Source organism: Chiloscyllium punctatum, chromosome 12 (assembly GCF_047496795.1).
Source record: "Chiloscyllium punctatum isolate Juve2018m chromosome 12, sChiPun1.3, whole genome shotgun sequence".
In the NCBI taxonomy this organism is placed as follows: Eukaryota; Metazoa; Chordata; class Chondrichthyes; order Orectolobiformes; family Hemiscylliidae; genus Chiloscyllium; species Chiloscyllium punctatum.
The window spans coordinates 447682-569577 of NC_092750.1; the positions used below are offsets into that span (position 1 = coordinate 447682).

At 45.9% G+C, this 121896-nt stretch overlaps 1 protein-coding gene across 2 annotated transcripts; it reads left to right on the forward strand.

Moving 5' to 3' along the window:
• The first annotated feature begins 23604 nt into the window (after positions 1 to 23604).
• Positions 23605 to 120642, forward strand: LOC140483534 (protein kinase C delta type-like). 2 transcript variants are annotated; one of them, XM_072581704.1, is made up of 18 exons: positions 23605 to 23755; positions 62524 to 62657; positions 74217 to 74416; positions 79231 to 79291; positions 91030 to 91189; positions 91661 to 91692; positions 91788 to 91873; positions 92206 to 92335; positions 95703 to 95803; positions 97755 to 97866; positions 100878 to 101023; positions 101950 to 102123; positions 103035 to 103126; positions 104722 to 104784; positions 113316 to 113454; positions 113748 to 113936; positions 115467 to 115595; positions 120102 to 120642. In XM_072581704.1, the coding sequence occupies exons 2-18, from the start codon at positions 62543 to 62545 to the stop codon at positions 120255 to 120257; spliced, it is 2085 nt and encodes a 694-aa protein (XP_072437805.1). In that variant the 5' UTR covers positions 23605 to 23755; positions 62524 to 62542; the 3' UTR covers positions 120258 to 120642. The 2 variants fall into 2 exon arrangements, with proteins under 2 accessions (XP_072437805.1, XP_072437806.1); XM_072581705.1 differs by lacking the exon at positions 23605 to 23755 and adding an exon at positions 42643 to 42660.
• The last annotated feature ends 1254 nt before the right edge of the window (positions 120643 to 121896 follow it).

Sequence of the window (121896 nt, forward strand, 5' to 3'; positions counted from 1 at the left end):
AGGTGACTGCACCTTTCCTATTTCTGACTTCAGCCCATACTACCTCCAGAGGCAGATCCCCCTCAAACTTCCTTTCTGCAGCCATTATACCGTTTCTAATTAGCAATGCCACCCCCCCTCCTTTTTTACCACCCTCCCTAATCTTACTGAAACATCTGTAACCAGGACCCTCCAACAGCCATTCCTGTCCCTCATCTATCCACATTTCCGTGATGGCCACAACATCGTAGTCCCAGGTACCGATCCACGCCTTAAGTTCACCCACCTTATTTCCGATACTCCTTGCGTTGAAGTATACGCACTTGAGCCCATCTCTGTGTCCGCAAGTAGTCCCTGTCAGTGCTACCTTCTCCACAGCCTCCCTACAGTCTTTGGCATCCTGACACACAGCTAGCTTACTTGCTGGACTACAAGTCCGGATCCCATCCCCCTGCCAAATTAGTTTAAACCCCCCCGAAGAGTGCTAGCAAACCTACCCCCCAGGATATTGGTGCCCTTCTTGTTCAGGTGCAACCCGTGCTACTTTTGTATTCACTCACAGGATGGGGGCAGTCCAGCAATTATTGTCCATCCTTGTTGCCCTTGAGAAGGTGGTGGTGAACTGTAGCAGTCCACCTGCTGTAGGTAAACCCATGATGCCCATAGGGAGGGAATTCCAGGACTTTGACTCCGTGACAGTGAAGGAAGGACAATATACTTCCAAGTTGGGATGGCGAGTGCCTTGGAGGGGAACTTTCAGGTGGTGGTGTTTCCATGTATCTGCTGCCCTTGTCCTTCTAGATGGAAGTGGTTGTGGGTTTGCAAGGTACTGTCTAAAGATCCCTGGTGAATTTCTGCAGTGCGTCTTGTCGATAGCACACACTGCTATACCGAGCATCGGTGATGGAGGAAGTGTGTGTTTGTGGATTTGATGCCAATCCAGTGTGCTGCTTTGTTCCACATGGTGTAAAGCTTCTTCAGTGTTGTTAGAGCTGCACCCATTCCGATAAATGGACAGGAATCCATCACACTCCTGAGTCCTGCTTTGTAGATGATGGAAAGGCTTTGAGGAATCAGGAGGTAAGTTATTCATAGAGTCATAAGAGATGTACAGCATGGAAATGGACCCTTCAGTCCAACTCGTCCAACTAGATATCCTAAATTAATCTAGTCCCATTTGCCAGATTTGGCCCATATCCCTGTAAACCATTCCTAACCATATACCCATCCAGATGCCTTTCTCTGGCAGCTCGTTCCATACACGCACCACCCTCTACGTGATAAAGTTGATCCTTAAGTCCCGTTTATATCTTTCCCCTCTCATCTTAAACCTATGCCCTCTAGTTTTGGACTCCACTACACTAGGGAAGATACCTTGTCTATTCAATCTGTCTGTGCATCCCTCATGATTTTAAAAGCCTCTATAATGTTACTCCTCAGCCTCCAACGTTCCCAGGAAAATTGCCCCAGCTTATTCAGCCTCTCCCTATAGCTCAAACATCCTTGTAAATCTGTTATGAACCTTGTCAAGTTTCACAGCATCTTTCCAAAGCAGGTAGGCCAGAATTGAATGCAGTACTCCAAAAGTGGCCTACTCAATGCACTGACCAATAAAGGCAAGCGTACCAAATGCAAACTTCCCTAACCTGTCTATCTGCAACTCCACTTTCAAGGAATTATGAACCTGTGTCCCAAGGTCGCTTTGTTTGGCAACACTCCCTATTACCTTATTATTAAATGTACATGTCCTGCCTAATTTTCCTACCTAGATACTTGCTGCAGTCTGATCTGCTTTTGTAGCCACTGTGTTTATGTGGCGAGTCCACTTCAGTTTATGGTCAATGGTTGTTTCTGGAGGGAGTGTCAGTCAAGCCAGCTGCTTTGTCCTGGATGAGGTCCTGCTTCTTTGAACATACACTACTTTAGTATCTGAGGAGATGTGAATGGTGCTGACCATTGTGCAATCATCAGTGAACATCCACACATCTGACCATATGATGAAAGAAAGGTCATTGCTGAAGATGAACATAGAACATTAAACTGCAGAACAGGCCCTTCGACCCTCATGTTGCACCGACCTGTAAAACCAATCAGAAGCCCATCTAATCTACACTATTCCATTCTCGTTTATATGCCTATCCAATGATCACTTGAATGCCTTTGAAGTTGGCGAGTCTACTACTGTTGCAGGCAGTACATTCCACACCCCTTCTCCTCTCTGAGTAGTAGGTGCGTGGAACCTCGGTTAGTCCTAGGACACTACCCTGAAGAACTCCAACAGAAATGTTCTGAAGCTGAGACACCTGACATCTAATAGCCACAACCAACTTCCTATGTGCTAGTTATGATTCCAAACAATGAAGAGTTTTCTCCTGATATCCATTGATTCCATTTTGTTAGGGGTCCTTGAAGCCATACTCGATCAAATGCTACATTGATGTCAAGGGCTGTGACTCTCAACTCACCTCTGGAATTCAGCTCTTTTGTCCATGTTTGAACTAAGACTGTGATGAAGTCAGGAGCTGAATGGGCCTGGCAAAGCCCAAACTGGGCACCACTGAGCAGGTTATTGCTGAGTGGGTGCTGCTTGACCTTCCATTACTTTACTTATGATCAAGAGTAGACTGATAGGGAAGTATTTGGGTGAGTTGGATTTGACCTGCTGTTCATGTACAGGACATACCTGGGCAATTTTCCACATTATTAAGTTGACGCCAATATTGGAACTGTACTGGATGAGCTTGGCTAGGGGTGAGGCAAGTTCTGGAGCAGAAGTCTTCATGCCATATATCATCAGGGACCATAGACATTGCAGTATCCAGTGTCTCCAACCATTTCTTGATATCACATAGAATGAATTAAATTGACTGAAATTTGGAATATGTAACGCTAGGGACCACTGGAGGAGACCGAATTGGATTATCCACTTGGCACTTCTGGCTGAAGTTTGATGGTAACAAATGCAGAAATCCTTCAACAATCCTTGGTTTTAAAAAAGTTCTTTTCCCACTTCAGTCTACAATTAAAAAAACTGAAAAATAACAAGACATGATCATTACAATGTGATGTTCAATCTTTGTTGATTTTCAGAAGCAGCACTCTGAAGCAAAACTCTGTTTTGTCACATGGTAGGTCTAAATTCTGAGACATCAACAAAGAGGAACTTCCTCACCTAGGGATTTCTAACAGAGGACTCCTCAGAATAGCACACCCTGAGTAGCTCAACACATGGACTAAGCAACTCCAGCTGGTATCAGGCACTCACAGCCACACATCTGGGAATTAATACAGCAAACTTTAGATCTGAAAGTAAAAAGGGAGCTATTGTGATTGTGACAAGTGGAATCAGCTTATAATCAATGCCTAAAACCCCACCAATCACACCATTGATTCACTTACTAAAATAGCCAATAAAAACATAAAATGCAGGAGAAACTCAGCTGTATGTCATACTAGAGTTGAAACATTAATTCTGTTTCTCTCTCCATAATGCTGCAAACTGGCTGAGTTTCTCCCATATTCCCTAAGCAGATTCAGACTTCCAGCATCTGGAGGACCTTGCTTTCATTACACCAAAGCGGCCTCTTGTGTATGACAATCCAGACCTAAAGGCTCCTTTAATGAAATTCAAAATAACCCATTTATTATAAATAAAACTAACTCTTAAAACAAGTGGTAAGCTCTGGTCAATAATTAGATTCTGATCCAATTTAACTAACTTGCTAGAGATTTTTGAAGAGGTACTAGAAAGGAGCAATGAGTAACACTGGTGATGTGGATTTAATAGAACATAGAACATAGAACAATACAGCACAGAACAGGCCCTTCAGCCCACGATGTTGTGCCGAACTTCTATCCTAGATTAAGCACCCATCCATGTACCTATCCAAATGCCGCTTAAAGGTCGCCAATGAATCTGACTCTACCACTCCCACGGGCAGCGCATTCCATGCCCCCACCACTCTCTGGGTAAAGAACCCACCCCTGACATCTCCCCTATACCTTCCACCCTTCACCTTAAATTTATGTCCCCTTGTAACACTCTGTTGTACCCGGGGAAAAAGTTTCTGACTGTCTACTCTATCTATTCCTCTGATCATCTTATAAACCTCTATCAAGTCACCCCTCATCCTTCGCCGTTCCAACGAGAAAAGGCCGAGAACTCTCAACCTATCCTCGTACGACCTACTCTCCATTCCAGGCAACATCCTGGTAAATCTTCTTTGCACCCTCTCCAAAGCTTCCACATTTTTCCTAAAGTGAGGCGACCAGAACTGCACACAGTACTCCAAGTGTGGCCTAACCAAAGTCCTGTACAGCTGCAACATCACTTCACGACTCTTGAATTCAATCCCTCTGCTAATGAACGATAACAATCCATAGGCCTTCTTACAAACTCTATCCACCTGAGTGGCAACTTTCAAAGATCTATGAACATAGACCCCAAGATCCCTCTGTTCCTCCACCTGACCAAGAACCCTACCATTAACCCTGTATTCCGCATTCTTATTTGTTCTTCCAAAATGGACAACCTCACACTTGGCAGGGTTGAACTCCATCTGCCACTCCTCAGCCCAGCTCTGCATCATATCTAAGTCCCTCTGCAGCCAACAACAGCCCTCCTCACTGTCCACAACTCCACCTATCTTTGTATCATCTGCAAATTTACTGACCCACCCTTCGACTCCCTCATCTAAGTCATTAATAAAAATTACAAACAGCAGAGGACCCAGAACTGATCCCTGCGGAACTCCACTTGTAACTGGGCTCCAGGCTGAATATTTACCATCTACCACCACTCTCTGACTTCGACCGGTTAGCCAGTTTTCTATCCAATTGGCCAAATTTCCCTCTATCCCATGCCTCCTGACTTTCCGCATAAGCCTACAATGGGGAACCTTATCAAATGCCTTACTAAAATCCATGTACACTACATCCACTGCTCTACCCTCATCCACATGCTTGGTCACCTCCTCGAAGAATTCAATAAGACTTGTAAAGCAAGACCTACCCTTCACAAATCCGTGCTGGCTGTCCCTAATCAAGCAGTGTCTTTCCAGATACTCGTAAATCCTATCCCTCAGTACCCTTTCCATTACTTTGCCTACCACAGAAGTAAGACTAACTGGCCTGTAATTCCCGGGGTTATCCCTATTCCCTTTTTTGAACAGGGGCACAATATTCGCTACTCTCCAGTCCCCTGGTACCACCCCAGTTGCCAGTGAAGACGAGAAGATCATTGCCAACGGTACTGCAATTTCCTCTCTTGCTTCCCACATAATCCTAGGATATATCCCGTCAGGCCCGGGGGACTTGTCTATCCTCAAGTTGTTCAAAATGTCCAACACATCTTCCTTCCTAACAGGTATCTCTTCTAGCTTATCAGTCCGTTTCATACTCTCCTCTTCAACAATACGGACCCTCTCGTTCGTAAATACTGAAGAGAAGTACTTGTTCAAGACCTCTCCTATCTCTTCCGACTCAATACACAGTCTCCCACCACTGTCCTTGATCGGACCTACCCTCGTTCTCGTCATTCTCAGGTTTCTCACATACGCATAGAATGCCTTGGGGTTATCCTTGATCCTATCCGCCAGGGATTTTTCATGCCCTCTCTTAGCTCTCCTAATCCCTTTCTTCAGGTCCCGTCTGGCTATCCTGTATCCCTCCACTGCTCTGTCTGAACCTTGTTTCCTCAACCTTATGTAAGCCTCCTTCTTCCTCTTTACTAGACATTCAACCTCCCTCGTCAACCAAGGCTCCCTCACACGACCATTTCTTTCCTGCCTGATCGGTACATACATATCAAGGACACGTCGTATCTGCTCCTTGAAAAAGTTCCACATTTCCACCACATCCTTCCCTGACAGCCTATGCTCCCAACGTATGCTCCTCAAATCCTGTCTTACAGCATCGTAATTTCCCTTCCCCCAATTGTAAAAACTTCCTTGTTGTGCGCACCTATCTCTCTCCATAACCAAGGTGAAAGTCACAGAATTGTGGTCACCATCACCAAAATGTTCACCCACTAACAAGCCCACCACTTGTCCCGGTTCATTACCGAGTACCAAATCCAATATGGCCTCCCCTCTGGTTGGACAATCTACATACTGCGTTAGAAAAGCTTCCTGGACACACTGCACAAACACCGCCCCATCCAATCTACTTGATCTAAAGAGCTTCCAATCAATATTTGGGAAGTTGAAGTCGCCCATGACTACGACCCTGTGGCTTCTGCACCTTTCCAAAATCTGTTTCCCAATCTGTTTCTCCACATCTCTGCTGCTATTGGGGGGCCTATAATAAACACCCAACAAGGTGACTGCACCTTTCCTATTTCTGACTTCAGCCCATACTACCTCCAGAGGCAGATCCCCCTCAAACTTCCTTTCTGCAGCCGTTATACCATTTCTAATTAGCAATGCCACCCCCCCCCCTCCTTTTTTACCACCCTCCCTAATCTTACTGAAACATCTGTAACCAGGAACCTCCAACAGCCATTCCTGTCCCTCATCTATCCATGTTTCCGTGATGGCCACAACATCGTAGTCCCAGGTACCGATCCACGCCTTAAGTTCACCCACCTTATTTCTGATACTCCTTGCATTGAAGTATACGCACTTGAGCCCATCTCTGTGTCCGCAAGTAGTCCCTGTCAGTGCTACCTTCTCCACAGCCTCCCTACAGTCTTGGACATCCTGACACACAGCTAGCTTACTTGCTGGACTACAAGTCCGGATCCCATCCCCCTGCCAAATTAGTTTAAACCCCCCCGAAGAGTGCTAGCAAACCTACCCCCCAGGATATTGGTGCCCTTCTGGTTCAGGTGCAACCCGTCCTGTTTATACAGGTCCCACCTTCCCCAGAATGCAGTCCAATTGTCCAAATATCTGAAGCCATCCCTCCTACACCATCCTTGCAGCCACGTGTTCAACTGCACTCTCTCCCAATTCTTTGCCTCTCTGTCACGTGGCACCGGCAACAACCCAGAGATGACGACTCTGTCTGTCCTAGCTTTTAGCTTCCAGCCTAACTCCTTGAGCTCTTGAATGACCTCCCCACCCCTCTTCCTACCTATGTCGTTGGTGCCAATGTGTACCACGACTTCTGGCTGCACACCCTCCCCCTTAAGGATTCTGAAGACACGGTCCGAGACGTCTCGGACTCTAGCACCCGGGAGGCAACAAACCATCTGAGAGTCTCGCCCATGTCCACAGAACCGCCTGTCCGTCCCTCTAACTAGAGAGTCCCCAATAACTAGCGCTCTCCTCTTCTCCCCCTTTCCCTTCTGAATCTCAGAGCCACAGACCCCTTCACTGCAGCTTACACCTGCAAGGCTGTCCCCCCCAACAGTTTCCAAAGCTGCATACTTATTTTTTAGGGGAACGACCACAGGGGAACCCTGCACTGCCTGCTTCTTCCCCAGGCTTTTGATACAGTGCCACACAACTGTCTTGTGAGGCAAGTTGAAGGTCATGGTATAAAAGGGACAACAGCAGCACCCATACAAAATTGACTGTTTGATAGAAAGCTGAGAGTAATGATCAATAATATTTTTCAGGTTAGAGAAAGGTTTGAAGTGAAGTTCCCCAGTGATCAGTTTTAGAGCCTTTGCTTTTCCTGAAAATGATCTGGATCTTGGTGAGCAGGGGACAATTTCAAAGTTTTCAGCTAACACTAGACTTGGAAAAGTTGTAAACTGGAGATCTCTGATATGACTATCCTCAGCCTCCTCCATTTTTTGAATCAGACCACAAATTGGAGGAACAATACATCGTTTTCTGTCTGGGCAGCCTAAGCCCCGAGAACCCAACATTGAGTTCTCCAATTTCAAAGAACCTCCCTTCCCATTCCCTAGCTCCCTCTCCAGCCCCTCCTCCTCCCTTCCATTCCACTTACTGACCTTTTCTTCCAGACACCAACTGGATTTATTCCTCCCATCGACCAAGTAATCTGTACCCCTCTACCTGTGTTCACCTATCACTACATCCCACTCCACCCCCTCCCCACCCAAAATCTTCCCCATCCCCTCCTTTATCTGTAGCTCCCCTCACCCCCATCCCCAGTTCTGAAGAAGGGTTACACCTGAAACATTGACTTCTCCACCTCCTGATGCTGCCTGGCTTACTGTGTTCTTCTAGCCTCCTGCCTGTCTACTTTGAAAGGATAGTGGAAGCAGATTCCATCTTAACTTTCAAAAGAGGAATTGGAGAAACCTTGAAGAGGAGAATTTTGCTGATCTCTGGTTTAAGAGCTGGAGAGTGAAACTGATTGGCTCAGTTTTTCAGGCAGCCTCCTCTGTATTAGCTGATTCGATTATAGAGAAAGAGTAAAAGGATGATTGAGAAAGAGAAATTTAAAAATAAAAAATAGAACAGAAAAATCCTTAATGCAATAACCACAAGCCTGCTGACTAAGCTCTGTGGTAATATACTTCCTCCAGTAAGACTCTAATGTAGAAGCAGAACAGAGAGCCTTGCATATTTGATTAAAGATATATGATGGAACTAATGGAGGCTCGGGTCCATCTCAGGCCTGCATTGAGTCTGCTGATCAGAGCCGAGGATTTGCAAACAGTCTCAGGTCCCTGAGAATGAAAGATCAAGGGAAATCAACTGGAAACTGCTCCTAGTCTTCTTCTAATTGGAAAGATTATAAGGAGTAGGCTGTGAAGCCATCCCCACCCAATGATAGACAGGTGAAAATATCACAGGGTTACTTCGATGGCACAGAGAGAGGGAATACAGACTGAGCAGTCCATGTTTATGTATTTTGCTTCTAAATCTATCACTGTAATCCTGTATTCCTTTCTCCTTCATTGTCTAGTTTCCCCTTAAATACACTGGCACTCATTCCTCACCCACTCTTTGTGTGACAGTGTTCCACGTTCTCACTACTCTCTGGCTAAGGATAATTCTCCCTAATAGATTTCTTGATGATTGTCTTATACTGATGGCCTCTTGCTCTGCATTGCAGTGGCTCTGGAATCACATGTAGGCCAGAACGGATAAGGATGGCATCTCTCATTAGTGAACCAGATTGGTTTTTAACAATTGACAGTGGGGGTTACATGGTCATTAATGGACTTTTAACTCCAATTTTGCCATGGTGGGATGTGAACCTGGGTCCACAGTGAAACAGCTCCACAGAGGTTGGTATCCCATCATGAAGTCACCCTTTATTTACACGTGTATAGTACTTGACGCTGATTCAGCTCCCTCAAAGCCAGCTCTCAGAGTGAACAGAATCTCTGACACTCCTCTTTCTATCTGTAAGCCAGAGCTCTCTAATTGAGCCAGATTAACAGTCACAATCAGGGAACTCATATTCTATGAAGTCCACCTGGCTGACCTTGTTACAATCACTACATTCCTCCCCCTCTAAGTTTGGGGACGTAGGCCTGTTCCTTTTCTTGTAGCCTCCCCTGGGGTGTTTTTGCACCAGGTCCGGTTACTCCAACTTAGCCTCACATATGGGCAGCATGTACCTGACTGTAGATCAGCTTCTCATGACTGGAGCATCTCAGAAGAATTACATCTTCTTCTTCAGGTGGTAAAGGTGTCAAGGCTGTGACATCCGTTGTGTCCATCTTGAACTCCGAGGTTGCTTCAAAGCTCGATGGAGGGAGGGAACCCATGGGTTCTGATAGCCTCCATAGACTCCTAAACTATTTTGGCTGTTCTGAGGGGCCGGGTATGTTGCAAGCTTGCAGCTTTCATGTGGTCTACAAGTTTTTACAGAACTGCCTCACCAATCTGAACTTTGTACGTCATGGGACCTGACCTCGCTTCGACCATGCCTCTTATCCATGCAGGGCCATTTCTGTTGTTTCGGAACCAAACTTCATCACCCAAAACTGTCTCTCTTGCTTAAAGGAGTCTTGTGTCCAACATTGGCATTCCTGATGCCTTTTCACCCTTCCCTTCAGGTCCAGGAAGATCAGACTTAAGCTGAGTTGACATTGAGTCTCCTTCTCCCCATTAGCAACTCTGCTGGAGCTATCCCTGTGGTTGCATGAGGAGTGGTCCTATAATCAAAAAGGAATCAGGACAGTTTGGTATTGAGTGAAACTGTCGGCTGTTTCTTTAAGCCTGTCTTCAAAGTTTGGACTGTTCTTTCCACCAGACCATTGGACGATAGATGCTGTGGAGCTGTCCTCATATGCCAAATGCCATTTGGCTTTAGGAAACACTCAAATTTCCTGCTGGTAAGTGATGGCTCATTGTCTGTTACCAACACTTGTGGGAGCCTGAGTATTGGAAAAGATGTTTGCAGTTTATCTATCGTCAGCCCCATGTTTGATGAATGAACTCTATGCACATCTGGCCATTTTGAGTGGTTGTCCATAATGACATACAAGAAAGGACTAGCATAGTTGACATGTAACCAAGTCCAGGATTTGCCTGGTTGTTCCCTTGAATGTGTGGTTCTGCTGGTAGTAACGTTTATCCTTTTTGGCACTCAGGCACTGTTCGCCCCTCGCGCCTCCCCTCCCCCCAACATGGCTATGTCTGCATCCAATTCTGGCCACCAGACATAACTTCTCATCATCATCTTCATTGTGGAAACTCCTGGACAACTCTGGTGAAGTTTAGCCAGTATCTGGTAGTGACCTTTACTTGGAACAATCATGCTTGCTCTCCATAATAATATACTGTTCTCTCCTGTGATCTAGTCTTGCTGGGTACAGAAAGGTTTCAATTCAGATTGTAATGGCCCTTTTGTTTCCCTCATCACCACCAGCTATTTTAGTTTTGCCAGGACTGGATCTTTTTGCACCCACAGCCTGACAGCATCAGTAATGACTGGAAGGGTGTTGAGAAAGTTTGAAACCAAAATGGCCTCTTTGAGTGGCAGCACCACCATTGGTGTATCTGCCAGTGGGAGGTGGCTCAAACCATCTGTATTTGCTTGGCCTCCAGATGGTGTTCCAACTTGTAATTGAACGCACTTAGAATGAGAGCCCACCATTGAATTTGATCTGAAGCTATGGGTGGTACGGCCTTGTCCTCTTGAGCAACACAAGCAGGTGTTTGTGATCTGTTAATATTACAAATTTATGTCCATAAAGGTTTTAGTAGAAACGTCTCACACCAAAGATGACTGCCAAACCTTATTTGTCTATCTGGGTACATTTGTGCTCTGCATTAGCCAAAGTCCAGGAAGCATACATTATTGGACGTTCCTCTCCATTGGGTCATCCGTGAACCTGATAGTGTAAGGGAAGACATTGTATGTGAAAACCAGATTCGCTTGAGATCATAGTGTACCAACACCTTAGACGACGATAGCTGCTTCTTCACTTCCCTAAAAGTTACGTCTTGGCTATGAGATCATTTCTAAGGCTTTCCTTCTTCATAGCAGGTGCTAGAACGGAGTCCAGATTATCTATGAACTTTCTGTAATAATTCATCAATCCAAGGAAAGACCTAAGCTCTGGTGTAGACATTGAAGCTGGGCACCTTTGATCGCCCTCACTTTATCTTCCAACAGGTGTAACCTTGTCGACTCTGTAGCTCAAATCGGAACCTAGTGTGCTTGGAACATACATTTTTCCCATCTAAGGCATATGTCCATCTTGGAGACATATCTAATGACTATGTCCAAGTTCCCTAAGTATTCCTTATTTGTCTTCCCTGTTATTTGCACATCCTCCAGATAAATAGCGACCTGTGGTGAATCGTGTAAAATGTTCTGCATTGTCCATTGTAAAATGGCACAGGCTGATGATACCCCAAAAGGCAGTCTTGTATATTGTTACAAATCCTTGTGGGTATTAATTGTAATAGACTTCTGAGAATCCTCATCTAACTGCAGTTATAAGTTTGCATGGCTTATGTCCAGCTTCATGAAGGACAGTCCTCTGACAACTTTGTGTATAACTCCTCTAGGTGGGAGATTGGGTATTTATCCAGCTGTGAGAAGCAGTTTACCATTTTTTAAAAATTTGCACAAGAGTGAACCGACCTGTCAGGTTTTACAATTGGTACGACCGATGCTGCCCATTCCACAAACTGCACTGGTTTCCTTCGCTTTCCAATCTTCTGATTTCTGCCTCTACTGTTGCCCCTAAGGCAAATTGCACTGGGTGGGCCTTGCAGAATCCTGGTCAACATGTAAGGTGCTTCTTGGTCAACATGTAAGGTGGCCTTGACTGTTCTGATAGTCCCTAGACCTTCCTGAAAAATGACCGGAGAGTTAATTAGGTCTTCACTCAGGCATCCATTTTCTAATCAAAAACAATTGAGCCAATCAGGTTGAATCTTTCTCAACCAATTTTGCCCCATCAAGCTTGGGCCTGATCCATTTACTACAATCAGTGATAACTGAACCACCAGTTTCCCATATGAAACCAGACTAAGTTGTGACCTTAATCTGTATAGGTTCCCCAGTATAGGTTCTCAGTCTAGCCAAGGTCTTACCCAAATTTAAGGTTTGGAGTCCAAGACAAATTTTGTTAAAGGCTAGTTCTGCTATCACTAATACAGTTGCACCAGTATTAACCTCCGTCAAGTAATGAAGGAGCAGTGCTCTGAAAGCTTGTTATTTCAAATAAACCTATATCATGTGACTTCTGTCTTCAACCTCCATTAGAACAGGGTGACTATTTAACCAGACATTTGATTGAAACAGAAAGAACTGCAAGTGTTGTAAATCAGAAACAAGTATACAAATTGGTGGAATAGCCCAGTATCTTGGGCAGCATCTGTGGAGAGAAATCAGAGATAATGTTTTGGGTTCAGTAACCCTTCCTGGACAGCCACAATGCTGATAGAGAGGGAGTTCCAGGATTTTAACTCAGTGATAGTGGAGGAACGGCGATACCTTTCCAAGTAAGAATGGTGAGTTGCTTGGAGGGGGACTTGCAGGGTGTGGTATTCCCATTTATCTACTGCCCTTGTCCTTCTCGACCAAAGTGGTCATGGGTTTGGAAGGAGCTATCTGTTGAATTTCTGCAGTACATCTTATAGATAGTACACAGTGTTGCACTGTGCATTGATGACGGAGGAAGTGAATGTGGTGCCATTCAAATGACTGCTTCGACCTGGATGGCATCAAGCTTCTTAAAGGTATTGGAGCTGCAATCATCCAGGCAAAGTAGGGGGGGGGAGGCGATTCCATCACACTCCAGAGTTCTGCCTGCCAGATTGTGGACAGGCTTTGAGAAGTCAAGAGATGAGTTACTTGGTGCAGGATTCTGACCCTCTGACCTCCTCTTTATATCTACAGTACTTATAAAACCATAAGACATAGGAGCAGAAATTAGGCCATTCAGCCCTTCGAGTCTGCTCTGCCATTCAATCATGGCTGATAATTTTCTCAACCCCATTCTCCTGTAACCGTTGATCTCCTTGATACTCAAGAACCTATCTATCTCAATCTTAAATATACTCAATGACCTGGCCTCCACAACCTTCTGTGGACCAGTGCAATTCAGTTTCAGCTAAATGTTGACACTCAGAATGTTCAAATTGGGGGATTCAGTGATGATAATGCCATTGAATGTCAAGGGGTGAGAGTTAGATTCTCTCTTGTTGGAGATAGTCATTGTCTGACACTTGGTCAAAGAGTGTGGTGCTGGAAAAGCACAGGTAGTCAGGCAGCATCCAAGGAGCATGAAAGTAGATGTTTCAAGCATCTCCTTCCTCGGCACCTGCCTATGGAACCAACTGATCCCGCATGGACTCTGGACTACATTCAGACCATCACGAATTGGACCTGACAACCTTATGCTTGAAACGTTGACTCTCCTGCTCCTCAAATGCTGCCTGACTGGCTGTGCTTTCCCATGACCACACTTTTTAACTCTGATCTCCAGCATCAGCAGTGCTCACTTTTTCCTCATTGTCTGACACTTGTGTGGCAGAAATTTTACTTGCCACTTTTCAGCTCAATTCTGTATATTGTCCAGACTTTGCTGCATTTCAATATGGACTGTGTCAGTACCTGAAGAATTGTGAATGCCACTGGGATTTACATATTTAGCTGGTGTTGTGGGTTTATCCCACAAATGCTTTTCAAGAGCACTTGTCCAGTATTAGTGCATATTTGGGACAGTTGACATGGTGCCGAGGTGTGACTGGGGTATTTATCCAAAGCTGGCCATTTATCTGGGGTACTTACCCTGTGCCAGGTGTATATGAGGTGCATACATGGCCCAGTGTGTATTTGAGGCATTCACCCAGTGACAGGGTGTATTGCAGAGTGAAGGCGAATTGGGAGTATTTACCCTGGGTGGGGATAGATAGAGTCATAGGGATGTACAGCACAGAAACAGACCCCTCGGTACAACTCATCCATGCTGACCAGATATTCTATATTAATCTTGTCACATTTGTCAGCATTTAACCCATATCCCTCTAAACCCCTCCTATTCATATACCCATCCAGATACCTTTTAAATGCTGTAATTTGTACCAACGTCCACCACTTCCTCTGGCAGCTCATTCCATACACACACCACCTTATGTGTGAAAAGGTTGCCCCTTAGGTCCCTTATAAATCTTTCCTCTCTCACCTTAAACCTATGCCCCCTAGTTTTGGACTCCCCTACCTTGGGGAAAATACCTTGCCTATTTACCCTATGCATGCCCCTCGTGATTTTATAAACCTCTATATGGTCATCCCTCAGCCTCCGACGCTCCAGGAAAAATATTCCCAACTTATTCAGCCTCTCCCTATAACTCAAACCCTCTAACTTGCCAACATCCTTATAATCTTTTCTGACCCCTTTCAACTTGCATATGGGGCATTTACCTGAGTTGAGGGATGTATTTGGGGCCGTTATCTGGGATGATTTGAGTTATTTACATGACGATATATTTGGGATATTCACCTGATATGGGGGTATATAGGATATTGACCCATGATTGGGTATATTTTGGGGTCAAAGCCATCATAGACACATACAACTATAGATTGCTTTCTCATTAAAGAGAGAGATGACTGGTGATGGTTTAAGCTGAGGATTACCACGCCTCAGGCAAGGGGAGAGGTTGAGAAGGAGAGGTCTTCACATCACCTCAGCTGGTGCAGAACTTGGACACACGTTGTTCACAACATTACATCATAAACCAGCCATCTGTCCAACTATTTATCCAGGGCTAGTTCCTTTTTCTAGTTAATATGAAGAGTTCAGAAGCTATTGTTTTCAGTCCTACAGCAAATCCATTTCCTAATCATCAGCCCTATCCTTCTCCTTAGCAACTGCCTGAGGCTAAACCTTGCACAATCCTGGTGTAAGTTTTGATCCTGAGAAAACATTCCAAACCATGATGGGGGAATTTACTCAGGTGTGGGGTATTTACTGGGTGTGGGGTATTTACCTGGATGGGTGTGTTTATCTGGATGGGGGAATTTACTCAGGTGTGGGGTATTTATCGGAGTGTGGGGTATTTACCTGGATGGAGGTATTTATCCTGGTAGGGGGTATTTATCAGGGTGAGAGGTACTTACTCAGGGTGAGATCAATTAGGAGAAAAGTGAGGACTGCAGATGCTGGAGACCAGAGTTGAAAAATGTATTGCTGGAAAAACACAGCAGGTCAGGCAGCATCCGAGGAGCAGGAGAATCGACGTTTTGGGCATAAGCCCTTCTTCAGGAATGAGGCTGGTGTGCCAAGCGGGCTGAGATAAAGGGTAGAGGGAAGGGAATTTGGGGGAGGGGCACTGGGAATGCGATAGGTGGAAGGAGGTGAAGGTGATAGGCTGGAGAGGGGGAGGGGGCAGAGAGGTCGGGAAGAAGGTTGCAGGTCAAGAGGGCGGTGCTGAATCCGGGGGTTGGGACTGAGATAAGGTGGGGGGAGGGGAAATGAGGAAGCTGGAGAAATCTACATTCATCCCGTGTGGTTGGAGGGTTCCTAGGCGGACCCCGACCTCAAATTTACCTGGACCATCTCAGACTCCTCCCTCCCCTTCCTAGACCTCTCCATTTCTATCTCGGGTATAGTTAGTAGTTTTGCAGATGACGCCAAAATTGGAGGTGTAGTCGACAGCGAAGAAGGTTACTGCAGAGTACAACCAGATCATGATCAGAAGGGCCAATGTGTCAAGCACTTCTCCACTTCTTGATGCTGCCTGACTTGCTGAGTTCCTCTCCCTGCTGATGCTGCCTGACTTTGCTGTGTTCTTCCAGCCTCCTGCTTGTCCACCTTGAATTCCAACACAGCAGGTTTTTTTTGTCTCTAATAGGAGTGCCAGCTGGAGTTTAATTTAGATAAATGAGATGTGCAGCATTTGGAAAGGCAAATTAGGGCAGGACTTAGACACTTAATGGTAAGGTCTGGGGAGTATTGCTGAACAAAGAGACCTTGGAGTGCAGGTTCATAGCTCCTTGAAAGTGGAGTTGCAGGTAGGTAGGATAGTGAAGAAGGCGTTTGGTATGCTTTCTTTTATTGATCAGAGCACTGAGTATAAGAGTTGGGAGCTGATGTTGTAGCTGCACAGGACATTGGAGTCTGAAGGGTGACCTTGTAAAGGTTTATAAAATCAGTATGGGATATTTATCTAGATGTGGGTATTTAGCCGGGAGTGGTATATTTACCTGGGTATGGGGCATTTACGTGGGTGAGGCTATTTACACAGGTATAGGGCATTTACCTGGATATGGGATACTTACCACAGGTGCCTTAGAAAGGCACATCATCCATGTGCCTTTCTAAGGATTATTTAAATCACCCTAATGTGGCTGAGTTAACTACATTGGCAGGCAGGGCATTCCACACGCTTACCACTCTCTGAGTGAAGAACCTGCCTCTGACATCTGTCTTAAATCTATCACCCCTCAATTTGTACTTATGCCCTCGAGTACAAGCTGACATCATCATCCTAGGAAAAAGACTTTCACTGTCTACCCTATCCTCTGATCATCTTGTATGTCTCTATCAAATCCCTTCTTAGCTTCTTCTCTCCAATGAGAACAGACCCAAGTCCCTCAGCCTTTCCTCATAAGACCTTCCCTACATACCAGGCAACATCCTGGTAAATCTCCTCTGCACCTTTTCCAATGCTTCCACATCCTTCCTGTAATGGGGCGACCAGAACTGTACACAATATTCCAAGTGTGGCTGCATGACTGCTTAACAGCACTATCAAGCTGGGCTGAAAATGTGTTGCTGGAAAAGCGCAGCCCTTCTTTGGGCTCATGCCTGAAACGTCGATTCTCCTGTTCCTTGGATGCTGCCTGACCTGTTGCGCTTTTCCAGCAACACATTTTCAGCTCTGATTTCCAGCATCTGCAGTCCTCACTTTCTCGTATCAACCTGGGTGGCAACTTTCAGGATCTTTGGACATGGACTCCAAAATCCCTCTGCACATCCACACTACCAAGAATCTTTTCATTGACCCAGTACTCTGCCTTCCTGTTATTCTTCCAAAGTGCATCACCTCACATTTAGCTGCATTGAACTCCATTTGCCACCTCTCAGCCCAATTCTGCAGTTTATCCAAGTTCCCCTGCAACCTGCAACAGTCTTTCACACTGTCCACTTCTCCACCGGCTTTAGTGTCATTTGCAAGCTTACTAACCCATCCACCTATGCCTGCGTCTAAGTCATTTATAAAAATGACAAACATAAGTGGTCCCAAAATAGATCCTTGTGGCACACCACTAGTAAGCGGACTCCAGGCTGAATATTTTCCATCAACCACCACTTGCTGCCTTCTTTCAGAAAGCCAGTTTCTAATCCAAACTGCTAAATCACCCTCAATCCCATGCCTCTGCATTTTCTCCAACAGCCTACCATGTGGAACCTTATTAAAGACTTTACTGAAGTCCATGTACACCACACCAACTGCCCTACCCTCATCTGCACGCTTGGTCACCTTCTCAAAAAACTCAATGGCGTTTGTGAGACACGACCTGCCCTGACGAAACCATGTTAACTATCTGAAATCAAATTATTGCTTACTAGATGATTATAAATCCTACCTCTTATAATCCTTTCCAAAACCTTTCCTACAACAGAAGTAAGGCTCACTGGTCTATAATTATCTGGGTCATCTCTACTGCCCTTCTTGAATAAGGGCACATGACGACTCAAATATTTAGCCAAAGACTCTGCTATCTCTTCCGTAGCTTCTCAGAGAATCCTCGGATAAATTCAAGAGGGTTGGAATGTAAAAGCTGTGAGGTGCTACTAAGACTTTATAAAGCTCTAATTAGGCCCCATTTGGAATACGGTGTCCAGTTTTGGGCCCCACACCTCAGGAAGGGCATACTGGCACTGGAGCGTGTCCAGCGGAGATTCACACGGATGATCCCTAGAATGGTAGGCCGAACATACGATGAACGGCTGAGGATCCTGGGATTGTATTCATTAGAGTTCAGAAGGTTGAAGAGTGATCTAATAGAAACTTACAAGATAATGCATGGCTTAGAAAGGGCAGATGCTGGGAATTTATTTTCGTCAGGCGGGGATACTAGAATTTGTGAGCACTGCCTTAGAATTAGAGGGGGTCAATTTAGGATGGAAATGAGGAAACATTTCTTCAGCCAAAGACTAGTGTGCCTGTGGAATTCACTGCCCTGGAGCGCAGTGGAGGCCGGGACGTTAAATCTCTTCAAGGCAGAGATTGATAAATTCTTAATCTCACAAGGAATTAAGGGATACGGGGAGAGTGCGGTAAGACTAGATTAGATTACTTACAATGTGGAAACAGGCCCTTCGGCTCAACAAGCCCACACCGACCCGCCGAAGCGCAACCCACCCAGACCCATTTCCCTACATTTACCCCTTCACCTAACACTATGGCAACTTAGCACGGCCAATTCACCTAATCTGCACATTTTTGGACTGTGGGAGGAAACCCATGCAGATACCGGGAGAATGTACAAACTCCACACAGTCAATCACCTGAGGTGGGAATTGAACCCAGGTCTCTGGCACTGCGAGGCAGCAGTGCTAACCACTGTGTCACTGTGCCACCCATCAGCCCACATTGAATGGCGGAGTGGACTCAATGGGTCGAATGGCCTTACTTCCACTCCTATTTCTTATGGTCTTAAATCCCATTCGGCCAAGGCACTTCTCTACTTGTCTATCGCTGTGCAGTATTTACCCGGGTGTGGGGTATTTACCCAGGTGTGGTGTACTTACCCTGGTGTGGGGATTTACCCCACTGTCGGGTATTTACCCAGATGTGGGGTATTTACCTGGGGTGTGATACTTACCCAATTGTGGGGTATTTACCTGGGTGTGAGGTATTTACCCCACTGTGCAGTATTTACCCAGGGTGTGGTATTCACACTGATGTGGGCTATTTGCCCAGATGTGGAGTATTTACCCAGATGTGGGGGATTTACATGAGTGTGGGGTATTTACCTGGGAGTGGGGTATTTATCCAGGTTGGGGTATTTTCCTTGATGTGGGGTACTTATCCAGATGTGGGGTATTTACCCAACTGTAGGGTATTTACACAGGTGTACGGTATTTACACAGATGTGCAGTATTTCCCCCCGTGGGGTATTTACCCGGGTGTTGGTATTTACCCAGGTGTGGGTATTTACCCCAGGTGTGGGGTATTTACCCGGGTGTGAGATATTACTCCAGGCATGGGTATTTAACCCGGGTGTGGGGTATTAACCCCGAGTGTGGGGTATTTACACCGGGTGTGGGGTATTTACCCGGATGTGGGGTATTAACCCCGGTTGTGGGGTATTAACCCCAGTTGTGGGGCATTTACCTGGGTGTGGGGTATTTACCTGGGTGTGGGGTATTTACCTGGGTGTGGGGTATTTACCCGGGTGCGGGATATTAACCCCGGGTGTGGGGTATTAACCCCAGGTGTGGGGTATTTACCTGGGTGCGGGGTATATACCTGGTGTGGGGTATTAACCCTGGGTGTGGGGTATTTAGCAGGGTGTGGGGTATTTAACTGGGTGTTGGATATTAACCCCGGATGTGGGGTATTACCCGGATGTGGGGTATTTACATAGGTATGGTGTATTTACCTGGGTGTGGGGTATTTATCCCGGGTGTGGGGTATTAACACTGGGTGTGGGGTATTTACCCAGATGTGGGTTATTTACATAGGTGTGGTGTATATACCCGGTTGTGGGGTATTAACCCCGGGTGTGGGGTATTTACCCGGCTGCAGGGTATTAACCCCAGGTGCGGGGTATTAGCCCCAGGTGCGGGGTGTTTACCCGGGTGTGGGGTATTAACCCCGGGTGCGGAGTAATTACCCAGATGCGGGATATTAACCCCGGGTGTGGGGAATTTGCCCGGGGCTGTTAACCCCAGGTGCAGGGTATTTACCCGGGTGCTGGGGTATTAACCAGGGTGAAGGATATTTACCCAGGTGAGGGGTGTTAACTCGGGGTGCGGGGTATTAACCCCGGGTGCCGGGTATTAACCCGGCTGCAGGGTATTAACCCCAGGTGGGGGGTATTAGCCCCGGGTGCGGGGTGTTTACCCGGGTGCGGTGTATTAAACCCGGGAGCAGGGTATTTACCCGGGTGCTGGGTATTTACCCGGTGAGGGGTATTTACCCAGGTGCGGGATATTAACCCCGGGTGTGGGGAATTTGCCCGGGGCTGTTAACCCCAGGTGCAGGGTATTTACCCGGGTGCGGGGTATTTATCCAGGGACGGGGTATTTACCTGGGTGAGAAGTGTTAACCCCGGGTGCGGGGCGTTTACCTGGGTGCGTGGTATTTACCTGGATATGGGGTAGTTATCTGGGTGCGGGGTATTTACCCGGGTGTGGGGAATTTACACGGTTGAGGGGTGTTAACCCCAGGTGTGGGGTATTTACCTGGGGGTGGGGTATTTACCGGGTGAGGGGTATTTATCCGGGGGCGGTGTATTTACCTGGATGAGGGGTGTTAATCCCGGGTGCGGGGTATTTACCTGGGGGCGGGGTATTTACCCGGGTGTGGGGTATTTATCCGTGTGCGGGGATTTACCCAAGTGAGGTGCATTTACCCAGATGTGGGGTATTTACCTGGGGGTGGGGTATTTACCCAGGTGCGGGGTATTTACCCGGGTGAGGGGTATTTATCCGGGTGCGGGTATTTACCCAAGTGAGGGGCATTTACCCAGGTGCGGGGTATTTACCGGGGGTGGTGTATTTACTCGGGTGAGGGGTATTTACCCAGGTGAGGGGTATTTATCGGCTGGGTGAGGGGTATTTACCCAGGTGTGGGGTGTTTACCCGGGTGTGGGGTATTTACCCGGGTGCGGTGTATTTACCCGGGTGCGGTGTATTTACCCGGGTGAGGGGTATTTACCCGGGTGTGGGGTATTTACCCGGGTGTGGGGTATTTACCCGGGTGCGAGGTATTTACCCGGGTGCGTGGTATATACCCGGGTGAGGGGTATTTACCCAGGTGCGGGGTATTTACCAGGATGAGGGGTTTCAACCCCGGGTGCGGGATATTTACCTGGGGGCGGTTATTTACTCAGGTGAGGGCTTTTTATCTGGGTGTGTGGTATTTACCCGGGTAAGGGGTATTTACCCCGGGTGCAGGGTATTTACCTGGGGGTGGGATATTTATCCGGGTGAGGGGTATTTACCCAGGTGCTGGGTATTTACCTGGATGTGGGGTATATACCCAGGAGCGGGGTATTTACCCAGGTGAGGGGTAGTTAACCGGGTGCGGGTTATTTACCCGGGTGAGAGGTATTTATAAAGCTCTGGTTAGGCCCCATTTGGAGTACTGTGTCCAGTTTTGGTCCCCACACCTCAGGAAGGACATACTGGCACTGGAACGTGTCCAGTGGAGATTCACACGGATGATCCCTGGAATGGTAGGTCTAACATATGAGGAACGGCTGAGGATCCTGGGATTGTATTCATTGGAGTTTAGAAGATTAAGGGGAGACTTAATAGAGACGTACAAGATAATACATGGCTTGGAAAGGGTGGATGCTAGGAAATTGTTTCTGTTAGGTGGGGAGACTAGGACCTGTGGAGACAACCTTAGAATTAGAGGGGGTATATTCAGAACAGAAATGCAGAGACATTTCTTCAGCCAGAGAGTGGTGGGCCTGTGGAATTCATTGCCGCAGAGTGCAGTGGAGGCCGGGACGCTAAATGTCTTCAAGGCAGAGATTGATAGATTCTTGTTGTCTCGAGGAATTAAGGGCTATGGGGAGAATGCGGGTAAGTGGAGTTGAAATGCCCATCAGCCATGATTGAATGGCAGAGTGGACTCGATGGGCCGAATGGCCTTAATTCCACTCCAATGTCTTATGGTCTTATTTATTGGTGGGGTGAGGAGTATTTACCCAGGGGCGGGGTATTTACCCATGGGTGGGGTATTTACCTGGGTGAGGGGTATTTATTGGCTGGGTGATGGGTATCTATCGGCCGGGAGAGGGGTATTTACCCCGGGTGCGGGGTATTTACCTGCTGCGGGGTATTTACCCGGGTCTGGGGTATTTACCCGGGTGTGGGGTACTTACCCGGTGCAGGGAATTTACCTGGGGCGGTGTTTTTACCCGGGTGAGAGTATTTACCCGGTGCAGGGTATTTACCCGGGTGCTGGGTATTTACCTGGGTGTGGGGTAACTACCTGGGTGCGGGGTATTTACCCGGGGTGGGGTATTTACCCGGGTGTGGGGTAATTATCAGGGTGTGGAGTATTTACCCGGGGGTGTGGTATTTACCCGGGGGCGGGGCATTTATCCGGGTGTGGGGCATTTATCCGGGTGTGGGGTAATTACCCGGGTGTGGGGTAATTACCCAGGTGTGGGGTATTTACCCAGGGGTGGGGTAGTTACCCGGGGGTGGGGCATTTACCCGGGTGTGGGGCAATTACACGGGTGTGGGGTATTTACCCAGGTGTGGGATATTTACTCAGATGTAGGGTATTTACCCAGGGGCGGGGTAGTTACCCGGGGGTGGGGTTTACCCGGGTGTGGGGTATTTACCCGGGGGCGGGGTAATTACCCGGGTGTGTGTGGGGTATTTACCCGGGTGTGCGGTATTTACCTGGGGGTGGGGTAATTACCCGGGTGTGGGGTATTTACCCGGGGGTGGGATAATTACCCGGGTGTGGGTTATTTACCCGGGGGGCGGGGTATTTACCCGGGTGTGGGTTATTTACCCAGGGGCGGGATAGTTACCCGGGTGTGGGGTAGTTACCCAGGGGCGGGGTATTTACCCGGGTGTGGGTTATTTACCCGGGGGCGGGGTATTTACCTGGGTGTGGGTTATTTACCCAGGGGCGGGGTATTTACCCGGGTGTGGGGTATTTACCCGGGTGTGGGTTATTTACCCAGGGGTGGGGTATTTACCCGGGGGCGGGGTATTTACCCGGGTGTGGGGTAGTTACCCAGGGGTGGGGTATTTACCCGGGTGTGGGGTATTTACCCAGGGGCGGGGTATTTACCCGGGTGTGGGGTAGTTACCCAGGGGTGGGGTATTTACCCGGGTGTGGGGTATTTACCCAGGGGCGGGGTATTTACCCGGGTGTGGGGTATTTACCCAGGGGCGGGGTATTTACCCGGGTGTGGGGTATTTACCCAGGGGCGGGGTATTTACCCGGGTGTGGGGTATTTACCCAGGGGCGGGGTATTTACCCGGGTGTGGGGTAGTTACCGGCAGGGGGCGGGAACCGGTTAAATTTTGGGCGGGCTGTTTTGTACCTGGGTGACGTCACGGCTGCCACTTCCTGAAAAAGCGGCGGAGGTGGAGCCGGACCGAGACCGAGCGAGTGTCCCGTGTGTAACCGGCCCAGAGTGAGCCTTCACCCGGCTCCCGGACGACCATCTGACCGCACCCGAGAGACTGTAACTGCTCCGACAGCGGAGTCGCGCCCAGCGCCGGGAGGTGAGCGCTTTTTCACCGACTCCAGATCGTTCCCCACCCTCTGGCTCAGTGTCTCCCCTCCCTCCCTGTCTGACCCCCACACCCCCCGGCTCCCTCCCTGTCTGACCCCCACACCCCCCGGCTCCCTCCCTGTCTGACCCCCACACCCCCCGGCTCCCTCCCTGTCTGACCCCCACACTCCCCGGCTCCCTCCCTCACTGTCTCACGCCCTCCTTATCTTACACCGTCTGCGACAAAACTTAGAAAAACTCCAGCAACTTTTGCCACAGCTTCTCTAAATCTCTCCTCGTACCAGCTCAGCATTCATTTTAAATCGAAACCACTTTCTAAGTGGCCTCCCGTCCAACCGTGATGTGACTATATTTGCTTTACCAGCCCCTTCATAACTTTTAAGATCTTCTTGGCCTTGACCAGGAAGAGTCTCAGTTGTTTTCCGACGCAGTCTCTCCTCCTAATTATAATTCACTAGTTTCTTTAACCTGCATAATGCTGTCACTGCCTTTTAATGTACTTCCTGTAATGGGACTCCCAAAACTGTTGGTAAAACAGTATTTACTTAAAAATCTGTTATAGTCTCCTGTTTATAAAAACTTAACAGTTATCTTTTTTCATAACTCTATCCAAAATCATTTTCACAGAGTTGTGTGCATGACCCCATACTGCAGTGCCATTCATTCCTCTTTCTCCTCCAAAATATATAGGTCCTTGCACTTATGCATACGATTATATCTGTCAGGTCTTTCTGTTGTGCTATTGTCCCATTTATTCATTTGTCTAACCATAGACAGAATTTCTTACAATAGCTTCACTTCCCTCTCCCACACCATTAACTCTGGTGTACCTCGAGGGCTGATCATCAACTCCTCTTATTTCAAGCTTCACACTAGCCCTTAGTGACATTGTCTGAATTCAGTCTTTTCATTTTAAGACATTAAATTCATGAGTTACATATTGCTAACACCAAGCTCTACGTCAGCTGCAGCCCCTCTACTCTTGGCTCCAAGTCATAAATGACTGCTAGTCCTTACCCAAACTGTATGAGCAGAAATTTCTTCAAGTTAAATCTTGAGTGGTAAGAAGCTATTGTCTTCAGCCCTGACTACAAATCCATTCCTTTAAATTGCCAGTCTATCCCTCTCCTTAGCAACTCTCTGATGCTAAACCTTGCACAACCTTTGTTGAATTTTTGACCCTGAGATAATGTTCCAAACTTGTATAAATACACGTCATCACTAATGCTTCTTATATCCACCAACACTGTCCCTTTTCCTTACCTCATCTGGTCCTGAAACTCCTTTTCTTTCCCTTGTTATATCTATAATTACTCAATTCAGAATTCCACTTGGTTGCGTGCTGTCATTTTCCATAACATCTCCACCACAAGTTCATTTAAAAATTCTGATGCCACTGTCTTAACTTGTATCAAGTCTTGTTCACCTCTTACTCTTCTGCTCCTTGACCTAAATTTGGTTCCTGTCCAAGCCATGTCCTTCCCTCTCTTCTTTGTAATCTCTTCTAATCCCATGTCCCTCAACCATCTCTGTCTTGCTAAATCACTTTGTGTTGTGGGCATGCCTTTGACTGCCTGGGCCCTAAGCTTTGAAGTTCCCTCCCTGAACTTTTCTGTCTCTAACTTGATTTACTCTGTTTCTCCCAGAAGGTAGTGAGGGTCCTGAATGGGTGTTCAACACAGAAAAGCTCACTGTATTTACAAAATTCTGGAATATGCTCTGAGCCCACATTGATACAAATCAAAAGTTGGAAAATAGAATTGAATTGGATAGTTGATTCTTGGCAGTTTAGACACGATGTTGCAATTTTCCCTGATTCCTAAAGGTCTGTTTAAAATTTCTTAAAGCCTACCTTATTGATCAAACTTTTGATCAGCTTTCCAAGCAGAGGAACAGAATTTATGTTGTAGGTCAATGACCTCTAGTCCTATTCACATCTATTGCAGTAACTGTAACATCCATGGAACCTGAGAGGATATTTAGAGACTAGAACCATGGGACACCGTTTAGAAGTAAGGAGTCCCAAATTTAAGATAAGGAGGAACTTTTCTCTTTATAAGGATCCTTAGACTGTGGGATTCCGTTCCCTAGTGAGCACTGGCCATCGTCCATCTCAACCTGGAATACATTTAAAATTTGGATCTACAATTGGCTCGAAGGTCATGTGGACAAGCAGCAAAGTGATTGTAAAGGCACACTCAAATCATCAACTATCTTACTGAATGGTGGTGGGAGCTGGAGGGGCTGAATGGCTTTCTCCAGCTACTTGTATCTCCCTGATTTTCTTTAGAGTTGAATTTTAATTCACTACATTGACATGTCTTGTTGCTTCTTCCTAAGATTGCTATCTGCCCTGAGCTGTTTATCCTTTAATCTGAGAATATATTCTCAATAATTCAGCTAAAAGTTTCTATTCCATTAGTTTTATTAATACTAATCATCTTCCATGTATTGATCCAAGATTTAACCCATGATGATATTCTGTTTTGATCCTTTTTCTAACTGTTCATTTCATGTTCTTCACAACCATTTTGTTGAACCCATTAAGTTTCATAGTCACTTTGGCATAGAGAGTACAATGAAGCCATTGATTCTCGGCTGTTCTCTGTAGGCCAGTGAGTTGTCCCTTTGCTTGCTTCCTATGGTCTGTCTAATGTCCATCTGACTTCCTTTTAAAATCATTGATCATTTCTACTTCCACTCCTGGGCAATATATTCCAGGTTATTACCACTCGCTGTGTATGAAAGTTCTTCCTTTTCTTCCCCCGACCTTGCATCTCTTGCTTAAAAAATGTGTTTATTTTCATCATTTACATGGTGTGGGCATCACTGGTTGGGCCAGCATTTATTGCCTGTCCCTAGTTGCTGTTGAGAAGGTGCTGATAAACTACCACCTTGAACCACTGCGGTCCGTGTAGGTATACTCATAATGCCCTTAAAGAGGGAATTCCAGAATTTTAACAGCAAGTCAAGATGATGAGTGGGTTGGAGGGAAACTTGCAGGTGGTGATGTTCCTATGTATCTCTTGCCCTTGTCCTTCTTGATGGAAGCAGCCATGTAAGATGCTGTCTAAGGATTTTAGCTGAATTTCTGCAGTGTGTCTTGTAGATAGTACACACTGCAACTACTGAGTGTCAGTTTCTAATCGACCTATTCAGGGATGTCATTTTCCACCCTTTGGAGCAAGTGGGACTCGAACCAGGGCCTCACGGTTCAGGGGTAGGGTCACTACCACTGCACCACAAGAGGGCCTTATTCTGCTGATATTGGCAGATTCCATGTTCTTATTAAATACACAGATGTATGTTCATGACAATATTCTAGTACTGTTGTAGAGAGAGTGCACCAAAGGTCTACCAGACTGCTTCCTGGGCTGGCGGAGCTGACACATGAAAAGAGGTTGAATCAGTTAGAATTGTATTTTCTGGAATTCAGAAGGATAAGGTGGGGTGTGACCCTCATTGAAAGCTCAGATTCTAACAGGACTAGACAGGGTAAATGCAGAAAAGATGCCCCCAATGTGGGGAAGTCCAAAACCAAGGGTTCTAAACGGTTTACCCCCTATCCTTAGATGGAGGTGAGGAGAAGTTCCTTTATTCTGAGTGGAGTGCTTGTGGAATTCACTACAAAAGAAAATAGTTAAGGACAAAACATTTTATGATTTTAAGAGCTGAATATAGTACTTGGGACTGAAGGGATCAAAGGATATGGAGGAAACCAAGAACAGGTTATTGATTTAGACTGTAATGAATGTCTAAGCAGGCTCCAACGGCTGAATGTCCGACGGCTGCTCCTTTTTTTTCCATGTTTCTGTGCTGTTTGCTTCTAAACATATACCATCCTCTCTGTCATCAACCTGGTTCATTCCAAATCTTATCTGTTTACAACTCTCCTCTTTACAATTTAAATGCTGTTGAAAAATTCTTGTTTTGATTATTGTTTACTGCCATTCCATTGCCATATTTTCTTTGTCCGTTTTATTTTCCTCTTCATCTCTCTCTTATTAACCTACTGTATTTGACTTCAAGTCATTTGACATGTGTCATGCTTTTGCTTTATGATCTCTCTCCCTCGTCATCCAGGGAACCCTGTTTTTGGCTTCCTCATCTTTTGCCTTGCTGGATTATATTAAACTTCTACCTGAAGAATCTCTTCCTTAAGAATAATCCATTGTTCCAATGCAGATTTTCTTGTCTGTTTCTGGTTCCATTGTATCCTGGCTGAATTCCCCCTCGTCACATTGGAATTGGGTCTCTTGTGCTTTAAGTTCTACATTTAAAATTTTTATTGCTGCTTTCCACCATTCACAAGGTTGACATTAGCAGTGATGAAATCTGAAAAATGTGTTGCTGAAAAAGCACAGCAGGTCAGGCAGCATCCAAGGAGCAGGAGAATCAACGTTTTGGGCATGAGCCCTTCTTCAGGAATGAAACGTCGATTCTCCTGCTCCTTGGATGCTGCCTGACCTGTTGCGCTTTTCCAGCAACACATTTTTCAGCTCTGATATACTCCAGCATCTGCAGTCCTCACTTTCTCCTCATTAGCCGTGATCACCCTCTAGGTCATTCAACAACCCAGCCTTTCCAATCAATCGGAATATACTGATTAAGGAAATTCACCTTAATACAATTCAGAAATATATTCACCAGCTTGCCCTTTTCTCTAACATTAATTGCCTAATTATTAACTCGGGTTAAGTTTCCCACTGTCATTTGGGGGTCAGTTGAATATCCAAATTGTGTTGTCTTACACTTTTTTTTACACCTCTGCTCTAACCAATTGAACTGTTATTTTCCCTTCAAGAGCATGCCCCTGTCTCTTGAACGTAACATTATCTTGTTTATTCAGAACTGTCATCCTCCACTGTTTCCGAACAGTTCATACTGTTACAAATTTAAATGTTTAATCCTTACCATGTTTAAGATAGGTGAAAGTTGGCCTTCAATAAGGTGTTCCTTGTTTAAATATTTACTTCAATAGTGTGTGAATGTGAAGTCTTCCATGTGAGCACTCAGAAAGCACACTAAAGTTTGGCAACTCATTTTAAGATTTGCTGCATACCTTACACTCCAGCTTTCAAAGGCAGTTGATGTCGTTGATGTCATTGTGTCATGTGGACCCTAATGTTTGTTTGCTTTGCCTCCCTCCCATGCTATCACCTGGTTCACTTTGATATCAGGTAATGTGCCCTTTTCTCACCACTAATAAAGCTTGTCATCACCCCTGTAGAGATTTCTGCTGTTGCTGTTCTCCTGATCTCTGTCTATAGTTCAGCTGTTGGGCATTCAAATTAAGGTTCACTTTTACCAGAACTCTGTACAGTTTGATTACATTCTCTTGTGACATGTGACCTATCGCTTGGTTGTAGTTTTAAGTTCCTGGTTTTGTAATTACTGCTGTCTTTTGGGTGTATTGACTCTGAGGCAGTTTCTGAAGTCTTTGTAGCTTTTTAACAAAAAAATGTTCAAGTGGCTATCACTGGCTGGGCCAGCATTTACTACCTGTCCCAAGTTGCACTTGAGAAGATGGTGGTGAGCTGCTGTTTGAACTGCTGCAATCACTGGGAGGTAGGGACACTTGTTAGGGAGCTCTAGGATTTTGACCCAGTGATGGTAAAGGAACAGCAAGCAATATATTTCCAAGTCAGGGTAGTGTGTTGCTTGGAGGGGACCTTGCAGGGTCTAGTGTCTCTCCTGCCTTGAGTTGTTTCTTGGAGGCTGAATGAGTATGTGTTACTTCTACATCACGAATTATACACTTAATCTTATCTGTGTATCATTGCATCAGCCACTGACCCCCTTTGCAAGTGTACTTCTTATACTAGTATAGTCTGATTTGAAACAAAGACATGCTTGATGTGAGTGTCTCTGGCCTTGCGAACATTTATTGCAAACTGTTATTTGCCCTGAGAAGGTGATCAATATTGAAAAGAGAGTTTAAAAGCAGACATTCAGGATGTATGTACAAAACACCAGTTGAGAAGGTTATATGGAGTCCTTGATTTTTTCATTAAAATGCAGTATGTAAGCAAGGAGTTATGAAATGCTGTTTAGACTTCAGTGGGACTTGTGTCTAGCCACTGCACATCAGGAAGGATTTCTGCCCCTTGGAGAAGGTACAGGGGAATTTCACAGAAATAGTATTGCAGATGAGGGTGTTTAGTTTGGTTGAGCTTGGCAATCTGGTTTTGCTCTCTTTAGAGCAGAGGTAGTTGAGTGGATTTAATCAAGATGTTAAAATCCTGGAGAGGGTTGGTTATGTAGGTGGGGAGAAACTGTTCCCGGTGGTAGGAGAGTTGGCAATCAGATGTAGGGTAATTGCCATCAAGTCTGGGGAGATTAATGTTTTATTTTAACAGGAAGTTATGTCTGGGAAAATACTGCTATATGGGCAGCGAAAGTAGATCGGATCAAACACAATGGAGAAATTTACAGGGGTGTGGGATTAATCGTGTACATACAGACTTTCAATGAACTCTGAAAGGATTTGAAGGGGCAATTAAGAGTAACTAATTATCTAGGTGGTCTGGAGTTCCAAAGGTCCACATCTGGTAAAATGAGTGAGTTTCCTTCTCTAAAGGTCATTCATGAACCGGTGTGTTTTTCCAACAAAGTAACAGTTTCGTGGTAACTTGTGTATATTTTTTACTTCCAGATCTTTGACCAGTTGAATTCAAACCGCCCTGCTGTGGTTTGAACTTATGTTCTGTGGGTTATTATCCTGGATGCATCTTGTTTGATCAATTTGAACCAAGGACAATAATGTAAATTAATGATGGTCCCAATTTGTCAGAGTTCTTTTTCAAGGTTGCTGTCTCTGTACCTGAGATGTATCAGTTACACACTTTGTCTCTGTTACTGCTCTGTCTCTGTTACATGGCAGCTATAGATACTCTTATCTGAGTTATACAGCTGGCTTTGGTTCCCTGTTACAGCAGGATTGGCTTGAGCAATGTCTCTTGGTAATTGTCAGTTTCTATATGAAAATTCTATAAATTAGGAAAATGTATATTGTATTATGGTACAGATTCCAGATAGTTACATGGCATCATAATGTATAAAGCTGTAGCATAAAGATGCCTGCCTTGGTTCACTCGCTCTCTGTCATGGTATCAGTGCTGTGCATTCACACATTCAGCTGTATGTATTGTTATCACATACAATCAGTCAACACAACCTAGACTGTGCAAGTCCTGGATACTGTCACTGTGTGAGTTAGATTAGATTAGATTAGATTACTTAGTGTGGAAACAGGCCCTTCGGCCCAACAAGTCCACACCGCCCCGCCGAAGCGTACCCGCCCATACCCCTACATCTACATCAACCCCTTACCTAACACTACGGGCAATTTAGCATGGCCAATTCACCTGACCTGCACATCTTTGGACTGTGGGAGGAAACCGGAGCACCCGGAGGAAACCCACACAGACACGGGGAGAACGTGCAAACTCCACACAGTCAGTCGCCTGAGGCGGGAATTGAACCCGGGTCTCCGGCGCTGTGAGGCAGCAGTGCTAACCACTGCGCCACCGTTGCTAATAAAGTTTTAAGGTATGTCTCCACAAGAAGCTTACTCTAGGTATATGTACAAAGTAAAATTATAGAAACCTGCAAACCCCATGAGTCTGTTTTTGACTAGACTAATGCCATTTGGAGTGATATTTGCTTGATTTCTTATTCACTCACAGGGCATGGGTGTCACTGGCTGGGCCCAGCATTTATTGCCTGTTCCCAGTTGCCCCTTGAGAAGGTGGTGATGAGCTGCCTTCTTGAACTGCTGTAGTCCACCTGCTATAGGTAAACCCACAAAGCGCTTTGGGAGGGAATTCCAGGTTTTTGACCCAGCGACAGTGAAGGAATGGCAATCTATTTCAAGGCAAGATGGTGAATGGCTTGGAGTGGAACTTTAAGGTGGTGGTGTTAGCATGTATCTGCTGCCCTTGTCCTTCTAGATGGAAGTGGTCATAGATTTGAAAAATCCCTGTTGCCTGAGGATCACTTTGTAAATTTCTGCAGTGTCTCTTGCACTTAGTATAACACCACTGTGACTGAGTGTTGGTGGTGGAGGGAGTGGATGTGGTGCCAATCAAGTGAGATCCTTTTTCCTGGATGGTGTCAAGCTTCTTGAGTGTTGGAGCTACCCCTCGCCTCGGGAAGTAGGGATTATTGCATCACATTTCTGATTTGTGCCTTACAGATGGGCAGGTTTTGAGAGGTGAGTTACTCGCTGCAGTTTTCCTAGCCTCTGACCAGACTTTAGAACATAGAACTGTACTGTACAGCACAGGACCAGGCCCTTCAGCCCACAATGTGTCTGCCTCCACCTCCACCTCCACCTCCACCTCCACCTCCCACCCCCACCCAGAAGTGTGTTCTAGACTCCTACCACACTGTGTTCTTTTTTTAAACTTTCCTCACCCATCTCCTTTGAACTTTCCTCCTGTCACCTTAAATGCATACATCTTGCAGCCATTGTATTTATATGGCTGGTCCATATCAGTTTATGGTCAATGGTAACCCCAAGGATGTTGATAATGGGGAATTCAGTGATAGAATGTAGAATATTACAGGCCCTTCAGCCCGTGATGTTGTGTCGAGCATTTATCACCGTCCATGTGCTTGTCCAGGAGTCGCTTAAATGTCCTTAATGTCTCTGACTCTGCTACCGCTGCTGGCAGTGCATTCCACACACCCACCACTCTCTGCATAAAGAACCTACCTCTGACATCTCCCCTACACCTTTCTCCAATCACCTTAAAATTATGACCCCCTCATGATAGACATTTCTGCCGTGGGGAAAAAGTCTCTGGCTATCTACTCTATCGATGCCTGTCATTACTTTGTTCACTTCTGTCAAGTCACCTCTCTTCTTTCTTCTCTCTAGTGTGAAAAGCCCTAGTTCACTCAACCTCGATCTTCATAAGACAAGCCATTCAATCCAGGCAGCAACCTGGTAAATCCCACTGCACCCCCTAGAACATAGAACATAGAACAAAACAGCATAGAACAGGCCCTTCGGCCCACGATGTTGTGCCGAACTTCTAACCTAGATTAAGCACCCATCCATGTACCTATCCAAATGCCGCTTAAAGGTCGCCAATGATTCTGACTCTACCACTCCCACGGGCAGCGCATTCCATGCCCCCACCACTCTCTGGGTAAAGAACCCACCCCTGACATCTCCCCTATACCTTCCACCCTTCACCTTAAATTTATGTCCCCTTGTAACACTCTGTTGTACCCGGGGAAAAAGTTTCTGACTGTCTACTCTATCTATTCCTCTGATCATCTTATAAACCTCTATAAAGTCACCCCTCATCCTTCGCCGTTCCAACGAGAAAAGGCCAAGAACTCTCAGCCTATCCTCGTACGACCTACTCTCCATTCCAGGCAACATCCTGGTAAATCTTCTCTGCACCCTCTCCAAAGCTTCCACATCTTTCCTAAAGTGAGGTGACCAGAACTGCACACAGTACTCCAAGTGTGGCCTAACCAAAGTCCTGTACAGCTGCAACATCACTTCACGACTCTTGAATTCAATCCCTCTGCTAATGAACGATAATACTCCATAGGCCTTCTTACAACCTCTATCCACCTGAGTGGCAACCTTCAAAGATCTATGTACATAGACCCCAAGATCCCTCTGTTCCTCCACCTGACTAAGAACCCTACCATTAACCCTGTATTCCGCATTCTTATTTGTTCTTCCAAAATGGACAACCTCACACTTGGCAGGGTTGAACTCCATCTGCCACTCCTCAGCCCAGCTCTGCACCATATCTAAGTCCCTTTGCAAACGACAAATGCCCTCCTCACTGTCCACAACTCCACCTATCTTCGTATCATCTGCAAATTTACTGACCCACCCTTCAACTCCCTCATCTATGTCATTAATAAAAATTACAAACAGCAGAGGACCCAGAACTGAACCCTGCGGAACTCCACTTTTAACTGGGCTCCAGGCTGAATATTTACCTTCTACCACCACTCTCTGACTTTGACCGGTTAGCCAGTTTTCTATCCAATTGGCCATATTTCCCTCTATCCCATGCCTCCTGACTTTCCGCATAAGCCTACCATGGGGAATCTTATCAAATGCCTTACTAAAATCCATGTACACTACATCCACTGCTCTACCCTCATCCACATGCTTGGTCACCTCCTCGAAGAATTCAATAAGACTTGTAAGGCAAGACCTACCCTTCACAAATCCGTGCTGGCTGTCCCTAATCAAGCAGTGTCTTTCCAGATACAAGCATCTACGTCCTTCCTATATGGGGTGACCAGAACTGGACAAAATTTTCCAAGTATGGTCTAACCAGGGTTACAGCAAAACCTCGCAGCTCTTAAACTCAATCCCCCTGCTAATGAAAGCCAACACAAATACATGTTCTTAACAACCCCATTAACTTGGATGGCAACTTTGAGGGATCTATGTACATGGATCCCAAGATCCCGCTGTTCCTCCACACTGCCAAGAATCCTGTCTTTAATCCTGTATTCAGCATTCAAATTTGACCTTCCAAAATGAATCACTTCGCATTTGCCCAGGTTAAACTCCCATCTGCTGCTTTGCATCCTGTCAATGTCTTGTTGTAGTCAGCAACAATCCTCAGCACTATCTACAAAACCACTGACCTTTGTGTCATCGGCAAACGTACCACCTAACCTTCCATTTCTTCATCCAAGTCAATTATAAAAACTACAAAGAGCAGAGGCCCAAGAACAGATTCTTGTGGGACACCACTGTTCACCGACCTCCAGGTGGAATACTTTCTATTCACTACCACTCACTGTCTTCTTTCAGACAGCCAAATTTCCCTGTATCTCATACCTCCTAACTTTCTGAATAAGCCTACTGTGGGGAACTTTATCAAATGCCTTACTGAAATCCATACACAGTAGAATGAGGTGGGTGGGGAGTACTTTGTTTGGATAATTGATTATCCAAACAATCAATCTGATTGTAAACAAGCGGTAATTTGAGTGCCAGGTATCGAACATTTTTCGGTTATCTGGTAATGCACACTATAATGCCGATTAACTGGTAACTAAATGCTAAGTTGTCTAAGCCATCTTGTTTGGATAATTGGAAATTTGGATAATTGATCAGATAATAGAGGTTGTACTGTACCCCACATCCACTGCCCAACCTTCGTCAACTCGTCTCGTTATGTCCTCAAGAGTTCAAGACATGTGTGGCATGACCTGCCCCCTCAAAGCCATGCTGACTATCTTTAATCAAACTGTTTTTCCAAATATTCATAAATCCTATCTCTCTGAATCCTTTCTAGTACCTTGCTTAGCACAGATGTTTCTCCATCTTGATGCTTCCCAGAATTTCCAACACATCTACTTCCTTAATATCAATCTGTTCAAGCCTATCAACCTGGATAATGGTGTTCTCACTTTCAACAAGATCCCTCTTGTTAGTATATGCTCATTTAGGGCCTTCCCTTCCGCTTCAGACTCCAGGCACAAGTTCCCTTCACTATGCCTCATCAACCCTCCCCTCCTTATGATCATTCTCTTATTCCTATTTATCATTCCCCCGAACCCCACCCCACCCCCCAGCTGTCCTTAGTCCATTTTTGAGTTCCTTCCTGGTTATGTTGTAACCCGCTAAAGCCCTGTCTGATTCTTGTCTCCTCAGCCTTATGCTTCCTATTGATGAGAAGCTCCTGCTCTCTTGTCATCCAAGGCTCCTTCACCTTGCCATTCCTTGCCTGTCCCCAGTGGGACAAAGTTATCCAACACTTGCAACAAGTGCTCCTTAAACAGCTTCCACATTTCTGTTGTGCCTTTCCTGTAGAACAATTGTTCCCAATTTATACTCCACAGCTCCTGGTCTAATAGCAGTATATTTTCCCCTTTCCCAGTTAAATACCTTCCCATACTGTCTGTTCCTATCCCTCTTTATGGCTATGATAAAGGTGAGGCAGTTGTGGTCACGGAACTCTCTAATTAACAATGCTACTCTCCTTTTAACCCTTCCCTTCCCTCCTTTTTCCCCCCCCTCCCCCAACCCGCCCCAAACACTGTTCTTTTTAAAATATCTAAACCCTGGGACATCCAGCAACCATTCCTGCCCCTGTGAAATCCATGTCTCCGTTATGGCCGCAGCATCGTAGTTCCAACTACTGATCCATGCTCTTAAGTTCATCACTCATATTCCTGATACTCCTTATATTGAAACAAACACACTTAACCCATCCCTTTGCCCTATTAACTGTGTCTCCTTCCTGACAAACTCTATGCATTCTATTTCTGCCTGTTCAACATCTACCCTTTCTTCTGATCTGTAACTCTGGTTCCCATCCCCTTGCCAAACTTGTTTAGACCCTCCCAAAGTGCAATAACAAATCTGCCCAGGACATTGGTGTCACCCCAGTTTAAGTGCAACTCCTCCTTTGTTTACAGGTCCCACTTTCCTCAGAAGATACCCCAATGATCCACATATCTGAAGCCCTCCCTCCTGCACCAGCCCTGTAGCCACGTGTTTAGCTGCATTCGCTCTCTGTTCCTTACCTCACTAGCACGTGGCACTGGTGGTAATCCTGAGATTACTACTCTGCTTATCCTGCTTTTTAACTTCCAACCTAACTTTCTGAAATTACTTTTTAAAATCCTTATCCCTCTTCCTGGCTCTGTCATTGGTGCTGAAAATGTGTTGCTGGAAAAGCGCAGCAGGTATAGGTAGAGTCACAGTGCTATGCTCTCTCAGCAACACATTTTCAGCTCTGATCTCCAGCATCTGCAGTCCTCACTTTCTCCTCTGTCATTGGTGTCAATGTGCAGCACAACTTCTGGCTGCTCACCCTCCCCATTCAGAATTTTGTAGATTTGAGAGTTTGGAGAAGGTTTGTAGCTCAGATTAAGGTTCTGGATGTAAGTTTGCTTGCTGAGCTGGAAGGTTTGTTTTCAGATGTTTTATCACCATATTAGGTAACAACATCAGTGAGCCTCTGCTGAAGTACTGGTGTTAATGATATGCCTACCACTGGTTGAGAAAAAGAACAAGAAATGACACCACCTACCCACATAAATAGAAAGTGGGTTACTAACACCATTGCTTCAGTGGAGGCTCACTGATGTCACCTAGTACAGTGATGAAACGTCCAGCTCAGCAAGCAAACTTACATTCTTCTAGCCTTTGTGATAGAGACATGCCAGACTCTGGCACTTGGGAGGCAACATACCTTCTGGGAGACCTGATAGTGACCACAGAATCTCCAGTCCGTTTGTCTAACTATTGAATCTCCTACCACTAGCACTTTTCTATTCTCCCCCTTCTTCCCTTCTGAGCCACAGTGGCAGGCTCAGTGCCAGATAATTTTGATTAGGGATAGTCAACATGATTTTGTGAAGGGTAGGTCGTGCATCAAAACCTTTACAGTTCTTTTGAGAAGGTGACCAAACAGGTAGATGAGGGTAAAGCAGTTGATGTGGTATATGTGGATTTCAGGAAGGTGTTTGAGAAGGTTCCCCATGGCAGGCTATTGCAGGAAATAGAGGCATGGGGTTGAGGGTGATTTTGCAGTTTGGATCAGAAATTGGCTAGCTGAAAGAAGAGAGGGTGGTGGTTGATGAGAAATGTTCGTCCTGGAGTTCAGTTACTGGTGGTATTGTGCAAGGATCTGTTTTGGGGCCACTGCTGTTGGTCATTTTTATAAATGACCCTGGGTGAGGGCAGTGAATGGTGCGTTAGTAAACTTGCAGATGACACTAAAGTTGGTGACGTTGTGGATCATCCGGAAGGATGTTGCAGGTTAGAGGGGCATAGATAAGCCTCAGAGTTGGGCTGACGGGTGGAAAATGGAGTTTAATGTGGGAAAAGTGTGAGGTAATTCACATTGGAAGGAGAAATGGGAGTACTGGGCTAATGGTAAGATTCTTGGTAGTGTGGATGACCAGAGAGATCTTGGTATCCATGTGCATAGATCCCTGAAAGTTGCCACCCAGGTTAATTAGGGTTGTTAAGAAAGTGTACAGTAAGTTAGCTTTTACTAGTAGAGGGATTGAGATTTGAAGCCATGAGGTCATGTTGCAGCTGTATAAAACTCTGGTGCAGCTGCACTTGGAGTATTGTGTACGGTTCTAGTCACAGCATTATAGGAAAGGGTGCAGAGCAGATTTATTAGGATGTTGCCTGGTATGGAGGGAAGGTCTTATGAGGAAAGAGTGAGGGACTTGTGGCTGTTTTCATTAGAAGGTTAAAAAGTGACTTAGAGGCATACGAGATGAGAGGATTAGATAGGGTGGACAGGGAGAGCCTTTTTCCTCTGCTGATGGCTAGCACAAGGGGACAGAAGTTTAAATTGAGGGGTGATGGATATAGGATAGATGTCAGAGAGATTCGCCAACATTAAAGGCATTTAAATAATCACTGGATAAACATGGATGTTAACTGAATAGTTATGTTAGATGGGCTTTAGATTTGGTTTCACAGGTCAGTGCAACATTGAGGACTGAAGGGCCTGTACTGCGCTGTAATGTTTTATGTTCAGAGATGTGGCCATGTGGGTCACAGAGTCCAAACACCATTCAATGCCAAGAGGTGAAGGTTAGATTAATCTTATTGGAGATTGTCATTGTCTGGCATTTGTCACACACATGCTACTTGCCATTTTCAGCCCAAGTTTGGATGTTGTCTGGATCTTGCTGCATTTGAACATGGACCTCCTCAGTATCTGAGGTATCATGAGTGATGCTGAATATTGTGCAGTCACCAACGAACATACTTCGTCTGACCTTTATGATGGAGTTGAAGTCTTTAATGAAGCAGTTGAAAATGGTTTGGCCTCAGGCATTGCTATGAACTATAACCAGTGGAGTGTTTGCCCCTGATAATCATTGATGCAAGTTTTACGAGGGCTTCTTGATGCCACACTCCGTTCAATGGGGTCTTGATGCCAAAGAGCTGTCACTCCTCTCATCTCTGGCAATCACCTTTTTGTCCACTTTTGAACCAAGACTGTAATAAGGTTAGGAGCTGAGGCACCCTGGTAGAACCTAAACTGGGTGTCACTGAACAGGTTATTGCTGAGCAGGTGCTGTTTAATAGCACCATTAACACCTTCCATCACTTTATAGTGATGATCGAGAGTAGACTGATGGGACGGTAATTAGCCGTGTTGGAGTTTGCCTCCTTTTTGTGTCCAGGACATGACATAACTGGATAATTTTCCACATCATTGGATAGATGTCAGTGTTGTAGTTGCTAGAACTGTTGAACAGCTTGGCTAGGGGAGTGGTAAGTTCTGAAATGTTGTCAGGGCCCGTAGTCATTGCAGTATCCAGTACTTCTAACTGTTCCTTGATATCACGTAGAGTGAATTGAATTGGCTAAACACTTGTATCTGTGATGCTGGGGATCACTGGAGGAAGTTTGTTGGTTATTTCAAATGTTCAATTCTAAACCATTTTAAAAATCAAAATCTTTCAAATATATTTTAACAAATGCATGATGTCAAAGCATTTTAGTTTTTAGCATGTTTTAAATAGTAAACAGCTGTCACCCCTGGCTGCAGTCAGACTGCAAACCTTGGGAATAATAAGATTAGCTTTCAGCATCTCCCAGTATCCCATCAGTAACAGATTCAAAGAAAAAGATTCTAGTTCAAACCTGGGCAGAAATGACAAATCTGTGATTTGTGTTTCTTTGTGTTGAATAATCTTCTTTCCATCTAATACAGGACATTGGTTAGACCACTGTTGGAATATTGTGTGCAATTCTGGTCTCCTTCCTATCAGAAAGATGTTGTGAAACTTGAAAGGGTTCATAGGGGACACAACATTACAGCGCAGTACAGGCCCTTCGGCCCTCGATGTTGCGCCGTCCTGTCATTCCAATCTGAAGCTCCTCTAATCTACAGTATTTCATGTATGTCCATATACTTGTCCAATGACTACTTAAATGTACTTAAACTTGGTGAATCTACTACCGTTGCAGGCAAAGCATTCCATACCCTTACTACTCTGAGTAAAGAAACTACCTGACATCTGTCCTACCTCTATCACCCCTCAGTTTAAAGCTGTGCCCCCCTCGTGCTCGCTGTCACCATACTTGGAAAAAGGCTCTCCCTGTCCACCCTATCGATCCCTCTGATTATCTTATGTATCTTTTAAGTCACCTCTCAGCTGCCTTCTCTCTAACGAAAACAGCCTCAAGTCCCTCAGCCTTTCCTCGTAACACCTTCCCTCCATAGCAGGGAACATCCTGGTAAATCTCCTCTGCATCCTTTCCAAAGCTTCCACATCCTTCCTATAATGCGGTGACCAGAACTGTACACAATACTCCAAGTGTGATCGCACCAGAGTTTTGTACAGCTGTAGCATAACCTCATGGTTCCATAACCCGATCCCTCTATTAATAAAAGTTAAAACACTGTAAGGGCTTTTGCCCGAAACGTCGATTTCGCTGCTCGTTGGATGCTGCCTGAACTGCTGTGCTCTTCCAGCACCACTAATCCAGTATTTGGTTTTCAGCATCTGCAGTCATTGTTTTTACCTTCTTAACAACCCTGTCAACCTGGGTGGCGACTCTCCAGGATCTGTGTACCTGGACGCCGAGATCTTTCTGCTCATCTACACAATCAAGAATCTTACCATTAGCCCAGTACTTTGCATTCTGGTTACTCTGACCAAAGTGAATCACCTCACACTTGCCTGCATTAAACTCCATTTGCCACCTCTCAGCCCAGCTCTGCAGCTTATCTATGTCTCTCTGTAACCTACAACATCCTTCATCTTTATCCACAACTCCACCGACCTTAGTGTCGTCTGCAAATTTACTAACGCACCCTTCTACGCCCTCATCCAGCTTATTTATAAAAATGACGAACAGCAGTGGAACCAACACCGACCCTTGAGGTACACCACTAGGAATTGGACTTCAGGATAAACATTTCCCATCCACCATCACCTCCTCTCTCTTCTTTCAGCAAGCCAATTACTGATCCAAGCTGCTATATCTCCCACAATCCCATTCTTCCGCATTTCAGTTCAGAAAAGATTTACAAGGATGTTGCCAGGGTTGGAGGATCTCCTCTACAGGGAGAGGCTGAACAGGCTGGGGCTGTTTTCCCTGGACCGTCGGAGGCTGAGGGGTGACTTGGTAGAGATTTACCAAATTGAGAGGCATGGATAAGGTAAATAGACGAAGTCTTTTCCCTGGGGTGGGGGAGTCCAGAAGTAGAGGGCATAGGCTTGGGGTGAGAGGGGAAAGATATAAAAGGGACCTAAGGGGCAACTTTTTCACACAGAGGGTGGTACATGTATGGAATGAGCTGCCAGAGGAAGTGGTGGAGGCTGGTACAATTGCAACATTTAAGAGGCATTTGGATGGGTCCAACCCATCCATGCCGACCAGATATCCCAACCCAATCTAATCCTACCTGTCAGCACCCAGCCCTTATTCCTCCAAATAGCACAGTTTTAATCTAATCTAAAACTGTGCTAATGATCTGAATTCATACAAGTTGCCTTTGTCCATCATTCCCAGTTCTTGCTGACTTACTCTACTCCCTGTTCCTGGGGAATTCATTCCAGTCTTAGCTCCTCCCTCACTCTCTCTGTAATTTCAAAATTGGGCGGCACAGTGGTTAGCACTGCTGCCTCACAGCGCCAGAGACATGGGTTCAATTCCAGCCTCGGGTGACTGACTGTGTGGAGTTTGCACGTTCTCCCCGTGTCTGTGTGGGTTTCCTCCGGGTGCTCCCGTTTCCTCCCACAGTCCAAAGATATGCAGGTCAGATGAATTGGCCATGCTAAATTGCCCGTAGTGTTAGGTAAGGGGTAAATGTCGGGGTATGGGTGGGTTGCGCTTCGGCGGGTCGGTGTGGACTTGTTGGGCCGAAGGGCCTGTTTCCACACTGTAATCTAATCTAATCTAATGAATAGGAAGGGTTTGGAGGAATAAGGGCTGGGTGCTGACAGGTAGGATTAGATTGGGTTGGGATATCTGGTCGGCATGGACAGGTTGGACCGAAGGGTCTGTTTCCATGCTGTACATCTCTTTGACTCTACAACCAGCTGCACAGTGCTGGTCAGGAGTGGCTGAAAGTTTTATTTTAGAAGATCTTTGAGGTGTTGAGTGTGAGCTCCCTGTTGTGGAATAGTTGGTTGCATTGACCAATGGAAGATGCAGTGCTGTGGTTCATGTTACAATAGCATGGGGGCACCTCATCCAGGAAGGATTGTGCTGTCTGGACTGTACTGACTCCTGATCGCTGACTCATTGTGGCACTGGCTCTTCTTATACAAGTGAAACCTGTTGATCCAGTTTCTGTTGTAAAGAGTTTGATCCCATTGCCTTGTAGACAGCTCCATACAGCTAGACTGGCCTGCCAACTCTTACCTGAGCTTGCTGTTTCCAGAGGAATGGTTGCAGCCCTCAACCTCCCTCCCTGTGTAAGCCTTGTGGTGGCTGATTGCATAATGCCAACCTGCCACACTCCAGTGTCCTCCCTGCTCAAAAGTGGAGGGACAGAGAGGAGAATGTGTCGGTGATCGTGGTGGTACCCTGCTTATGAAGGTAGAGAGTGAAGGGTGGTTAGCTTGGAAGAATGGGTGCTCTGTTAGTGGGAGGATGTGAGGGCACTTTATCGGGTGCAACGGGTGGCAGAGGGAGCCCTGTTTGTATTTGGTAGGGGGAAGAGGGCTCTGTTACCCTGTCTGTGGGCAGTGGTAATGCTTCATGTTGGTGTTGGCAACTTTTGCTATTGAGGGTTGTTGTGACTGAGCTAACTGCCAGGGGGCAGCAGCTCAAACAGAATTTGACGTCAGGAATTTGGGAGTCGTTGGAATGTTTGGATGCAGAATCTGAGTGAGCAGCTTTTCACATTGAATTCCTATCCTAGGACGGTAGGTTCTCCTGTGCAGGTGAGACTGCAGGTGAGTGAGCTTCAGTTTTTAGCAGAACTGAGCTGCCATAGCCACGGTGAGAGTGGGTGAGTAAAGGCTGAAGGCTTTAACAGTTTATAATTCAAAACCCATTCATTAAAAGACAATCAGACAGAAATTAGATGAGCTGCTGGTTGTGAAATGGGAACATGGGAGGGTGAAGTGATGTTTGGCTGACTGACCCCTGCCGTCTATGTCAAGTACCTTCAGGTTAAATTCATTAAGTTAGCAGTCTTGCTCAGAGATGGATATTTTTAAAAGTCCAGAAAGAATTAAATCCTAGAAATTTGACCTGCCTGAGGCAACGAGTTAAAAAGAAACTGACTAATTCTGATCCTCTTCTGTTCGCTGGTCCCTCAATAGTCTGAGAGCTGCTGGATAATTTCCGCCAGTTTTGTTGCTAGTCTTGGTCTGTACATTACCCATTCAATGGTTCAAGTTTGGTTTTAATGAGCAGTTGGAAGTTCCTAATTGCAGCATCAAATCAGTTGATGACAGAATGTTAAGGCTTATGGTGAAACTTGAATGAATCTGATGGGAGGATGTGTTGAGGTGACCTAAGACAGTGTGGCCACTCAGTGAAGTATTTAGTGTATATTGAATTTAAGCTCAATATATTAAAAAGCCCAGATAATTTGGAGGAAGAAGCAGGGGAAACATGAAGATAGAGTTAGCATTCCTTCTCGAACCAGAGTTACCGGCTGCAGAGCTCCCTGTCTGTGACTGAGGAGGAAGGTGTTCGATGTTAAAACTTGCATTTTATTCAGGGAGGTGTTTGTGTAATTGGAGTTTTTCAGCAGTGACTGAACGGAACAATGAGCTGTCAGTACAGTCAAGCAATAGAACAGACAGAATGGAGAAAACAAGTCAAGATTAATCAATGGTGTGGGTTGCACAGGAGGGGGAGTGTGGTTTGGGGGTGAAACACTGGGGAATGTGGGGTGAGTCAGGGTGGGGGTGTCATGTGATGGAGTGTTTGGTTGTTGTCAAGGGGCATAATGTGGAGGTGGATCTGGTGGGGCATGGTGTGGGTGTGGATCAAGGGGTAAGGAGTGCAGTGTGCGTTATGTCACTGATTTCTTTATCTGTTGTGTTTCCAGTTTGGCCCATTTTGTGTCTGCTTTGCCACTTGATCATGGCGATATGTTTCTCAACCCCATTCTCTTACCCCTCCTCCCCCCACCCCCAATAATCCTTGATCCCCTTGTTAATCAAGAGCCTAAGAGCCGGTCTACCTCTGTCTTAAATACTCTCAATGACTGGCTTCAACAGCCTTCAGTGGCAGTGGGTTCCACAGATTAACTACCCTCTGGCTGAAGAGGTTTCTCCCCTATCTTGGTTCTAAAGGGTCATCCCTTCAGTCTGAGGCTGTGCCTTTGGGTCCTAGTCTCTCCTACTAGTGAAAACACCTTCTCCACGTCCACTGTATATGTCTCTGTCTCCTGTAAGTCTTAATCTGTTCTTTTCTGCTCTTCTTCTTCTCCCCACCCCCACCCCCACCCCCACCCGCGCCATATTTTTGCTCCCTTCACCTCCCCAAACCTCATTTTCCCTCTGTCCTTTCCACCTCCACCTCCACCTCCACCTCCACCTCCACCTCCACCTCCACCTCCACCTCCACCTCCACCTCCAAGTACAGACCCAGAGTTCTCAACTGCTCCTTATGTGACAAGCCCTTCATACCTAGGATCATTCTTGAAAGCCTCCAAGGCCAGCACATCCATCCTTTTAGATTCGGGGCCCAGAAATGCTCTCAGTATTCCATATACAGCCTCAGGAGCACATTCCTGCTTATGTATTCTAACCCTCTTGAAATGAATGCCTGACATCGCATTTACCTTCCTAACTACCTACTGAATCCGCGTGTTAACCCTAAGAGAATTCTGAACTGAGATTCCCAAGTCCCTTTGTGCTGCAAATTTCCCCCCTGCCTCCCCACAACCAGTCAGTCTCGTGCTACCCTGTATTTCCCCCTGCCAAAACCCTGGGTTCAGATTAGTCTCTGAGCTATGTGTGTGTCTCTTGTCAATGTCTGAGCTAAGGCTGTGTGTGGGCGAGGGGAGGGCCCTGATATTTATATCAATTCAATTTGCAGCTTTTCAATGAATTTCCAAAACTCGTTAAACTAGAATTTCTTTGTTCTCTGGGTGATTCTGTCATTGAAATCACCTTTTTATCAAAATCCTCTGCAGAATAAAGCTTCTCTTTATTTCAAACACTGAGCTAATGGCTGATTGAAGCAGCCATGTGTGTTTATTGGATGTAGGGCGGGGTTGATCAGAATCAGGGATTTGGGGGGTACAGAATCAGTAGGTATAGGGCTGAGACAAAGAGGTTGGCTTGCTGGGACTGAAGATTTGGGGCATAAGGGCAGAATTCTGGTTGGAGATGGGGAGGTGAGTGGGGCAGGGCAGAACTGTGCAGAGATGGTGTAACGGAGTGTGTGGTAATGTACTGTGGTGAAACCTGGCACTGGGTTGGGCTGTGATAAATGGGTATTGGGTGAGGGGTGCAGTTCATTTGTATTGGGGTGCAGTGTCTGTTGGAACCATTCTGAGATCGGATACTGCCACTGAAAAGCTGCTTCCTATGTAATTCGAACCAGCAGGTTACTGGTTGTGCCGTAGCACATAGTGACACAGCTTCTTTCAGCATCGCTTCCTCCTCCCTCCATTCAGGAAAATGGAAAAGCTGTGTACACGGAGTCACCTGCACTGGGAGCATTAGGAGGAAGGGGATTTTGAGATTTCAGGTGGTGCTGTGTTTGTCTCTGTAGGGTTAATGAGGGAGGCTGATATGGATTTTGAATTCTTGGTCACATCTCTGAGTGAGGGGAGGAACGACTGAGCCACAAGAACAAAGTTAATGAATTATGAACAGTTCAGAAGGGTCCACAAGATTGAGGCTGTCTTGTGAGGCAAGGTTGTACTGACTGAGCTTGTTTATACTGGAGTTTAGAGCAAGGAGTGACTGGATTGCAGTGTTTCGGAATCTAAATGGTCTTGACGAGGTGAATGTGGAAAGGATATTTTCTTTTTGTGGGTCAGTCCAGAACAAGGGAGCACTGTTTTTAAAATTAGTTGTCACCTTTTTTCCTTTGAGAGTTGTGTGACAAGCAAAGTTCCAAAGATAGTGATAGAGGCAGGTTATTAAATTGTATTAAGGCAGAGATTGGAAGGTTCTTGTTGGGCAGGGGATTGATTGCCATTCCACACCACCACCACACACCCCCCCGCCCCCCGCCCCCCGCCCCCCGGTAACAATCAGGAGGCTGTGATCTTATTGAATGGTGGATCGAGGGTTTGAATTGTCTATTTCGGCTCCTATTTTTCATGTTCATCGAAGTTCAATGCAATTGAAGCAAGACACCTTTGCTCTCAAAATAAATTCCTCGTACTAAAGGTCAACGCACCATTTGTCTTGAACTTGGAGCTATGATGTTATGGCCATTACGGAGCCTTGGACATTACAGGGGTAGGAATGGTTGTTGCATGTTCCAAGGTTTAGATGGTTCAAAAGGGAATAGGGAGGGAGGGAAAAGAGGTGGGGGAGTGGCATTGCTAACGAGGGATAGTATCACAGCTGCAGGAAAGGAGGTCGTTGAGGAGGGTTTGTCTACTGAGTCATTATGGGTGGAAGTCAAAGTAGGAGTTTTCTATGCACCCTGCCCCCCAACCCACCCCCACTAGTCTCCACCACTTCCTCTGGCAACTCATTCCCTACACATACCACCCTCTGCATAATAAATGTCCCTAATTTATCTGACTCAGTGTGGTGCTGGAAAAGCACAGCTGGTCAGGCAGTGTCCAATGAGCAGGAGAGTCGATGTTTTGAGCATAAGCTCTTTGAAGAGGTATAGAAATGTACAGCATGGAAACAGATGCTTCAGTCAATACGGACCAGATATCCCAACCCAATCTAGTCCCACCTGCCAGCATCTGCATGATAAAGTTGCCCCTTAGGTCTCTTTATGTCTTTCCCCTCTCACCCTAAATCTATGCCCTCTAGTTTTGGACTCCCCCCAACCTGGCCCATATCCCTCCAAACCTTTCCTATTCATATACACATCCAGATGCCTTTTAAATGTTGCAATTGTACCAGCCTCCACCACTTCCTCTGGCAGCTTATTCCATCCGCGTACCACTCTGTGAAAACGTTGCCCCTTAGGTCTCTTTTTTAATATCTTTCCCCTCTCACCCTAAACCTATGCCCTCTAGTTATGGACTCCCTCACCCCAGGCAAAAGACTGTCTGTCTATTTATCCTATATATGCCCCTCATGATTTTGTAAACCTCTATAAGGTCACCCCTCACCTCTCCAGGGAAAACAGCCCTAGCCTATTCAGCTTCTCCCTGTACCTCAAATCCTCCAAACCTGGCAACATCCTTGTAAATCTTTTCTGAACCCTTTCAAGTTTCACAACATCTTTCCGATAGAAAGGAGACCAGAATTGCACGCAATATGCCAACAGTGGCCTAACCACTGTTGACCTCAGCAACATGACGTCCCAACTCCTGTACTCCATGTTCTGACCAGTAAAGGAAATTGCCCTAATAGGTCTCGAGTTCTACAAATGCTCATCATTATGTCCTGACTTTTAAATTCTACAGCTTCAGATAAATCTTTCAACCCTATTAGTTTATTTAAAAAGACCAGCCTCATTATCCTGGGGAATTGCCTTCAAAGTTCTGGACGAATAACCCAAAATCCTTTGGTCCCTCGACAGGAGCGAGCCTTCCTCCATTTGTTACAACTCTGCTTTTAAAAAATATCAAGCTTATGCTCGAAACGTCCACTCTCCTCTCGTCGGATGTTGCCTGACCAGCTATGCTTTTCCAGCACCACACTGTTCAACTCTAATCTCCAGCATCTGCAGTCCTCACTTTCTCCTCAGTAACTGATTCAACTACCATTCCATGCACCCACCACTCTGTGTAAAGAATCCACCTCTGACATCTCCCCTAAACCTTCCTCCAATCACCTTAAAATTATGCCCCCTCGTGATAACCATTTCCGCCCTGGGGAAAAAAGCAAATCCTCTGGCTATCACTCTATCGATGCCTCTCATCATCTTGAACACCTCTATTTAAGTTACCCCTCATGCTTCTTTGCTCCAATGAGAAAAGCCCTAGCTCCCTCACCTTTCTTCGTAAAACACCCTCCAGTCCAGGCAGCATCCTGGTAAATCTCCTCTGCAAATTCTCTAAAACTTCCATATTCCTTCCTATATGAAAGTCACCAGAACTGGACACAATATTCCAAGTGTAGTATAACTAAAGCTCTACAGAACTGCAGCATAACCTTGCAGCTCTTAAACTCAATCCCTCTGCTAATTTAAGCCAAAACACCATGCGCCTTAAGACAGCTATCAATTTGGATGGCAACTTTGAGGGATCTACAGACTTGGACCACAAGATTCCATTTTTTCTTCACATTGCCAGGAATCCTGCCTTTATTCTAGTAATCTGCATTCAAACTTGACCTTCCAAAATGAAATCACTTCATACTTTCCCAGGTTGAACTCTGTGTTTGCCACTTCTCAGCCGAGCTCTGCATCCTTCAGTCAATGTCCATCAGTTGCAGTCGGTAACTGAATGATCCATTTATTGCTACTCTGCTTTCTGTGTTAACCAGTTTTCAATTCCTATCAGTACACTACATCTATATCCTATATCAGTACACTACACCTTCATCCTATATCAGTACACTACACCTTCATCCTATATCAGTACACTACACCTTCATCCTATATCAGTACACTACACCTTCATCCTATATCAGTACACTACACCTTCATCCTATATCAGTACACTACACCTTCATCCTATATCAGTACACTACACCTTCATCCTATATCAGTACACTACACCTTCATCCTATATCAGTACACTACACCTTCATCCTATATCAGTACACTACACCTTCATCCTATATCAGTACACTACACCTTCATCCTATATCAGTACACTACACCTTCATCCTATATCAGTACACTACACCTTCATCCTATATCAGTACACTGCACCTTCATCCTATATCAGTACACTACACCTTCATCCTATATCAGTACACTGCACCTTCATCCTATATCAGTACACTACACCTTCATCCTATATCAGTACACTACACCTTTATCCTATATGGTCTGTTCTTATTATTGAACGTCCTCTGCATATTCTCCAGTGGTTCTCATGCATTTATTCTGCTTGTGTCATGCTCAAAAGCCTCTTGCTCATGATTGTCAAACATGATTTCCCCCTTCACAAATCCAGCTTAGTTCTGCCCAATTCAGTTCATTATTTTCTAAATGTTCAATTAACAGACCTTTTATAATAGGTTCCAGATTTCCTAACTCCAGACATCTAAGCCCTCGCCCTGTCACTCTCTTTAAATATTGGATTATGTTTGGAACTTTTCAATCTGTAGTCACTGTTCTAGAATCCGCATTTTGAATGGTCACCAATTTGTTTACTAACTGTATAGTCACCTAGTTTAGCACTCAGTGTAGATTATTGGGTTCCAGGGATCTGTCAATTTTCAGTCCCATTTCATTTCTCTAACACAACCTCTTAACTAACACTACTTACAACTTTTTTTCTCACTGGCTGATATATAGTCTCTTACTCAATAAAGATAAACACAAAGTAATTATTAGATTTCTCTGCTGTTTTGCATGATAAATTCTCTTGCCTCTGCTGATAATAGATCTGCATTTGCCTTTGTTAGTCTTTTCCTTTCTATGTCCTGAGAAAAGCTTTCATAGTTTGTTTTTAATGTTTAAGGTCTATTCTCCCTTTCTTTTTAGTTTCTTGGTTGTCTTTTGCTGAACTGTAAAATGCTCCCAATCCTCAGTCTTATACTTTTTTTGGGAAACATTATGTGCTGCCTCCTTTGTAATGTAACTTAATTTCCCTTGTCAGCTGTGGTTAACTGTACATGGTGGCAGCAGCAGGGGTCACTGGAAGATAATTCTGATTCTGTTCCTGTTCCTGCTCTGGTTTCCTCCACAATCCAAAACAAAATGTGCAGGTTAGGTGAATTGGCCATGCTAAATTGCCCATAGTGTTAGGTGAAGGGGTAAATGTAGGGGAATGGGTCTGGGTGGGTTGCACTTCGGCGGGTCGGTGTGGACTTGTTGGGCCGAAGGGCCTGTTTCCACACTGTAAGTAATCTAATCTAATCTATTCTGGGAGGCTCAGTGAGTTACAGGTCACGCGCTAAGGACTGAACATGGTGCTGTTCTATTCTGCCTTGCCCTGTACACGGCAGGCTATGCCATGTCTCTCCAGCTCAATTGATAACCAATTTTTTCATAGAATCCCTACAGTGTGGAAACAGGCCATTCAGCCCAACAAGTCTACATCGACCCTCCAAAGAGAATCCCACCCAGACCCATTCATCTACCCTATTTATTTTGTTTCCCCTGACTAATGCACCTACCCTACACATCTCTAAAACACTATGGGCAACTTTGCATGGCCAATTTTGGACTGTGGGAGGAAACCGGAGCACCCGGAGGAAACCCATGCCGACACTGGGAGCATGTGCAAACACGACACAGTCACCTGAGGCTGGAATTGAACCCAGGTCCTTGACACTGAAGCTGCAGTGCTAACCAGTGAGCCACTGTGCTGCCTGCTTTGAAACTAGTTTTACTTGAAGGTCTGACCAATTGCTTGGGATTTCACTTTCTGTGAGTCAGGTGGAGGCTGTGTTTTTGTGATGGGGTAGTGATATTAACATTACCTGAATTTCTGGATTAATAGACTAATGTTCTGGGGAGAGGTGGTGGCATTTGAATTCAATAAAAATTATCTGGAATTAAGGCTGTAATAATGACCATGAAAACATTGTCAGTTTATAGATTAGATTACTTAGTGTGGAAACAGGCCCTTTGGCCCAACAAGCCCACACTGACGGGCAACTCACCCAGACCCATTCCCCTACATTTTACTCCTTCACCTACCACTACGGGCAATTTAGCATAGCCAGTTCACCTAACCTGCACATTTTTGGACTGTGGGAGGAAACCGGAGCACCCGGAGGAAACCCACGCAGACACTGGGAGAATGTGCAAACTCCACACAGTCAGTCGCCTGAGGGGGGAATTGAACCCGGGTCTCTGGTGCTGTGAGGCAACAGTGCTAACCACTGTGCCACCATGCTGCCCTAAAAACCCATCTGGTTCACTAATATCCTTTAGGGAAGGAAACTGCCATCCTTACCAGGTCTCGCCCATACCTGACTCCAGACCTACAGCAATATGGTTGACTCCTAGCTGCCCTTTGGGTAATTAGGCATGGGCAATAAATGTTGGTCTAGCCAGAGATACCTGCAACCTGTGAGTGAATTAAGAAATGTGATTTATATTCTACATATTGTAACATTAATCAGGGTGCCTCCTTTTGAATATTGTTTAATAACAATATAAAATTGTTTCTTCTGTGAGTTGTCCAGCATGCAATTTTCTGCTTTTATCTAGCGTTTCTTCTTTTTTAAAATTCCATAACACCAGAATTAGTTCATTTGTTCACCACTTTTTATTCATTCACGGGATGAGGATGTCACTGGCCAGCCAGCATTTATTGCCCATCCCTGATTGCCCAGAGGGCATTTAAGAAGAGTTAATCATGTTGTTGTGGGTCTGGAGTTGCATGTAGGCCAGACTAGGTAAGGATAGCAAATTCTTTCCCTTAAGGACATTTAATGAAACCAATGGGTTTTTCCAACAATCGGCAATGTTTCAGGGTCATCATTGGACTTTTAATTCCAGATTTTACTGAGTTCAAATTGTACCACTTGCCATGGTGGGATTTGAATCCTGGTCCACAGAACATTACCTGGAACCCTAGATTAACAGCCTAGCGATAATGCTACTGGACCATTTGAGCAGGCTGATATGTTTCTCAGTGTTATTCTCCCTTCGCCCCATAACCCATGATCTGTTTCCTAACCTCTGTCTAAAATACACTGTAACTTGGCCTCTCACCCCTCTGCAGCAATGAGTTCCACAGATTCACCAACCTCTAACTGAAGAAATTCCCCTCCTCTCCATTCTAAAGGGTCATCCCTCCACTCTGAGGCTATGCCCCAGAGTTCTCAACTCTTCTATTAGAACATAGAACATAGAAGAATACAGCGCAGTACAAGCCCTTCGGCCCTCGATGTTGCGCCGATCAAAGCCCACCTAACCTACACTAACCCACTATCCTCCATATACCTATCCAATGCCCGCTTAAATATCCATAAAGAGGGAGAGTCCACTACTGCTACTGGCAGGGCATTCCATGAACTTACAACTCGCTGAGTGAAGAACCTACCCCGAACATCAGTCCTATATCTACCCCCCCTTAATTTAAAGCTATGCCCCCTTGTAATAGCTGACTCCATACGTGGAAAAAGGTTCTCACTGTCAACCCTCTCTCACCCCCTAATCATCTTGTACACCTCTATCAAGTCACCCCTAAACCTTCTTTTCTCCAATGAAAACAACCCCAAGTGCCTCAGCCTTTCCTCCTAGGATCTTCCTACCATACCAGGCAACATCCTGGTAAACTTCCTCTGCACCCGTTCCAGTGCCTCCACATCCTTCCTATAGTATGGCGACCAAAACTGCACACAATATTCCAGATGCGGCCGCACCAGAGTCTTCTACAACTGCAGCATGACCTCAGGACTCCGGAACTCAATTCCTCTACCAATAAAAGCCAGTACGCCATATGCCTTCTTCACTGCACTATTTACCTGGGTGGCAACTTTCAGAGATCTGTGTACATGGACACCAAGATCCCTCTGCTCTTCCACACTACCAAGTAGTCTACCATTAGCCCAGTAATCCATCTTTTTATTACTCTTACCAAAGTGAATCACCTCACACTTGGCTACATTGAACTCCATTTGCCACCTTTCTGCCCAGCTCTGCAGCTTATCTATATCCCGCTGTAACCTGCCATATCCTTCCTCACTGTCTACAACTCCTCCGACTTTCGTATCATCCGCAAACTTGCTCACCCAACCTTCTAACCCTTCCTCCAGGTCATTTATAAAAATGACAAACCACAATGGTCCCAAAACAGATCCTTGCGGAACACCGCTAGTGACGGCACTCCAAGATGAACCTTTGCCATCAACTACTACCCTCTGTCTTCTTCCAGAGAGCCAATTCCTAATCCAAACCTCCAACTCACCCTCAATGCCATATCTCTGTATTTTCTGCAGTAGCCTACCATGGGGGACCTTATCAAACTCCTTACTAAAATCCATATATACCACATCTATTGCTTTCCCCTCATCTACCTCCTTAGTCACCTTCTCAAAGAATTCAATAAGGTTTGTGAGGCACGACCTGCCCTTCACAAAACCATGCTGACTATCCTTGATCACATCATTCTTATCCAGATGTGCATAAATCCTATCCCTTACAATTCTCTCTAAGACTTTGCCCACAACAGAAGTGAGACTCACTGGCCTATAGTTACTAGGATTATCTCTACTCCCCTTCTTGAACAAGGGAACCACGTTTGCTAGCCTCCAGTCCTCCGGCACTACGCCTGTAGACAAAGAGGACACAAAAATCAAGGCCAATGGCTCTGCAATCTCCTCCCTTGCTTCCCAGAGAATCCTAGGATAAATGCCATCAGGCCCAGGGGACTTATCTATTTTCACCCTTGCCAGAATTTCCAACACCTCTTCTCTACATATCTCAAAGCCATCCATTCTACTTATTCGTGCCTCAGTATTCATATCGACAACAATGTCCTGTTCCTGAGTGAATACTGACGAAAAGTATTCATTCAGTGCCTCCCCAATCTCTTCAGCCTCCACACGCAACTTCCCATTACTATCCTTGATTGGACCTATTCCTTCCCTAGTCATTCTTTTATTCCTGACATACCTATAGAAAGCCTTAGGGTTTTCCCTAATCCTACCAACTAAGGACCTTTCATGTCCCCTCCTTGCTGCTCTTAGCTCTCTCTTCAGGTCCTTCCGGGCTACCTTATAACTCTCAATCGCCCCTATTGAACCTTCACGCCTCATCTTTACAAAGGTCGCCCTCTTCCATTTAACAAGGGATTCCAATTCCTTATTAAACCACGGCTCCCTCACACGACCCTTTCCTCCCTGCCTGATAGGTATTAGTGGAAACATCTCCACATCCTTTCTAACCAGGCCTCTCAGTATTCTGTAAGTTTCAATCGGATTCCACCCTTGTCCTTCTAAACTCCATTGAGTACAGACCTAGAGTCCTGAGCTGCTCCCTAATTGACAGGCCCTTCATCCCTGTAAGCCACCTCAGGACCCCTCCAATACCAGCATATCCATCCTTAGATAGGTGTTCCAAAACTGTTTGCAACCTTCCAAATGTAGTATAACCAGAGCGTTACACAGTCTCAGTAGTACATTTCTGCTGTTGTCTTCTATCCCTCTTGAAATAAATGCTAACATTGGCAGTTAAGAAGGTAAATGCAATGAACCTGTGTGTTAAGCTTAAGAGAATCCTGACTGAGGATGTTCCAGTCCTTTTCTGCTTCAGATGTCCAAATCCTTTCCGACTGTAGAAAATAGTCTACGCCTCTAATCTTCCCACCAAGATGTGTAACCTTTCACTTTTCCACATTTTATTCCATCTGTCACTTCTTTGCCCACTCTCCTTGCTTATCCATTTCCTTTTGCAGCCTTCCTGCTTCCTCAGCACTACCTGTCCCTCCACATATCTGTCTTCTGCACACTTGTCAGCAATGCCCTCCGTCCCTTCATACTGATCATTAATGTGTAATGTGAACAGTTGTGGTCTCAGCGCAGACACCTGTAGAATTCCACTAGTCAGTCATCCTGAAAAAGACCCCTTTATTCCTACTATATATGTTCTGCCTGTCATCTAACCCTCTATCCATGCCAGTGTGTTAACCCTAACACCATGGGCTCTTATCTTATTTCACAGCCTCCAGTGTGGCATCTTCTCAAAGGCTTACTTAAAATCTAAGGATAGCACTTCCACTGGCTCTCATTTTTCTAATTTTGCTTATTATTTCCTCAAAGAATTTTAACAGATTTGTCAGGCATGACCTCCTCTTGAAAAAGCTGCGCTGACTCAACCCTATTTTACCATGCACTTCCAAGCATTCTGCAATCTTATTCTGACTTTCTTCAGGATGATTATTTTTCAGAGGCCTGTGACTGTAAAATCGTACCAACGTGACTCCAAAATTGGAAGTGTAGTGGGCAGCGAAGAAGGTTACCTCTGAGTACAATGGGATTTTGATCAGATGCAGCTATGGGCTGAGGAGTGGCAGATGGAGTTTAATTTAGGTAAATGTGAGGTGCTGCATTTTGGAAAGGCAAGTCAGGGCAGGACTTGTACACTTAATGGTAAGGTCCTGGGGTTTATTGCTGAACGAAGACATTGGAGTGCAGGTTCATATTTTTAAAATGGAGTTGCAGGTAGTTAGGATAGTGAAGAAGGCATTTACTATGCTTAACTTTATTGGTTAGAGTTTAGGAGTTGGGAGGTCACACTGTGGCTGTGCAAGACATTAGTTAGGCCACTTTTAGAATATTGCATGCAATTCTTGTCTCCCTGCTATAGGAAAGATGTTGTGAAACTTCAAAGGGTTCAGAAAATCTTACAAGGATGTTGCCAGGGTTGGAGGGTTTGAGGCATAGGGAGAGGCTGTTTTCCCTGGAGTGTTGGAGGTTGACCTTTTTATAGAGGTTTATAAAATCATGACTGGCATGGCTAGGGTACGTAGACAAGTCTTTTCCCTGGGTTGGGGGAGTACAGGGCATAGTTTTAAGGTGAGAGGGGGAAGATTTTAAAAGGACTAAGGGACAATATTTTCATGCAGAGAGTGGAGCGTGTATGGAATGAACTTCCAGAGGAAGTGGTGGAGGCTGATACAATTACAACATTTAAAAGGCATCTGGAATGGTATATTAGATTACTTAGTGTGGAAACAGTCCCTTCGGCCAAACAAATCCACACCGACCCTCCAAAGAGCAACCCACCCAGACGCATTCCTCTACACTTACCCCTTCACCTAACACTACGGGCAATTTAGCATGGCCAATTCACCTAACCTGCACATTTTTGGACTGTGGGAGGAAACCGAAGCACCCGGAGGAAACCCACGCAGACATGGGAAGAATGTACAAACTCCACATAGCAGTTGCCTGAGGCAGGAATTGAACCCAGGTCTGTGGCGCTGTGAGGCCCCAGTGCTAACCGCTGTGCCACCGTGCTGTGAATGGTTGAAAGCGATATGGGCCAAGTGCTGGTAAATGGGACGAGATTAATTTAGGATATTTGGTCAGCATGTATGAATCAGATATAAGGGTCTGTTTCCATGCTGTACATCTCTGACTCTATGACAGAGGTTGAGCCAACCATTTTCCTGTCTACTGTCTCCCTCTCATACTTAAACAGGGGTATTGCATGATACATTTTCTGGTTCTGTTAGACCCTCCCTGATTTCAGTGATTCCTGAAAGATCGCCACCAATGCCTCTACAATCTCCCCAGCTATCTCCATTCAGAACGCTAGGGTGTAGTCCATCTGGTCTGGAAGATTGATCCACCTTTACACTCTTCAACTTCACCAGCACCTCTTTAGTGACAGCTACCACACTCCCCTCTGCCTGACTCTTTCGAAGTTCTGGTACATTGCTGGTGTCTTCTACTTAAAAAAAAATAATGCAAATTATCTGTTCAGTTCCTCCGCCATTTCTTTATTTCCCATTTACTACCACTCCAGTCTCATTTTCCAGTTGTCCAATGTCTTCTCTTGCCCCTCTTCACCTTCTTATCTATATGAATCTAGCCCTCATTTTTCTTCCCCTCCCCACCTATTTTTGTTTTTTAGTTGTCCGCTGCTAGTTTTTAAATGCTTCCCAATCCTCTGACATCAGACTAATCTTCACCACACTGTGCTTTTTATTTTGCTTTTATGCTGTCCCTGACTTTCCTTGCCCATTGTGGCTGCCTCATCTTTCTTTTATGATGTTTCTTCCTTGGGATTAATTTCTGCTTTGCCTCCTCAATTACCCCCAGAGACACCTGCCATTGCTGCATCACCCTCTTCCCTGCTAGGTGTCCCTTCTCACCAAAGTGATTGAGTTATTTGAAGTAACAAAGAGGATTGATGAGGGCAGAGTAGTGGCTGTGATCAATATGGACTTCTGTAAGGTGCTTGACAAGGTTCCTCATTTCTTGTAGTCTTATGGTCTAGACTAGTTAGAAAGATTATATTACATGGAATACAGGGAGAACAAGCCATTTGGGTACAGAAATGGCTGGAAAGTACAAGAGAGGGTGGTGGTAGAGGGTTGTTCTTCAGACTGGGGGCTTGTGACCAGCTGTGTGTCACAAGGATCAGTGCTAGGCCTGCTGCTTTTCTTCATTTATATAAATGATTTGGATGTAAACATAATTATGGTTAGTAAGTTGCAGATGACACTAAAATTGGAGGTGTGGTGGATCTTTATTAGATGGGCCAATGGGCTGGGGAATGGTAGATGGAGTTTAGATAAATGTGGGGATAAATTTGTAAAGGCAAATCAGGGCAATATTTATGCACTTAATAGTAATGTCCTGGGAGTGTTGCTGAACAAAGACACCTTGGAGTGCAGGTTCATAATTCCTTGAAAGTGGAGTTGTAGGCAGACAGGATAGCGAAAAGGCGTTTGGTATGCTTGCCTTTATTGGTCAGAGCATTGAGTGTAGGCGTTGGGAGGTCATGCTGCAGCTGTGCTGGACATTAGTTTGGAGTATTGTGTACAATTTTGGTCTCTGCTATGGGAAGGATGTTGTGAATCTTGAAAAGATTCAAAAGACTTGCAAGGATGTTGCTCAGGTTAGAAATAAATCAAAGAGCCCCTACAGTGTGGAAACAGACCTTTCGGCCAACAGTCCACACTGACCGTCTGAAGATTAACCCCACCAGACCCATTCCCCTGCCCTATTTTATATATTTACCCCTGACTAATGCACCTAACCTACACGTCCCTGAACACTGAGCAATTTAGCATGGCCAATTCGCCAAGCCTGTACAACTTCGGATTATGGGAGGAAACTCAAGCAGACACTGGGCAAATATGAAAACTCCACAAAGGCAGTCGCCTGAGGCTAGTATTGAACCACAGATCCCTTGTGCTGTGAAGCAGCAGTGCTAACCACTAAGCTACTGTGCCGCCTCAAACCCTTTTTTATTGGTTTGAATTATAGAGAGACTGAATAGGCTGGGGCTATTGTCCCTGGAATGTCGGAGGCTGAGGCATGACCTTAGAGGTTTATAAGATCATGAGGGGCATACATAGGGTAAATAGGCAAGGTTTTTTCCCCGGGGTGGGGACTATAAAACTAGAGGACATAGGTTTCAGGGGAAAGGTATAAAAGGGACTTTAAAGGAGCAACTTCTTCGCATAGAGCATGGTCCATCTGTAGAATGAGCTGCCAGAAGTTATGGAGGCTGGTATGATTAAATTCTTCCTAATCATCTACCCTAGCCAGATGACCTTTTAAATGTTGTAAACGGATATGGGTCAAATGCTGGCAAATGGGACTAGATTTCGGAGGATATCTGGTTGACATGGGTGAGTTTGACTGACTGGTCTGTTTCCGTACTGTACATCTATGACACAGTGAACTCTGGCAGTTCCTCCCTTTGTCGTTGTCGTTCCCTTTACTCCATTGTAATACCTTTACATCTGATTCGGTCTTCTCCCTCTGAAACGATAAAGTGAATTCTATCATACTGTGGTCACTGCTTCCTGGGGAGTTTCTTCATCTTTAAGCTTCCTAATCAAGTCTGTCTCATCACACACCACCAAATCTAGAAGTACCTGTATCCAAGTGGGCTCTGCAACAAACTGCTGTAAAAAAGCCATCTTGACGATATTTTGAATTCATTTTCTTTCAAGTTCTGCTACCAGCCTGATCTTTGTTTTTTGTCTTTCTAGTCCACCTGTATGTTGAAGTTCTCCCAATGATTGTAGCACTGCCTTTCATACTTCCCTATTCATTTCCTGATTTATTTTCTTCTTTACATCCTGACTGCTGGTCAAAAGTCTAGACACAACTCCCATTAGGGTCTATCTCTTTCCTTTTTGAGGTTCCTCAACTCTTTCCCCCACCCCCCCACAGATTCTATGTCTTTGACTGCTTGCTATCAATCTAATTTTATTTCTTACTATCAAAGCAACCCTGTTCCCTCTGCCCATCTGCTGCCGCCTCAATAGGATGAGTATGCCTGAATCTTAAGCTCCCAGTCCTGATCCCCTTGCAGTCACATTTTTGATATCCGCAACATTATACCTGCCAACTTCCACCTCATTTACCTTGTTTTGTATTCTGTGTGCATTTAACTACAACACCCTCCGTCCTGCATTGACTGCGCCCCTTCTCATAATTATCCCCTTATCTGCTGTGCCTGAAGTTAGAGTATGGAAAGGATCTGAAATCTGTTCTATTACTTGATCTGGAATATTAACTTCCCCTGAGAACCACCACCCCAAAAAAAACTTTCCATAATTTTCCATGCAACTGGACCCATCTTTCCATTATTTGACTTAATTTGATTCAATTTTTGAACTATTTATCAATGAATTCAAAACTAAGCTGGTGCCTTGTCTTTTCTGAATCTGAGACTTAATTATCCATTTGGTAGCTAGGACAGGAAGCAGCAGTCTTAGTTTTGTCATGTTAGCTGGTAGCCAGGTGGTAACTGAGTTGTCTGGTTGCCTTAGAAGGTCTAGGCTGTGATAGTGAGCTTAAATCAACCAGAGGCCGGCCCTGCCCAGATTCACATAAAAACTGATGCAGATTGACATTAAATAGCTCTGGAAATCTAAGCCATTGTGAATTCTGTGAAATTATACCCTCTGGTGTAGTAACATCCCAGAGGAATTGAGTTTTTCTTCATTTATTAAGGGCATTGCTGGCTGGAGCAACACTTATTGCATGCCCCTTGAGAAGATTGTGGTGAGCTGCCTTCTTGAACTACTGCAATCTGTGTGCTGTCGGTTGACCCACAATGCTGTTAGGGAGGGAATTTGACCCAATGACGGTGAAGGAACAGTGATCTATTTGCAAGTCAGAATGGTGAGTGGCTCAGAGGGGAACTTGCAGGGAGAGGGCGTTCTCGTGGATCAGTCGCCCTTGTCCTTCTAGATGGAAGTGGCTGTGGGTTTGGAAGTTACTGTCTGAGGATCTTTGGTGAATTTCTGCAGAGCAACTTGTAGATAGCGCACACTGCTGCTACTGCGTGTTGGTGGTGGAGGGAGTGGATGCTTATGGATGGGGTGCCAATCAAGCAGGCTGCTTTGTCCTGGATAGTGTCAAGCTTCTTGAGTGTTACTGGAGCTACATACCTCCAGGCAAATGGAGAGTATTCCATCACACTCTTGACTTGTGCTTTGTAGATGGTGCACAAGCTTTTTGGACTTAGGAAGTGAGTTTCTCTCTGCAATATTCCTAGCCTCTATACTTAGGTAACCGGTCAAGTTCGGTTTCTTGTCTGAAACAAAAACAATTCTTCTGAAGAAGGGTCATTGGACCTGATATGTTAACTTTTTCTCTCCTCAGAGAAAACTTCTTAAATCCTCCTTGTTACCTTGCCAGTTATTGCAACATGTAATACTTGAGGGTGAGGAAGGGGGTTTGAGAGGGATTGAGGAGGGGCTGTGTCATGGAGAGAGAAGAGCTGTTGGGACAAGTGAGGCCTGCCACCAAATACCAGTGAAACTGAGTGTGTGAATGAGAATGCTGAAATGGAGATTATTCCTGCCCACTCAAAACATTTTTTTTCTGTCTCTTTCCTGTTCCACCCTCTGTCCCACAAGTTGATCTGGTTCAGCTGAAGGGGTGAAATGGAGTCTGTCTTTCCACACTTTTACAGAAACACAAGGTAATACAGCGCAGAAGAGGCCCCCTCAGCCTATAAACCCTGTGCTGACTTTTCTACACTAGTCTCTTTTCCTGTACTTGGCCCACAGCATTGGATGTTATGATATTTCGAGTGCTTACCCAAGTACCTTTTTAAGGGTTGAGGTCTCCTTCAATTACCCTCCCTATTTTCCAGAGGTTTCTCTCCAAATTCTCTCTCAACCTTCTGCCTTTCACCTTTAATAATCTGGTCCCATTTTATTAATCCCTTTGACCAAAGAGAATAGTGTTTCCTATCTACCTATCCATGTCCCTCATAGCCTTAGACACCTCCCCTCAGCTTCCTCTGCTCCGCAGATAAAGAAACCTGAGTTCATCCAGTTTCTCCTCTTCGCTGAAATGCTCCATCCAGGTAATTTCCTGGTGAATCTCCTTTTGCACCCCCTCCACTGCAATGCCATCTGTCCTACAGTGGCAACCAGGATTATACAATGTGCTCCAGCTGTGGCTTCACTGGAACTTTTATACAAGTGTATGTTTATTCAGAGTTCTCATTAAAAGCATACACCTCTGAACTCCATGATGCCAGTTTGTTTGCTTCAATAATAAGGGCTGAAGTAGATGCTTGAGATGCTGTCCATCACCTCCATGCAGTCAGAAAATGTGATCAACATGCTCTCAACACCCAAAACTATCTCTTATCTCCCCTTGAACCACATTCTGCCATACATTGTGCTCATTCAATAGACAATAGGTGCAGGAGTAGGCCATTCAGCCCTTCGAGCCTGCACCACCATTCAATATGATCATGGCTGATCATTCCTAATCAGTATCCTCTTCCTGCCTTATCATCTTAACCCTTGATTCCACTATCCTTGAGAGCTCTATCCAACTCTCATTCCACCCATACTATTAGCCATCAGTTACAGGGCTTTTGCCAAACAGAAGTGGGATACAAATATTGCATTTGTGAATGAGTCTTTTCAGTTAGGGAAACTAGTGCCTTTGACAGTTTCCTGATTCTCAGCTCAAGCCATCCTGGCTGCTGCAGTGATCTTACTGTGTTGCAGTGTTTCATCACTGGAATTCTGTGAAATTCCATGTATGTGGCAATGCTGACACACAGCATGCTGCCTGTTCCTGCCTGAAACCCACCAGCAAAGAGCAAGTACAGTGCCCATTTTGGGGCAAGGGGGTGAGGTAGTAATGTTGCAGGGGTTCATTGGCTAGAGACGGACCCAACTTCACTACATACAACAACACTTGCATTTACATAATGCCCTGGGATTTTTTTTTTATAAGGGGTTTAACAGTAGACTGAGCCAAGTTTGAAACTGAGCTATCAGGATGGTGGTAATGCACCAAAACTTTGGTCAATGGTGTTTATTTTAAACACCAACTTAAATTGGATGAGAGAAAACATTGGAGTTCACAGTTAAGGACCAAGGCAACTGGACTGTTTATAACTGGGTGGCAATAATCTAGACTTCAATGAACGCAGAGCTCCTGGAGGATTATAGGGCCAGAGGAGACTTGAAAGACAGGTCAATGAGGCCATGGAAAAGTTTGGTGGTGGTGGGGGGGGGGGGGGGGGGGAAGAAAAGCTGAAGGTTTTAAATGACCATGTTCTTCTGCTAGAAGTCAGTGTGAGGTCTGCCACTGTATGATGCTTGGGTTACAGTACTGATGGGGACAGGTCTGTAACTGTATAACTCTGGGGTAAAGTACTGGAGAGTAGTGTCTGTCACTCTATAACACTGGGATATGGTTCTGGTGTTTGTTTCTGTTTTGTTTTCCTGAATCAGGTCCCTGACTCAGTTTCCACAGAAATGCCAGTGTTTGTAAATGTATGAATTCTGTCTTCAGTATAACTTCCTGAATAGTCTGTAAATCCTTGGGATTGATTGTCATTAAAGCTTTGATTTTAAGGACCTTTGAGTTTGCATGATTTAAATTTTGTTTCTTCTTGCTATCCAGATTCTCCTCCATTTGAGTCATGGCTCCATTTCTTCGCCTCTCGTTTAATTCCTATGAGGTGGGTTCCATGGTGAATTCAGCGGACCCTCTTCCGCCGTTCGTTGCTGTAAAGGTGAAGGAAGCCTTGACAACAGGTATGAAAGGTGTCGCTCTGAGCTTCAAGGAAAGGGATCCCCCTCCTTCACTACAGTCTGGGGAGTTAGCAGGGAGTCCCTGCCTCTTCTAGAGGGGATAGGGTAATGCCAACCCATTCCTGCCATATCAGGTGGGGGACTGTGAGAACTAGATGTGCATATTCTGATCTGATCAGAATTTCAGGGTATGGATCAGGATACCTCCTACAAACAATGTCACGTGGATTATTAATAATTTAGATAAGGGATCTGTATGTAATATCTCCACATTTTGAGGACTCCGAGCTAGTGGGAAGGTGATCTGTGAGGAGTAAGCAGAGATGTTTAAATGATTTTAGGCTGAGTGAGCGGGAACACAGATTATTATCTAAATGGCAATAGATTAGGAAAGGGGAGTGCAATGAGATCTAGGTGTCGTCTCATATCAATCACCAAAACAAGTAGGTGTAGCATGTGGTAAAGAAGGTAAATGGTAATTTAGTGTTTGTAGTGAGAGAATTCAAGTACAAGAGCAGGGATGCCTTGCTGCAATTACGCAGTATCTTGGTGAGACCACAGCTGGAGAATAATTTGCAGTCTTTGCTTTCCTTCTGAGGAAGGATGTTCTGGCATTGGTGGGAGTGCAGTGCAGGTTCATTGGACTGATTCCTGGGATGGCAGAACTGGTGTATAAAGACAGACTGCAGTGGTTTGGACTATATTCTCTGAACTTTAGAAGAATGAGGGGTTCTTTGTAGAAACCTATAAAAGTCTGACTGGGACTAGACTAGGTAAACATAGGAAGGATGTTCCTGGTGACTGGGGAGTCTAACTCTCTAATCCTAAGTCTTGATCATAATGAAAGGTGGATCAGACTCCTAGGTCTAAATGCCTACTTCTACTCCTATTTTGTGTGTTTTTAGGTTGCATCATTGGGAATTGAACTAAGCAGCAGCCATGGTCTTGGGCTCCTCAAATTGTTTGTGGGTTTAAAGGGAAGTTGCTGACCTCTAATGTGAGACACTCCCAGTTGAGTGTGATTTAGTAATTACAGTGTGAAGACAAAGTAGGGAGTGGAGGTTAGTGACTGTCAGGAATATCACAAGATCGAAAGAACGATGGCTGAGTAATCACAATTGTTAAAAATAAATTGGAAAAACTGTTTTTTTGGCAGAAAGAGTATGATCAGACACTGCTTAAAAATTTGGAGTAACCTTTTCAAGACAGATGCAAATGCATTTTGAGTGTGCAGCTTTTGAAGGTGGGGCTCATTGAATATTTTAAAAGTGTGGATAGATCCCTTTTTTAGGTAAGGGGATCAACGGGCAACAGGAGTAAATAGGAAGGTGGTAGTTGAAATGGAAACTGATAAAAAGCTCAGAGCTGAATGGCCTACTTCTGCTTTTAAGTAGTTTGTTCTCAATGATATTACTGTGACCGGAGGAATGTGCTGAAGTCCCACTGCTCCACCAGCTGCCTATGTAAATGTCGTGATTCAATCACCAAAATGGTCAGTTGCTTCTCTTTTGTACTTGATCCAGAACAAGAGCAAGGTCCCCCAGGCTTCTTTTAATGAATCCAAAATAATCTGATTTTTGTAACTGCAGCTTATTCTTAAAGCAACTGGCAAATGCTGATTAAAATGTAATCTGGAATTAAAACTCTATCGCTTTAATTCCACACCTAGACATAAACTTAAAATTAAAAAATTCCGGTTTCTGCAGAAGTGATGGATTATTTTATTCTTGGGTAAAAATGACTCCTTTTAGTCCAAGGATAGAATGTGATGACTTCTCATGTTGTCTTTTCCTGTTGATGAAGTTGAAGAGTTAATGGTGTATGTTTGATTCTTCAGAACATGACAGCCCAATCTTTCAGCCTGTACAGGGGGAATTGGTATTTGAAAAGTCTCCGGTTCCCAAGGGCTTCTGCTGATCTTAAGATTTCAAGAGAGTCTTGTATTCTCTAGCATGTCTTCTTTACTCTGATACTTGGTCTGTAGAGCAGAACTAATTTTGAAGAGAGTTGCTAGACCAGCATTAACATTAGGGCCCCTAATCCCCTCAATGGGAAAATGGGTGTGAAGGTCATAAACTGCATTTCTTGTTGGAGATGCAACTATGCAAAACTTTCAAAGTCTTTTCAGTAAAAACGGCATGCAGCTTCTAGCTTAGAATCATAGAGTAATACAGCACGTTATCAGGCCTTTTGGCCCAAACTGGTCTGTGCTGACCATGGTACCCACTCAGCTAGTTCCAATTACCTGCATTTGGTCCATAATCCCTCAACCCTTCCCATCCATGCATCTATCCAAATGTTTTTAAAATGTTGCTGTTATACCTGCCTGTTCTCTGGCAGCCCATTCCATATATGCACCACACTCTGCGTGAAGAAATTGCCCCTCAGGTCCTTCTTAAATCTTTCCCCTCTTACCTTAAACCCCTGCTCTTTTGTTTTCGATTCCCCCATCTCTGGGATAAAAGACTATATGCATTCATCCTATTTATATCCCTCCATAATTTTTATACACCTCAATAAGGACACCCCTCATTCTCCTATGTCCCAAGGAACAAATTCCTATAGAGAGGCCAACCCCTCTCTATAACTCATGCCTACTAGTCCTGGCAGTATCCTTGTAAATCTTCTATGCACGCTTTCCAGTTTAAGTTTTTCCTATAACAGGGTGACCAAGACTGTACATAATATTTCAAATGAAGCCTCACCAATTATTTATACAACTATAACATAATGTTCCAACTTCTACACTCAGTGCCTCGACAGACAAAAATCAACATGCCAAATGCTGCCTTCAGCAGCCTGACAACCTGTGATGTCATTTTCAAAGAACTATGTCCTTAACAAGTTTTAAGATTTGTCGCTCAGATTGAGGTTCTGGATGTAGGTTTGCTCACTGAGCTGGAAGTTCAGTTCATACTAGGTAACATCAGTGAGCCTCTGGATAAAGCACTGATGGTATGGCCTGCTTTTTATTTGTGTTTTGGGTTTCCATGGGTTGGTGATGTCATTTCCTGTTTTTTTTTTCTCTCTGGGGTGGTAAACGGAATCCAAGTCAATGTGTGTGTTGATTTTACAATACTGGTTGGAATGTCATGTTTCTAGGAATTTTCTGTTCACCTCCAACAACATCATCCTGGCCAAGGAAACACTGACTACATTATTAGAAGAACCAAAGACACCTACACCAAACACCACCTTCATCAGCAAGGACAGGATCACCAAGCTAGTGGACCTATGCCTTACCACACACCTCAACTTCAACAGCAACAACCTACAGACAAACCCAAAAACACCCATGGGATCTTCGATATCAGGGTTCTTAGCAGAGGCACTAATGTAGAGACTCGAACAAACAGCTCTGCCAATCATCCAACCCAAACTTTGGGTCTGCTACGTGGATGACGAAACAAAACAAAACAAATTAGAGGAAACCTTCAAGACCATCAATAATCCCCTTACTGGCATAAAAGCCACTAAAGAGGAGGAGAGCAAACAGCCAATGGGGAACTTCAAGTCAGCGTCTACAGGAAAACAACACCGGTCCAAATACTGAACTACAGAAGAAATCCAACATCCACAAATGAAGCTGCATTAGAACATTATTTCGATAAGCCACCACACATTGCAGCACAGAGGAACTATGAAGAGCAGAGGAAAATTACTTATACAGTGTATTCAAAAGGAACAGGTACCCAACAAACATAGTCTGCTGATTTTTCTCCGCAACAAACCCAAACAAGCAGACACAACCCTAGCCACTCTTCCCTACATCAAAGACCTCTCCGAAATGACTTCCAGACTACTTCGACCTTTTGGCATCATAGTAACCCACCAACACACTAAAACAGCAGCTAATTAACTTGAAGGACCCGATACAGACAACAAGCAAAATTAATGTCACTTACAAAATATCTTGCAAGAACTGTAACAAACGGACAGAAAACTAGCCAGCGGGATACATGAACTTTAACTAGCCACAAAAAGACCTGACCTCCTCTCTCACTACTATGTTTACATACAGATGAGGAAGGGCACCACTTTGACTTTTTTGAAGAAGTAACAAAGAGGATTGATGAGGGCAGAGCAGTAGATGTGATCTATATGGATTTGAGTCAGGTGTTTGACAAGGTTTCCCCTGGGAGACTGATTGATTAGCAAGGTTAGATCTGTTGGAATACAGGGAGATTTAGCCATTTGGATGCAGAACTGGCTCAAAGTTAGAAGACAGAGGTTGGTGGTGGAAGGTTGTTTTTCAGACTGGAGACCTGTGACCAGGGGGGTGCCACAAGGATCGGTGCTGGGTCCTCTACTTTTCATCATTTACATAAATGATGTGGATGTGAGCATAAGAGGTGCAGATAGTAAGTTTGCAGATGACACCAAAATTGGAGGTGTAGTGGACAGCGAAGTGGGTTACCTCAGATTACGACAGGATCTGGACCAGATGGACCAATGGGCTGAGAAGCGGCAGATGGAGTTTAATTCATCTAAATGTGAGGTGCTGCATTTTGGGAAAGCAAATCTTAGCAGGACTTATACACTTAATGGTAAGGTCCTAGGGAGTGTTGCTGAACAAAGAGACCTTGGAGTGCAGGTTCATAGCTCCTTGAAAGTGGAGTCACAGGTAGATAGGATAGTGAAGAAGGTGTTTGGTATGCTTTCCTTTATTGGTCAGAGTACTGAGTACAGGAGTTGGGAGGTCATGCTGTGGCTGTACAGGACATTGGTTAGGCCACTATTGGAATATTGCATGTGATTTTCTGGTCTCTGTACTATTGGAAAGATGTTGTGAAACTTGAAAGGGTTCAGAAAGATTTACGAGGATGTTGCCAGGGTTGGAGGATTTGAGCTATAGGGAGAGGCTGAACAGGCTGAGGCTGTTTTCTCTGGAGTGTCTGAGGCTGAGGAGTGAACTAATAGAGGTTTACAAAATTGAGGGGCATGGGTAGGATAAATAGACAGTCTTTTCTCTGGGGTGGGGGAGTCCAGAGCTTGAAGGCATAGGTTTAGGGTGAGAGGGGAAAGATATAAAAGAAAAGGGACCTAAGGGGCAACATTTTCATGCAGACGGTGGTACATGTATGGAAGGAGCTGCCAGAGGAAGTGGTGGAGGCTGGTACAATTGCAACATTTAAGAGGCATTTGGATGGGTATATGAATAGGAAGAGTTTTGAGGGATATGGGCCGGGTGCTGGCTGGTGGAACTCGATTGGGTTGGGATATCTGGCCGACCTGGACGGGTTGGACAGAAGAGTCCGTTTCCATGCTGTACATCTTACTCTGACTGGGACAACACATCCATCCTAGGACAGGTCCAATAGACACCTGCGAGAATTCCAAGAAGAACAGAGTTCCAGTTGGAATGCTATCAATAAACACTTTGACTTGGATCCCATTTGCCACCCCTGAGGAAAAAGAACAGGAAATGATATTACTTCGGAAATGATGTCACCAGCCCAAGGAAACCTATACGCAAAAAAGTGGACTATACCACCAGTGCTTCGTCTGGAGTCTTACTGATGTTACTTAGTATGTTGCTGAAACATCTGAAACCCAACCTTCCAGCTCAGCGAGCAAACCTACATCCAGAACTGTCCTTGTTCTCCTAGGTCCCTCTGTTCTACAGCACTCCCCAGGACCTTACCACTTACTGTATAAGTCCTACCTCTCTCTTATCTGTATTGAATTGCATTTGCCAATCCTCAGCCCACTTCCCCATCTTTTCAAGATCTCTCTAATTTTTGATAATCTTCCTTGCTGTCAATGATACCTCCTTAATTTTGTATAATCTGCAAACTTAATAATCATGCGTAGTACATTCGCATTCAGATCATCTATGTAAATATCAAATAACAAGCGTCCCAACACCAACCCTTGTGGCACACCACTAGTCACAGGCCTCCAGTCTAAGAAGCAACCTTCAACTATCACCCTCTGCTTCCTATCATCAAGCCAATTAGCTAACTGTCTCTGGATCCCATGAAAACTAACCTTCATAATTAGCCTGTTTTCAGGTCATTTTCAAGGACTTACTAAAGTCTATGTTGATAACATCCCCTGTCCTACCCTCAACTATCCTCTTGTTACCTATTTGCGTTTTTCAAAAATTTATCAGACATGACTTCCCGTGCACAAATCCATGCTGACTATCCCTAATCAGACCTTGGTAAAAACAATGACTGCAGATGCTGAAAATCAAATACTGGATTAGTGGTTCTGGAAGAGCACAGCAGTTCAGGCAGCATCCAACGAGCAGCGAAATCGACATCTCGGGCAAAAGCCCGAAAGCTCTTCTAGCACCACTAATCCAGTATCCTGTCCTTTAGTATCCTCTCCAGCAACTTGATGTCAGGCTCACTGGCCTGTAGTTCCCTGGCTTATCTTTCTTAAACAATGGAACAATATTAACCACTCTCCAGTCTTCTGGAACTTCGCCTGCGCTAAAGATGAAATAAGAATCTCTGCAATTTCTTCCCTAGCTTCCCACTCCATCAGAGGATGGACTTGATCGGACTTGGGGATTTATCCACCTTGATGCGCTTTAATTTCTAAGTGATAAAACAATTTTTTCATTTCAGATAGTCCTGAAATATAACTTTATGTATTCCCAGCAGATAGGGGTGTGACCAGATACTGACGGACGGACAGACTGACATTATAGTCCAAGGGGATCATTCAGCCCGTTTGGCCTGTATTGGCTCGTCATATGAGCAGCATGACCCAGGACAATATCTTGCTTTTCACAACTTCCCACCCCCCCCCCCCCCCCCCAAAACCCTTGCACATCATTTGGATTAAAATCAATCATCCAATACTCTCTTGAATACCTCAATTCAACCTGCCTCCACCATATGTCTAGGCAGTTCGTTCCATGCCCTAACTTTTCACTTTGTTGTATTCTTTTCAAATTGATTAATGTCAAATTGATTAATTGAGAAAGTCCTAAGGCTGTGACCCAGGTTTTTATTAATCTCTGGCCACAGGGGAAGGGCTAGAGGATTGGCCGACAGCTAATATGATTCAATTTTACAAGAAGGGTGGTAGTGCTAAATCTAGAAACCTCTGGGACACCCAGACCAATCAACCCAACCACCCCATGGCTCAACACTTCAACTCCCCCTCCCACTCCACCAAGGACATGCAGGTCCTTGGACTCCTCCATCGCCAGACCATAGCAACACAACGGCTGGAGGAAGAGCGCCTCATCTTCCGCCTAGGGACCCTCCAACCACAAGGGATGACTGATTTCTCCAGTTTCCTCATTTCCCTTTCTCTTCTGCCCCCCCACATTGTCTCAATCCCAACCCTCAAACTCAGCACCACCTTCCTAACCTGCAATCTTCTTCCTGACCTCTCCGCCCCCACCCCCTCTCCGGCCTATCGCTTTCACCTTATCACCCTCACATTAACCTCCTTCCACCTATTGCATTTCCAACGCCCCTCCCCCAAGACGCTCCTCCCTACCTTTTATCTTAGCCTGCTTGGCACACCCTCCTCATTCCTGAAGAAGGGCTCATGCCCGAAACGTCGATTCTCCTGCTCCTTGGATGCTGCCTGACCTGCTGCGCTTTTCCAGCAACACATTTTCAGCTCTGATCTCCAGCATCTGCAGTCCTCACTTTCTCCTAAATCTAGAAATTACAGACAAGTCAACCTCATCTCAGTAGTAGAGAAGCATTTGGAGAAAACAGTGAATGAAAGCATTAAATCTCCATTTAGAGAGAATTGAGTAGTTAGAATATTTTTGTCAAAGGGAGGTCATGTGGGAATTTTTTGATGTGACCAAGTGTGTAGATGAGGGGTGAGCAATTTATGTAGTTTATATGGATTTCAGTCATAAAGTGTAGTGCTGGGAAAGCACAACCGGTTAGGCAGCATCAAAGGAGCAGGAGAGTGTAGATGTTTCAAGCATAAGGTCTTCATCAGGAATGTGAGGGGGACCTAAAGGGGCTGAGAGACAAATGGGAGAATGGTGGGGCTGGGGGAAAGGTAGTTGGGAACGTGATAGATAAATTAAGGTGGGGGAGGTGATGGTGATAGGTTAGAGCGGATAGGTAGGAAGGAAGATGAACAGTTCAAGAGGGCAGTGCTGAGTTGGAAGGTTGGATCTGGGATAAGGTGGGGGAGGGGAGATGAGGAAACTGGTCAAATTTGATATTGATTCTGTGTGATTGGAGGGCCCAAGGTGGAAGATGTCAGGTGGCTAGAATTTGGCAGTTGAAGGAGGCCCAGTACTTGCATGTCCTTGGCGGAGTGGAAGGAGGAGTTGAAGTGTTTGGCCACAGGGCGGTGGGTTGTTTAGTGTGTGTCCCCAGAGATGTTCTCTGAAATGTTCCGCAAGTTGGCATCTCCTCTCCTCCAAATGTAGAGGAGACCGCATTGAGAGCAGCAGACACAGTAGATGACGTGTGGAGGTGCAGGAAAATCTTTTGGATGTGGAAGGAATTTCAGAGATTTTCCTGCACCTCCACACACACCATCGAATGTGTCAGTTGCTTTCGATGTGGTCTCCTGTACATTGGGGAGACAGGACACCAACTTGTGGAACGTTTTGGTGAACATCTCTGGGACACGCATTAAACAACCCCACCAACTTCTGGCTGACCACTTCAACTCCCCCTTCCACTCCGCCAAGGCCGCCTCCACTCCAAATCTGAGCCACCTGACGCTTGGAGGAGGGATACCTCCTCTTCTGCCTTGGGACCCTCCAACTGCATGGGATCAATGTGGATTTCACCAGTTTCCCCATTTTCCCCTCACCCCACCTTTTATCATAGATTCAGCTCATCGTGGCCTTACCTGTCCATTTTCCTTCCCACCTATCCACTCCACCCTCTGCTCTGACCTATCACCATCACCCTCCACCTTCACCTTCACCTACCTATCGCATTCCCAGCTACCTTTACCCCAGCCCCACCCCCTCCCATTTATCTCTGCCCTCTTTGGGGGGTGGGGGGGGCGCCTGAAGAGCTTATGTTCGAATCATCAACTCTCCTGCTCCTTGGATGCTGCCTGACCTGCTGCACTTTTCCAGTGCCACCCTTTTTTTTTTGACTCTGATCTCCAGCATCTGCAGTCCTCACTTTCTCCAATATGGATTTCAGCAAGGCCTTTGACACAGTCCCACATGGGAAACTGATAATAAGACCATAAGACTTGGGAGCGGAACCTAGGCCCATCATGTCTGCTCTGCCATTCAATTGTGGCTGACAGGTTTCTCAATCCTATTCTCCCACTTTCGGCCTGTAACCTTTTGATCCCCTTGACAATGAAGAATCTATCTATTTCTGTCTTAAATATACTCAGTGGCCTGACTGCCTCTGAAGGCTATGGCAATGAATCCCATGGATTCACCAGTCTCTGGTTCCTTTTTATCTCTGTTCTAAAGGGTCTTCCCTTTACTCTAAGGCTTTGCCCTCCAGTCCTAGTCTCTTGTCAATGGAAACATCTTCCCAATGTTCACTCTGTCCAGACTATTCAGTATTTTAAGTTTGTCAGATCCTCCCATATCCTTCTAAACTCTATTGAGTATAAAGTTGAAGTGTGTGGTGCTGGAAAAGCGCAGCAGATCAAACTGCATCAGAGGAGCAGGAGAATCGACGTTTTGAGCATAAGCCCTTAATCAGGAATGAGGCTTGTGGGCTGGGAGCACTGAGAGATAAATGGGAGGGTGGTGGGAGTGGGGCTGGGATGAAGATAGCTGAGAATGCAATTGGTAAATGAAGTTTGGGGAGAAGGTGATAGGTCGGACAGGAGGGTGGAATGGATGAATGGGAAAGATGGTGGACAAGCCAAGAGGTTGGTGCTGAGTTGGAGGCTTGGGAGGGAAATGAGGAAACTGGTGAAATCCACACTAATCCCATCTGGTTTCAGGGTCCCAAGGTGGAAGATGAGAAAGTTAATGACTTGATAGAGGTGTATAAGACTGAGAGACGTGGATAGAAAGCAACTGTTCCCTAGTTGAAAGTTCAGTAACATGGGAGAAAGAGGTTTTCCTCAAATCGCCTCAAAAACCCTTTTTTTTTTTTTGTTTTCACCCAGAACGTGTTGGAGGTGTGCAGTGCACTGCCTTGGAGGGGCATTGAGGCAGGAAACCTCCAATATTTTAAAATGTACATGAGTGAGCACTTGAAATATCAAACACTGAAGGCTATGGGCCAAGGGCTGGAAAGTAGGACTATTGTAGTTGCTGGCACTTGTTTTGACCGTACAGACGTAATGGGCTGAATAGCCTTTTCTGTATGATACTGAGGAATACAGCAGCTCTGGGAGAATCTGTTCAGAGAGAATCAGTGTTAATGTTTCAAGTCCAGTATGACTCTTCTTTAAAAATTACTACTTATTATGATTGTGGGTATGTTTGCTGAACTGGGAAGTTGATTTGCAAATGTTTCATCCCCTATCTCGATGACATCTTCAGTGCTTTGGAGTCTCTTGTGATGTGCTGCTCTACTGTGTCCTCTGGAATTTTTGGTTCAGTTTTGACTGGGACATCACAATGATCGTAGGACAAGCTAAACAGGACAGCCAGAGAATTCCTAGAAGCATAGTACTCATCCACTGACTCCATCAACAAGCACATAGACCTAGACCCAATGTACCAGTCACTACACTGAACAGCCGGAAGCAACCGAAATGGAACTAAATAAATTTCATAAGATGCAGTACAGCAGCGCTTCACAGGAGGCTCAAAAGCACTGAAGATGTCACTAGACGGGACAAAATATCTGCAAATCAACTTCCCAGCTCGGCAAACATGCCCACAACCATGACAACTGGCACCAGAGCTACAAACCTTGAACAACTACTTGTGTTCTGATCCTGTCTTAGGAATTTAAAGCCCTATGTCTGACACCATCTTTCCAGCCACACTATCCCCTGCCTTATCCTCCTATCTCTGTACTTTGTGGCACAGGGAATAATCTGACCATTGCTATATTTGGGGTCTTGCTAACTTTCTACCTAGTTCCCTGAATTCTGATTGCAAGACCTCATCTCCTTCCTAACCATGTCAGTGATACCAACATGGACCACCACCTCTGGTTGTTCACCATCCCTCAGAGGAATGTCCTGGAGCCAATCTGTGATATCCTTGACCCTGGCATCAGGGAGGCCACACATCATCCTGGAGTTAGTTGATAGCTAGAAACACCCATCTCATAACAAATCCCCCATCAAATCACTCCTCCTTTCTTATTCCTGTCAGCCACTCGCTGTGCCTCAAGTGTGCCTCTGACTTCACTCCTGAGTAATCAGTGCCCTTATCAAAGTCCAAAATGGAAAACTTGCTTGTGAGAGAGATCCCAAGGGTTTCCTGCTCATTTGTCTTAGACTGCCTGGCAGTCACCCATTTCCTTTCTGCCTCCATTCTGTCGAGCTGTGTTGTGAGACTACAGACGGGAGTGAGTGTGAACAGAGTTCTCTAACAATTTAATATTTTTAATTCTAATACTTTGGGGCAGGTGAACCTTGAGTTTGATTTGTAGTTGTTTGGTCAGTTGTTCCTATTCTCTGCTGCTTGTCTCCTTTTGCTTAGCTGTTCCTTTGTTTGTTTTTGAGCAGAACGTGGGAAGACGCTGGTTCAGAAGAAGCCGACGATGTATCCTGACTGGCAATCTTCCTTTGATGCTCATATTTACGAGGGACGTGTGATCCAGATTGTGCTGATGAAGAGTGCAGAGGAGCCCCTGTCTGAGATCACTGTTGGGGTTTCAGTCCTTGCAGAACGTTGTAAGAAAGGCAGTGGCAAGGCTGAGTTCTGGGTAAGTGAGGGTTAATGAGCTTTGTGCATGGAGAGTATATGGACCAGGCATTTATATCAATAAGGAAGAGAGCAAACAGTTTTTATCTCCGGTTTATTGCCTGTGCCAGATGCTAGCAAGGCAGCCTAGGGAGAGAGGAGTTGAACGTGTGGCTACAGGGATAATGCAGGATGGAGGGTTTTGGTTACTCTGATAACTGGGGCTCATTCTAGGGTGGATGGAACATCTACAAACAGAATGGTCTACATCTGAACCAGAAGGGTACCAATATCCTGAAGGGAAATTTGCTAATGCTATTCAGGAGGGTTTAAACTAATTCAGCAGGGTGATGGGAGCCTAAATTGTAGTTCTGGTGTCCAGGAGGTTGCGAATAATGAGATCAGAAATGAAGTTTCAAGGTAGCAAGAGTTCACTGCCAAGCAGGAAGGTGGTTTGAAGTGTGTCTACTTCAATGCCAGGAACATCTGGAATAAGGTGGGTAAACTTGCAGTATGGGTTGGTACCTGGGACTTTGTTGTGGCCATTTTGGAGACATGGATAGAGCAGGGACAGGAATAGTCGTTGCAGGTTTTGGGATTAAGATGTTTCAGTAAGAAGAGAGAGGATAGTAAAAGAGGAGGTGTGGCATTGTTAGTCAAGGACAGTATTACAGTGGCAGAAAGGATGCTTGAGGACTTGTCTACTGAGTAAGTACGGGCTGAGGTTAGAAACAGGAAAGGAGAGGTTACCCTGTTGGGAGTTTTCTATCAGCATCCAAAGAGTTTGAGATGTAGAGGAAAGGATAGCAAAGATGATTCTCAATAGGAGGGAGAGTAATAGGGTAGTTGTTATGGGGGACTTTTAACTTTCCAAACATTGATTGGAAACACTATAGTTCAAGTACTTTTAGATGGGTCAGTTTTTGTCCAATGTGTACAGGATGGTTTCCTGACACAGTATATAGACAGGCCAACAAGAGGCAAGGCCACATTGGATTTGGTACTAGGTAATGGAACCCAGCCAGGTGTTAGATTTGGAGGTAGGTGAGCACTTCAGTGATAGTGACCACAATTCACTACACTTGTGTTTACTTTAGTGATGGAAATGGATCGGTATATACCGCAGGGCAAGAGTTATTGCTGGGCGAAAAGGCAGTCATGATGCAATTAGGCAAGATTTAGGGTGCATAGGATAGGGAAGGAAACTGCAGGGTATAGGTACAATTGAAATATGGAGCTTATTCAAGGAACAGCAGGCCCTTGATATTTACAAGCTTATTGGGCAGGGAGGAAGTGGTCGAGCGAGGGAGCCGTGGTTTACTCAAGAAGTTGAATCTCTTGTCAAGAGGAAGAACAATTATTTTAGGATGAGATGTGATGGCTGGGTTAGGGCGCTTAAGAGTTACGTTAGCAAGGAAAGACCTAAAGAGAGCTAAGAGGAGCCAGGAGGGGACATAAGCAGTTGTTGGCAGGTAGGATCAAGGAAAGCCCCAAAGCTTTCTGTAGGTATATCAGGAATAAAAGAATGACTAGAGGAAGATCAGTCCAATCGAGGATAGTAGTGGGAAGTTGTGCGTGGAATCAGGAGATCGGGGAAGTGCATCTGTTTTTTTTCCAGTGTGAATACTATGTTGTTAAGGAGAATACTGAGATACAGGCTACTAGACTAAATGGGATTGAGATTCACAAGGAGGTGTTAGCAATTCTGGAAAGTGTCCCCTGGGCCAGATAGGAATTAGCCTAGGATTCTCTGGGAAGTCCAGGAGGATATTGAAGAGCCTTTGGTTTTGATCTTTATGTTGTCATTGTCTACAGGAATAGTGCCAGAAGACTGGAGGATAGCAAATGTTGTCCCTTTGTTCAAGAAGGGGAGTAGAGACAACCCTGATAATTATAGACCAGTGAGCCTTGCTTCGGTTGTGGGTAAAATGTTGGGAAAGGTTAAAAGAGGATTTCTAATCATTTGGAGAGGAATAAGTTGATTAGGGATAGTCAACACGGTTTTGTGAAGGTTAAATCATGCCTCACAAACCTTTGTTGAGTTCCTTGAGAAGGTAATGAAACAAGTGGATGAGGGTAAAGTGGTTGACGTGGTGTATATGGATTTCAGTCAGGTGTTGGATAAGGTTCCCCACGGTAGGCTATTGTACAAAATACGGAGGCATGGGATTGAGGGTGATTTCGCGGTTTGAGTCGGAAATTGGCTTGTTGAAAGAAGACAGAAGGTGGTGGTTGATGGGAAATATTTATCCTGGAGTTCAGTTACTGGTGGGGTACCACAAAGATCTGTTTTGGGGCTGCTGGTCATTTTTATAAATGACCAGCGATGAGGGTGTGCAAGGATGGATTAGTAAATTTGTAGATGACACTAAGGTTGGAGGAGTTGTGGACAGTGCGGAAGGATATTGCAGGTTACAGAGGGACATAGACTGCAGAACTGGGCTGAGAGGTGGCAAATAGAGTTTAATGTGGAAAAGTGTGAGGTGATTTATTTTGGAAGGAGCAATAGAAATGGAGTACTGGGCTAATGATAAAATTCTTGTTTGAGCAAAGAGGTCTGTGTCTTTGTACATAAATCCCTGAAAGTTGCCACCCAGGTTTACGGGGTTAAGAAGAAGGCATACAGGTGTGTTAGCTTTTATTAGGGTGGCACAGTTGCTCTGTGGTTAGCACTACTGCCTCGCAATGCCAGGGACCTAGGTTTGATTCCAGCTTTCGTTTCCTCTGGGTGCTCTAGTTTCCTCCCACAGTCCAAAGATGTGCAATTCAGGTGAATTGGCCATGCTAAATTGCCCATAGTGATAGGTGTGTTTAGTAGGGAGTAGGGGAATGTGTCTAGGTGGGTTATTCTCTGGAGGGTCAGTGTGGACTTGTTGGGCCGAAGGCCCTACCTACTTCCACACTGTCGGGAATCTAATCCAATCTAGTAGAGGGATTGAGTTTCTGAACCACGAGGTCATGTTGCAGATGTACAAAACTCTGGTGTGGCCTCATTTGGAGTATTGTGTATGGTTCTGCACATTACAGGAAGGATATGGAAGCGTTGGAAAGGGTGTAGAGGAGACTTAAGAGGATGTTGCCTGGTATGGAGGGAAGGTCTTATGAGGAAAGGCTGAGGAATTTGAGGCTGTTTTCGTCAGAGAGAAGATTGAGAGGTGACTCAATTGAGACAGGTAATCAAAGGGTTAGATAGGATGGACAGTGAGAGCCTTTTTCCTCAGATGGTGATGGCCAGCACGAGGGCACATGTGTATCACCTCACAATTTAAAGCTATAGGACTGATGTCTGAGGTAGTTTCCCTACTCAGTAGTAGGGACATGGAATGCCCTACCTACAACAGTAGTAGACCCGCCAACTTTAAGGGCACTTAAATGGTCATTGGATAGACATGTGAATGAAAATGGAATATTGTGGGATAGATTGGCTTCAGATTGGTTGATTCTAGAGGTTGACACAACACAGAGGGTTGAAAGGTCTGTATTGCGCTGTAATGTTCTATGTTCTAGAATATTCAATCTCCACTTCACTAAAGGAAGGATGTTGTGAAACTTGAAAGGGTTCAGAAGAGATTTACAAGAATGTTGCCAGAGTTGGATGGTTTGAACTACATGGAGAGGCTGAATAAGCTAGGGTTATTTTCAGTGGACCATTGGAGGCTGAGGGCTGACCTTATCGAGGTTTATATAATCATGAGGGCATGGCTAGGGTAAATAGACCTTGGGGTGGAGGAGTCCAGAACTAGAGGGCATAGGTTTAGGATGAGAAGGGAAGGATTTTAAAAGTGACCTGAGGGGCAACTATTTCACAGGGTGGTGCATGTGTGAATGAGTTGCCAGGGGAAGTGGTGGAAGCTGGTACAATTGCAGCATTTAAAAGGCATGTGGATGGGTTTATGAATAGGAAGGGTTTAGAGGGATATGGCCAAGTGCTGGTAACTGGGACTAGATCAGATTAGGATATCTGGTCAGCACGGACGAGTTGGACTGAAGGGTCTGGTTCAGTGCTGTACATCTATGACTCTGTGACACTAAGTCGGCACAAGAAAATCAGTCAGCAGGTGGAGACTAGCTTGTACTGTCCAGCTAGAGTCCAAGGCAACACCAACCTTTAAACAGAAACAAGGAGCAGATGGTGTGACAGAGAATCAGCAGAAACAGTATGTTTTAAATGTACATATTGCAGTCTATTGCTAACACTTGAAGCCTGGATTAGCAAATAATGAGATCAAAATGTCCTTGTCCTGGGAGTATTTGATGGGCATACAGTCAAGGGAACTTTCGTTTTAAATATAAAAGTAAACTTTACTCTGTATTTAACACCATTTCCTCATCTGAAATTTTGGACAGGAGAATAAAGTATTATAGTTGCTTTTTAGTTTTAGCTGTGATTGTGTTTTAAAGGCAGGTATGACAGTGGATTGTACACAGCAAGATCCCATTGCCTAAGCAATGAATGGCCAGTTGCTTTGCTCTTGAGGAGTGAAGTTGACCGCAACATCAAGGAATCCTTAGTTCCAAAAATGTCTTGCTGTCTCCAAGTCAACAAGGGGGTCAAGGTTTGGTTTAGTTTAGTGCATCAGTTGAAAGCCTGACTCTTTCGCTGCTCCTTGGATGCTGCCTGAACTGCTGTGCTCTTCCAGCATCACTAATCCAGAATCTGAGGCTTGTATGCTTCCTTGGCACTGACCCTCAGTGTGGCATCACTCTCATCCAGGCAGGATTATGAGACTCCTGGCCCTGTAATAACAAGCAGTGTATGCAGTTATAGCCCATTCACCAAGCCCTGACTGAGGGCAGTTTGTAACATTCACTGTCTCTCTATGTCTCACTCTGCAGTTGGACTTGCAGCCACAAGGGAAGGTACTAATGGCAGTACAGCTGTTCCTGGAGGATTCAGGTGAGATTCTACAGAAATCATTCCCCTATGTGAACATTTCCTCATCAATTGTTTCTTTCCATGTTCTTGTCCTATCAGGAGAGGTTGAGGAAGAATTTTGTCCATTGTGTTTTGGAGTTGGAATGTGTAAAAAGTTGTTTTCATGCTCTGTGCTGGACAGTTGGAAATTGCTTCAGCTCAGACTGGTTAGTGTTTGGAATATGTGAAAGAGCAGTAGGGGGTGAAGCTGGTGGACACTTGGCAATGTTAAGATGAGAGTGGTGCTGAAAAAGCAAAGCAAGTTAGGCAGCATCAGAGGAGCAGGAAATTTGACGTTTCGGCCAAAAGCCCTTCTGTCATCTCTGCCTCAGAGCCTACTTTTTTCATCAAGACTTCCACCCACCTTCTGAGGGCCGCTCCAAAGCATCCCATCCACCTGGACACCCCATGCTGGCCTATTACCCACCATCAACCTCTTTAACATCTCGGCAGCAATTGGAAATAACCACTTCAACCTGTCTACCCCTCTCCCCCTCACAACGTGCAGCCCTCCACTCCAACCCCAAACTCCCCATCAAACCAGTGGACAAGTGGGGGCTGCAGTGGTAGTTTTTTGCTCTGACCTCTACATGACCGAAGATAGTCGCCAACTCGAAGACACCTCCACCAACAGCCCCCCCCCCCCCCCCCCCCCCACCCCACCAAACCCCAGTCATGACCTCACCCCCCAAATCATCATCATCTCAGCTCGTACAGACTTCATCACCTCAGGGGATCTCCCACCCACAGCTTCCAACCTCATAGTTTGGGAATGCCTCACTGTCTGGTTCTATCTCCTACCCAAGATCCACAAACTTGACCACCCCAGCCGACCCATTGTCTCACCCTGCTCCTGCACCACCAAACTCGTCTCCACTTACCTCAATACTGTTCTACCCCTGGTCCAGGAACTCTCCACATGCATTCAGGATACCACCCACACCCTCCACCTCCTCCAAGACTTCCATTTCCCTGGCTCCCAATGCCTCATCTTCACCATGGGAATCCAGTCTCTCTAGACCTCCATCCGCCATAACCTGGGCCTCTAAACCCTCCATTTCTCCTCTCCTGACCTCCCTAAAAGTACCCTTCCACTGACACACTCTTATTTGTTTGACTGAACTGGTCCTTGCCCTTAACAATTTCTCCTTCGAATCCTCCCACTTCTTCCAGATGAAAGGGTAGCCATGGGCCCCAGCTTTGCCTGTCTTTGTCAGCTACGTGGAACAGTCTATCTTCTGTAGTTACACCGGCACCACTCCCACTTCTTCCTTTGCTACATTGATGACTGCATCGGTGCCACCTCGTGCTCCCACGAGGAGGTTGAACAATTCATCAATTCCACCCTGACCTTAAATTTACCTGGACCATCTCTGACGCCTTCCTCCCCTTCCTGGACCTCTCCATCTCCAACAATGATGACTGACTCAACACTGACATTTTCTACAAACCCACTGACTCCCACAGCTACCTGGATTACACCTCTTCCCACCCTACCTCCTACAAAAATGCTACCCCGTATTCCCAAATACCTCTGCCTCTACCGCATCAGCTCCCAGGAGGACCAGTTCCACCACAGAACACACCAGATGGCTGCCTCCTTTTAAAGATCACAATTTCCCCTCCCACGTGGTTGAAGATGCCCTGCAATGCATTTTATCCATGTCCTGCACCTCTGCCCTCGCACCCCACTGCTCCAACTGCAACAAAGACAGAACTCCCCTGGTCCTCACCTTCCAGCCCACCAACCTCCATATAAATTTCCACCACGCACAAACTGACTCCACTCCTAGGAATATATTTCCCTCCCCACCCCTATCTTCTTTCCGCAAAGACTGTTCCCTCCGAGACCATCTGGTCAGGTCCACACCCCCCCCCTACAATCCACTGTCTGCTCCTGGCACCTTCCCCTGCCACCACAGGAATTGCAAAACCTGCGCCCACACCTCTCCCCTCCATCCAAGGCTCCAAAGGAGCCTTCCACATCCAAAGTTTCACCCGAATTTTCACACGTTATTGTATCCATTGCTCCCGATGCAGTCTCCTCTACATTGGGGAGACCGGGTGCCTTCTCGCAGAGCACTTCAGAGAACATCTCTGGGATACCCGCTCCAATCAACCCCACTGCCCTGTGGCCGAACATTTCAACTACACCCCCTCCCACTCTACTGAGGATATGCAGGTCCTGGGCCACCTCCATTGCCACTCCCTCATCACCTGATGCCTGGAGGAAGAACACCTCATCTTCTGTCTTGGGACCCTCCAACCCTATAGCGTCAATGTAGACATCACCAGTTGCCTCATTCCCCTCCCCCACCTTACCCCAGTTCCAGCCTTCCACCTCAGCACCATCGTCATGATTTGTCCCACCGGTCAATCTTCCTTTCTACCTATCTGCTCCACCCTCTTCTCCAACCTGTCATCTTTAATAGCACCTCCATCCACCTATTGTACTGTCAGCTACCTCCTCCCTAGCCCCACCCCCTCCCATTTATCTCTTCAACCCTGAGGCTCCCAGCTGCATTCCTGATGTAGGGTTTTTGCCAGAAATGTCGATATTCCTGCTCCTCAGATGCTGCCTAACCTGATATGATTTTCCAGCACCACTCAACCTTGACTCTAATCTCTAGCATCTTTTGTACCCACTTCCACCTACTTGGCAATGGTAATTGCAGTGTTGCAGGGTGAATCACTGATTAATTGAAATTGAATTGAATTTATTGTCACGTGTACCAAGCCACAATTTAAAGCTTTGTCTTGCAAGCAATACAGGCAAATCACATAGTTAAAATAGCATAGTTAAGTTAATAGTAGGCAAACAGCAGCAAACCCTAACAATGAGCACCATTGTTAGACAGCAAGGTGTATACAAGAGAGTTTAAAGGGATGTTTTCAGTGATTTTCTTTTGTGTGAATGATCTACAGGTTAGGATGAATAGCCAAGGTCTTTTTTTTTCCCCCAGGGTATGGGGTCCAAAACTCGACTGCATAAGCTTAGGCTGAGAGGGGAAAGATTTAAAAGGGACCTAAAGTGCAACATTTTCATGCAGAAGGTAGTGCGTGTCTGGAATGAGCTGAGAGAGGAAGTGATACAAGGCTGATACAATGATAACCCATCTTGATGGGTACATGAATAGGAAGGGTTTAGAGGGATGTGGGGCCAAATGCTGGCTAATGGGACTAGATTAATTTAATTTAGGATATCTGGTCAGCATAGACGAGTTGAACTAAAGGGTCTGTTTCTGTGCTGTACATCTCGATGGCTCTTTCTGCTCCATTTCCCTGCACATTCTTCCTGTTCCAGTCACCTGCAGAGTGGAATTTACTTTCTCTACTGCTCCATTACCACAAATTAAAATCCTAAATTTCTGATTGGTTTCTAGAACATTTAATTACTCTTGGGATGACTGTGCTGACATGTTTCAGTCACCAACCTTTCCACTCGTTCCCATGTCTGTCGACCACCTTTAGCTAAAAGGTTGGTTTGGTGTTAGCAATGACAGCACACCTTGTTCCACTAATGCGCGTTTGTTTGATTGGCCGCACCTCTCTCAAATTCCTCAATCATCTTGTGCACCAACTCTACAGCAGGTGCCATAACCTTGAAATCAAGACAGAGTCTACACATTCAGCTTGCACTCAAAATGCAGCAGCGCAGTTATGTGACACTGCCAAGCAGATAAGGTGACAGAACTGCACCATATACATGCACACCAAAAACAATAAACTGGAGAAACTTGGCAACACCACCAGCAGTACCCAAGCCTCCCTGGCACCACGGTTGAAAACGTTAATAGATCATCAACTTATCGAACCACACCCTTCAACCAGAAGAGCCAAGGGCTCAATTTCTGTCCCAGCACCAAAATGGACCCCATTAGTCTTGTAGCAGACAGAAGAAATTAATTAGATGAAAAAAACTGAGAATTCTTCCAAGATGTCAGCAGCGTTCCCAATGAGCCAACAGGTGAACCAGTACAGTCGTCCAAGATCTGTAGAGGCGAGACCAAGGGAGGAATCTATTTTGGACCCCTCCAGAGGGCTGCTGCCCTGGGCTTGACACAGTCAGGAAATGTGTAAATGCCAGATTAATCAGCCGCACCCACAAGGTAGAGCAAAACATCATCCAATCACAAAGCAGTGCCAACCATGGTCTCCAAAAGCAATTGCAACATTGTTATCAAACCAGATAAAGGAGGGACCATCGTCATTCAGAATAGAGCAGACTACTGCAAGGAAATGTACTGACAACTGAACAACTAGGAACACTACAGGCAACCAAATGGCTGATCCAACAAAGGACACACCAGTGAATTAATCACATTGATCAAGACTTTTTAGATCTAGGCCTTCAGAGTTCCCTATGCACTTTCCTCCCATGTACTTCTCCCGTAGGGAACTTCTAACTTCTGGAGATACACAAAGCAAATATGCCTGGACATCCTATCGTATCAGACAATGGGACCCTATGTGAGAACCTGTCTGTCTATGTTGAAGGCATCTTGAAACCCACATGTATAGGGGACTCCCAGCTTAGGTCACAAGACTACAGATTTCTTACAGCACCCATGGACCAGTCGAACCAGGGACATTCCTCGTCACAATGGATGTTTCAACACGCTACACCAGCATCCCCCACAGTGATTAGTATCGCTGCAACAGCCTCAGTACTCAATACCAACAACTGCTAATATCTGAGCAACATCCTACAACTCCTCTACTTCATCTTCGACCACAATGTTTTCACCTTTTGACAACCAGTTCTTTATCCAGACACACTGAACAGCCATGAAGACCAAATTTGCGCTCCAATATGTCGTCAGTTTTATGCACAAGTTCGAACAAGACTTCTTTGCTACACAGAACCTCCAACCAACAATATAAGCCAGTCATATTGATGTTTTCTTCCTCTGGACCCATGGTGAGGAGTCACTGAAAAAAATATGTAGTGATATCAAGCTTCGTTCCACCATTAGACTTACCATGGACTACTCTTTAGTATCTGTCTTATTCTTGGACACTTGCATCTCCAAGGATAGGCACCTCAGTATGTCACACCACCGCAAACCCACAGATAACCTTATGATGCTACACTTCTCCAGTTTCCACCTGAAACCTATCAAAACAACTATCTCCCACAGACAAGCCCATCGCATACACAGGATCTGTTTGGATGAGGAGGCACATAACTGACCCCCTAAAGATGCTCCAGGATACCCTCGTAAGAACTGAGTACGATGCTCAACTCATCGATCACCAGTTCCGACTTGCCACAGCGAGAAACCGAAATGACCTCCTTGGGAGACTGACACGGAATGCAAATGATAGGGTACCCTTTTGTTGTCCAGCAGTTCCCAGGAGCGGAAAAACTGCGCCATGTTCTTCACAGCCTGTAACACATTATCAACAAGGATCCGTACCTTGCCAAGACCTTCCCTATGCCTCCACTTCTCACCTTTTTAAACAGACCACTGTTTGCAGCAAACTGCCCAGCCTTCAGAACAACATCAACCACAACACTCTACAACCCTGTCATGGCAACCACTGCAAGACGTGTCAGTTTTAACATGAATACGGCCATTACACGTGAGGGCACCATCCACATGTGTGCAGCAGATACTCATGTGACTCGGCCAACGTTGTCTATCTCATGCTGCAGGCAAAGATGCCCTGAGGCATGGTACACTAGCAAGACTGGGCAGATGGTACAACAATGGATGAATGGACACCACACAACAATCTCCAGGCAGAGCTGTTCTTTCCCAGTCTGGGAGCACTTCAGTGGTCTGGAACACTCTGTCTCGGATCTTCGGGTGACCATCCTCCCAGGCGAACTTCGGGATATGCAACAACACAGTGGGTGAGCAGAGGCAGATAGCTAAATTCAATACCCATGAGAATGGCCTCAACTGGGACCTTGGGTTCATGTCAACTTACAGGTGACCCCACTACACTATACACTCTCAAACTCACTCACGCATGCAGACCCTCTCTCATACACACGTGCTCTGTCTCATACACACGCGTGCGCGCGCACACACCACACTGACCCACACATCCCCTCTTGCAGGCTTATACCCTATCACACTCGTGTGCGTGCAGACATATAGGTCTATGCTGTGAATTTATATTTGCAGAATCATGTTTGGAGATCCATTCAATTTTGCTCAAAAAATGCACAATCTGCAGGCAGTCAATGTACTAATTTATAAATTCTACTTTAGAAATAGAACCAGTCTGACTCAAGATTGGGATACAGACTGACTAACCTCTCATCTTTTAATGCATTGTCTGAGCTGAGATGTCACTTTTTTTTATAAAACCTTATGTTATCTCAAGAATGTGACTTGAAAGAAGTTCTGGGATTTACATAATGAACTGAAACCTGCAACCGGTTCTAAAAGATGAAAGATTAACAGCAATCTAGGTTTGTCCAATATATTATTTCAGCTGCATGACACTAATCCTTTGCTATAAATTCTGTGTTTTAGGTTCCTGCTCCCCAACCACCTGATGAAGGAGCAGCACTCTGAAAGCTAGTGCTTTCAAATAAACCTATTGGACTATAACCTGGTGCTGTGTGATTTTTAACTTTGTCCACCCGAGTCCAACACCAGCATTTCCACATCATTGGTTTGATAACCGTACAAGTGCATGTTTGTGACAATTCCTGATGACGGGCTTTTGCCCGAAACGTCGATTTTACTGCTGCTCGGGTGCTGCCTGAACTGCTGTGCTTTTCCAGCACCACTATAATCTAGACTGCATGTTTGTGACCATAACCCTGCCCTGGGCAAGTTTGATGGGAACTGTGGAGAAAGAGCTTTACTCTACCTAACCCTCTGCTTTACCTGTCGTGGGGATGGTGTAGAGAAAGCTTTACTTTCTCTTTATAAGAGTAGTCAGAGTTCATATTCTATTTTAAAGAGTCGAGCAACATTTGACTCTGGTTTGTTACCCGTGCCACATGATAGAGAGTTGAGGAACAGGGAGAGAGAACAGTTAAATGCGTGGCTACAGGGATGGTGCAGGAGGGAGGGATTCCGGTATCTGGATAACTGGGGTTCTTTCTGGAGAAGGTGGGACCTCTATAAACAGGATGGTCTAAGCCTGAACCTGAGGGGCACCAGTATCCTTGGGGGGAGGTTTGCTAGTGATCTTGGGGGAGGGTGGGGGGGGGAGGCGATTTAAACTAACTCTGCAGGGGCATGGGAACCCAGACTGTAGCTTTAGGGTGCAGGACCTGGAGTGTAGGGAGGTTAGGAACATGGCATCAATCTCAAAGAAAGGTGCCTGTAAACAGGAAAGTGGCTTGAAGTGTGTATACTTCAATGCAAGAAGTATACGAAATAAGGTAGGTGAACTTGCAGCGTGGGTTGGTACCTGGGATTTTGACGTTGTGGCTATTACGGAGACATGGGTAGGACAGGGACAGGACTGGCTGTTGCAGGTTCCAGGATTTAAATGTTTTAGTCGGGTCAGAGGTGGGGGTAAAAGAGGGGGAGGTGTGGCATTGTTTGTCAAAGATAGTATTACAGCGGTGGAAAGGATGATGGATAAAGCCTCGCCATCTGAGGTAGTTTGGGTTGAGGTTAGGAATAGGAGAGGTGAGGTCACCCTGTTAGGGGTTTTCTACAGGCCTCCTAATAGTCCGAGAGACGTAGAAGAAAGGATTTCGAGGATGGTTCAGGAGAAGTGAAAGTAATAGGGTGGTTGTTATGGGGGACTTTAACTTTCCTGATATTGACTGGGAAAGCTATAGCTCAAGTTCGTTAGATGGGTCGGTGTTTGTCCAATGTGTGCAGGAGAGTTTCCTGACACAATATGTAGACAGGCCAACAAGAGGTGAGGCCATACTGGATTTGGTTCTGGGTAACGAACCAGGTCAGGTGTTAGAATTGGAGGTAGGTGAGCACTTTGGGGACAGTGACCACAATTCCGTGACTTTTACTGTAGTGATGGAGAGGGATAAGTGTGCACTGCAGGGCAAGAGTTATAGCTGGGGGCAGGGAAATTATGACGCGGTGAGGCATGACTTAGGATGCAGGGCTTGGAAAAGTAGGCTTCAAGGCAAGGGCGCAATTGATATGTGGAGCTTGTTCAAGGAGCAACTACGGAGTGTTCTTGATAAGTATGTACCTTTTAGGCAGGGAGGAAAGGGTCGTGTGAGGGAGCCGTGGTTTAATAAGGAATTGGAATTCCTGTTTAAAGGGAAGAGGGCGGCCTTTGTAAAGATGAGGCGTGAAGGTTCAATTGGGGCGATTGAGAGTTATAAGGTAGCCAGGAAGGATCTGAAGAGAGAGCTAAGAGCAGCAAGGAGGGGACATGAAAAGTCCTGAGTTGGTAGGATTAGGGAAAACCCAAAGGCTTTCCATAGGTATGTCAGGAATAAAAGAATGACTAGGGTAGGAATAGGTCCAGTCAAGGATAGTAGTGGGAAGTTGCGTGTGGAGGCTGAAGAGATTGGGGAGACACTGAATGAATACTTTTCATCAGTATTCACTCAGGAACAGGACATTGTTGCTGATGTGAATACTGAGTCACAATTAATTAGAATGAACGGCTTTGAGGTATGTAGGGAAGAGGTGTTGGAAATTCTGGAAAGGGTGAAAATAGATAAGTCCCCTGGGCCTGATGGCATTTATCCTAGGATTCTCTGGGAAGCAAGGGAGGAGATTGCAGAGCCATTGGCCTTGATTTTTATGTCCTCATTGTCTACAGGAATAGTGCCAGAAGATTGGAGGATAGCAAATGTGGTTCCCTTCTTCAAGAAGGGGAGTAGCGATAACCCCAGTAACTATAGGCCGGTGAGCCTCACTTCTGTTGTGGGCAAAGTCTTAGAGAGAATTGTAAGGGATAGGATTTATGAACATCTGGATAGGAATAATGTGATCAAGGATAGTCAGCATGGTTTTGCGAAGGGCAGGTTGTGCCTCACAAACCTTATTGAATTCTTTTGAGAAGGTGACTAAGGAGGTGGACGAGGGGAAAGCGGTAGATGTGGTGTATATGGATTTTAGTAAGGCCTTTTGATAAGGTTACCCATGGTAGGCTACTGCAAAAAATACGGAGGTATGGCATTGAGGGTGAGTTGGAGGTTTGGATTAGGAATTGGCTGGCTGGAAGAAGACAGAGGGTAGTAGTTGATGGTAAAGGTTCATCTTGGAGTGCAGTTACTAGCGGTGTTCCGCAAGGATCTGTTTTGGGACCATTGCTGTTTGTCATTTTTATAAATGACCTGGAGGAGGGGCTAGAAGGTTGGGTGAGCAAGTTTGCGGATGATACGAAATTCGGTGGAGTTGTTGACAGTGAGGAAGGATGTGGCAGGTTACAGCGGGATATAGATAAGCTGCAGAGCTGGGCAGAAAGGTGGCAAATGGAGTTCAATGTGGGTAAGTGTGAGGTGATTCACTTTGGTATGAGTAACAAAAAGATGGGGTACTGGGCTAATGGTTGGATACTTGGTAGTGTGGATGAGCAGAGGGATCTTGGTGTCCATGTACAAAGATCTCTGAAAGTTGCCACCCAGGTAAATAGTGCTGTGAAGGCAGCATATGGCGTACTGGGCTTTATTGGTAGAGGAATTGAGTTCCGGAGTCCTGAGGTCATGTTGCAGTTGTATAAGACTCTGGTGCGGCCGCATCTGGAGTATTGTGTGCAGTTTTGGTCACCATACTATAGGAAGGATGTGGAGGCACTGGAACGGGTGCAGAGGAGGTTTACCAGGATGTTGCCTGGTATGGTAGGAAGATCGTATGAGGAAAGGCTGAGGCACTTGGGGCTGTTTTCGTTGGAGAAAAGAAGGTTTAGGGGTGACTCGATAGAGGTGTACAAGATGATTAGGGATTTAGATAGGGTTGACCATGAGAACCTTTTTCCACATATGGAGTCAGCTATTACGAGGGGGCATAGCTTTAAATTAAGGGGTGGTTGGCATAGGACAGATGTTAGGGGTAGATTCTTTACTCAGCGAGTCGTGAGTTCATGGAATGCCCTGCCAGTAGCAGTGGTGGACTCTCCCTCTTTATGGGCATCTAAATGGGCATTGGAGGATAGTGGGCTAGTGTAGGTTAGGTGGGCTTGGATCGGCGCAACATCGAGGGCCAAAGGGCCTGTACTGCGCTGTATTTTTCTATGTTCTATTTGCTCTCTACTTTTTTACAAAAAGTAGAGGGATCTTTACTCTGTATCTAACCCCATGCTGTCTCTGTCCTGGGAGTGTTTTATGGGGGACAGTGTAGAGAGAGACCTTTTACTCTGTATCTAACCCTGTGCTGTTCCTGTATACGTTGACACTAGCACAAGGTTTTTGGAATGTGTGGAATTTGGGGCAGTGATGCTTTTTTGCTCATTACTGGGCCTGGTTAATCCCGAGGTGCCGGATGATTGGAGGTGAATAGAAAGGTGCTGAAAGAAAGATTTGATCAGAGATGGGAAATCAATCATCGTATTTACCATCAGCCACACCTCCTCCTACCCCCAACCCACCCCCACACCTTGTTGCTGTGGTAACAACTGCCTTCAGATGAAGGTAATGGGTTGTAAAACCCGAATGACTGGCTTCCTGAGTCCCTGTTGATTTAACTATTAAATGCCCAACATTGCCTTGTGTAAAATGGCTCCCTCCAGGCACACTGGGTTAAGCTGATTAGGAGAGTGTTGGCAATGGGACTTTTCTGAAAATCTGATTGTCGTGGAGAGGCATTGAGGGGCTCTGTGATTATGAGATTACATTATTTTCCATAGCACACCAATGGTGTGGAAACAGGCCATTTGGCCCAACAGGTCCACAATGACCCTTCAAAGAATATCCTACACAGACCCAAACCACTATCCTATCACCCTGTATTTCCCAAGGTGAATGTATTTAACCTACACATCCCTGCACACTATGGGGCAATTTAGCATGGCCAATCCATCTAACTTGCACATATTTGGATTGTGGGAGGAAACCAGAGCACCCTGAGGATACCCGCGCAGACATGGGGAGAATGTGTAAACTTCACACAGACAATCACCTGAGGCTGAAATCAAGCCTGGGTCCCTGATGCTCTGAGGCAGCAGTGCTAACCACTGAGCCACCGTTGTAGAATCATAGAGATGTACAGCACAGAAACGGACTCTTCCACGCCAACCAGATATCCCAAACTGACCTCGTCATATTTGCCAGCATTTAATCTACATCCCTCCAAACCCTTACAATTACAACATTTAAAAGGTAGATGAATAGGATCAGCCTTCTCCTCTTCTGGCAGCTTTTTCCATACGTGCACCCCATTCAAGTGAAAATGTCACGCCTCAAAGGCCTTTTAAATCTTTCCCCTCTCACCTTAAACCTATGCCCTCTAGTTTTGGACCCCCCTTACCCTGAGGGAAGTGAAATGAAGAGACTACCTCTTTAGACTGTAGTCAGATATACATCCATGAACCCCATGTACACCTGCAGCAAAATTCCTACTTCTACTGTTCCTCTCTGCCTGATTGCATTAAGATTGCATTAAGTAGCATGCTGTGATCTCTGTAATAAAAGATTTTAGCATTTCTCTTTGGTAGATTATTGAGCTATCTGTCCTGTATTATATATTTATCCTTTCTTGACTAGAGAACTCATTCAGGATTTTCCATTTTGGTAGACCTTTCCAGGATGTAGGGAATTATGGTAAATTAAAATCAATATACCCATTGCTCATCAAAGCCTGAGCTGTTGTTTGTGTTGACAGATTGTCATCAGTCTGTGAGGGAGGAGGATGGGGCAGTGACACTGAACCGGCGCCGAGGAGCAATCAAACAGGCAAAAATCCACTACATCAAGAACCACGAGTTCACTGCCACCTTCTTCCGGCAGCCTACCTTCTGCTCGGTGTGTCGGGATTTTGTCTGGTAAGGATGATGGGACAGAGCCACTCCAACTGTAATTCAGCTCATGAGGTTGATGGAGATCAGCAAGGCCTATTACCTGAGGCTGGGTGGAGTGACTGGGATATGGGGGCAAAGGGGCTTGGGAATGGCCTGGGTCAAGGGAATATGTGGTCACCTTGAGTGGTCAATGTGCAACTGTTCTGTTCCCCTGTGCAGTGTTTTCAGATTCCGTTCTGCAGATCCAGTTTCTGGGCCCAAGCCTCTGAATTGAGAATGAGTGTCACAATCATGACCTTTGGATTCTCTGCTTTACTGACTCTGTATCTGTAATGTGGCTACTTGGACCATTCAACTGGTTCCTGGGTGCACACTCCTTGGGGCTGTTACCCACTGCACCCTAGCTGGATCATGGGCTACGGTTTTATATTTGTTTTGTGGTGAATATTGTCTTGGTATTGCTGCAGTTTGCTCAGTATTGACTCTCCTCCACAGGGGCCTGAACAAACAGGGCTACCAGTGTCGCCGTGAGTATTGCCCCACCCCCAACATTGACTAACTGGCAGATCTTGTTGTATGCACACTCATTTGGTCTCTAATCCCCTTTCTCACTTCCTTGCAGAATGTAATGCTGCAATCCACAAGAAATGTATCGATAAAATCATTGGTCGTTGTACAGGCACTGCCACCAACAGCAGGGACACTGTGGTAAGTTTTTAGTAGAACTCCGAGCCCTGCACGAAACTGCCTTCCTCTTGCCTTCTCGTTGGCTGTCCTTTTGTCATCCGACAGCCTTATTTACTGTCCATCCCTAAATGCCCACAAGAGAGTATGACAGAAGGCAATTTATTATCAGCCACACTTTGGGGTGGTGGGGGGAGAACAGAAGGATCTGAAGTTCCATCTCATTCTGACCAGGTAAAAAAGGCCAATCTCCTTCCCTAAGGCTTTTCATAAACTAGAGGTTTTCATGAGAATTCACAATGATAATGTCTGTGTTTCTGCGATTAATGCCGTCATTCTAACACTTTGTTATTTAGTTCCAGAAGGAGCGTTTCAACATTGATGTTCCACACAGGTTTAAAGTGAATAACTACATGAGTCCGACATTCTGTGATCACTGTGGGAGCTTGTTATGGGGGCTGGTCAAACAAGGACTCAAATGTGAAGGTGAGTCTCTCACCCGCCCCCAGAGTTCAGCAGATATCAATAGACAATAGACAATAGACAATAGACAATAGACAATAGACAATAGACAATAGACAATAGACAATAGACAATAGACAATAGACAATAGACGCAGGAGTAGGCCATTCAGCCCTTCGAGCCTGCACCGCCATTCAATATGATCATGGCTGATCATTCCCAATCAGTATCCTGTTCCAGCCTTATCTCCATAACCCTTGACTCCACTATCTTTAAGAGCTCTATCCAATTCTTTCTTAAATGAATCCAGAGACTGGGCCTCCACTGCCCTCTGGGGCAGAGCATTCCACACAGCCACCACTCTCTGGGTGAATTAGTTTCTCCTCCTCTCTGTCCTAAATGGTCTACCCCGTATTTTTAAGTTGTGTCCTCTGGTTCGGCACTCCCCCATCAGCAGAAATATGTTTCCTCCTGCCAGAGTGTCCAATCCTTTCATAATCCTATATGTTTCAACCAGATCCCCTCTCAGTCTTCTAAACTCAAGGGTATACAAGCCCAGTCGCTTCAGTCTTTCCGTGTAAGGCAATCCTGCCATTCCAGGAATTGACCTCGTGAACCTACGCTGCACTCCCTCAATAGCCAGAATGTCTTTCCTCAAATTTGGAGACCAGAACTGTACACAGTACTCCAGGTGTGGTCTCACCAGGGCCCTGTACAGCTGCAGAAGCACCTCTTTGCTTCTATACACAATTCCTCTTGTTATGAAGGCCAGCATGCTATTAGCCTTCTTCACTACCTGCTGTACCTGCATGCTTGCCTTCATTGACTGGTGGACAAGAACACCCAGATCTCTCTGAACAGCCCCTTTACCTAATTTGATACCATTGAGGTAGTAATCTGCCTTCCTGTTCTTGCCACCAAAGTGGAGAGCCAGACATTTATCGACATTAAACTGCATCTGCCATGCATCTGCCCACTCACCTAACTTGTCCAGGTCACCCTGTACTCTCCTAACATCCTCATCACATTTCACCCTACCACCCAGCTTTGTATCATCAGCAAATTTGCTAATGTTATTGCTGATACCATCTTCTATATCATTTACATATATTGTAAAAAGCTGCGGTCCCAGCACGGATCCCTGCGGTACCCCACTGGTCACTGCCTGCCATTCCGAAATGGAGCCGTTAATCACTACCCTTTGTTTCCTATTAGCCAACCAATTCTCTATCCAATCTAGTACTTTGCCCCCAATACCGTGCGCCCTAATTTTACTCACTAACCTCTTGTGTGGGACTTTTATCAAAAGCTTTCTGAAAGTCCGAGTACACTACATCCACTGGATCTCCCTCGTCCATCTTCTGAGTTACATCCTCAAAAAATTCAAGAAGATTAGTCAAGCATGATTTCCCCTTCATAAATCCATGCTGACTCTGTCCTATCCTGTTACTATTATCCAGATGTGTCGTAATTTCATCCTTTATAATAGACTCCAGCATCTTTCCCACCACTGAGGTCAAACTAACTGGTCTATAATTTCCTGCTTTCTCCCGCCCACCCTTCTTAAAAAGTGGCACAACATTAGCCGCCCTCCAATCCTCAGGAACCGACCCCGATTCTATTGAACTTTGGAAAATAATCACCAGCGCATCCACGATTTCCCGAGCCACCTCCTTCAGTACCCTGGGATGCAGGCCATCAGGTCCCGGAGACTTATCAACCTTCAGACCTAACATTCTCTCCAACACCAAATCCTGGCAAATATAAATTCCCTTCAGTTCAGGTCCTTCAGCCACTGTTACCTCCGGGAGATTGCTTGTGTCTTCCTCAGTGAACACAGATCTGAAGTACCCATTTAATTCCTCTGCCATTTCTTTGTTCCCAGTAATATATTCCCCTGTTTCTGTCTTCAAGGGCCCAATTTTTGTCCTAACCATTTTTTTGCCTTGGACATACCTAAAAAAGCTTTTACTATCCTCCTTTATATTCTTGGCCAGTTTACCTTCGTACCTCATTTTTTCTCTGCATATTTCCTTCTTACTAATCCTCTGTTGTTCTTTAAAAGCTTCCCAGTCCTCAGTTTTCCCACTTATCTTTGCTAAGTTATACTTTTTCTCTTTTAACTTTATATGTTTCTTTACTTCCCTCGTCAGCCACGGCCGCCCATGTCTCCTCCTGGGATCTTTCTTCCTTTTAGGAATGAACTGATCCTGCAACTTCTGCATTATACACAGAAATATCCGCCATTGTTCCTCCACGGTCTTCCCTGTTAAGGTATTGCACCATTGAACTTTGGCCAGTTGCTCCCTCATAGCTCCATATTTCACTTTATTCAACTGAAATATTGTCACTTCCGATTGTACCCACTCCCTCTCAAATTGCAGATTGAAGCTTATTGTATTATGGTCACTACTTCCCAATGGCTCCTTCACTTCGAGGTCACTGACCAATTGTGGTTCGTTACACAATACCAGATCCAGAATCTCCTTATCCCTGGTCGGCTCCAGCACCAGCTGCTCTAAAAATCCATCTCTGAGGCACTCCACAAAGTCTCTTTCTTGAGGCCTGATACCATCCTGATTCTCCCAGTCTACCTGCATGTTAAAATTCCCCATAACAACTGTAGTAACATCCTTGCGACAAGCCAATTTCAGCTCCTGATTCAACTTACATCCGACATCCAGACTACTGTTTGGGGGCCTGTAGATGACTCCCATGAGGGTCTTTTTACCCTTAGTGTTTCGAAGCTCTATCCACACTGACTCTACATCCCCTGACTCTAGGTCCCCCCCGCGCAAGGGACTGAATATCCTCCCTTACCAACAAGGCCACCCCACCCCCTCTGCCCGTCAGTCTGTCCTTACGATAGCACGTGTAGCCTTGAATATTCATTTCCCAGGCCCTGTCCCCATGAAGCCACGTCTCAGTTATCCCCACAATATCGTATCTGCCAATTTCCAAAAGAGCCTCAAGCTCATCCACCTTGTGTCTAATGCTTCGTGCATTCATATATAGAATTTTTAATTTGTTACTGCTCTCACCCTTCCCCTCAACCCTTATTTCACTCAACTTTACAGCATGATGCCTTTTCCAGTTTTCTGCCTCCTTGATACAATTGTCTTTCTTGACTTCTCTTGTTCTAACTACCCCTTCAATTTCCTTCAAGGCTACACGTGCTATCGTAAGGACAGACTGACGGGCAGAGGGGGTGGGGTGGCCTTGTTGGTAAGGGAGGATATTCAGTCCCTTGCGCGGGGGGACCTAGAGTCAGTGTGGATAGAGCTTCGAAACACTAAGGGTAAAAAGACCCTCATGGGAGTCATCTACAGGCCCCCAAACAGTAGTCTGGGGATGTCCATTCTAACAGCTGCTCTTTCTCTTCTGGTTGCAGAATGTCTGATGAATGTGCACCACAAATGTCAATCCAAAGTCGCCAATCTTTGTGGGATCAACCAGAAACTCATGGCTGAGGCACTGAACCAGATTAGCCTGGTAAGTAAAACCCAGTTGCTGGGGATCCTTGTGTGTGGTTTGGTTAGCTGCGAATTTTTAAAATTTTTTTAAGCAAAATTTAGATTTTCTATCCATACTAATTGTTCATACTATAATTTCTGTTGCTGCGATCACAGAAAGGACTGTGGGGGGGCAATGCAAGCCTCAAGAGACAGACAGACTGCTTATTTGTTTGAGCTATTTAGATGTTTAGTTGGAAAGAGACATCCGTGATGCCTTCACCCAGCTTGCCTGTGACAACTCTTTGCAAAGAGTTATTGAAATTTATCCCACTCCTCTTGCTTTTCCTACAGTCCTTCAAATTTGAAGCCTCATTGAACCTGCTGTCTCCAGCCTTCCAAGCAGTGTTCCAGACCATAACTCGCTGTGTAATTATAGAATCGCAAAATGGTGACCATGCTGGCTGAGGCCATTCAGCCCATTGTCTGTCTGTTTTGGCTCTCTGAAGGAGTGATTAACCTAGTGATATTCCACACTGCCTTCTCCCTGTAACTCCAGGATTAGCAATAAATACCATCCGAGACAGTGGTGTCCACGTCCTGTGAACAAATACAATAAAAATGTACTTTACTAACCAGCTCTCAAATCTATTTTCAAATCTCATGCACATTTCCACCCACATTTTCTGCTCCCCCTTTAAAATTGTCTCCTGAATTTAGTGTTGTTCTTTCATGCTCTCTTTTGACCAAAGTGAATAACTTCACAATTCTCTGCATTAAATTTAATCTGCCATGTGTCTGCCCATTCCACACACCTGGTACACTTAGGAAATTCTACACTATTCTCATTGTGGTCCAGTGATTTTCAAATGTTGTACAGTCGTTATATTTTGAGCCTATACACCAAGGACAAGGTCATATATCAAGAAAAGGTAAGGGTCCTGAAGGAACTGCCCTACAAACCTCTTCCCACCTGATCACTGATCATGACTTTATTTCCTCTTACTCAGCAACTTTCATAACTTTGCTCATAAGCCTGTTGTGCAGCACTTTATCCAGTGTCTTTTGGAATTAAATATATTGTCCTGAACTGCAATACCATCATAAACATAAATCATAAAATGTTTTCTGTTTTTAAAAAAATTCTCCTCAAAAATAATTCTGGGAAATTCACTTCTTACAATTTGTCTCTAAGAAATCCATGTTGGTTTTTTTTAATTAATCTGCACCTGCCCTCATAAATTTTTGTCCCGAATTCCTTTTTCTAGAAACCTTCTGTGGTTAACCATTGAGTTTAAACTGTCCTCTGGTAGCTAGGTTTAACCTTAGTGTATTTAATTAAGGGTGTAATATTGAAAATGCTCCAGTTCTCTGGCAGAATTGTTGCACCTCAAGAATTTGGAAAGCTAAAGTCAGGACCTCCACATTTTCCATACTCTCTCCTTCTAGACAAAATTTTCCTCTTTTCATCATCACTGTTTAAAAATCAGGGTTCATTCATTTGAACTGTGGATGAGGTAATTTCTTTTTGTCTGAGGGTTGTGTGTCTTTGGAACACTCTCCCTGAATAGTGTTAGAAGCAGAGTCTTAGAATATTTTTAAAACAGTTGAATAGATTCTTGTTAAGCAAGGGAGGGGCAGGTTTGTGGATTTGATGTTACGCTCTGATCCCCCTGATCTTATTAAACGGCAGAGCAGGCATAAGGGGCTGAATGGCCCCAGTCTGTTCCTTGTCCTTTATAACCATCTCTAGTCTTCTACCAGATTTCTAAATCCATATCCCTCTGGGTTTCCTAATTCCCTGCTATTGAAAATGCTCCAGTTCTCTGGCAGAATTGTTGCATCTCTTATTTAATTGATTAAAAACTCCCTGTTCAACATTCCTTTTTCGCTTTCACTGGAGGATAAGATCAGCTTTTCCAGTAGTGTCTCACGTTTGGTTGAGTGTAATACTATTCAAAATTCTAAAATAGTTTTCATTCTTATCTCAGAAATCATCTGCTCGGAGATCTGATAGTGGTCTGCCTGACAATTCAAATATTGGAATTTATCAGCCTTTCAACAACACTGGTGGAGTTGGAACCCCAAACATGGACAGCACAGGTACCTGTGTGGACACCATTACCTTCGAATGCAAGTTCGAGTGAGTCAGGAGCTGGAGCTGTGACTTTGGGATACTCATTAGTGCAGCTGAAAAGTGTGGTTCGTGACTGACTCCTGCTGGATTTAGGGGGAATTGTAGCAGCCATGAGGTCTCTATCCTGTTGCTGATTTAGCCAGAATGGGAAATATTTTCTAAGATTTTCAAAAGAGTGGACTGTGTTTGTTTGAGTGTATGCAAGGATGAAGTTACTCAGATAATTAGTTTGACAACCCAGTGGCAGTAGTGGGTGATGGAGTTGGAAATTAACTCATCTAGCAGGTATTGTGTTGATGAGGGGACAGGAGCAGATGATAGATCCAGGAGGAACTCTAATGATCAGCAAGGGATTTAGAGAAGGATAGTGTGGTCAAGAGATTTTGCTTATTCATTCATTTGCGGGATTTGGCATCACTGGTTAGACTGGCATTTACTAATCTCAAAGGTGTAGGGACTCCCACAATGCTAATAGGGAAGGAATTCCAAAATTTTCACCTAGGGACACTGAAAGATCTGCAATATTCTTCCAAAAAAAAAGGTGGTGAGTGGCTTTGAGGTGAACTTGCAGGAAGTGGGCTGCACAGTGGCGCAGTTGTTAGCACTACTGCCTCACAGCACCAGAAACCTGGGTTCAATTCCCGCCTCAGGCGACTGACTGTGTGGAGTTTGCACATTCTCCCTGTGTCTGCGTCAGTTTCCTCCCACAGTCCAAAAATGTGCAGGTTAGGTGAATTGGCCATGTTAAATTGCCTGTAGTGTTAGCGGCAGGGGTAAATGTAGGGGAATGGGTCTGGGTGGGTTGCACTTCGGCGGGTCAGTATGGACTTGTTGGGCCGAAGGGCCTGTTTCCACACTAAGTAATCTAATCTAAAGTGGTGTTCCCATGCATCTTCTGCCCATGTCCTTCCAGACAGAAGTGGTCATGGGTTTGGAAGATGCTGTCTAAGAATCTCTGGTGAATTTCTGCGGCCAATCTTGTAGATGGTACATACTGCTGCTACTGAGCTTAGGTAAAGGAGGGAGTGGATGTGGTGCCAATCAAGCAGGCTGCTTTGACTTGGATGGTGTCATGCTTCTTGAATGTTGTTGGTACTGTGCCTATCCAGGCAGTTGGGGAGTATTCCATTACACTTCTGACTTGTGTTTGGTCAATGATGGACATTGCCCCCTGATTCCCATTGGCTGCAGTTTTTGCTAGAGTTCCTGATATCACACACTGGCTCGGCTCATTTGTCCATGCATGGCTGAAGGCTGTAATGAGGTCAGGAGTGGAGTATTCTGGTGGAACTTCAACTGAGTGAGAGTGCGCAGCTTGTTGCTATGTAAATGCTACTTGTTACACCATCGTCAGTCTTTCTGCTCAAGATGGTGATCATCCAAGGTAGGACGAGGAGTAGTAATTAGCCTGATTTTTTTTAAAAACTGATTCATGGGATGCAGGTATCACTATGAAGGTCCCTAATTGCTCTTGAAACTGACTTGGCCTTTCAGAGAGTATTAAGAGTGAGCTATATCCTGAGGTTAGGAGTTACATGTAGGTCAGAGCAGGTAAGGATGTTATTAAAACTTCAGGGGAGGAAACTAACAGGATACCTTTGTTTTATTATATTGATTCCAGTTTCATCAGTTTCTGTGCTGGGATGTGTCTTGATGTTCCCAGAGCTCCAGCCTGAATCTATGGTATCCGTACTATACCACCATTTTTTCAACAACTTGTCCTGCTTTTTATACAGGGATGTAGCTGGACATTTATTCATGTTGTCAGGTAGATGTCAGTGTTGTAGCTACATCAGGCAGAGCTTAGCCAGGCCTTTGGAGAAAGTTGGACAATGGCCCAATCAAAAACCGTTTGGATGTGATTAGCTACACTTACAAAGGTGGAACCTGTCAGTACAGGCATGGTGGGCTGAATGGCCACTTTGTGCTTACCAGTCCTGAGAGTGTAACAGAAACTGGATATTGGAGAGATGGCAGTTAGAGAGGATTGTGAGATGGGGTGATTTGCATAAAAACCATAGAATTAAATTGTCCAATGAGTGTTACAGTTTGTCTACTTGATGGAAGCAAGGTGTGATGTGATGTTGAGTTTGTAAGAATTATTACTTAATGTGATATGTCTGTCCCTGGTATGATCAGCATCTGGTCATACAACATACAAACAGGCCCTTTAGGCCCACTGTGTGTATGTTGACCAATAAACACCAAACTACATTAATGCCATTTACCTGCACTTGGTCCATAGTCTACTATGCCCCAGCATTTTAAATGTTTCAAGAGTATCTGCCTGTACCACCCTATCAGGCAACATGTTTCATATTTCTGCCCCCACGTGGATGAAAATATTATTTCTCAGGTTTCCTTAAAACCACTTCCTCCGCTATAAATTTACACCCTCTGGTCTTAGATATGTCGGCTAAGGGGAATATATTCACACAATCCGCCCCTCATAATTTTGGGGTCTGTCCTTAGTTGATTGAATGGAGGCCTTTACAGTGGATTGAGAGTCTGAATCGATGAAGTCCATCTTGCTAACTGCAGAAATAATGGGTGTAGACTTGCTGCCTGAGCTGTACCTGCTAGGCTTAGTAACGTGTTCAAAGTCACTCCATACAAAGGGGAGTGACGGGCGATGGGAAGTGGGGGTTGGCATTTCTGTCCAGAATCACATTCTGCCCTTGACAGTAATTTGTCCTGTTTTTAACTGTCCATTCATGAGTAGTAGCATGATATATGGAGAAGTCCGAGGAAGTCACTGATGCTCATCTGGGGAATCTGTGCAGATGTGATGTAGCTCTCTGGGCTATCATAATCCTGTAATTCCCAATCTGTGATTCAGGAGGCCTAAGGCACCCACATGCATCCATTTATTGATCTTACTCGATTGCTAATGTGCATCATGTGAGCTATGAAACGCCCAGTTTGTTGAACTTGCCTTAACCCAGCACTTACAGCCTGACCCTTTTCCCATCAACAGACAGTCACCAATATGGGAAGTTGTGGGAAGACAGTTCACCGAAACCACCGCAGCGAGGACCCAGTCTTCGTCCCAATTCCATGAGGAAACTAACGATTGAGAACTTCACTCTCCACAAAGTGCTGGGAAAAGGAAGCTTCGGGAAAGTGAGTCTGATGCCAGCAGCTTGAATCGTGGTTTATATCTGTCTTTGAGAGAAGATTGGCATCTCTCACATGAGGGTGGATCTTTCTCCTTATTCTCTGTTTGCAGTCCTTGGAATGGGGTTCAGTTTAAGTTCCAACATCTCAGTTATGTCTCTGTGGAAAACCAGTGGTGACACTGAAGTCTCTCTGGAACTCCCCGATGTCCAGCTGTGCCTCAGGAGTAGAGACAAGGTTAACTGAGCACAACTTTATGATGAACCTCATCTGTCCAGTTTGTTGGCCTCAGTGCCACAGCATGTAGTCAGAAGGAGTCCATCGTCACCTGTCCTCTCGCAGGGAGGCTGCTGCTCTTGACGGATTCCATCAAATTGCCCAATTCTCAAAGTTCTTAAGCATTTTTTTTGTTTGTGGGATATGCTGGGCCAAGCCAGTGACGCCCATTTATTGCCTGTCTCTCACTGCCCCTTGAGAAGGTGGTAATGAGCTGCTTTCTTGAACTGTTGCAGTTCATGTGCTATGGTTGGACCCACAATGCTGTTAGGGAGGGAATTCCAGGATTTTGACCCAGCGACAGTGAAGGTACGGCAATATAATTCCAAGTCAGGATGATGAGTGGCTTGGAGGGGACCTTGCTGTGGGTGGTGTTCCCATGTATCTGCTGCCCTTGCCCTTCTGGATGGAAGTGGACCTGGGTTTGCTGTGAACATTTGATTGCTCTGAATTGGAAATTTAAAAAAATTTGGATATTTCAAAACATCAAAGGTAAAAGCTCAAGAAAATGTTGATCAAAATTGAAATATCAACTCGTACCAAAGTGCAAAGTGAATGGTTTGATAGATTATGTGCGAGGTATATTTGGTAATTCCCGTGTTCACTGCAGGTTAGTATATCTTTAGTGATTTACCAGGTGCTTGTTTTGTTGACAGGTGTTACTCGCAGAGTTGAAGGGAAAGGGTGAGTTCTTTGCTGTGAAAGCACTGAAGAAGGACGTAGTCCTAATGGATGACGATGTGGAATGCACGATGGTGGAGAAACGGGTTCTGGCTCTGGCCTGGGACAACCCATTCCTCACCCACCTGTACTCAACCTTTCAGACCAAGGTAACAAATAATCACAACCTGAGAGAAATCCATTACCAAAACCTTGCTATCAGGCTCACTGCAGAGAGGAAATAGATAGATTGTTGTCACTGTATCACAAGAATATTTAAAGAGAAAAAATCTGGGAAATAAGTTTGTGGAACTGAATGGCTCCATCCTGTGGTGATGGTCAATAATTGTACAGTAAACTGGACAACTCTAGAGTCATAGAGCACGGGAATAGACCCTACAGCTCAACTTGTCGATGCTGACCACATTTCCTAAACTAGACTAGGCCTATTTGCCTGCATTTGGTTCATATCACTCTAAACCTTTCCTATCCATGTACCTGCCTAAATGCCTTTCAAAGGTTGCAATTAATTTTAATAGGCTTTTGGGTAGCTAAAGTGCTTGATTCAAATTGATTGGTTAAATTCAAAAGCTTGTTGTTTTGGTAAAAACTGCTGCTTGGCCTACTAACTATACATCCATTCGATACAAATATTTCTGTTTGGGTGCTCTGTGTACTTGCTAACTCAAACTGTGGTTCTCAGGCATCCGTTCTAATTTCTAGGCACAGAAAAAGTGCCATCTTTTAGAGGGACCACGCAATGCTTTATTCCCCTAGCATTTTACAAACACCAAATTCAAACTTCCTGCCTCCCAATCTACAATTACCCAAATTTGCAACAGTAGGGTAGCGGGTGGAAATTCAGGCTATCCCCGTTGGGCTAAATGGCTTCTGGCTCTGGAATTGATGCTGGTGTTAGTGGGTGGTTCAGGTAGGTTTGGAGACTGAGTTGGGATTCATGGGACTGTTGAACAGATTTATTCTGATGATTGGGTTGATGATGGATTGTAGATTGTGAGAAAATTGAATTGCACTCTGTGAATTCAAAATCTGAAAGTTGATGTTTTACTTTCATGGACAGGAGCATCTATTCTTTGTCATGGAATATTTGAATGGTGGTGACCTGATGTTCCACATTCAGGAAAAAGGACGTTTCGATCTGTACCGAGCGATGTAAGTCAATCCTCCATCTAACCTCGGTGGTGGTCGTGGTTTTCGAGTATTGAGCTAAACTATTCTACCCCACACTCCTCTCCTCATCTCTAGCTTGTTCACCCTGAGTTTCGAAACCACGCCCATCCTGAAGCAGTTTTGAGAGGAGCAGTTTACCCTCCTGTTCTGCCCAATATTGACCCCCTCAATCAAACACAAAACAGAATTCTGATCAGTAACACATGGGAGCTTACTGCGTGTGAATTGTCTGCCATGTTTCCTACATGACAGTAGTTATTGTAAAGTGCGTCAGGCTCTCTTGGAAAGGTGAAAGCTGCTGTAGGAAAAAATTCCCCTCTACAGTTCAGCTTCCTTTTAATCAGTTTGTCTGGAGCTAGATGTCTGCAGCTGAGGTTTTTTTAAATGTCCCATTGCCGTGAGATTAGTGAAGACTCCCAGATTGATGTTACCGTTCTGATATGATAATGTCAAATACTGTGCTGTGTTCTTGGATGTGAAATGTCAAAGTGCCAGACTCTCAACAGAAATTCCCTAGAATGCATGTTATGGAAAAGTCATTTTCACTGCCCATCTCTGGTTTCCCAAGAAGAATGAGGTGCTTGTAGGAGATGGAGGTGCTATCAAAGTAACTTGAGTTACTGTCCTCCATCTTGAGAATTGAATGCACCAAGGTGAGGCATGGCTAGAGTATCCAGTACCTATTGGCCAGTCGTTTTCCTGCGTTTGCACTCCAATCAGTCTGGACTTTGTTTTTGTTTGAAGTCAGCTCTGTTTGACCTCTCTGAAAGTTTGTATTGTGTTGTTTGGGAACTTGGGCTCTCGAAGAAAATGAGATTTTGGTGTTTCACTCTTTGAAGATGACAATTTTATTTTTAAAGAATCAAAACAGAAAAGTTTTTTGATTCTTTTAAAAGTATTGGACCAAAATAGCATTTCTAAGAAGGCACGTAAAGGACTAGATAATTTACATGGTGAGTGTTTATGACCCAGTAGAAGATGTAGATGGAGAGGCCAAGAGCATCTTCTGTAAAGAAGGTGAAATATTTGATAGCTTCAAGATAACTAATGTTTCCTTTTGAGTTAAGTGAAAAAAGTCAGTTAACCTGTGTCTTATGGAAGACACACCAAATAAGAAATTAAGAAATAAAGATAGGGTTAATACTTCACTGTGGTTCAATGTCTGTTAAGAATATTGCTGGGAAAAAGTTGAGACTTTTGCCGTTTATGGTAAGATCTTTTAAAATTCTTAGGTTTTTTTCCCCCTCTTCTATGTAATAAACTTGCGTTCTTTTGTTGAAAGTATGTTGGCAACCTTTTGTGAATATGTTCAGTCACTGATCTCTATGGTAATCAAATCACAAACCGTAAAACTTAGGGAAACCTAGAATGTTGATCCTAAGATCAGTCTTTGTCTGGTATGATTACTAATTGGGATTGAAATACTTCAAAAGCTTTTACTCAACGGTATGAGTACCCAAAGAACAAAGACCGAGCTAAGCTTCACTGTGTAATTGGTGAGTGGATCTTGTAGAATCTGTTGTAAAGTGTTTGATGGATGGCATATGTAACAAAATGGTTTGCTTCTGATTCAACAGGTTTTATGGAGCTGAGATAATCTGTGGATTGCAATTCCTGCACTCAAAGGGGATTATTTATCGGTGAGTGTGAGGATCATCCAGAGTTACAGGACACTGCACACTCTGTCACCTGACAGTGGGACCTCTTTTGGGGTAATTGCAAGTTGGTTGAGAGTGGAGGAAATGGGTCTTGTGGACCAAGTGAGCTCCGAGGTCGTGAGTGGAGACTCTATTCCCTTCAGTATAGAAACAGGCCCTTCGGCCCAACAAGTTTACACCGACCCTTCAAAGAGTAACCCATCCAGACCCATTCCTCTACCCTATATTTACCCCTGACTAATGCACCTATCACTATGGGCAATTTAGCATGGCCAATTTATCTGACCTATGCATCTTTGGAATGTGGGGGTTCTCACAGTCAACCCTATCTAAACCCCTAATCATCTTGTACACCTCTATCAAATCTCCCCTAACCCTTCTTTTCTCCAATGAGAACAGCCCCAAGTGCCTCAGCCTTTCCTCATACGATCTTCCTACCATGCCAGGCAACATCCAGGTAAACCTCCTCTGCACCCGTTCCAGTGCCTCCACATCCTTCCTATAGTATGGCGACCAAAACTGTACACAATACTCCAGATAAGGCCGCACCAGAGTCTTATACAACTGCAACATGACCTCAGGACTCCGGAACTCAATTCCTCTACCAATAAAGCCCAGTACGCCATATGCCGCCTTCACAGCACTATTTACCTGGGTGGCAACTTTCAGAGATCTGTGTACATGGACGCCAAGATCCCTCTGCTCATCCACACTACCAAGTAGCCTACCATTAGCCCAGTAATCCATCTTCTTGTTACTCCTACCAAAGTGAATGACTTCACATTTAGCTACATTGAACTCCATTTGCCACCTTTCTGCCCAGCTCTGCAACTTATCTATATCCTGCTGTAACCTGCCATATCCTCCTTCGCTGTCCACCACTCCACCGACTTTCGTATCATCCGCAAACTTGCTCACCCACCCTTCAAGTCCCTCCTCCAGGTCATTTATAGAAATGACAAACAGCAATGGTCCCAAAACAGATCCTTGCGGAACACTGCTAGTAACTGCACTCCAAGATGAACCTATACCATCAACTACTACCCTCTGTCTCCTTCCAGCCAGCCAATTCCTAATCCAAACCTCTAATGCACCCTCAATGCCATACCTCCGTAATTTTTGCAGTAGCCTACTATGGGGTACCTAATCGAACGCCTTGCTAAAATCCATATACACCACATCTACTGCTTTACCCTCGTCCACTTCCTTGGTCACCTTCTCAAAGAACTCGAGGTTTGTGAGGCACCACCTGTCCTTCACAAAACCATGCTGACTATCCTTGATCACATTCCTATCCAGATGTTCATAAATCCTATCCCTTACAATTCTCTCTAAGACTTTGCCCACAACAGAAGTGAGACTCACTGGCCTATAGTTACTAGGGCTGTCCCTACTCCCCTTGAACAAGGGGACCACATTTGCTATCCTCCAGTCTTCTGGCCCTATTCCTGTAGACAACGACGACATAAAAATCAAGGCCAATAGCTCTGCTATCTCCTCCCTAGCTTCCCAGAGGATCCTAGGATAAATGCCATCAGGCCCAGGGGATTTATCTATTTTCACCCTTTCCAGTATTCCCCGGAACTCTTCCCTACATACCTCAAAGCCATCCATTCTAATCACTTATGACTCAATATTCACATCAGCAACAATGTCCTGTTCCTGAGTGAATACTGACGAAAAGTATTGACTTAGTGTCTCTCCAATCTCCTCTGCCTCCATGCACAACTTCCCACTACTATCCTTGACTGGACCGATACCTACCCTAGTTATCCTTTTATTCCTGACATACCTATAGAAAGCCTTTGGGTTTTCCTTAATCCGACCAACCAAGGACTTTTCATGTCCCCTTCTTGCTGCTCTTAGCTCTCTCTTTAGATCCTTCCTGGCTACCTTATAACACTCAATCGCCCCAACTGAACCTTCACGCCTCATCTTTACATAGGCCGCCCTCTTCCCTTTTACAAGGGATTCCAATTCCTTATTAAACCACGGCTCCCTCACAAGACCCTTTACTCCCTGCCTGACTGGTACATACTTATCAAGGACACCCATTAGCTGCTCCTTGAACAAGCTCCACATATCATTTGTGTCCTTCCCTTGAAGCCTATTTTTCCAATCCATACATCCTAAGTCATGCCTCACCGCATCATAATTTCCCTGCCCCCAGCTATAACTCCTACCCTGCAGTGCACACTTCTCCCTCTCCATCACTAGAGTAAAAGTCACCGAGTTGTGGTCACTGTCCCCGAAGTGCTCACCTACCTCCAAGTCTAACACCTGGCCTGGTTCATTACCTAGAACCAAATCCAGTATGGCCTTACCTCTTGTTGGCCTGTCTACATAAACTGTTCTGACTGTGTATTTGTCCAGTCAATCTGGCAGTGATGGTTCAGTGAGTTCCTGGAGTTGAGGGTTGTAATGGCTGGGGGGATCTTAATGGGACGTTAAAGGTGGTGATTAGAGTATGATTGAGCAGATCATATTTGTAACAATGTTGTTGGAAATGGAGGCACTAAGATTGGGATCTTGAAAGGCCATTGCCAGTGAATCGGGAAGAACGTTTTGTTCTTCCAGAAGGAAGGCTTTGGAGGGGAAGTGGATTGTGATATTAAAGTGAACAAAGATGGCACCATCTATGATCAACAATGGAAAAGGGTTAGATCCAAGTGAGATGGGAGGCTGAAGGGGCTAGCTGCCACTGCATGGGCTGGGGAAGCTCCGAGCAAGAGTAGAAATCAGGCTAAGGACAGTGAACTCGGAACAGGAATGAGCTGGAAGTTGATGTTTGTAAAGTTAGAGAAACAGAGAGGGAAGCAGTGAAGATGTTTTGGTGACAGTCTCGGTTTGTGGTTTGGCCAATTGAGTATAAGGACTTTAAAGGACAGGTGAGAGGATTGCACCAAGAATGAAATGCTCAACCAAGGAGAAAGTGCTGAGGAGACAGGGCAACAGACACAGATGTTAGCATTGCCCAACAAAGCAGCTGCTTCTGCTCATTCACAATGGAAACCCTCACCCATGCCCTTCAGAATCTCAGAATTGTTATAACGCAGGCGGAATCATTCGGCCCATTCTGTCTGTGCCAGCTCTGAGCATATTGATTCGGTGCCCATCCCCTGATATTTCATGTGACCCTGTACATAATTCATTGATCTCTATTTATCATTTATGTATGTCACTCTCAAAGTCTCAGTTAAACCTGCCTCCAGCACGCTTCCAGGCAGTGGATTCCTAACCCTAACGACTCAATGTGTGAAAAAGGATTTTCTGCCAAATTCAGTTTCAGGAGCTGAGAAGTAAGTGAAACACAGGATTACTGCCCTCAGGATCCTGAGAAATACTACCTGCATGATGAGCTTCACCGTTTATGCAAAGGCAGATCAGAGAGGTAAACGCATGGCCTGAGGAGAGATTTAGATTTTTGGAAACATTTGGATCATTTTTGGGAAAAGAAGAAGCTAGGCTTCTCCTGAGCAGAAAAGGAACTAATGTCATTGCTGAGAGAATAACTAGTTTAGTGTGAGTGGATTTAAACTTGTACATCAGAGGATGTGGTTTGACTAATGGGCCTAGTTTTAGAAGTACCAAAGGGCAAAAGAGAAGATGGAGAACAGGGAAAAGGAAGTGAAGGAAGGCTGGTGTGATAAGTGAACAAAGAAAGCATAGCCTTCCAATTGGCAAGAAAGTGAAAGGCGGGGTTAAATTGTGCACATGCAAATGCATGGAATAGAATGAATAAAATTGGTGAATTTGAAGCTGAAATTGCTCGAGAGAAAGACCTGACATAGCATTGACACAAAGATGTCTCAAGCCAGAACAGGACAGGATATTTAACGTGGCGAAAGTGACGACTGCAGATGCTGGAGATTAGAGACAAGAGTGTGGTGCTGGAAAAGCACAGCAGGTTCGGCAAACCCTTCATGATGGATATTTAACATGCCAGATCATAAGGCTTTTAGTAGAAACAGAATGGGTAAAAAGGGAAGAAGTGCAGTAATCTTGGTCAGAGATAATACCTTTAGCCTGAACCCGATGTAGTTCCTGAATTAGAATCTACATGGTTGGAGGAGAGAAACAGAAAAGGAGTGGTGACCTTGTTGGGTATTTATTAGAGGGGAAGAAAGTAGAAGAGCATTTGTAGATAGATTACAGAAATCTGCAGGACAAGTAAAGTTGTGATGGTTAATGAATTCAATTCCTCAGGATAGATTGGGAAAAAGGTAGTGTGTGGGCCAAGGAAGGAGACAAATTCTGCAATGTGTCCATGTATACTGGAACAGTAACTTTTCCAGTCCTACTAGGGAGGGAGCTGTGCTGGATCTGGTTCCAAGAAAGGAGTCACGTGATGGCCGAGTAGTTTTATCACTGGACTGTCAATCCAGAGAGCCAGGAGATGTTCTGGGGGTTGGGTTCGAATCCTGCTATGGCAAATGGAAGAATTTGAATTCAATAAACCGCATATACATAAGATAGCACAGGAACAGACCCTTCAGCCCACCATATCTGTGCCAGCCATGATGCCATTCTAAACTAAGCCACGTCTGCACATGGTCCATATTTCTCTATTCCCTGTCTGTTTGTATGTCTTCTAAATGCCTGTGTTTTAAAACTAAAACCTGCCAGTCGCATCTCCTTTCAAACTTCCCCTCTCACTTTAAACTTATGGCCCCTATTATCTGACATTGCCACCCTGGGGAAAAGACTCTGACTATCCACCCTATCCATGCCCTTCATAATTTTATTAAATTCTACCTGGTCAACCCCTCAGCCTCTGATACCCTAGCAAAAACAATCCAAGTTTGTCCAACCTCTCCTTTTGACTAATCTGGAATTAAGAGCCAGTTACCAGGTTGATTCCAGGGATAAAAAGGCTGCCATATGAAGAACTTGGGCTTGTACTCACTGGAGTTCAGAAGAGTGAGGGAGGATCTGACTGAGGTATATAAAATGCTAAAAGGAATTGATAAGATAGTTGTTGAACAGATGTTCCCTCTTGTGAGAGTCTCTCATGACGACATAGTGAGTGGAGGTAGGTTCAGAACTGAGATGGGGAGAAATCCTCTGAGGATTGTGAATCTGTGGAACTCACTACCCCAGACTGCAGTGGAGGCAGTGTGTGGTGCTGGAAAAGCACAGTACCTCAGGCAGCATCCAAGGAGCAGGACGTTTTAGGCAAAAAACCCTCATTCCTGATTAAGGGCTTTTGCCCATAATATCGATTTTCCTGCTCCTCGGATGCTGCCTGGCCCGCTGTGCTTTTCGAGCATCCACACTCTCGACTCTAATTTCCAGCATCTGCAGTCCTCACTTTCGTCTTCGTGCAGTGGACGTAGAATCAATCACCGGATTCAAGAAAGTATTAGATATGTTTCTGATGAAAAGCTGAATTTCCTACTCCCGCTTATAATTCCTACGTTCCAAGAGTCTAATGGTGACTATGAATCCATTGTCGATTGTTGGGAAAACCCATCTGGTTCACTAATGTCCTTTAGGGATGAAAGCCTGTATCCTTAGCTAGTTTGGCTTATGTGACTTCAGACCCGCAGCAATGTGGTTGATTCCCAGCTGTCCGCTGGGCAATTAGGGGTGGGCAATAATTGCTGTCCTGGCCAGTGGCCCCCTCACTCCATGAATTTTTTAAAAAGGCCAAGTGCAGAACATCAGAAAGGAGGAGCTCTTGGAAATTAGCACTAAAAGTCGATCCAGGATTAAGATCACAGCCTGGAAAAGGGCAGATTTTAGGGATCTAAAAGTTGATTATTTTATCCACCAAAATGCATTACCAATGAATTTAGATACAAGGAGGGGGAGAAGAAGAAATGTAGTGGTTTCACATGGCAACAATTCGCCAAAGGCCCTCAGACAGCACCTTCCAAACCCTTGTCCGATCTAGAAGGACAAGGGCAGCAGATACATGGGATACTGCAAGTTCCCCTCTAAGCCACTCACCAGCCTGACTTGGAAATATATCGCTGTGTCTTTACTGTCGCTAGGTTAAAATCCTGGAGCTCCCCTTTATAACACCCCTATTCCCTTCGTAAACCTTGTGTCATAACTCAACAAAAAAAAGCAGCTCTCCACTACTTGTCCCAGAATAACTGAAGAGTGGCTGGTACCTGGCCTTGGTGCCCAGTCACAGACACTTGGAGAAAGTGAGGACTGCAGATGCTGGAGATCAGAGTTGAAGAGTGTGGTGCTGGAAAAGCACAGCCAGTCAGGCAGTATCTGAGGAGCTGGAGAGTCAATGCTTCGAGCATAAGCCATTCGTCAGAAATGAGGGGTGGCCCAAGAGGGCTGAGAGATAAATGGGGGTGGTATGTGGCTGTGGGTAAGGTAGTTAGGAATGCAATAGATAGATGAAGATGGGGGAGGGAGGAAGGAAATGTGGAATCTGGTGAAATCCACACTGGTCCTGCGTGGTTGGAGGGTCCCATGGTGGAAGATGAAGGTGTTCTTCCTCCAGGCATCAGATGGTTAGGGTTTGGTGATGGAGGAGGCCAAGGGCTTGCATGTCCTTGGCGGAGGGGGAGTTAGTGTTCGGCCACAGGGCAGTGGGCTTGGTTGGTGTGGGTGTCCCAGAGATGGTATCTGAAATGTTCTGCAAGTTGGCATCCTGCCTCCCTGATGTAGAGGAGACCACATCGAGAGCAACAGACACAGTAGATGATCTGTGTTGAAGTACAGGTAAATCTGTCAGATGTGGAACGATCCTTGCGGTGCCTTGGACTGAGGTATGGGGGGACGTGTGGGGCAAGGTGCTGAAGTTGGAGGGTGGTTTGGTGGGAGGCGTGGACCTAATAAGGAGGCATTGGTCTCTCTGGAATGCAAATAGGGGTGGGGAGGGAAATACATCCCTGGTGGTGGGGTCTGTTTGTAGGTGACAGAAATGGTAGAGGATGATGTGATGTATCTTGAAGTCGGTGGGATAGAAGATGAGGACCAGGAGGGTTCTGTTCTTATTGCAATTGGAGAGGGGTGTTGTTCAAGGGCAGATATGCAGGAAGTGGAGGAGATGTGCTGGAGGACATTGTTGACCATGTGGGAGGGGAAATTTGCAGTCTTTGAAGAAGCAGCCATCTGGAATGTTCTGTGGTGGAGTTGGTCTGCCTGGGAGCAGAGGTGGAGGAATTGCAGATAAGGGATAGCATTTTCACAGGAGGCAGGGTGGGAGAAAAATTGGCCTCCCAGAATTTTGCTCCCGTCCATTCTCTGCACCTTGTTACTCCAACCTCCCTGCACCTGGATGTAAACCTATCAGCTGCATTTAAGAGAGAGAACCTGTCCATGATTGGAGGAACAAGTCCTTATCATTTCCTTCTATTCTGTTGATAGGTTGACGTTTTCCTGTTTCTGCTGGTGTTAGTTTGGACAACTCTGACCTCAGTCAGCAATCTTTCTCTGGGTGAAGCTTGCTCTGCACACACCCACAGTGCTGGGCTGTCCTAGATATTTCCTTCCACACTGTTTGAATAAAAAAAGAAATTTGAATACAATTCACAGTGGGTTCCAGTGCCTTGTGTAGCAACACCTTCCACAGTTTCCTTGATTTAAAGCAGTCCTTTTCCAACTTTGGTCCACACTCCAAATACAGGGTAAACTAAAGAAATGTGATCTTTACAATCTAATTCTGTCAGAACGTCAAAACTTAATTTTCATGGCTATTTAAAATATTGTGTTTAGGTTGTATGTTTGCTCATTGTGCTAGAAGATTTGTTCTCAGATGTTTCATCACCATGCTTGGTAACATAATCAATAAAGCGTTGGTATTCTGTCTGCTTGCTATTAGTGTGCCTTGGTCTGTTGTGGTGGGTGATATCACTTCTGGTTCTTTTTCTGAGAGTTTGGTAAATGGAGTCCAAATCAATATGTTTGTTAATGGAGTTCTGGTTTGAATGCCAGGCCTCTCGGAATTCCAGTGCATGTTTTTGTTTAGCATGTCCCAGGAAGGATGTATTGTCCCTGTCAAACTGGTGTCCCTCTTCATCTGTGTGTATGGATACCAGTGATAGTTGATCATGTCTTTTGGTGCTCATGTATTCTGGTGACTAGTTTCCTGCCAGTCTGTCCAATGTAATGTTTGTTGCAGTCCTTGCAGGGTATTTTGTGTATGACGTTCATTCTGCTGCTTGTTGGTGCAAGGTCCTTTTTTAAATTTCATCCAGAGCTGTTTTAGTGTGTTGGTAGGTTTGTGGGTTATATAATGCCAAGGAGCCAAAGTAGTCTCGTCATCATCTCCAAGATGTCTTTAATATATGGTAGTGTCTCTGGGCTTGTTGTGTCTTGTTTAGGTTTGTTGTGTAAGAATCGATGGATTGGGCTTATTGGGTACCTGTTGTTCTTGAATACATTTTGTCTAGGTAATCTTCACAAATTTTCACAAAAATCACAAAGTATTGTTTTTCAATTCTTAGTGTCTAGGTTAGTAATCTCACATTTTCCATAAATTATCGTTATAATTTAAAAACTACAAAATAACTTCCCAGTTTAACTCTCTTGGTCTTTTGTTGTAGGGATCTCAAACTGGACAATGTGATGTTAGACAAAGATGGACATATCAAAATCGCTGACTTTGGGATGTGCAAGGAGAATGTGTTTGGAGAGAACAGAGCTACCACTTTCTGTGGAACGCCAGATTATATTGCACCAGAGGTCAGTGCTTTCACCATGCTGGGAATCAGTCCAGCAGCTCTCTGCTTCATTCCCGGGGATTCCCTGAGAGAGCAGGAGGAACATTGTTGCTCTTGGGATCTGTCCTGCTGCTACTTGTGACAATTGTCCTGTCTTGTGTTTTCTGACTCGCTCTAGTGTTCGCTCCCTCATGTACCTTGTGCTGGACTCTATGGGCCCAGGCTGCCTTCCTCCCTAGCTCCACATCCCAATTTCTCCCTGCTTCAATCTCTCAGAATTTTGATCCCTCTCTTTGATGTTTCCTTTGCTGCTAGATCTTACTGGGCCAGAAGTATACTTTCTCGGTTGATTGGTGGTCGTTTGGGGTGCTTCTATATGAGATGCTGATTGGTCAGTCACCGTTCCATGGTGATGATGAGGATGAGCTGTTTGAGTCAATCCGGGTGGACACTCCTCACTATCCTCGTTGGATCACAAGGGAATCCAAGGACATCCTGGAAAAGGTACGTAACTGCCTTTTATGGCAGGAGCATTCAGTCGTTTCTCTGAAGAACAGTTAATTGAAGGATTGATGTCATCCTGCTCTGATCAAGTCCAATTGAGTTGAAAACCAGAGAGGTAATGTTGCAGCTGTACAAGGTGCTGGTGAGGCCACACATGGCGTACTGTGGAGTTTTGGTCTCCTTACTTGAGAGAGGATGTATTGACACGAAAGGGAGTGCAGAGGAGGTTCACTAGGTTGATTCCAGAGTTGAGGGGGTTGACTTATGAGTAGACTGGGATTATATTCATTGGAATTGAGAAGAATGAGGGAGGACCTTTTTTTATAGAAACATGTAAAATTATGAAGGGAATAGATAAGATAGAAGTAGAGAAGATCTTTTCACTGGCAGGTAAAACTAGGACAAGAGGCCATAGCCTCAAAATTAGAGGGAGCAGGTTTAGGACTGAATTGAGAAGGAACTTCAACCAGAGGATTGTAAATCTATGGAGTTCTTTGCCCAGAGAAGTAGTTGACGCTACTTCAGTAACATTTTTTAAAGCTAAGATTGATCCTTTTTTGAACAATAAAGGAATTAAGGATTACAGTGAGAGGGTAGGTAAGTGGAGCTGAGGTCATGAGAAGATTAACCATGATCTTATTGAATGGCAGAGCAGGCTCGAAGGACCAGATGGCCTACTCCTGCTCCTAGTTCTTATGATCCATTCTGGATCATTCAGTCTGGAGACTGTGTGTGTGTCATGTTCCATTTGTGATGTTGTGATACCTTATATCTGAAGCATTGAAAAACTGACTGTATTCATTGCAATCTTTGCTTAACTCCTCCTTGAGATTACTTGGTATCTAAAATCAGTGAGAAATTAGACAGGTGTAAACCCAGCAATCAGTTCAATCCTTGGGGAATGGGCTGTTGTCTTGCCATGATTAGAGTGTTGCTGGAAAGGCACAGCATGTCAGGCAGCATCCGAGGTGCAGGAATATAGACGTTTCAGGCAGGAGCCCTTCATCAGGAATGAAAGGGCTCCTGCCTGAAACGTCGATTTTCCTGCTGTTTGGATGCTATCTGACCTGCTGTGCCTTTCCAACACCGCTCTAATCTTGACTCCAAGCTCCACATCTGCAGTCTTCACTTTTGCCGTTGTCTGTATGGCTCAACACCAATGGTTTTAAATATGTTGGCTTTTTTTATAAAAAAAACCCTGCTCCATATCTCCCCCTATCTCCAGCTTTCCAGCCCTCCAAAATCTCTGTTTTTAATTGCAGCCTCTCCAGCAGCTCCATGTCTTGAGCTGCCTGGGATTCCCAACCAAAACTTATTTTTAATTCAGTTCAGGTTATGGTGTCTTGCACATCTGTGTGAGGCTTTATAGGTATGTGAACCAGCACCTCCTGGCCCAGAGATAGAGACACTACCACTGAACCATTCAAGGTCCTTGGGACTTTGTATTATGTTTTTTATGCTAAAGGTCTGGAAGTAGATTATTACAGTTTGTTGCTACAGATATCACCTACACTTTGATTCTTATTTCAGCTCTTTGAAAGAGATCCAACAAAGAGACTTGGCATTGCAGGAAACATCAAACTACATAACTTTTTCAAAACCGTGAACTGGACAGCATTAGAGAAAAGGGCAATTGATCCTCCATTCAAACCCAAAGTGGTGAGATTCCCCTCCTGCCTCACCCTGTTGAAGCCAAACAATTCATCACTGTGCCTGTCTTTCGCTCATGACCTCCCTCCTCCTTCTCCAGCTTCCCCTCCACCCCACCCCATCCACCACCACCACCCCACCCCACCTCTGTTTCTCCCTCTCACTCTCTTGTTAAATCTCTGTGCGTAGAGTTGAGGAGCCACAAAGGGAAAAAAGACAATGATGAATGTTATGTACAGGCCTCCTAGCAGTAACCAGGATGTGGCAAAGCAAATAAATCAGGAGATAGAATAGGCATGTAAGAAAGGCACTATTACAATTATCACGGGAACTTCAATATGCAAGTGGACTGGGAAAATCCGGCTGGCAACAAATCCTAAGGAAAGGAATTCATGGAATGTCTGAATTTTGTTTTTGTTTAGAGCAACATGTGGTAGGTTCCACCACGGAACAAACCATTCTAGATTTGATGTGTAACGAGGCAGACTTGATTAGGGACGTGAAGGAACCTCTAGAAGGCAGTGACCATTATATGATAGAATTCATCTTGCAGTTCGAGAGGAAGATGATTAAATCATATGTAACGGTATTACAATTGAGGAATTGACAAAGACCTGAGGGAAGAACTGGCCAGGGTTGATTCATTGAGGAGGTAACAAATAAGTTTGACAAAAAGAGTGGACATGACATATTTGGATTTCCAGAAGGCCTTTGACAAGGTGCTGCACAGGACACTGCTACAGAAGGTAAAAGCCTTTGGTGTGAGGGACAAGATGATAACTGGCATGGAGAGAGGATTGGCTGATGACTGGCAGAACTTAGCAGGTGGGCATAAAAGGGTCTTTTTCAGGATGGCAGTGACTAGTGGAGTTCTGAAGGGGTCAATGTTGGGACTACAACTATTCATGCTATACGTTAATAATCTGGATGAAGGAATTCAGGGCATTGTTGCTAAGTTTGCAGATGACACAAAGGTGGATGGACAGGTAGTGTTGAGGAAGAGGGGAGTCTGCAGAAGGACTTGAACAGGCTAGGGGAATGGGCAAAGAAACGGCAGATGGAATTCAAGTTATTCATTTTGATAGGAAGAAGAGGTGTAAGGCTAATTTCTAAAGGGGGAAAAACTTCAGAATTCTGAAGCACAATGGGACGTAAGATTCCTAGTTTAGTATTCTCTCAAGGTTAACATGCAGATTCAATTGACAGTTTGAAGACAAACGCAACATAAGCATTCATTTCAAGAGGGCTGGAACACAAGAGCAGGGATGTTCTGAAGCTGTATAATGCTCTGGTCAGACCACATTTAGAATGTTGTGAGCAGTTTTGGGGTCTGTATCCAAGGAAGGATGTGCTGGTATTAAAGAGGGTCCAGAGAAGTTTAACAAGAATGATCCTGGGGGATGAAGGGCTCAAAATATGGGGAGCAGATAAGGGCTCTAGGTTTGTACTTCTAGTTTAGAAGGATGGGTGGGGGGAATCTGGATGAAATGTACAGAATTTTGAGACTTCTGGATAGCTTGAATGTGGAGATGATGTTTTCACTTTAGAGAGACGAGGACCTAGGGCACATCCTCAGAATGAAGGGTTGACCCTTTAAGAACTGTGATGAGGAGGAATTTCTTCAGCCAGAGGGTAGGGAATCTGTGGAACTCATTGACCTCCACAGCCCTCTGTGGCAAATCATTCAGGTTTGTGATTGTAGGGGGATCAGAGGTTATGGGGAGGAGGCAGCAGAATGGAGTTAAGGAAAAGACCTGCCACGATTTGAGTTTCAGAGCAGACGCAGTGGGTTGATTTGGCCTAACTCTGCTTCTACATCTTATGGCATGCTACCCCCTCCTTTTTTTTTTATTTGGCTCCATCTCCCTCCCTCCCTACCACCCTACCTCCCCGGCCCCATCTCCCCGCCTCCCCGGCCCCATCTCCCCGCCTCCCCGCCTCCCCGCCCCCATCTCCCCGCCTCCCCATCCCCGCCTCCCCCTCCCCGCCCCCATCTCCCCGCCTCCCCATCCCCGCCTCCCCCTCCCCGGCCCCATCTCCCCGCCTCCCCGCCCCCATCTCCCCGCCTCCCCATCCCCGCCTCCCCCTCCCCGGCCCCATCTCCCCGCCTCCCCGCCCCCCCGCCCCCCCGCCTCCCCGCCCCCCCGCCCCCCCCGCCCCCCCCCGCCCCCCGGCCCCCCCGCCTCCCCGCCTCCCCGGCCCCATCTCCCCGCCCCCCCGCCCCCCCGCCCCCCCCGCCCCCCCGCCCCCCCCGCCCCCCCGCCCCCCCGCCCCCCCGCCCCCCCCGCCCCCCCGCCTCCCCGCCTCCCCGCCTCCCCGCCTCCCCGCCTCCCCGCCCCCCCGCCTCCCCGCCTCCCCGCCCCCGCCTCCCCGCCTCCCCGCCCCCGCCTCCCCGCCCCCGCCTCCCCGCCTCCCCGCCCCCGCCTCCCCGCCTCCCCGCCCCCGCCTCCCCGCCCCCGCCTCCCCGCCTCCCCGCCCCCATCTCCCCGCCTCCCCATCCCCGCCTCCCCCTCCCCGGCCCCATCTCCCCGCCCCCCCGCCTCCCCGGCCCCATCTCCCCGCCCCCCCGCCCCCCCGCCCCCCCCCGCCCCCCCCGCCCCCCCCGCCTCCCCGCCTCCCCGCCTCCCCGCCCCCGTCTCCCCGCCTCCCCGCCCCGGTCTCCCCGCCTCCCCGCCCCCGTCTCCCCGCCACCCCCGCCCCCGTCTCCCCGCCTCCCCGCCCCCATCTCCCCGCCTCCCCGCCTCCCCGCCCCCGCCTCCCCGTCTCCCCGCCTCCCCGCCCCCGTCTCCCCGCCTCCCCGCCCCCGTCTCCCCGCCTCCCCGCCCCGGTCTCCCCGCCTCCCCGCCCCCATCTCCCCGCCTCCCCGTCTCCCCGCCTCCCCGCCCCCGCCTCCCCGCCTCCCCGCCCCCGCCTCCCCGCCTCCCCGCCCCCGCCTCCCCGTCTCCCCGCCCCCGCCTCCCCGTCTCCCCGCCCCCGCCTCCCCGTCTCCCCGCCCCCGCCTCCCCGCCCCCGCCTCCCCGCCTCCCCGCCCCCGCCTCCCCGCCTCCCCGCCTCCCCGCCCCCGCCTCCCCGCCTCCCCGCCCCCGCCTCCCCGCCCCCGCCTCCCCGCCTCCCCGCCCCCGCCTCCCCGCCTCCCCGCCCCCGCCTCCCCGCCTCCCCGCCTCCCCGCCCCCGCCTCCCCGCCTCCCCGCCCCCGCCTCCCCGCCTCCCCGCCCCCGCCTCCCCGCCTCCCCGCCCCCGTCTCCCCGCCTCCCCGCCCCCGTCTCCCCGCCTCCCCGCCCCCGTCTCCCCGCCTCCCCGCCCCCGTCTCCCCGCCTCCCCGCCCCCGTCTCCCCGCCTCCCCGCCCCCGTCTCCCCGCCTCCCCGCCCCCGTCTCCCCGCCTCCCCGCCCCCGTCTCCCCGCCTCCCCGCCCCCGTCTCCCCGCCTCCCCGCCCCCGTCTCCCCGCCTCCCCGCCCCCGTCTCCCCGCCTCCCCGCCCCCGTCTCCCCGCCTCCCCGCCCCCGTCTCCCCGCCTCCCCGCCCCCGTCTCCCCGCCTCCCCGCCCCCGTCTCCCCGCCTCCCCGCCCCCGTCTCCCCGCCTCCCCGCCCCCGTCTCCCCGCCTCCCCGCCCCCGTCTCCCCGCCTCCCCGCCCCCGTCTCCCCGCCTCCCCGCCTCCCCGCCTCCCCGCCTCCCCGCCTCCCCGCCTCCCCGCCCCCGCCTCCCCGCCTCCCCGCCCCCGCCTCCCCGCCTCCCCGCCCCCGCCTCCCCGCCTCCCCGCCTCCGCCTCCCCGCCTCCCCGCCTCCCCGCCCCCGCCTCCCCGCCTCCCCGCCTCCCCGCCCCCGTCTCCCCGCCTCCCCGCCCCCGTCTCCCCGCCTCCCCGCCCCCGTCTCCCCGCCTCCCCGCCCCCGTCTCCCCGCCTCCCCGCCCCCGTCTCCCCGCCTCCCCGCCCCCGTCTCCCCGCCTCCCCGCCCCCGTCTCCCCGCCTCCCCGCCCCCGTCTCCCCGCCTCCCCGCCCCCGTCTCCCCCGCCTCCCCGCCCCCGCCTCCCCCGCGCCCCCGCCTCCCCGCCCCCGTCTCCCCGCCTCCCCGCCCCCGTCTCCCCTCTCTCTCCTATATTCCCCCTCCCCCCCGCCCCCCCCCAAACCACCACCCCTCCCCTCATCGTCCTCTCCTCACGCCCCTGCTGTCCTCTCCTCCTCTCGCCTCACCCCCACACCACCCTTGTCCTCTCCCATCTCTCCCATCTCACCCTTCTCTCCCCTCCCACCTCACCCTCTCCTCTACTCTCCCCTCCCCTCCGCCACCCTTTCTCCCTACGATTTCCCCCCCCCACCGTTCTCTCCCCGCCCCCCCCACCATTTTCTTTTCCCACCCCCCTCTCTCTTCTTCCCTCCCCCCCCGTTGCCCCCTTCTCTCTCTCTCTCTCTCTCTCTCTCTCTCTCTCTCTCTCTCTCTCTCTCTCTCTCTCTCTCTCTCTCTCTCTCTCCCCTCGCGCCGTGCCCCCCCCTCACATTTTTTTTTTGTGTATTTTCAGAAATCTCCTGGTGACTACAGCAACTTTGACCGAGAGTTTCTGAGTGAGAAGCCACGCTTGTCTCAGGGTGACAAGAATTTGATTGACTCCATGGATCAGTCTGCGTTCCATGGATTTTCCTTCATTAACCCCAACATGGAGCATCTGATCAAATAATTGAGAAACGACGAGCCCTCCAATCACTCTCCTGCATTTCATCTGATTTGATTGGACACCAGGGATGGGAGTTGGGACTGTTTGTTTTGGTTTTTATCTAATCCACCTGTTCGTCTTGTGGCTATGAGTGATTGAGGTTGCCCATTCTTTGGGTGTTAGAGTGGCCATCACTGGCTCCACATTTGGCCAGTGGGGTGGGGGTGGTGTCTGGGCATGGTCTCTGGTTGCCAGGTGACATGCAGTTGAGTTTATTGTAAAGCTTTTCTGAGAATAGTGAAGCAAAGAATGGTCATCAATGTTTTTAAACTCATCATCATATTATTATCTCTGATTAAAGTGTACATTACTGTAAATGTCACCTTCAAATTATAGTTTCTTTTCATCAGCTCTGAACAGTGTTTCTATTTACTGTGAGACAGACCTGGTGAAAGTGTTTAGGACAGTTTTCAAAATCATTCATGGGATGTGGATGTCGCTGGCTGGGCCAGCATTTATTGCCCATCTCTAGCTCCCCTCCCTGAGAAGGTGGGGTGGAGCTACCTTCTTGAACCTCTGCAATCCCTGTGCTGTAGGTAGACCCACAATGCCATTAGGCAAGAGATTTCAGGATTTTGACCTAGCGACATTGAAGTAACACTGATATATTTCCAAGTCAGGACGGTGAGGGCTTAGCGGGGACTTTAGAAGGATGGTGGTCCCATGTATCTGCTGCCATTGTCCTTCTGGGTAAGATAGAAGTGGCTTTTGTTTGGAAGGTGTTGTCTGAGGATCTTTGGTGAATTCCTGCAGTGTATCTTGTAGATAGTACATACTGCTGCTACTGAGCATCAGTGCTGGGAGGGAGTGGATGTTGTACCAATTGAGTGGCTGCTTTGTTCTGGATGGTGTCAAGTTCCTTGACTCTTGGTGGAACTGCATTGTTCCAGGCTCGTGGGGAGTATTCCATCTCATTCTTAACTTGCACCTTGTAGATTTCAGAGAGGCTATGGGGTGATAGGAGGTGAGTTACAGGATTCCTAACCTCTGACCTGTCCTTGTAGTCACTGTTTATAAACCCCCCACCGATCTGTCGATTTGAAGTGCAGTCACTTGATTAAACAATGAAAACTAAGGAAGCAGTTTTGTGCACGTCAAGTTCAAAAAAGACAATGTGGTGGTTTATTGAAGATGGTAATTGCCTGGCACCTTTGTATAGTCAATGGCATTCCTAATCAGCCCAAGCCTGGGAATTATCTGGGTCTTTTATGGTGGCAAAAATCTGAGATGTGCTTTTTCCCACTGGTCAAATGAAGGGCAATGTTTGGTTCTAGACTGATGCAGAAGGCTTAGTGCCAACTGTGTAACATGTCCTGGGAATTCAGAAGGATGGAGTAGGATGTAATCAGCCCTTTGTCTGGAATCAGTCAGCCAACCAGTCAGATGGTTGGTTGGTCATGATTAGTTTACTTTCATAAAGCAGTGTTCACTCCTTAGGACATTCCAACAAAATCAGCAAGAATTGAACAGAAAGGTGTTAGTGACATGAGTAAATCTCAGATCATTCTAAACCGAGCCTCCAAAAGGTGATTCTGAAGAGCTCCTCATCAGACAAATGCTGGTTATGTGAAGAGTGGATTGACTCAGGAAGGATATTGAAGAG

Coding starts and splice junctions, on each gene's coding strand:
- LOC140483534 (XM_072581704.1), top strand. CDS start 62,543: ATGGCTCCATTTCTTCGCCTCTCGTTTAATTCCTATGAGGTGGGTTCC. Junction 79,292..91,029: donor GCTGTTCCTGGAGGATTCAG/GTGAGATTCTAC, acceptor TTGTGTTGACAG/ATTGTCATCAGTCTGTGAGG. Junction 113,455..113,747: donor CAGATTATATTGCACCAGAG/GTCAGTGCTTTC, acceptor CTTTGCTGCTAG/ATCTTACTGGGCCAGAAGTA.